The sequence below is a fragment of the Anomalospiza imberbis genome, chromosome 1, assembly GCF_031753505.1.
Source record: "Anomalospiza imberbis isolate Cuckoo-Finch-1a 21T00152 chromosome 1, ASM3175350v1, whole genome shotgun sequence".
Taxonomy (NCBI): Eukaryota; Metazoa; Chordata; class Aves; order Passeriformes; family Viduidae; genus Anomalospiza; species Anomalospiza imberbis.
In genome coordinates this window covers 129,841,071-129,984,364 of record NC_089681.1, presented here as the reverse complement: position 1 = coordinate 129,984,364, position 143,294 = coordinate 129,841,071, and the positions used below count along the sequence as shown (strand labels likewise).

Genomic DNA, 143,294 nt, shown 5'->3' with positions numbered 1-143,294 from the left:
TGATAGAAAGTAGACATTGTATGGCCTGTTTTAATACAAATATGACACCACTACAGCTTTAGCAGCCAAATAGTGTCAGGGTAAGGGTAAGAAGGTGGTTCTCATTTTTAGGAGCACCCCCATTTTCAGTAATTACTGAAATAATTACTGAAATAATATAGAGGTAGGAATCTCCCTAAGGCTTACTTAATCTTGGTAGAAATAATAATTTCCATCTTTCTTTTCTCAGAGTGTCTGAAAGGAAATACCTTCATTTAACCAATTCTCCATGCTTAGTGCAATAATGGCATTGATTTTATGTGCTGGTTTTGCTGGGGTGAAGTTAATTTTCTTCACAGTAGCTATCATGGAGCTGCATTTTGGATTTGTGCTGAAAACAGGGTTTCTATTGCAGAGATACTTCAGTTACTGCTGAGTGTTGGAATTTTAGATGTTAAAAGTGCACAGATCCCTCCTTCCTTCTCTTTCCCCAAATTTATATGCTAAGGAAGACACAATATGGTCTGGGATGTCCACTGGGTCATTGGGATCAGTTGTCCTGTGGTGTGCCACCCCCGATTCCTTGTGCACCCCAAACCCACCCAAAGGTGGGGTGAGGTGAGGAGCAGAAAAGACCTTGACACTGTGAAAGCACTCCTCATTAACAGCAAAAAAATGTCTGTATTACCAACACTGTTCCTACCACAAATCCAAAATGGAATCCCACATCAGCTACTGTGGAGAAAAATAATTCTACCCCAGCCCAAGCCAGCACATTCAGCTATTTTCACTTCCTAGCATTAATATCCTAGATATTTCAATGTCATTTGCTAAACCTGAAAATAGTATTTCATCTATCCTATAGCAAAGAATTTTCTGCAAAATTTGCACACATATTAGGTAAACAGTTCTCAATGCATTCTCATAATTTGAAGGTAAGTCTTCATGGGCTTTAGAACCAGACATCATCTGCAAAAAAAACTTTTTAATTTGTTGCATGCATGATATAACTTAGAGAAAACAACAGAATACAGAAGAGTAGAAAAGACTTTCCCTCCTCAATGAAAAATATTCTGAAATCTAATTCTCTATTCTTTTCCCCAATAAGGGGTTAATACACAACAATTTAATCTGATTCTTAAACGGGGCACTGAATCCTTTTCCTTCACAGGTTAGGAAAAAATCCCAACCAACCCCATCTTTTTTTAGTGCCCAGCAGAAATGCTACAAAGCATTCCTTCAAATTCCTACAAAGCACAATTACAATTGTATTAATGAGTTGTCCATCTCTTGCCAAAATAGAGTAAATTTGACCTGATTTATGTGTCTAATTAGAGTAATAAGAGGTTTGGGGTTTTTTCAGTTTAAAAGCCAAGGGCTCTGGCACAAGAACCTTTGTGTCGTAATATATCAAATAAATTGAGCAGTAATTTGTGCCATTCACAGGCACCTTCCAAACTTTTGTAATGAAGGTTCTTCAACTTTGTTAATTGTTACAACTCTGTTGTAAATTCTGGTTTTGCTTACCAAAATGTCTTTGAGGAGAACTGGAAGGTATGATGGCTAATTCTACCCAGCAGGTTAACTGTTTGTATTAGCACCCATTCACCATTGGGGTTTGCACCACTATCAGTCTTCCTTAATTTAATCTAAACATTTTTCTTTTTAAAAAATGCCAGATTGGCAAAATGAGATTCACAAATTCTGTACCTATCTACAGAGCAGAGTAATGCCAGATTTTTGGAATCCCTGAGGACCTCTGCAAATGAAGACTTCACAAACTTTGTGTTCTGTGGTTGCAAAGAGACAACATTAAAGGCTTGGGGAGAAGCAGGGGTGGAGTTACAAAATAAAAGTTGAAAGCTGTTGTCAAACTGAACTCTCTGACTTAGGCATGGTTTCAGGCCAAACCCTCAATCTTATTTGCGGATAAGAGTCAGGTTAGCAACTGTGGTTTGACTCTGCTCTAATACAATTGATCCTAAGGTCAAGTAGACCAGATGAAAGAGTCTTGCAAGAACTTGCTTCATTCTGCACACTTCACGCTAAGATATTTCCATGGTCTGCTGCTTTTAGGATGGTTGCTCGCTGGAACAATTTCTGCATTTAATAGGCTGCAGACCAGCTCCTGGCTTACCAGAAAAGTACACATGTTCCTAAAAAATATTATTTTGCATCCAGATTGTCCCAAGGAAGTTGTTTCATATAAATTGGTTTTACATTTAAAGAGATTATGAATCCCCAATTTCTCAGCTTCATCCAAACTTCCCCTATGGACTACGTGAGTATGAAAGATTAAAGCACAATAAATGCTAGTTTCTGAAGATAAAGTTTGCACAATTAATTAGAAACTTATAAACTGGATTGCAAATTGTAAAACACTTAATAATGCACATCTAAATTTTAACAGTAAAATGGTTTCTTCTTAGGAGCTCAAGAAATAATAGTTACCTAAAATTCTTGTTGCAGAAGGTAAGGATGCAGAATTCATTAAATTACTCCATCTGCTGGCTGATTTCCTCCAATCCTGGATGATTTATCTTAGCTGTGTATTCTTGTCCCTTTTTAATGCAAATGAAACATTCAAAGCTTGATCAGTGTCCTTTCAAAGCAAATGAAATATTCAGGGTTGTCTTTGATATTCAAAGCACTTCCTGGAATCATGACTCCCTCTTTTCTCTCCATTTCCAGTTTAAGAAGACCTTTATGTTGCAATTTTAACATAGTCTTTCTTCTACGGAAGGCACAAGACAAATGTTTTAACACTTTAGTGGCTTTACTGGCCTTTCTATGTTGCACATCATAAAAAGTATAAATTATCCAACAATTTGACTAATCTTATGATTTTTGGTGTGTTTCTGTTGTTCCATGGAACATTCATGGCACTTTAGAAATACAGATGTCCTACTCTTTAACAGAGTAGTCAGAACTTGTGCCTGATTCCCATCCTTCCCACCTTGTAACCTTCCTACTGAATAGTCTTTCCTGGACCCTAAACGGAACTATTTATAGAAATTCTATTTCTTCATAAGTCAGTGTCTACCTATATCTTATATTCAGTCATGCTCATCCAGTATTCATTCAGGACAGCCCCATGCACCCCCTTTTCAGGACTTATCCACAACTACACAATTTTCTGTACAGCCTTTCCTCCCTCATGCTTTCCATATCATTTTCTGAATATTACCACTGCCATCCCTCTGCAAACACATTGTGAATTTTTTTGCAGTGGGACCATCCATTATAGCACATAACTATGTCTGTATTTAAACTGATTGCACTTCTGGTTTATTCAAGGTGTTGAGATAGTGCATGAATAAATAAAAGTGTACCTCTAAAGAACCAATTTTGAAAACTAGAAAGTACAACTTTATATATTAAATGATCACAATCTACATATATTCTAATTTATGTGAAGGTTTTGAGGGAGATGTAGCTCTAAGATTAAGGCTTTTGTGATCCCCAGTATGCTTCCTTGGAATTTCAATTCTTGCAGGTCAGGGCATATTCTGAAATAGCAAAATTCAATGAGCAAAAATATTTGCAGTCTTGAATCAGGATTAGGCATAGTAAGAACCAGAACAGCCATTCTAAAAGTTTGAATTGATCAAGGCAACAACTGCTAAGTGCAGACACATAAGCAAGCTGCTGGAAGTTATCCACTTCACTAATAGAATAACAGCGCATTAAATTAAATGCACTTGGGCTTGAAACTCTCAGAGTGAACACCTAGGTTTCTTTAACATTAAATGAATTACACAAACTACTTGAATGTTTACTCACAATAACCCCCAGACTTTCCAGCCACCAACCTGAGGCACCCTGTCATGCTTGGTCCCAGGTCCAACTAAGCAAGAGATCATGCCTGTCCTCATTTTTCTGCGCTGCTTGTCCATGCACGTGTTGAAAATGCTGCCGTTACAGGCCATGCTCCCTGTGCCTGCACTAGAGATGACCCTAGACAAGAATCACCACATTTTTCTATGGGTTTCATCAGAGGTCCCAAGTTCAAAAGACAACAAAGAAAAATTATTTAGCACACAGATAAGGGCTTCACAAATACTTTTATCAGTTTACATCCTGACAAGGTTGAGACCAACGCTCACAAATGGACGAGTGGGTCAATGATTCTCTACAAAGAGACTTGTGTAACCCAAGCTGTCGATCGCTTTACCTCAGGGAGGAAAGAAATGCAGAGCAGAAATAAGAAACTGAGTCACTATCCCTCCCTACCAACCCCTCTTGAGCAAATTAAAGATGCCCTCCCTTTCTAGAAGCCACAGAGAACAGTGAGACAGAAACATATGTATTACCTTGAAATGAATCCCCTGAGCACACGGCTGGAGCAGCACAACAAAATGTAATTTATGTCTGTTACCAAAAACTCGAGTTAGCACAGCTCAAGGACTCAAGTAGATACAAATTGCAGACAGGACGTTTTGGGTGAGAGCCCTTTTGTTCAGATAAAGCCACTCCTACCTTTTTATGCACCAAAGAAGGGATGAAAGAAACTTATTGTTGGAAAACAAATATGGGGAAATTAAAGCAAAAAAGACACAAAGCAGATCCAGTGATGGAATTTATATGAGAATTCGGTACCTTGCCTTCCACATCTCAAAAATGGTAGCACCTATTCGATGGTGGTATTTCTTTTATTTGCTCTAACAAGACTATTACATTTCTGGCACATAACAACTTGCTGAATTCTGACTGTAAGACTCAACATTCGGTGTAGCTCACCAAGCCAAATTGCGCAGAAACAATCTCTCTGTAAGAAAATAACCACCGAGGACAGCATATCGAGTTCACTCGACAATACCTTGAGCCTCTCTTTGCAACTCCTTTTATGTGATGTAGGGCATGAAATGACATTTAAAACAGGTTTAGATATAAAAGGTATGTCAAATATAAAGATAATACCATGTGAATTCTATGTTGAAATCAGTTTTATAATAATATATTATAACAATATCTAACAAAAAGTCCTTGGCAGACTAGTTAAAGGAGAAGATACTGAACTGAACTGAACTGAACTGAACTGAAGGGTCTTTCCAGCGTTCTTATTTTCATTTTGTGTCAGGAAATTTGCATAATCAATTGAAAGCACCATCAATGAGACAAATTAAAATAGTGCCTTTTTTTTTTTTTTTTTGACAAGGAGATGAGTGTTTTCTCTGTGAAGTTTAGGTGGAACAAAAAGCTTTTTTATCACATACTGCTTGCCATGCTTGGGAAATGTGAAGGGCACATAATCTAAATGCTTCATACTTGCATGTGCACAGATATGCCTGTATTTATGTAGTATTCGAGTTTTTATACAAACATAACTATTTCTGACTCAAGCCAACCAATGTTTTTACTGACAGGATGCATTTCAATCTTTTCACATCATCATTATATTTTCTTTTCTCAGAAGATCAAGTAGATTATATGTGAGTGAGACATTCTATTCCCGGAAAGGTCACTATCTCTGGCATTGTGAGGAGATCATCTTATGAGTATTGGACACTGATACATCTGTCCATCACCAGTCCATCCGTCCATCTACAGGCAAGGATTCAAGCAGCTCAGCCTAAATATAAGAGGTTTAATGTATTAGTGTGAACTCATGAGTTAACACAGTCAAGCCAAGCCAGATTAAGAAATTATAGTAATTGAAAAGATCATTTGCCATCTTCAGACAGAACATAGGAGGATTGACGAAGGAGCTTACAAACCTAATACTTAGCTGAGTTCCACACCTCCACCTGACATGAAGCAGAGGCATCTCACATCCACCTAGAAGCAAAGCAAAGGGTGAAAAAGAGAGTCAGCATCAGCTGGAAAGGGTGTGAAAGGATGTCGGCTCAGGTTGTTCTAGCTGGTACAAGGAGGAGTAGCCCAGTTGGCAGCTCTGTGTCTGAGCTTGCTTGCCTGCTTTGGCAGCATAAGAATAAAGAGGGGGAAACACCACGTGGCCTCATGGTGTCATAAAGGGTGCTCTTTTGTACCAATTGCATTTACCCTCCTGGCAAAAAATGAATTTGTACTTCACTAGGAGAAAGTACTTCTGCAGTTAAATAACATGTGAGTGCATCAGATAAGATTCCCTGAGCATCACTGTTCAGTTGTCCTGTGTATATTTCTGCTGTCATTCATGCATACTCTGTGGTCTCCAAACACTGCCTTATCACCAGCACAACAATCACATCACCTCCAAAATAATGAAACTAAATTTCTGAAAGTGAATTACCATGTTCTGCAAAAAGCTCATCTTCAGGTACCGAGGTACATTGCAGGAATAAAAGCTCTTCAGAACTGCTGCATGATAAAGCAGTACAGTTCTAGTATAGTTTTCCAATTTCCTTTTAGGTAGAACCTTTAAGTTACACCTTTCCCTAGTGCAGTCCTTTAATTTAAAATTGATTTTCTCATAAAAAAAAAGTGGCCTAATTGCATAAGAGGCTCCATAGCTCAATGAACAATTAGTAGTATTCAGCGTGTTTCAGTCTCAAAGCAGCAGATGTCAACAGCCTTGCAGATTTCAGATATCAATTATTCAGATTTCAAATCAATCAGACAACATCTGAAAACTAAAAAGAGCTTGGTTTATATTAGTCTAACAACTAACAACAGCTTACTACATATTTTGAACAAAATGCATTTGAAAAGAACACATCACTTCCCATTTGTATGTTCTTCTCATTCTGGTCTTTACTTTTATCTCCCAAGGTGTAAGAAGCAAAATGTTTTCAATAGGAAGAAAGGCGAAGGCTGCTTTAGGCTCTCAATGTGAAGTCCTGTACCAAGGGTATAAGAGAGAACAAGAGAAGTTAGACCAAAAGGCTTAGTAATTGTTTAAACTGGAATTAATAATAAAAAAAAAAAAATTGATGCTCCTGTTGGCAAGAAGGGGTCCAGCTAAGATAAGCTCTGCAAAAAAGTACCTTGATGTCATTAAATATTCGTAATGGATAGCTCTAAATTGTTCGTTCTTTATCCCTCTTATATGCTGCTTTCCTGGTTAGAACATTCTTGGCTGCTAATTTTATTTTTGTCCTGTGATAATGTGTCAAAGTTGCTGTGAAATGAATGTGACCATACTGTGAGTTTAATGTGCACCTCTTGCTGTTATTAGATGGGGCTGCAGGGCAGACCTGCTTGGGTTTGCTGCGTGGGAATTCCATTATGTAACAAACACAGCTAAAGCCGATAACTGTTTTAGATAAATATCTAATTGAAGATATTTTTCTGTCTGCAAGGGAAAGTGGAAAGCATTCACTACCTATCTTGAGAAGGAAATAAACAGCATGAACTAGGGAGGATAACCTAAAAGGAGATGTGTTTTGTACACAACAGGACAAGCTAAACCATCAGTCCTTTGTATCACAAAAGTTGTAGACAAAGATTACAATAGGACAATGATAATAACAGGAGTTATTATTCAAAGATTTATTCAAACCAACCATTACCCAGAGATTCTCTATGCCCCACTTTGAAGCTTCAACAGACACTGATAAGGGTTGCCACCCCCTGACTGGGCTCCAGCTATCTCATAAAAGCTACATTTACTTTGCAAATCCCCTGTCCTTTCAAGTTCCCAGTCCTAGGCGCAATTTACAGCATAGTCAAGCTCCTTATCAGGGCTAGATCCAGGCATGCATCTAGTCAACCCTCAACCCTGCAGCTTTCACAGAGGGAAATCCAGGCATGATGGCCAAAGGGATGTTATCAGCTAAGAATAGCAGCAGCCAGTGCTGATTCTTGGCATTACTGATGCTGATATTGTGTATGAGGCAGCAGGGAAATTTTTTCCTCAGCATTACTTTTATGTATTCTAAGGAAAGCCATATCTGAAGCAGTCTTCAAACTCTAAGAATAAAGTGCAGTAGAACTGCAATGTTAATTGGACCTTATATATCCATAACATGTAGGACTTAGAGAACCATGCTTTAGATTTGTAATTTTCATGTTTGGAACTAAAAGGGGTGTACCTAATGTGTAAGATTAAGGATAATATGTACTTGAGTGCACACCTCCCAAAGAAATTCATTAAAATCCAAGTACCACTGTATTTTTGATATTTCACCTTATATATATAAATTGTATTTGAAGCAACCCTAAAAATATCACAGATTGCCTTTCTTTTCTGAAACTGTCGACATGAATTTTCCTGGTTTAATCTTTTTTTTTCTCTACAAGTCGTTCCCTCTCCATTCAAATATGAAAAATTTATCTATTTTCATCCACATAAATCTCTTTCCAAATGACTGGGTTTTTTTATCTACAATATAAGAGATGAATTTCAGATTACCAGTGACCTCATCCAAAAGCTTTAAATTTTGGAGTTACTTCAAGTTTATATGGAATAGTATCAATGCAACCAAATACTTTATTTTAACTGAAGGACTGCTTAAGATATCTGAAAAAAATCCCCAGAAACTACACCCTCTATTTTTTGGCAGGTGGGAAAAAAGATGGTTGTTTTGTTGTTTTCAAATAATTATTTTGCTTTTATAACTACAGAGGAAAAGAAATACTGTTTATCCCCTGAAGTCCATCTTCCAGAAGGCAGCAAGTTTCTGCACCACTAATTGCAACACACAAGAGGGATGAGTTTTTAAATATATATTTCTTTAACTCAGGTCAAATTTCAGAATATGAAGTTTTGTATCTCATCCAAAGCACAGTATTTTGTCTTTCTTTCTTTCTTTGTAGTTCCCAGCACAAAGCTGTATTTTCCATTTTTTGCAAGGGTGTTGTCAGGAACATGGGGGCATTTCCTTAATTCCACAAAGGAATCTGAGCTAATTTCAACACTGAGTTTCCTCCTGATGGGGAGAACCAACCCCTTGGTGACTTTCCAGCCTCAACTGGACATGCACGCAGCACATCCTTCCTTAATCTTAAGAGCTCTACATATGCAGCAGTGATAACAGCAGTACAGGGGAGAGAGTGAAATGAATGCCATTGAGAGGGGTACAGATTTCCTTAGAGCCAAATCTGACAAGAGAACTCTGCAAGAGCAGAAGATCCACAATAGAAGGTCCCATCTCAGGAAGCCAAATCAATGGCACTGTGATTTTTTCTATGCCACACAGCACAGAGGGAGCACCACAATGATACACAGAGATAATGCAAGAGCCTACAGCCATCTCACATGTAAGGCCACATTCAGGCATTTCCAGCACCCATTCCAGTGGGGAACCAGCTCTACTGACTACAAAACAGATGTGAGTTTCTTAGTAGCTACCCCAATACTCCCAGGTAGCTATTTAAAACTTTTATATGGCACCTTTACTCTGGCTGATTAAGACACACACACACACACACACACACACACACACACACACACAAAACAAAAACCCTAAAAAAACATATACAGCTCAAAAAGTGCCTCACAGCATGAACTTAACAAAAATAACAATTTCCATATGTTGGTCTCTGCAAGTATTTAACTATATGTTTATGATGTCTCTATCTCCTTGATTTAATTTCATCTGTTCAGGGCTCATCAACAGTTTGCAAAGAATTTAATTAGGACAAGTTAACTAAGTATTTGCAATTGCCATCAAAACTGCACAAACATTCCAAACTGAGCTAATCTAAGAAATCTACAGCTGTGAGTCCTTGGAAGAGCAAGAAACCCAAATGACACAAGCTCATTTAATAAATTCAGAAAATTTATTATTCAGAAAGGTATGTGATTCAAGTAAATACATATAATGTATTTCGTGTCAGTGGTTTCCCCTGGTTGTCTTGAGCTGTATTGAGAAGAAAAAAAATTATTAAATACATATACCAAAACCAGGGAAGGCAGGAAAAGCGTTTTCCAGTTCCTGGTGTGAAAATAAAGGATTGCTCTCGGTGAAGTAAGGATTGATTTTCCCATCCTCAATGTCAAGCTAATTTGTTTCTAATTTTAATGGGATTAACCTACACCAAATTATCCATTGGCTTTGAAGAATACAGCATCTTAAAACACTGCAGCATTTTTAGGTTTAACTTCCAGCTTATTTCAGGCTTAGAAAATAGTGGGATCTGATGAACATCATGTGATGCCAAGTAAATCTGGGCTGTATGGCATGAAAATTCCCTTGCAAAGAAATTTATCACACAGTGATGCAGCTTCCCAGAGGACAGGCTGTCAGTTTTTAAGCTGGCTGGATCACACATTCAGTAGGGTACTGGCTAACAGCGTTGTTTAACCTCTTTTCACAAGTAGAACCACTTAGAGCTTTGTAAAAAGAGTGGTCACAATGCATTCTAATTACCAACCAAATAAAAATCAGGCTAAATCTTGAATATTTGCTTTTTAAATCACATTTCCCACTATTTCATTTGCTTACTTCTTTGTTTATATGCTAAAGACATCATAACTAGTTTAAAACTATTTTTTTTCTCAAGGCAAGTTTTTGAAGTCTTATAGATCTAGTGTTCTATGGATTAAAAGCTGTGAAAAGCAGATGCACAAATAAATGAAGCTATCTTCCACTGTATACATTGCCCCTACTTTCCATAATATATTTGACTAATGTTCAGGAGAAAATGGATTAGAAAAACACAGAGCTAACAAAAGACATTTACAGGAATTTGACCTTGCCAATGGGCTAAACCCAGAAACAAAATCTGAGTGTTTCAGCAATTATGTTAATATATGTGTGTGTGTTCTTCAAGTTTTATGTTTCTGCGCAAGTGAGGAACAATTTAAGAACATGAAAGGAAAGTAAGCCCCAGGGTAATACTACTTGAGGAAGAAGTTATCCCTTTAATTATTTTCTATAGAGCAAAACTAGATTATTTAGCTACAGTCATAACTAATAAGTATAATAAAGGAAATAATTTTTTAAGACAAAATCAGTTTCTGGGGCAAAAGAGTGCAATGTCGTATGTGTTACTTGACTGGACAAACATTTGGCAGGCAGAGGAAGAGTCATACATGATGTGCCCCAAAGGCACCAGCAAACCAAACACCCTTGGGGGCCGCAGCCGGCAGCACAGCATGCAGAGATTTCACCATGGGCCAAAGAGGTCAAGTGTTGGCTCCTCCTTGGCTCTCAAACAGAGCCAGGATTGAAGCGCAAAAGAAAGGCTCTCTAGCCATGGAGACTGTGCACCGGCAATGATGGATGGGCAGTGCCTTGGGTGTTTCCATTTCAATCCGAGCCATCCCAGCCCTCTGTCATCTATTCTCTGAGCATTAGACAATGCCAAGGCAAAGCCATTCTTTTCCTCTCTTGCACACAGTTCACACAAGTCAATAGCAGACTTTTATCAAGCAGTAAGTTACATCAATAAGCCAAACTTCTTCTGGAGTTTCAGGGTGCATTAACATGCAACCTAACTAGAAACTTTTTTTAACAATCACTTTCTTATAGCTTAGGCAAAGCAGATTTTTCTTTTAAACTGTTTTCTATGCAAATGGAGGCTTGTGTATTTTGTGTGTGTTCAATGCCATCTTGTGGTCAAACCTTTTTCTTATTGCTTTTCTTTTTTTAATTATTTTTGCATTTTTACTTCTAAAAAGCAGTACATAAACAGCAATCAAACAAACAAACAAAAAACCTTCCAAATAAAAAAAAAATATATCCAGTATATCCAAAAGTATATCCAGATCAGAATGTGCAAGATCATACAACTTTTCAGTTTCAATATTTTCAAAGTCTAAACCAAGAAAAAAGAAAAAAGAAAAAAGAAAAAAGAAAAAAGAAAAAAGAAAAAAGAAAAAAGAAAAAAGAAAAAAGAAAAAAGAAAAAAGAAAAAAGAAAGGGGAAAAAAAAAGAACCACAACATAAAGAACAAGAAAAAGATCAGACAAGAAAAAACCCAATTTTTTTTTATTCTGAAGTCAGGTACAGAAAGGTTCATTGCTGTTGATTCACAGCCCTCGTGAAGATACTTCGATTGAACACAAATTTATAAAGTCTCTGGATATGCTGACTTAAGAGCTAGTGTTTACTTGTTTTCTCTCCATAGATCAATAGCTCTCAGTATATAATTGTTTTCTTCTGATATTTAGCTACTCTTTCATCACTATTAGAATTCACGTTTGTTAATGTACAGCAAAATCCTATTTCACAATTAAGGTTGCTTGGTGTCATAGAAAGGCATACATTTAATAGATTATTATTACAACTATATTAATGTAAAGTTTAAACAGCAACAGCACTTAAATGCAACTGGAGAAGACTTTACTGTATAAAAACATATAGCAAAGGGTTTATTCATGACCAATTTATAATTCCAAAGAAAATGCACACTATCATTACATTTGTTGATTCCTATAATATATAATGTAATCTTCAGCATTGTGGAGCCTCAAAAATCATGGAACTGGCAGTCACCTATCTACACTTACTTCCTGTAGTCTCAACAGGGAAGCACAAAGAAAGGTCAAGAAGATGAATGGCTATCACCATCTACCCTATTATTTCCATGCAGTGAATGGTTCTTATGAGGCCATCTCTGAGTGGTAGCACTTAAAATAATTTTAAGGCTGTTCTAACAAAAGCGGCAGACCATCAGACATTCCTAATCCCTAACAGCCTTTCCTCACCACCCAAGTCATCCACTATTCTCAGGAGACATAACACAAAATCTGCTTCCAAGTGAAACCATTTTACATTCTAACAAATCATAAAAAATGTTCATGCAAGAGAGATAAATATTATTTTAATTTGTACCTCCACAAAAGAGAGTCAAGTATTTATCACATGCTGAGACCAACTTTAGGACATTGAGTACACCTGCTCATTTTTTAAGGGCTTCTCTTCCTCCATTAACAAAATGTTAGTCAGGAAGCAGCATAGCTACAGTCTGGCTTCCACAAAGTGCCTGAATGAATTGAAATCAGAAAGAACCCAGAACACCCTGAGCACCGATACACTTTCTCTATTCAACTGGGTAAGAACAAAGAACATGCAGGAGAGAAGCGTGTAAACCTGTAGGAAAAGTACATATAAGTAACAGAAGCATTTGACTTTGGTGCTACAGTCTTAGTGAAGTCTTGGGCTTACAATTTAGCACATCCCACAACTGGTAAGTACAGCAGTTGCTACTATCCTTCTCTGCTGTAGTATTTCCCCTAAGTGACTTCAAAATATTTTCATAGATATCAGGACAAACATCCTCATGTTAAAGAGGGGAAACAGCGACACAAAGCAGTGATCTTTTCCAAAGGCATCCCATAAGCTGTTGAAAGTGGCCGAGAAGGAAGTCATCAGTGTCCTACTTCAGGATGCTTTCCTCCAGTTTGCCTTGCATCTCCTACCAACCACATGACAGAGAAATGCTTCCTCAGGACACTACCCACGGGCAGCATCTGGCTCAGGGGACTGACTTTCAGCTGAGAAAACAGATACTCTGAAACAGCTGGGAAGCATTGTTGTGTTGGGGTTTATACTTCTGTACATCTTGTCCAGATAAAATATGAGCATCGTGGAAGATATCATTCTGAAATCTCCCTCCAGCATTAATTATCTCTTATGCTCTGGGATTTGTCAAAAGCTTTGATGAGCAGCATATGCCGGCTCACATGCTGGCACCTTCCTTTTCAGCACCCTTGATGACTTGGTGAACTTCTGTTCATAGTGGATTTATGAAGTAAATACTTACTGTAGAAAAAATCAACAACTGAAAAACAAAATTAAATAACCTCAGTGAAAATATTAATTTGCTTTACTTCTTATCTCACCTTTCTGTCTCTTTCACCATAAGTTTATGCCTCCCTTATGAAGTATTTAATTACAGTGATTTCATCGCTTAATTCTTAGTGTTTATTACTTCAGAAAGGCTGTTTCATGTAATTCTGTTAGTTTAGGAATAGACGTTTTCACTGTGTTTTTATTCTTGTTGGACATGGCTTAACCCATTTCAGTAATTAAAACAGATTTACTCCTGCAATAAAAACCATAATTGATACAACATTTTAATTCCCATTTGTTCCTTCGAGTGGTAGTTGTATTCATGCTCAGACTTCACGCCTTGTTACAATTTGACAGCAGCTTAACAAGTTATTGAACACCAACTGAGTTATGGTAACTTTATATGTTCCTTTTCTTAGTGCACAGCAGACCTGAGATATTGCAGCAAAACATAAACTAAGAAATACCCAGGAAGCCAAAAAAATACCACGCCTTGTACCCCATTGTACCTCTGTTGTGTGTCAGCAAGGCACTGTCATGCCCACCATGGAAATCCCAGCTGCTTTCTTGTCTAGCGTTCAGCTTCAGAGGAAAGCAAGCATTGAGTCTGACACAGCCCTGCATTTTGGAGCTTTTGGGGTAAGAGCTTCTTACAAATTACCAGATACAAAGTCTGTTGAAGTCAGTGGCAAAATATCTGCCCCTAACCTCAATGACCTTTCAGTGAGGGTTTCACCCCTACAAAAACTATGTGCTACTTTAAATCACTAGCAGAAAACTTGGCTGCTGCAAGCTGGAAGTTCTTAGGGCTGTATCAGGATATGAGCATGTGCTGGCACAGTAGCTAATTTAGTAATAGTAATACTGGGGGAAAATAAAAAATAACTTTTCAGAGAACCCAAACAAGATAAGATCCAGCATTATTTGTTTATTTCTCCTCACCCAGGGCTTTTCTTTATCATATTACAGGACTTTATGCAGCTTTTTTTCTCAAATGAAGTCACCCACATCCAAGTTTCCTGTTTCTCCCAGATAAAACAAAATATTTGAATTAGGACAATGGAAACGCTTCAGTTCGTTTTTGGTCTTAAACAACAATAGAGGAGAAAAAAAGCCAAACAAACCAACTAAACAAACAAACAAAAAAGTCCCACACAGATACTGAAGTTTTACTCTTTAGGCCACAGAATATGGCCAAGAATGGAGAGGGGAGAGTAGAAGCTGTTTTCCAGAAACATAGTAATGTCATACATTTTCCAAAGTATGCTGTTCTGAAGAGGGAAGGTTGTCACTGGGAAACAGCTGGCCATGTGGAAAAGTCAACAGCTGGGATGAGGAGGGAGAATGTACTGGAAGCTGCTGTTTCTTCCCTTGAGCCAAAATACGTGTTTCAGAAAGATAGTTAGATGAATTTGTGGATGAAAGTAGAGGTGGTCAGCATGGCAGTAAGGGGAGAAGCTATTTAATGAGAGAGTTTTGTCATTTCCCATGCCATCAGAACTCAAAAACCTTTCTAGCAGAAAAGGGGCTTGCTAGCATATGGATGGATTAACTTTGCTCCTGTGTATTACCCTATAAAAGTGCTGCTGTTCAAGGGTAAAAGCAAAACTAAGAGTATTTTTATGGAGTATTTAAAGGACCACAACCTCTTTCAGTATGGAATATTCTAACACAAAGAATTAAATTGTCCCATAATTTACTGAGGAATTTCCACAGAGGGCATTCTATAGGCTTAAGCCATGTTCTTTTGTGATGATAAAGAAGGAACAATTCCACCAACAATAACACAACACTAGTGTCAGGCCTACGTGATGCTGAATCAACTCCACAACAGTAGAATTAGGCACCACTACCACTACTGTTTTCAAATTATTGATTCAATTTTAAATACAAGCCAACTTGTTTCTCAGCTCCAATGAAGTCCCATTTATTCCAATCCACATGCAGTACTCTACACCAAACAGCTTCAGTGTTTCAATTAGTACCTCTGACTTTACAATATAACTACATTTTAGAGCAGGAAGAAAGACTTGTGTGGGAAAAGAGTATTTCTTATTCTCTTATATAATTTCTAGCCCTTTTCTTAGTTACCATTGTGTGTATATATAGCTAGCACTGACACAGTATTTACTCATTTATGAAAATTCTTGCAACATCTGAATGTTCTGTGTGAACTTGCATTTAAAATTAATGTATTACCAGAACTTATTTCATCACCATTTTATTTTGCTCTACTGATCTGTTAAATGTGTTACACCTTTCTTCCTGTCAAAGGCATTATAAAAAACCTGACCCATCATTTTTTTTTCCAAGGGTTACAAATAACTATGTATGCTTTATACAAATTAACTGTGCAAAAAACATACTAAGACAGATTTTGTGTTTTTTCTTCAGCACCAATGCAGTAATAATAGGGCAGAACTCAGTATGAATATAATCAAAATTGGAAAAAAATCTATAATTTATTTTTATAACTTTACCAGCACCATTATTGAAATGTACTAAATTCTTTCTACTATTTTTATATCACTGACTTTTATATAATATAGAAACAGATTATTTGAGTTACTTTTAAACGAGACAGTCAGGATAAGTAATGAAAACCAATTTTAATTTCTGTCAACATAAAATAACACTTGTGAACCCAAAATTAAGTAACACTAGACTACAAAACACAAAGGATACTAAATTACATCTATTCAGAATACTTTATTTTAACTTTCCCTTCTAAGTTGTATTTTGGTACTTTATATTAGGATGATTTTTGTTTTGCTGAAAGCTCTAAATTTACAAGTGGGAGTTAGTAGGAATTGGGAATGGTTTAGTCATGAGTCAATCAAAAGGAGTATCTTCTTACAGACAAAGATAAAAGGTTTACAGTTTACCACACCAGTTTATAAATGAACATTCATTAAATACCACTACAGCAGTCATTAAGCAAGTACCTCAATGACACTAAGGCATATCAGCCAACTTCAGTTTCTTAGGCGTGCAAAGCACCACAACACCTAAAGGACAAATGCCTTGCAGAATGGAATTCACAAAGGTCCAGATAGTTATTTTAGGAAATAAGAAAGAAGTGCTTGTAATCATAGGGGATTTCTTACGTAAGAGTAAAGGATAAATAGCAATGCTCAACCCCTTGTAGAACACCTGGGATATTTAGGACCATAGTTCCTGTCTTTGAAGTCTCTATTTTTTTTTCATGAACCATTGACTAATCAGGACAATGTTATCAGCTGACACAGATTAGGAAGGGAAAAAATATCATGTTGTAGTTTATGCCAAAACCAGGGCTGTTACAGATCCATATTGAAAATCAGAGAATTATAATAACAAATCATTTGAAGAAAACTTTGTGTCCTTAGCTTTGCTGCTCTTTATGAATGCTCAGACTGGGTTTCTCTACACTGTTTCACCTTCTAATATTGTTTTTGAAACTAGATAGGAGACAAGATGCATGCAATTTTTCTATTAAATAGTTTAAAGAGCTTCTGGCTTGATTCTCATCTCTTTGTGAAGTGATTGCCAAACTAAAATTTGTCAGCCTGCAATGATTAAATCCAGGTCAGTGTCTATCTTTTCTTTAAACCACACTTGCCCTGCCTCCACTTTCATTGAGATCTCGATTAGAATTGGCAGAGACAGAATTTTCAGAGGACCATTAATGGTAAGTCACCTTAGGTCAACAACTCTAGTCAAGCAACTGTGCCAAATTAAATAGAAAAATAGCAGAAAAGCAGACTTCTACTCTAGTATTCAAGTAAGGGCAGTAACCAAACAAAAAAAATTACGCTAAAGGAGATTTCCGACTACCCTTCCTCTGATACAGATTTAAAGTTCTCATCAAGCTCTTGTGTCATTGCTCAACCTACATTCAAATTAGTGCACTCTCAAGTCCAGTTCCTGAAACCATCCACAGTCATTAGGGTGGAGTTTCACTTCAGTCTTTTCACAATCAATGCAATCTCAACCACAGCCCATCAGGAATATTTCTTTAAAGTTTACACGGAATATCCTGTGTTTCAATTTGTATCAAATTTGCTTCTTGTTCTGTCATTGAGAAATGTCTGTCCTTTATCCCTGTTATTTACACATAGATAAAATATCCCCATGCCTTTACTCCTCCAAGCTATGCAGCCCATCTTTGCTTATGTCAGATGCTCCAATACTATAACTGTCTGTGTCAGCCCTCACTGGACTCATTCAAGTCCAGTGGAGGAGAGCCAGAACTGCACACAGCATTCTAGATGTGGACTGACAGAGGAGGAAAAGGAGAACTTCGAACTTCTTCCTTCAACTCTCTGGCAATTCTCTGCTTCCTGCTGCCCAGGAGATTGATGGCCTTCATTGTTTCAAGGGTGCTTATGTTCATTTGGTGTCTCCCCAGGACTTCCAAGGCCTTTTCTGCCAAGTTTCTTTCCAGCTGGTCAGCCACCAGCCCATTCTGGTGTACAAGTTTATTTCTTCCCAGCTGCAGGACTTCGCTGAACTTCATATTGGCTCATTTCTCCAGCCAGCTGAAATCTGAATGATAGCACAACCACCTGGTACATCTACCACTCCACCCAGTTTTTGCATCTCCTGCAAAGCTCATTTGTGACAGGATGTTAGATGGAAGCTTACAGCTTTTCTCTGGAACCTGCTGCATGCTAGAGCCTGCTGTTCTTGCTCTGCTTGAGTTCCCTGTCTCTTCCAGCCCTGCCTCATTTCCTGCTCCAGTTATTTTTTGAGTCCCTGCTCTGCTTCTAAAGTAGACCAGTGCCCCAGGCAGTGGGAATAAGTCCAAAAAAATATCTCATTTTAGATATAATCTCTTGGATTATTTCTGACAATTAGCTTCAGCTATCTAGTGCTGTTTGTAGCATGAAGTTAGTGACATAAAATAGTGCTTCTGATGGCAGGAATATTTTACTTTTAACCACAGAGAGCATTCTTGAACAGTCAGAATCCTAAACTAGAACTCCAGTACTATGTTTTGGACAAAAGGTCTTTTCCTTTGGAAATAAGAAAACTGTTCAGATTGAAAAGTACTCTTGCTCTAAGAACTTACAATTGATATATTAATATTAGCAGCAGAATTGTTGAAATTAATTCCAAATCTAGCAAAATATCCAACTTAACAAGCTCTCATTAGCACAATTACTTCCATATTGAAGACATATGTGTAATTGTGTTGTCAATCTTTGCATGTGAGCAATAACTGCCTTAACAGTCAACCATAATAAATGCATGAATGCAATAGTTCCACATAAAAATTATTTTCCCAAAACTGGATGACAGACAACTTTGTTTTATTTAAATTAATTATGGTATTACTTGATTAAAGTATTTAAGTAATTTCAAATGCATCAGCAGGTTCTGTTTCACAGTTGTTTAGATTGTATCAAATTTCTAACAACATCTGACAAACTTAGGGTCTTTTTAAGTACCTCAGTACCCTTAACACTCTTACCCTTAAGAATTTCTCCTACCTGGTCACTTCACAAAGGCAACCAAGAAATTACATATAAATTCTGACAAAGCCAATTCTTTGTCTTCTTTCAGATTCCTCTTTAAAATGAGGAAGCTATTGTTATTACAATGGCATCCAGCAGTTGGGACTGCTATCATCACACTGGACAGTTATCACCACAGCCTGACATCCATACCATCACCCCCTCATTACATTTCTAAAACCATTTCAGCTTCCTCCCCATGTGCTTGCATCACCTGTCTCCACCTGTTTCTCATGTGAAACCTACATCATGGCCTGCAGAGAAGTTCTCAGTGCCCAAGGTTTATGTCTGCACCGCATCTGACAACAGGGACTGAGGCAGAGTAGGTGTAGAGCCAAAAAAATTCCTTACAAATTGTAAGGAGTTTAAAATGTGGTATTGGAACAAGATTTTCTGATAAATTTCTGAGGTAGACGATCTGGGAAAGAACATGGTTGTGGGAGGGATGCTACAATATTTTGACAATTTTGTGTCATCACATGCCTTTGTACCTCCTCATGGGAAGTATAATGACATTAGAATGCCATTCCTAAACCACTGTGCTGTTTTGGCTGGGGTAGAATTAATTTTCTTCACAATGGCTGGCATGGGGCTGTGTTTTGGATTTGCACTGCAATCAGTGCTGATAGATTGACAGAGATGAATAGAGAGATGTTTTTGTATTGCTGAGTGGGGCTTGCACAGACAAGGCCTTTTCTGCTCTTCACCCCATCTATGAGGGGTCTAAGGATGCACAGGAAGTTGGGAAGGGACACAGCCAGGACAGCTGACCCCAACTTACCCAAACAATATCCCGGACCATAGGGTATCATGCTCAGCATATAAAGTTGGTGGGGGGGGGAATGGAAGGGAGAATGTTTGGAGTGATGGTGTTTGTCTTCCCAAGTCACTGCTACATTTGATGAAGCCCTGCTTTCCAGGAGATGGCTCAACACTTGCCTGCCCACAGGAAGCGGCTTTGCTTTGCTTGTGAACATAGCTTTTTTCTTACTTATCAAAATGTCTTTATCTCAGCCCATGAGATTTCTTAATTTATCTTCCCAATTCACTTCCCCATTGCATTGAGTGGGGAGTGAGGAAGCTGCTGCCTGGAGCTTGGTTGCTAGTTGGGGTTAAACAACAACCACAAAATCCATCAAAGAACCACAGCCAAAAGCAATAGGCCACACTTTTTCACAAGATATGTTCCAAAGCATTTTAATTTCAATGGATTCTTTTAGAAATACTGTAAAGCCTTATTTTTTTAACAATTAGAGGTAATGAATACCCCTATATACCACAGCAGAAAATATATCACTGCTGTTTGCTATTACATAATCTGATTTAAGCAAAACGTTTTCCTGTTAAAAAACACTACATGACCAATATTCTGTCTTTGTTCAGTAACCCTTTCCCTGTGAGTCTATTCCCTTCCTTGTATTCTTTACATTTTACAGCCTTGAAGTGTGTCAGGGTTGCTGTGGCTTTGTTGTTGCTGTTGTTAATCTGTATATAAATTACTGTTATTTTTATTATCACTGATTTTATTATTATAAGTATTTAAAGGCAGCCAGCTCTATACTCGAGTGGCATGTGTGTGGTAAAATCATGAAATCAGCAAGATTCCACAGAGAAGTACCACAGCTGCCTCAAAGGATAACAGGACAATTTTAGATGTTATGTAAGCACAAGTAAGAAACACACTGGGAAGGGCAAGCATTTCTTTAAGAGTATGTGATTATACCCAAAGAATATCACTGTCTGATTCAATCAAATTTTTTTCTTAACTATAAAAAAAATTTATTCTGTTCTGCTTCCAAGAAACAACATGTATTATCAGAAAGGAATGCTGTGAAAGGTGTTAGTTCAAAAAATTAACAATGCAAGTGCTTTCTGTATTTGTCTATAAATTATATACCTGAAATTCAGAATCCATTTTTTTTACAGGGAATGAGAAAATAAAATACTGCCATTCTCCTCTACTTTGAGTTATTTTTCAACTCATTTCATTGAACTTTAACTGTGGTGGTCATGTGGTCTTTACTTGTACTTTCAACAATGTCTAAAAGTATCAGTTAAAAAAATTATTTGAGTGTCACATGGCTTTGTTGATTTCTCATAATTCAAGAGAAGTAGTACATAATTTTGTTTCTTACACATGTTGGACAAGATTGAACAGCCCTCTCAAACAATCTTGAGCCTGTCTGTTTTTTCACTGTAGTTATTTTCCACAGCTTCCCGTTACTTGGCACCAGTGACTTAAATCCTCCAGAGGAATTCAACTATTTCAAGTAGCTTGAGTGCCACTTCTTTGAATCAGGATTTGTGTGATAAATCCAGGCCAAGTAAGAATTTTTTTTCACTTTAACAGTGTTACTCACTAAGAACAGTTGGTCCTTTACTACATACTCACTCATTCAGCAGGGAATACAGCAGCTGTATGTTTATCTGATCTCTTTCTGACATATTCCCTTGGATAAAGAAGCTTATTAAATGCCAGTAAACCAAGTATGTTGTCTGATGTCTGTTCTCAAACGGCCTCAGTCCACAAGGGACAAGCATTCTCTATCAGCTGCATCTGCAACTCCAATTCACAACATGAACACAGGGCACTTGCCACTTCCATTCCCAACTCCTATTTAGGAGTCAACACTGCAGTTTCTTAGGCTGTAATTTCAAAATCAGGTTAAATTTGATAGCATTTCAAAATTAATTTTCAAATTCTTTCATAATTTTCCAAATTCATACATGGTTCTTTGTAGCACCTACATCTTTATGTTCCTTTTCACAGACTGCTGAGTTTGGGGATTCTGAGCAAGAGTCCTCTTGGTGTCAGCTCACATATTTCCATGGGCAAAAACATTAATGCAGTTAAATTTTGTGTGCATTGTCCCACTCAAAAGCAGACCCCTGTCAATACCAGATCAGGTCCTAAGTAGCAATGGGAAGAGCACTGCCAGCTGGTCAAGGCTCTTCCTCCTTCCCCTTCCCTCAGCTCCTCTGAGACTCATCAGCATTGCTGTGCTCAGTTCTGGACCCCTCAGTACAAGCAAGACACAGATGTACTGAAATTGCTTCTGTGCAGTTCATCATGAAAAGGATTAAAGGACTGAAGCACTTCTACCAATGACAGGTTGAGTGAGCTGGAACTATTCAACCTGGAGATCAGAAGGCTCATGGAAGCTCTTAACATTACATATGAATACCTGAGGGAGGAAGACAGTAAAGAATATGGAGCCACACTCTTCACAGTGGAGTTCAAAGGAGAGACAAGAAGCAATGGACACAATGAGGATTTTCACTATCTTCTCAGTGAAGAATGTTTCCCTAGTACCCAGTGTGAACCTTCAAACTGCCATTTGTGATTCCTGACTGTTTTTACACTCACTGGTACTACCAACAAGAGCTGGGCTTGCTCACCTTTGTACCTTCCCTTCAAGTATGGAGGGTTGCTACTATGTCATCCCTTAGTCTGTTCTTCACCAGATGAAGCAAGCCCAGTTTCCCCACAGGTCTCCCCAGGGAGCATGAGCTGTGAGCCCTTTACCACCTTGGTAAGCCTCTAGTGAACCCTTCAAGTGCCATCCTGGAAACTCAGTCACCATTTAAGCATTTCAACCAGGCTGAACCCAGCCCATCTACACTTGGTTAAATTACAGGGAATAGTTTCCATCTTTCTACACCAGCTCCCCCTCTGTAGCACCATTTCTGAGTCACCCAAGGACATGCTGTAGTCATCTTGCTGACACTCATAGTTACACTTAGCTTACTCAACAAGTTCTGAGCAAGACTGTTAGTGTGATTATATGTAGGTCTGTGTGTTACTGGAACACTGCACCACTTTTCCAGCCATTTGGCAAGTTGTTCTCAGAACTCCTAGTCTGAAGAGCAGTTGCAGAAGGAAATTGTCCTGACCACAGACTTCCCCATCCAGAAACTGTGATGAATCTGTTATCAAGATTAAAGAACTGTCTGGAAAGCTTGTCAATTATGCAATATTTCTTTCCTCCAGAAAATGTAATCAAGCATTAATTCCCTCATGTTCTTGGTCAAAATCACACACAGACTTTGATCAGAATATAGAAGGAATAAAACACAGATGGACAAAGACAGTGTCACCAGAGTATTTTTGTTCTCTGGAAAAAACCCTGACACACTTCAGCAATCACGAAAGTATTATTCTCTCTCCCCCAGCTCATACTGGAGTTAAAGCATATTGACACTATTCTAAACCTCTGGAGCTAGCCAAACCTGCACAACTTTACATTCTTGTCAATGACATCATGCCCATTCTGCATATTGCAAGAGAAATTCTCTCATTTTGAATCAACTCCTGATTCCTGTGGAGCTCCTACCTTCAGCGTCAGACTTCTTACAAAGCACATCTCATAAATACCAGTTCAAAGCTGTGAGCATGCACTGGTATCATCTGGGCATAATGGCTTGCAGGACTGCCATGCAGCTTGCTTTCCAGTAACCATTCTAATATAAGTAGTACTTTGAGAGACGTGGAAGTCATGCCTTAGGGTAGGCATGAAAGGAAAGATTTCACTAGCATTTGAATCTATTTCCACTTTGTCAGCACCAACGTAAAATCAGCTTTCCAATTTTATTCACAGACAGACACCTAATAGTACTCAGGATGCAGACTGGAGAGGGGATTGCTTGTCCAGAGATACCTGAAAGCATCTGTGCAGAACAGCTTACGAGGTACTTATTTAACAGCCAGGTTCACGCTCTGGCTGGCTTTTCATCTCATCTTCTGAGAATGTGTATGCAGGAGCTGAGCTCTTGTGTGTTTTATGAAAAGTCTAAGGATGCCTTAAGGATATTCTATCCTTAAGATATATTCTATTCTTAAGACAGGATATCCAGATGTTGCAATCTCTCAGCATCTTGAGTTATCTGTAGTTCCCATAACACTAGCTTACACCAGGACTGAGAAGTGAGAGGCCGCTTCTGAGAAGTGCTTTGCCAAGGAGTTCCCTAGGAACATGCTTTTAGCCCTCGACCGCAAAGTCTCGTTAGCCAGGGTTGGAACCGCCCGGCACACCTTGGCACAGGCAGCCTCCTGCCCTGCGCTCCCACCGCCAGGCGTCACCCTGCTGATGAGAACGGGGAAAAATCCCAAACCGACCCTGAAAAAAAGGAGCAGGGAAGGAAACCAATCGGCACGTGGTGAGAGCATACCAAGTTAGCATCCCTTGCAAGAAAAGTAACTAATGGAAAACATGTGGGAAACAGCCTTTATGCAAAGCACAGAAAAATATGCCAATGAAGGTAACTAAAAAAAAATTTAAAACTTAAGCTTTTAACACAGGAGATACAATTATTCTGTCTTCTATTCCTTCTAAGGCAATCTCCTCTTTTCTTCCACATGTAGCATTCAGCTGGAGTCTACGTCCATTTAACATCTACTGATAAGGAGAAAAAACAAATCCACTCCCCTCCCAAGATTCAAAGACATGGAACTTGGCATCATTTCTGTGAAGACATCCTGACGAGGATACAACGAGCTCTGCATGAAAACATTTCTGACACAAACTGGCCACGTGTTCTTCAACGTTAGGATGTCAAAATATGCACTAAAACAGAGATTTCACAAGAAAAAGATAGCTCACACTACTGTGTGACTAAAATTTCAGGAGACAACTGCCTTTTCAAAATCGCCAGCAGAAGTTAAAAACCAACAAACAAACAACAAAAATCTTATAGGATCATGGTACTTTAGGAAAAAAAAATAAGTGAGGACTGCTCGTATAAGAAGCAGGGATTAATAGGGCATTTTGTCAGGTTAGGAGAGTGACCCGTTTGGAGGAACGGGCAGGCAAGAGAGAACTGAACGAAAGGAGAGCAGAGGGGCTCCTGGGATCCGAAGGGCCTCGGGCCACTGGCGGGCCCGGAGCGCGCTGTGACCCCACAGCGCACCCGCACAAGCGGCGGGGCTGCCGGCCCGGTCCGGCTGATGGAGGCGAGGGGCGCCGGGGGGGAACGCGCACCTCAGCACCTCCTCCCCCTCCTCCTCCCTGCGGCGGGGTGAGGAGGGAGCAGGTGAATGCGCCCTTTGTCCGGCCGAGGGCCCAGCAGACCCACGGCCGGGCGCTCTTTGGGGCGGCAGGTGTCGGAGGAGAGTCCCCGAGCCCGTGCCGTCCCGCCGCCCTCCGCTGCTCGGCACGGGGCACGGCACCGCGGCTCGGACCCGCCGGGCGGAGGGGAGCGGGATGGGCGCGGAAGGCGGGGCCGGGAGGGGAGGTGGAGGCTGCGGCCGGTCTCACCCGCCTCCCATCTCCTCAGAGTCCGGCAGGCGCTCCGCTGCTGACCCGAGGCCGCCTTCCCCTCCGAGCGGCGCCGCCGGGCGCTGTCCCCCGCGGACGGAGCCGAGCCGCGGCCGCCGCTGCTGCTGCCGTCCCCCGCGGCGGGTCCTGCGGCGGGAAGGAGACGCCGGGCTGCCGGCCGAGGTGAGTGAGCCCGGGGCCGGACAGGCGCTGGCCGTGCCCGGAGCCGCCGGGGAGGTGTCCGTGTGCGCCCGCCCGGCCGGGTTGCGGCGCGTTCCGACCCGGGCCCCGTCCGCCACGCGGCCGGGCCGGGCTGGGCCGGGCCGGGCCGGGCCGGGAAGCCCCGGCGGGCTCGGGCTCCCTGAGACGGAGTGCCCCGGGCTCGTTCTGGCCGAGGAGGAACGCCGAGCGACGCTCTCCGGCTCCCACCCTCTGGGCTTTCATTCAGTTTTCCACCGAGCTCAGCAGAATTTTTGAAGAGCGGGGAAAGTTACGCGCTCGCGTGCCCACAGCGTCCTGCACGATGCAGCGGGCACTTGGAAAGCGAGACACTTATGGCCAGCTGTTTCATGCTGTAATTTTCTGATAGTGCCGAGAGAGGGATGCAGGCACTATTCCGCACTTCTTCCATTGCCTCCTCGTTATTATCATAGCCTGTTTATTTTACCCATTTTTCTTTTTTCGTGGAACCAGCCCTGAAACCCCTTACTCAGGAAAACCTCCTTGGCTGATCCCTGACTTGGGATAATTTTTTCCTGGGATAATGTCTGCACAGTGTAGATCCCTGATGGTTCAGCGTTACAATGAGCGTGCTGTCTCGGTACAAAATTCAGTACTGTGCTCACAGAGCACTGGAAACTTGGCTTTCTGCAGCAGGACACCCTCCACCCTCGTTGACAGCTGCGTCCCAGAGCAGAAGGGATGTGCACTGAGGATGGACGTTAATATAACTGTTTCCTTTCATAACAGTTGTGAGTTAGATGACTAACTCTGTCTCTTGCAGTACCCCTAATTTTTCTTCAGATGTATTTCAAAAAGACATATAGTCTAGATGACTTCTTTCTGGCAATTTGTAAGGCACTGAGTAGTGAATTGTAGGTGCTCTTCTTCTAGGTTTTCAAAGGCTATTACTGTGCTTTGTTACTGGGAAATAATTTCGTGTTAACTGGTATCAGAAGCCAAGTGGAATGTGATAGTATGACACTTGAGTTTCCTTGCATGCAGTTGTATGGCTGAAACCCATAGTTCCCTGGATGAACACGTGCATTCATTCGCACACACTTTCTTTTTTCTTTGTCTTGTTTTCTGCTGCATAAACCTTTAACGCTATGTTTAACACTGTATTAAACACTGTATCCCAAAAGAACCAATAAATCAGCTTTTAGGATTAGCAGCTGTCATTCTAGCTCATGGGTTGCTTTTGTTCACATCATGGCATCATTTATTGCATCATTATCAATATAAACCTTTAACTGGAAACTAATAATGAACTCCTTGTTTCTAAATTTTCTGAATGAAGAGTGATAGGAGTATGAGAACTAAGTGAATCAGGCTTTTCCATACAGACCTTCCCAAACTAAATTATGCTTTTGGACCTCTAAGACAATGTGGTAGCCAGAAGGTAGGCCTCAAAAATTATGACTGCCCTTCATTTTATGAGTTCCTTAACAATAGATGTGGAGTTCACTGTATGTGTTACTAGGTTTTTTACAGGTAAGATCACCCTACTAAGTTCTATTTGTAAACTATTCTTTGAATTTTAACAGCTGGAAATTATGTATATTGAAACATGGAGAAGTAGAAATTCTAAAATCTGAAGCTTTGTGAAGATACACAATACCCCAAAACTTTTGATAAAATCACCAGGACTAGCCCTAGGAATGGGGGGAGGGAGGAAGGGTGCCTTCATGCTTTCTTGTGTGCAGGATATACAAAGGATAGCCTTTTCCTACACCATTAGCTGGAGAAATGGCTTAACAGCCTGACCTTCAGACAGAACTCTTGCTGACCCTCCTCTACAACACATGACTCTGAAAGGATATGCTCAAAGGGAAAGCTGACTACTAGGAGGGAAAAATCCAAAGGGAAATGCTAAGGAAAAGAACACTTCCAAAAAGAACTTAAGCTTCAGGTGCCTGGTGGTCTGGCAGAGAGCAAATCCTCATAGCAGACTGTAAGACTCATCCACTGAAGGAACCAGACACAGTAAAAGAAGGAAAATTGTCAAAGTCTGATTTCTCCATATAATTTCCCAAAAGATTTATGGATATAGAAGAATCAGTAGTTAGAAAAGCAGTTTAATATCTAGTAATTCAGCTGTTCAGTAGGAAAGTAAACAGAAGAGCCACCTAGTAATTTTCTTAAAGGTTGTCACAGAAAGTCACCCTGTGGTATGGCACTCTAAGCTTCCAGAAGCATGGTGCCAGGGCATCTCCACCTGCCGTGTGCAACAGTGTGACACACCCCTGGCAAGTCCTTTTGCAAGGTCCTTGCAGGCCCTGTAGTTATTTTACGCTTTTCAAAATACTGTCTTTCCTGCTATCTTAGGATTTTCAGAAACATCTCTTTCATTTTATCAGTTCTTTTCCTTTTTTCTTCTTTTTCTGCCATCTGAGTTTTTGTCATTCTTAATAGCTTAGAACCATTTCTGCTGCTACTTGTGGTGATGAGTATTGCCAAAATACCTGGGAACAGCATGAGCGAAGCTACAGTTTCTTGACGTTCTTGAAGGGAGAATAAACCTCTAAAGCCCCAGAGTGACTGTCAGGTAGACCAATCCTAAACCCTAAAATGTATTAGAAACTACATCTCCATGAGCTTCTTGCATCAGAAAGTCTCATGAACTTAAAATCCATCTTCACAACATTTTGCATGTTTTTTATACAAGCTGTTTCAAACTAATTTATTGTCATTTAAAACTTGAATTAATGCATTAAGTCTGCTGGTGACAGGGATATTAGGCTTGAATATTAGTTTTCGTTAGTAATTTTGTTCTGTTGATTTATGCTCTCTCTTATTCTCTGCTTTACCCAGAAAATAAGCTGAGCTTTTTCCATTCTCAGAGGACAGACTTTCCTTGCCCTAGTTGACTCTGCCTTTTCCAGCAAATGTGTGGAGGACCAGGAAGAAAACAATTTGAGGGAAAATAGGCCTCAAAGTATGACATTTCAAAACCTGTTTTACATCCTGTATTTGTTTTGCAGGGAGTTTCCACAATGGAGAAGAGGGAAGGTGGTAATCGTGCCATTGATCAGAATGCAGGTCAGAACATCATGCCAAGAAGAAATACAGGAAATCTTAACTACTTGGTAATGTTTCTGTAAAAAAGCAGCTCGTATGTCATAGAATATTGCAATCCTTGATTCAGTTTTGTCCAGAGACAGTGTTAGCATCACACTGGCATATCATGAATATTTCTGAAATGTTGTCACAATATTGACATGAAGAGATAAAAAGATAGAGAACATCTCATTTAATTTAATCACAGTCCATGATAAAAAATAAACAAAGCTTGAGGCAGCTAAAAACTACATGAGGGTAGCTGCTAATTGTATCTTACCAGATAAGCAAAACTCCATATAAATAATTTGGGATTTTTATACAGGAATATAAAATTTATCTTTGGTGGAATCTTCATTATAGCAATATTGAACTAAGGAAGTTTTCCACATGACACAAAAAAAGGTTCAGAAAGAAAATCCTTTAATACTTTCTTGTGCATGGTATTTGGCCTACATCATTAGGTTTATAGCTGAAATTTGACATTTGAAATCTATAACTTATATAATAAGAAGCTGAAATGATGCTTCACATAATGTAATCCTTCCTTCCTTCCTTGCAGTATAGTTATCTTCCTGGAATGAAAATCTATTTTAAAATCACTGCAGATAATGAAGAACGGGAAATCTACACTGCAAGTGTTTTACTTAAGTGCTGACTATGCTGTATGAAATATTATGTTTCCAAGTTACCTTGTCTTTAACAGTGCATATGTTTTGTATATGGTTCCACTGCAGTAAGTTGTAAAAGCCATGATGGCAAATACTGTCATTACAGAAGTTTCTAATCTTCTCTTGAACTCACTTTGTATTTCCGTTCTGTCCCTTCCAGAATGTGGATATGCAGGTTGCCAATGTATCAGAAGCAGCTGCACTTTTTGATTTACATCAAGCACACCGTTTTGGTGAGTTTGAACATTCTTCAGAACAGCACTGCAAGCAGGATCTGTTCCCTAAGTGGCACTTGCCAATGAAGATAGCATCTGTGATCTCATTATTAACGTTTAGTTACACTTCCATGAGAGATGTCATATATCCTTTTATAACCAAAAAGGAAAATGTTTTCTATAAAATTCCAATCCTTGTCATAAACAAAGTTTTACCAGTAACTTCAATTACCCTTTTAGCACTAGTGTATTTACCAGGAATATTAGCTGCTAGTTTCCAGCTGTACTTTGGCACCAAGTATAAAAGGTTTCCCCAGTGGCTGGATAGATGGATGTTATCAAGGAAACAATTTGGACTTCTCAGTTTCTTCTTCGCTACATTGCACGCCTGCTATAGCCTGTGCTACCCAATGAGAAGATCATACAGATACAAGCTGCTGAACTGGGCATTCCAGCAGGTACGATGGGCACGCGATACACCTTCTGTATTCAGAAAATCCTTGCAAATCTGATGAAGGAAAGCCATTTTCATTGCCTTTGTTTGATTTTCAAGTACATTCACAGAGAGTACTGTTCAGGGATGGAGCAGGACCTAGTTCCCACAGCATGTAATAGAAAGTCAGGAGTCATCACAGCTGTGCCAATGTATATTAAATAAGTAATTCTCTTAATTTGGGATTTTTTTCCATTTGTAAAATGCACAAAATTGTATCTCACAGGAACATTTAAGTCTTTGGCACACTATTAGTTTAGTGTAGATTTCTTCTCTGGACCAGTGAAATCTAGAAACAAAAATGGAGTACTGAGCACATTTTTAGACACCTTTGCAAAGTGAACCAGCCAGCAGTGAAGGAGGGCTGGGCTAAATCACAGTAATCTGTATTTGCACAAACTAAATGTGTGAATACTGATGGCTCACATTTGGACTGATACACACTATTTGTTTAAAGGTAGGATTTCAATGATGCTTCTGACACATGGTCAATAATTGGCTCGCAAAGCTCTCCAATGTCCTCTGTAACCAGAGTTCCTAATGCTCTCTTATTTCCCTGGGTACCATAAGTAATGCAGTATTAGGAATATTTCAATATAAGGTATAGACTGCAAATATATGTTTTTATTACCCCTGAAGTCTTTATCATTAAAAATCATTAAAAGCACAATATGATGATGTCAGTAGATTCTTAAGGTTTTTGTAAACAGTCAAATTACCTGTTGAAAACTCTGAAATCAGCCTTACTGGTAATCTGACTTAAATGGATTACTAGAAATTTCCTTGAGATTCCAGTCTTAAAGATGCAGAAATGATCATATTTGGGGCATATTATGCCATGGTGATCACTAGTAGGATCAAAGTGCTGTTGCAAGCAGTTGTAAATAGGAGAAGCTTTGACATCAGTTTATTAAAATCACAAATGTACCAAGTTGTGTTTAAAAAAAAAAAAAACAGAGCTAAACAGCTACCCTGGCAGGATATTTTTATTAAGAAGGCCTGTTGAATTACCTCCCTGAGGTAGAGCTGTTAATATATTTCTTGTTGTTACAATCTCCCTGATATGGTATTTAGCCATAGGTGGGGGTTTTTTTCTTGTCAAAACCAAGATTTATCCTTGCTGTGAAGGCAGGTTTAGAGGCCTTAGAATCATGCTCTCCTGGGCCGAGACACTGATGAAGTCTAAATTCTTCTCTCTAAAAGCTCACCTTTGCTCTGCAGATACTAGTGAAGACTTTGTCATCAGAAGTAAATAGCAGTTATATTCAAAGACATTCAAACAAACCAAAATACTGATTTTCTTTGCTTATTTCATTAATATTATGGTGAAAATAGCGAAATTATATTTAACACAAACAGCCAAGTGTGCCAGTCTGTAACTTTTATGGTGTTCTTTTGGCAGGTCAAACAAAAGAAAGAAGATGCCTGGATTGAACACGATGTTTGGAGAATGGAGATTTATGTGTCTCTGGGAATCCTGGGACTTGCTTTGCTGGCCCTGTTGGCAATAACATCAATTCCATCTGTCAGTCATTCTTTGACCTGGAGAGAGTTCCACTACATTCAGGTGTGCATGAATATCATTACTGCATGTTGTTAGTCCCATTTGTAGAACTGTGTGTTATCAGCTAAGACCATTACGAGTTGGAAATATCAAACACAAAGTTAGTGAAACCAATGGAAAAGTTTGTTCTGTACTCTTTGTTAACTGGTTTGTGAGAAATGTTCTTTCCATTACTCTTTTGTCAAGAGAACAGGCTGTTGTGATCAGTGTATAAAATAGAAAGAAAAGACAATTCCATACCACTTTTTTTTTTCTCCTCCTGACTTTGTAACCAGCAGCAGTTGTCCCTTTGAGATCTTTTCTTAGCTCTGGTGCTGAAGTTATCTTCTAGGTATCTTATCTCTCCAGAATGTCCCATGTCCTGCTGAATTTGGAGTAGGTGGCTTTGAAGCAGTTAATGCTGTTCCCATATGACACAGTGTATTCTGAAAGAGACATCTTAGAACAGATGCTGGATAATCAAATCCAGCCAGTCTTGAGTGTGCTACAGCTGTGCTTGTTTCCTTAACCCAGGATTTGGGTTGCTCTCGATTCTCTTATGTCATATGCAGTAATAATCAGGGTAATTCTGCTGACATCAGTATGGTCACACTTGACTTAAGCAAGTGTTGGATCGGGCCCTCAAACACCAAAATCTGAAAATTCCATAATCTACTAAGGACCTGGCGTTTGAAAATTTGATTTCTATTTTAAAAGCAGATCTGAAGTGTATAATCACCAATTACTGATTTGATATTCTGCACACTCTATGAAGTCTATAATTTGTAAGATAAGTGTACAGAGAATGTGGAAAAGTTCAGGAGGAAGTCTCCAAATACATGACTGCTTTCACTATTGAAAGACTATGGTGAAGAAATCCAGATGAGTAATACTTCTGTGTTGGAGTTACTTTGTAAACAAATAACTTTATTACTTAAAAATCATGTTCTGTAGCAGAACAGCAGTTGGAAGCTGAAGCATTCAGCAGTTGGAAATACAGTGTTTGACTTCACTGATGAGTACAAGATTATTAAGTGACAAGAAACTTAAAACTACTAGTAAATTTTCTTTATTCCTGAATTTTGTAAACAAGCTAAGCCAAATTTACCAATGTAAGTGAAATGAAAGACTTGAGTTTCCTGTCATTTTGCAGGGCTTTTGCCATCGTACTAGACTTACTCGAGTTTGTGGTTTTAATTTAGCTTAAAATTTTTCTTTGCAAGTATTAAATTAATCCCTTAATATATCTGGTTTTGAACTCATGATTTATCACAGAATTAAAGTAATTTAGTTTACAGATGTAAATTGAGTTATTCAGGATTGAGCATGTTTTGGGAATAACCTGCAGTCTCTCAATCTTTTCTGTATTTTAGCTAAGTATCATAGCAATACTTGAAAAATGTGCCTCTTCCATTTTCTTTTACAGTGGTATAAAGGAGTACAGTTGGAGTCTTGACTTACATTTGTTACCTTTTTGTTTAAAGCCAATGGTTATTTTTCTTTGACTTGAGCATGTTGGTCAAGGCCCATCCAGATTTCTGTATTTGCTTAACAGAGTACTTTTTTTGTCAAGTTGGGAAAAATAAATAGCTTGCTATTTTCTTTCTCTTTCAGAGCAAGATGGGATATTTAGCCTTGCTGCTATGTACTGTTCATGCACTGGTGTTTGCTTGGAATAAGTGGGTTGATGCTAACCAATTCATCTGGTATACACCACCTTCCTTTATGATTGCAGTTTTTCTTCCTATTGTAGTTCTGCTTTGTAAATGCGTACTGCTCCTCCCATGTTTCAGGAAGAGGATAAGAAAAATCAGAAGTGGTTGGGAAGCTAAGACACAAGCCAATCAAACCAGCATAACTTCCAGACTGTAGATCAAATATGGACACTTCTTGTCTATGCATCTAAATATGCTCAAAGCCATGACATTTTCACTCATGAGCTCTGTTTTCACATTTGCTATAGATTTTTCTTTCTCACTTTTATTTTTGACTTCAGGAGCATGAAATACTTGATGCAATTTTGTCATTTTCAAAGACGAAAATGAAAACATGTATTTTACACTTTAGTCTGTTCAGTGTTTTGTTACTTGATGATTTCTTTCTTTTGACTCACTGCTTTTAAAATCCAAGTGTTTCATTGTCTCAATCACAGTTCTTTTGTATGCAAAGGCAAACATAAATCATTTCTGCAGATAACCACAGAAAGTAAAAAAATGATTACACAACAGAGCTCAGGAATGCTTGCTGCTTTGCACAGCCTTGTGTGTACCTTCATTAAATCTCAGAATTATAATGGGACAAAAACCAGAGTATTTACCATCCCACTGCCTTTTAGCACCTGCAGCTGTGTTTCACTCTGCAGAGTGGGGACCTTGGCATAAGAGCCAGAAAGAAACTGTGTATTCCTGCTAGGTATTGAATGTACACAACTGGGCAAGCAGAATTACAGGGATCTTCAAAAGGTAAATATCTCCTGAGGCTTGGGCAGAGTCTAAAAAAAGAGGTTTTAGACTGAGATTTCCATCTTATCCAGGACTAGGTGTGTCTCTGTTTACTTGAAACGATAAAACATTTCCCATTTTTTTATTCCATGAACACATTCTTTTGTTTCTGATGCTGGAAATTTTCCATGCTTTTGACCTAAGCCTGCAGCCCTCAACATGTGCTGAACTTTATTTGCACAAATTATTCCAGTGGGATAACTCCATCAGGTAAATGTGTTTTTTTGTTTACTCTAGGGCCAGCACAATTGTGTGACTGGAAGAAAAACATTAAAAATAGACATTTGAATCTTGCCAATGATTTCGTGAGATTTTCATGTTAAATGGTTTCCAAATGCATTTGCTTTTACAGAAATTTTCCTAATAACTTTAATAAGCTCATTAAATCATACTTTCCTTACATTGCATAGGTCCGGCTGGAAGTTTTAAATGAATAATTCATTCGTTAGTATCTGTTTTGAAATATGTTACTGAGTAGTAAATATTTTCACCCAACATCAGGAACATTTCTGCCAGTCTGCCTGCAGGAGTTGACTAGGACATGGACTGTTGATGCCACCTATTCCTTTGAATGAGAACTGTAATTGGTAATGGCTCTGGTATTAAAACAAACAGGAAAAAACATATACCTTAAAAAATGTAATACATGGTGCTAATGAATCTGTTGTCTCTTTCTGAACTTTTACGTGGAGTATAAATAACAAACAAAATAAATAGCTGCAGGAATATTACATTTTGTATTTTCCAGGTTGTTACCATTCAATTATTGCAACTTAAAAGTTGGCCTTTTTTAAATTTTCATATAATGTAACACTGTGAAAGTAACTGGGGACATGGTGACCTATGTAATATAGATTGAAATCTGTAGCATTATGTATCAAACTAGTAATGCATGGCAGAGGCCAAAACCCTACAATATGGGAAGGTGGACTGCAGTGTTAATCTAAGAAGTTTCTAACAAGAGTGGAAAAGTAGTGGTGCTCAATGCCATTGTATTTATATTTCCATGAATGAAATATATCTTTAATAAGCTCTATGCACTTGTTACAGAAGGTAGTCCAAGATAGCCTAATTTCATTCATTTCAACCAGTTAATATGGTTTGAATTGATAACATAAATTACAGGGGCAAACCAATTTCAAGATCATCACACACTATCCAAACTGACCTTTTACGCTCATCGTTCTCCTGGGGACATTAAGTACACTTCAGACTCTTCTCTCTAGCATTGCCCAGAGGCAAACCCGTAAGTGTCTTCTACGACATGAAATTTACATACAGTCTACAAAAGCTATTCCAGAAATCACACATGGCATCCAAACATTCAAGCATGTTTTTCCCTACTGATTGTTTCAAGAAGGAGCCAGGTTCCTGTGTCATATCTAGCCATTTCTCTAGAAACTACCATTGAATGCTTATAGCCAGAACTTGAGACTTCATAGTGAGTCTCTTCTCTGCTTTCTAAGTCTTTAGTAAACTACATCTTAGTAACTCACTTCCCAGTCTGCAGGCTGCTCAGGGAAGTGGTTGACTCACTGTCCCTGGAGGTATTTAAAAGACATGTAGATTTGGTGCTTAGGGACATGTTCTCGTGGTAGGCTTGGCAGTGTTAGATTTATGGTTAGACTCAACGTAAATTATTCTATGATTTGCTTTTTAGGTAGTCAGATACAACAATGAGGGAGATCTATATAGGGCTAAGAAGCAAATGCTATTGACAGTATTTAATTTCTCCGTTTGTGGCAGACATGATTTAGTTCAATACTGATGAATCTAAGTTCATATATACCTTTTAATTTATGTTTATGTACCTATTTCAAATTCAGTGTATTATAGGCCTATATACTACTATAATACATTAGTTGAATGTGTGTGCACAATTTAGCCACTTACTTGTATAACACTAATTAATTTTATATAACTCTGCATCCTTAAATGCTTCAACGTATGCTGTATCTGCCATTGTGTGATATACATCCATGGCAAAAGGGTAAAAAGGTACAGTACACTCTAGAAGAGCTGCTGATAGAAACTCTCAAGGAGAACCATTTTCTCCATGCTAGTGAAGAGCCCGGAGCCTCCAAAGGAAAGAAAACAAAGATGTGAAAAGCAAAATGAACACTTTCATAGTGTAATGAAATTGCATTTTTCCTAACAGAACCTTTAACTGTGTATTCTAGCATTCAGAGACTTTTGAGATGGAAGAGAAGGCTTTGCAGGGAGACCCAGGATCCCTGGAAATACTGATTAAAGACCAAGAAAAGTTCAAGAATAGCAAGGACATTGAGGAAAGGCATACTTTAGTGTAAGAATATGTGTAAAGTATGGGCATACTTTAGTGTAAGAATCCATCATTCTAGTGGCAGTGGCTTTAAAATGTCTGTATAAGGTCTGCAAAGTACTTTTTTTCTGTTGTTACATGTCTCCAATGTATTTGAGAGACACAGAATTGAAACTCTGGAGATATAAATTGTTAAAAGGGCTTAAGGAATTTTATGCCAAATTCATTTGGAGAGGTCATATCCAGAATACTCCTCCCAATAAGTGATAGCAATAATCATTGTTCAGGAAGCTAGAGCCAGGGCTGTGTTGACTGTTGTGTAATGCAAATTCCTGTTGACAGCAGCATTTACTGTAAGCAGCCCCTCCCTTTGGCCACTCTTCTCTGTTCTCTCAGTGCTTCAAGCCTTTAAAGATGTGAAGTTCATCAGAGTAGGGCATTGGATCCAGCTGAAAAGTAATGCAGAAAGAAGAATGATTCAGCCAGATCTACTCATGGGTCTGATTTACCTGACAGCCAGCATCCTACATATGTTAGTAGGAAGGACTCAAAGAGGAATGGTGTAAACTGGCAGCTTAACTTAAACCAGCCTTAAATGAAAAGTTTCAAGTGCTCCTAAAAGTTAAAACTTACATTATTTCATCCTATTTCAGTAGCAAGAATATTCCCTTGCTTCACTTTTTTGTCATGTTCTTAGTTTTCCATGAATCAGTGGGCAAAAATGTGCTCTAGAAATTGTCATCAAAACCCATATAACACTGACTGACATCTACGTGACTGTGGGCTGTGTGGTTTCATTTGTAGAGATGATGATCTTACATTTCCTCTTTTCTCCTACATCCAGAGTTTCTAGTACTGTCCCTTAACAACACAAAATGTTATTCTAACCATTTATGAAATTCAAACTAATTTCTTTTAAACTGATTTTCTTTAAATAGTATTAAAGGAATATTTAAAAAAAACAAAGCAAAACAAAAAGACCAATTTTTGAAAACACACTGAAACCACCCCTGAAGAATGTAATCCCTGTTGTTGCTGTGTCTGGCAATGGCTGATCATTGCCACTGATGTTTTTCCATCATGCCAGGATTTCTTGATCCCATGAGCATATTCTGTTGCTGATGGCAAAATTACTTATTATTTCTTTTATTAAAACAAGTCTCATTGAATTCAGTTATCTCAGAGTTCAATTTTTGCATCATTCTTCGAACTTTTCTGTAGATTACATTTAACACTTGAATGGATGAAGTGAGGCTAATTTATTAAGTAGGCATAATACGTTTTCAGAGATTTTCAGCTGAAAATACGTAAAACCAATCCATGAACCAAACTCTGTAAACATAAAAAAGACCACAGCTATTTTCAATAAAGATGATACTACAGAAGTTTGAGTTATTTTGGGTTTTTTGTTCCTTTTTTATGTATATTTCGTCTTCATAGCATGAAAGTGAGATAAATATGTCTTTGACTTGGTTAAAGATGTGTAGTCACTGTGGGACTTGTAGAATACTACCATTGCTACTGATAGAAATATTTGGTCCTTAAATTTCTTTTCTTTTCTGGGCTCGCTACTAAAAAAGAAGCGAGGCAAATGTGGGATTTTTTTAACTGGATGGTCAAATTTGTAGTTTGAAGTCATGTGCAGTCTTTATATACATGCTTACAATTTACTGTTGAATGTACTCTACTGAAAAAGATTTCTCCACATGAATATGTCCATTACTTGGGATGCTGAGAAGTGTCTTGTTGCTGGACTTAAAGGAATGGCCATATAACCCACCTCTAATTATTTCTCTGCTTTATTTTTTCAGTCCTGTGACTCATTCATAAAACTGAATGGCACTTCTCTCTTGCCTGTACCTGTGCATGTACCCAAATAACTTCTGAACAGTGCATCTCATTCATTCAAAAATATTCTAACAGGAAATCCTTAAAAAGAAAACAAACAAGAAGCTGGAATAAAAACAAGCCACTTTCAGAGATCCTCAAGCATCTCTGCAACTTTGGTTTAGAAATCTAACAATTGTTAGATGCCACCCATAATTAAAATCATAATTTCCCCCTTCTAATTTCCAATAGACTTTGTACATCTTTATTTATTCACATCATTTTTTTCATGTCTTTATTTATTCCCCGATAATTAATGACACACCAAAGTGTATTCTGGGACAATGAAGCTGTGCAAAGAGGCATTAACATGGAATCAGAAGGACCAGGACAACTGTCGATCTGTGAAAAAGAGGAAAGGAGACATTGCAAGCACTCAGATTTTCTTAAGAAAGAGTAAAGGAGCCCCGTGGATGTTAAAGGGTAAAAATAAGTAGGTGGAGGATAATGAACGAGATCAATGAACATCATCAAGTTAGTAGAGAACAGAAACCCTTAGTAAGAGAGATGGGTAAAATGGAGGAAAACTGAATGACTGGTGGGACAGTCTGAAAACTCTGAAGTGAATCCTTGAAACAGAGGGAATCGGAGGGTTGTTTATCCACATGGAGCTGGCGAATGGAATGAAAAATACAAAGAGCCTGGATTTGTGTAAAGTTTTACCTGCACAACCTATTAAGTTGCAAACATTTCTCCAAATGAAATACCATTTGAGGCATCTTTATGGAAATCTGTTCAAAATCTACTGATACAGATGACCACAAGCGAGGTTAGAAGTGGTTCAATGACATACCGTTTCTGAAGTTTGGGGAATGAGTCATTGATATTGCTTCTCTTTTTATAATGATCTTTTATAAACTGAGCTATTTTCAAATAACAGCAGACATTGCTGTTTTATTTCCTGGTGAAGTGTAGATCATGTGCTAAAAAAGGAAAACTCGTATGTAAAACACAATGAAACTAAAGCACTCAAACTTACGCAAAATAAGGAACCAACTGGAACCAGATTTAGATGGTGCATTACTCTATATTCAGAAAATTCCTACGAACCTTAGTTTTAGCTTTGTGCTGATATGACTATTCTACTTCAAATATTAAATCATCACCATTTAGTTCTTGCAGAGACAAAACTGCCAATGAAATCAATAGGACTTTTACTTAGTTATTCAGAGCAAGATTTGTCCCCTACAGTCACAGAAATATTTAATGTCTTCACTGTCTTGGATGCAATTACCAATAACTTGTTCACCTCCTCCAGTGTTTAGGATGGACTCTATCCTGCCAGGTACCTTCCATCAAGGCAGCCTTATCAAGGGAACAGCAATAAAATTTGTTACCGTTTTTTGTTATCAGCCTGGCCTGAAACACTCCATATCACAACACAGCAGCTGAGCCATGCAATCTCACAAAATTTTATTCAGCCCTTTTTAACATCCTTACTCAGTTATTCCTAAGCACCTCTGCCCCTGATTACAGAAAAGGGGCTTGGTGGCCTTGCCCAGCTGTTTATTCTATGCCACAAACATCATCACTAGGAGCTGGTTTCAGCAGGAAAAGCTGGGGTACTGGAGCTGGGAGTGCATCAGGCTTGCTGCAGTGCAGGGGCTGTCACCATTAACCCTGCTGACCTGGTCCCTCTGCCACCCACCAGACTTCCCTTCCTGTTTCCTCCAGACTAAGACCACGGACCTGTGGTGGTGACAGGACAACTGTGAGGTGCAAATAAGCCAGGGGGCCAGGTAGCATGGAGTCAGAGCTATGGGAAGCACCTCACCAGGGTTTGCTCCTGGTGGTGAATACCCTTTTTTGGGTAAAACATCTTCCTCCCCTTTTGTATACTTTTGCTATTAATAACAACTGCTGTCATTATTGTGTTTCTTGTTCCACTGCTTTGCTCTTTTAGTAAAAGAGCAAAGACTGGATTGCTATTTCAATCCATAGTCTGTGCTTTATTGTGCCTCCCTTACCAGAAGGGGCAGGGGAAAGGGAGTGGCATATTTGGATTGTAGTTCCCTACTGGTGTCAAAACCAGCACAATGTCCCTGGAAACTCTTCCATATAATTGAGTTCTTACACCTTTCTGACACAAAGGTGCTAAAAACATAAGGGAAAATTGGTGGTGGGGAATGCCAATGATGAGGAAGAGAAAATGAAGTACATAGGGTAAGTAGGAATGAGATACACTCAGCTACTAGAATGAGGTGATTACGAGTGAATGAAACAGGGGGAAACTGTGAGCCTACCGAAATTTTGAGAGATAGAAGGGGGGTATAATTTCATTATAATTTAATGCTCCTTTTCCTCTTTTTTTACATTCTATTCCAACCTTATCCTCCTTGATGCCACCCGTTCCCCATCTTTGATCCCTCCCTAAACATCCCACAGTAAGCCTTGCACATTCTTACAATCCCCCTAAAACAGCCAATAATAATTTTAAAATAATTCTTTTTCCCTTGCATATCACATCTCTTTAAAAAACCCACTTCTTCAGTTCACATTACATTCAGGGGAAACAATTTCTTCCTTTGATGACCCTGGCAGGTTTCACCCCAGTGACAATGATCTGGTCATTCCCCATGTATAGTCTTGGCAGTAGGCAATTTGGCTTCATTTTCATTGATCAGCTTGCTGGGCTTCCTTTGCCTGTTACTGCCCCTCTGACCCTTGTTGGGTCTTTGTTTTTGCCAAAATTAGGCTTTGATAATTTAACACAGCAATACAAAGAAGCACTTCTCACATGAGCAGTGTGTGGAGCAGCTGCATGACAGGAAGAGACTAAAAAGGTGGGAGCTCTTCAAATGAGAGAGGAGAAGGTGAAAGGGGATTAAATCAAGATTTACAAAATATTGAAGACAGTGGGCAAGATAAGCACAGAACTATTTTTAACCAAATCTACCTTACCAAGAATAGAAAGGATTCAATAGAAACAGTAGGAGATCAGCTTACAACTGATTAAGAATGTGCATCTTTTTGCAGGGAACAAATTCTGGACCTTGCTGCCACAGAGAGCTGTGGAGGCAAACAGAATCAGCAGGTTCAAAAGGAGGTTAGACAAACCCAGAAACAACAGCCCCTAAAGCAACACCAAAAGGGCTTTGTAGGTATGTACCCTATGACATCACTAGGGTAAATACGGATTTGGGAGGAGAGTACAAAATACAGCGGCCAAGATTGCACGCTCTCCTTAAACAGCATTTTATTTTGCTGCACTTGAAGATGTATTAGTGGGTTAGATAGGCTATTGGTCTGACCAAGTATGGTTTCTTTTGCTCCCTTACATCAAGAGTAAATCACTCAGACTAATACATTCCTTTAAGTTTTGTGGCTGGAAAACAAATATGTTAGGAATGACAATTTAAATTCTAAAGAAAAAGCGATTGCCTTGATAGTGGAAAACTGCTTAACTCTTAGGATCTATAGCAACTCGTTGACTTCAGTTCATATCTGTGGAATTAACTTCATAATTCTTCACAGTACTGGGAACTCAATTAGCATTTCATTGCCCTATAAACATACAGAGTTTCCTTTTACAGTGCTAAGTTGCTACTGAATTATGGTTTCATTTTTGTTTGTCAGGGAATATTTTACACAGCCAGCACGATCCCATTCATGTTCAGAATCAAGTAATTGAAGACCTAATCTATGACAAGGTACATGTAATAATGGAATTACAAATATTTTACGTATTAAATATTTTTATGTTTTCATCACTGTAATGATACATAATACACAGTGTAGTACCTCATCAGTACAGACTGGGGGGCTGACATGTTGGAGAACATCTCTGAGGAGAAGGACCTGGGGGTCCTGGTGGACAGCAAACTGTCCATGAGCCAGCAGTGCCCTTGTGGCCTTGCAGGCCAATGGAATCCTGAGGCATTAGGAAGAGAATTGCCAACAGGTCAAGGGAGGTGATCCTGCCCCTCTACTCAGCCCTGGTGAGGCCACATCTGGAGTGCTGTGTCCAGTTTTGAGATCATCAGTAAATGGGAGAAATGGAGCTCCTGGGGTGGGTCCAGCAGAGGAGAACGAAGATGACTGGGGAACGGGAGCATCTCTCTTACAAAGAAAGGCTGGGAGAGCTGGGCCTGTTCAGCCTTGAAAGGAGGCAGCTGAGAGGCAACTTCATCCATGTCTGTCAGTGTCTGAAGGGAGGGGGTCAAGAGGATGGACCAGGCTCTTCTCAGTGGTTCCAAGCAATAGTACAAGAGGCAAAGGGCAGAAACTGAGGCACAGGAAGTTCCACCTGAACATGAGGAAGAACTTCTTTACTGTGCAGGTGACCGAGCACTGGAACAGATTGTCCAGAGAGACAATCCAGTGTCTCCCTCACCAGAGATATTCAAGAACCACCTGGACACAATCCTGTGCCATGTGCTCTAGGATAACCCTGAATGGGTAGGGTGATTGGACCAGATGACCCACTGTGACCCCTTCCAACCTAAAACATTCTATGATCTTGATTTTCATTTCTCTTCTGCTCTCAAGAAAAACCTGTGGTCTGCAGCTTTGTGAAGGAAATTTGAAATCAAAGAGCTAAAAAAGTAAAACACACTAGTCTTAGACTGTCAAACGGTGGCCAACCCACAAGTCAGCCTATGTTTTCCTCAGCTACTTTATTATTCAGGCAAACATTCGTGTCTTTTGAATATGTTTTTCAGTTTTACAATATCCATACTTCACTAGGAAGAAGGGTATGTCTGTTCTTGGTTAGGAACTGGCTGAAAGCTTTGGTCTGGATGCAATTGTTTGCATTAGAAAAACAATCTACTTTTCCCAGACTTTGAGTCCAACAATTATTGCAGGCATAAGATCACACTTTTAGAACCTACTGTCTCATTTTTTAGATGCCTTTTAAGATGAGCAGCCACAAATCAAGAAAAAAAAATTATTACCCACTCTTACTTACACCACAAAGCAAGTGTTGTTTCAAGAAGTGGAAAGGTCACACATGACTTTGTTTTCCACATGAAACCAAGAATAAAGATCCTGAAACCCCTCAACTGGGCATCACAATAGCTATGGAAAACCATAGTCAGAAGAATCTAGGAAAGGTTTCCTTCCTTCCTTCCTTCCTTCAGCTTTTTCTTGTGAATAAATTTAATCAGATAGATCATAAAATCAGAAACAATCCTCACTGTTTTTCTTCTTGGATTGCCTTAGAAATAGAAGTGTAAATCTGGATTTTTTTTCTTGTGTAGAGGAAAAAGGATGGGAAGAGTAGTCCTCTACTTTAGGTGAATCACCCTTATTTTGTAATTTCTCTTGGGAAGAAAGAGATTGTCTTGTTTCACATGACTTGCCAGTATTTCTCAACTATAGTTTATTAAATATGCTCTATAAAGGCATTTCTACTTTTTCCTTCACTCTTTCTCTTATTTCTCTCATTTTTCTTTCTCTCCTTTTTCTTTACTACATTCACTACATTCGTCTCTTCTCTCCTCACTTTCTCAAAATAGTATCTAAATAGTTTTATTTTTTTTCAGTTTGTGCTTCTTTCCTTGTTTTTCATTGCTGAAATTCAGATCCTACAAGGTCTGAGAGAAGTAGTGATACCTGGACAGTTACTGAAAAGGGGACATCACAAATTGATGAAGTCCAACAAGTGAAGGAAGAGACTTTAGTTGAGGTGTTTACCATTCATTTTTGTTCTTCATTTAATTAATAGTAAGGTGGTGGTATTTTTAATAATCTATTTATTTCAACAAAATCTCCTCTTTTTTTTCAAGTAAACAATAACATATCTCTCAGATTAATTTTGTCCTTACAAAGAATGGGTAAGAAATATAAGTTTTATTTTTAGAGTAACTGCAGGCTGCCATAAGAAAAAATGAGTTGGTCTAAATGTTCCTGGCTGGGAAACACTGTATTTTTCTGCTAGGTTATAAAATTAGCTGTGTTGAGCGTACTATGCCAAAAATTATTCTATTTGGTTTTGTTGCCCTGATAGGAAGCAAAATTCTATGTGTTTGTTTTCACTGTCTTGCCACAAGGAAATCCCCAGGGCTTTGCTTTCCCATTGCCAAGAGGAAGAACTAGAATATCTGTCCCATTTGCCATTTGGAAAGTCCTTTGTTATGTTCTATCCCTTAAAGGAAAAAATAATAATGCTGCCCTGGACTTTGCTAAAAAAGGAAAACACCTGCTAAGAGAAAATAATCTCCTATTTTAACAGATTATTTAAGATAGTCATTTAACAGGGTACCTGAGAAGTACATTGACCGTAGATCTCGGTACATAATTTGAGAGAACTGTAACTATCCAATTTCATCCTCTTACTACAGAGACGGGATCCAATTTTGCTGAGAGCTTAAGTATATAAAAGGTATTTATATAGCCTTGCTCTCATGCTAATCTTCATGCAAAATAGGGCTTTCTATGCTTTTCCTGTTTGAACAGATCACTTACACAGCAATGGAAGGAAGGCTGTAAAATTTCAAAACCTCAAAAAGGTAGAAGGAAAACATAAGAACAAGTTAAATCCATCAAACTGTCTTGATTTTAATTTTTAAATGTACTAGATACCAAGTTAGTGGTGTCTGTTCAACAGCCTGGTAAATTACTACGTCTCAAGAGTTCCCTCATTTACCCCTGTGCCAAAGGCTAAAGCCAGATAGGTTTGCACATAGCAAGAGGAGAAACAGCTGGAGAAGAAATTAACAGTGTAGGTAAGAAATGACACTGAATGATATCCATGGGGTTGTGGGTTAGGAATGAAGGACCAGGGTAAGAGCTGGCACACCCTCCATAGTGCAGCCTATAGGACAGAACCTATGATGCTTTCTCATGAAAATGCAGCTAGAGAGCACTCACAAGGCCAAAAAGCTGCTCAAGAAACAGGTAACAAATCATGCATTGTTAGTCATATACCTGTGTAAGAAAAAAGCTCCCTGCTTGTTAAAAGAATCAACACAGATCTAATGATCATCTCCTAAACACTGGAGTATTTGGTTCAAGACTTTATGCTGCAATAATGTTTAAAAAAATCCCACAGGAAAGCAATGACAAACATTCCAATTTATAGCCTTCTTATTAAGGTTTTAACTCAAATAAATTAAGAATTATAAGACTGTGACTGCTCTGATTTTGTGTGATACATTATCATTTTGAGGTACATGACTCAAGTGCCGATTTTCATGTAAATATTCTTCTGGTGACAGGAGTCACATAAAGTAGCATATAAAGAGAATCAGCCACAAGTAATGCAGGAAAGAGCATTCTGCTCTTTTATTTTGATATATTTTTTGGCTGGACTAAAACTTTTGAGCTCATACTATTGTAGCTGTACTGGCTGCCAAAAAACAAGCCTGGGATAATGACTTTTGAATCAATAGCAAAGGAGAGTATTAGAACAAGAAAATTAAGAGCTGAAATACCAGTTCTCACCATGGAAAGCATCAGTTCAGTTCTGATGGTCTGTCAATGGATTCACCTTTTTGGTTTTTTTCTGTGAAGTAGCAACTCAGTCCTCAGTCCTGGGAGCTGAAAATGCAGTTTGGAAAATCAAGCAATATAATTTCCATGTATCTGTTTACCAAATAAAAAAAAATACTTAAAAAATGTTTTCATCATCAAGAAAATTACTTACTTAATAATTGGGGAGGGGAATGAATGGCTTCTGAACTACAACAGAAAAGTGTCACAGTCATCTTTTCAAATTCTACAGCATGGTTGTCATGATTATATGTGGAAACAAATGTTTGTATTGATTGCCTGGTTAATTTTGCTGAAGCCATCGGTTAATACATTATAGAAACAAGTCAGCATGCACACATAAAAGATGAAAACTGACACTTTCAGTGTTTAAGTATCATCATATGGTTTCTTTTCAATCATCTGTGCATTCATCAGTTTTTGCTGCAACATGAAAGACACATTCTCATATGGATTGGTCAGTTTGAAATGCATTAAAAACAAAGAATTGAGGATTATACCTTGTTACATACACAGCACAGCTTAATGAAAGGTAGAATTTACTATGTAAATCAGAAGATGTTAAAAACAGAAGCTATGCTTTTTCAGGGAAAAGCTCCATTTGTCTTCAACTGGAATTTTCCATGTCAAACAAGATAGAAATCAGATCTTGGGGCTCAGCTTTGCTTTTATGTGGTTGATCCATATGTTTCTTATTTTGAGTAACACTGAAATTAGAGCACAACTCCCACCTACACAGAGTATACTGGGCACACAGCAAACATGGGGTACATGAGGGGGTCACATAGTGACCTCCCCACTAACCAAATCTGGGAAGCTCGTCTGGGCTGCAGGGACACCCAACATCCCCTCAGAATTAATTTTTCTTGAGAAAGGTGATGAAAAGCAGGAATAGGTTGCCCAAAGAGGTGGTGGGTGCCCCATTGTTGGAAACATTCAGTCAGGCTGGACGGAGCTGTGAACAACCAGATCTAGTGAAAGATGTTCATGCTCATTGCAAGGGTGTTGACTCTGTAACCTTGAAGGGTCCCTTCCAACCCTGCCATTCTGTGACATATGATGGTACAAGTCCCCCAGCCCTGCAGCTGGCACTGGTTGCAGCAGCACCCTTCTGCCAGGAGAGGATAAGGAAAGGTGGCTGGTGAAGGGTTCCTGCTGAAGAATGGCTGGGGCCAGGGCAGCCAAGGCGGGGCAAGGCCTGGGAGGCACATTTTGCCTTCCAAGCCATGAGCTCAGCTGAGGACGGGCCAGTTGCTCCCAGCTGCTCCCGTGCCAGCAGCACCCCGAGTCCAGCTCTGCCTGTGCTGGGGCTGTTGTGCAGGCCAGAGGGGCTGGGCCTGGAGCACAGTGACAGTGGCCAAAGTTGAGGGGCCATCCACCGCAGGGCCATCCACAGCCCTCTTTCCCTACACCGACCCCCCGTGCTGCCACAGATCAGAGAGACACAGAAACACAGAATTGTTAAGGTTAGAAGGGACCTCTGGAGATCATCTAACCAACACCTGTCACGGCAGGGTAACCTGGAGCAGGTTACACAGGAATGTATCCAGGTGGGTTTTGAATGTCTCCAGGCTCCACAATCTCCCTGGGCAGCCAGTTCCAGTGCTCTGGAATGTGAAGTAGTTTTTCCTGATGTAGAGGTGGACATTTTTGAGTTTTGGTTTATGGCAATTGCTCCTTGTCCTGTTGCTGGGCGCCACTGAGAAGCACCTAGCACCACCCTCTTGACACCTGTCTTTGAGAGATTTCTATGGAGTGGTGAGACTCCCTCTCAGTCTCCTCCAGACTAAACAGGCCAAGCTCCCGCAGTCTCTCCTCATAAGAGAGATGCTCCAGATCCCTCCTCATCTTTGTTGTGTCCCTTGGACCCTCTCCAGTAGTTTTTCTTGCACTGCTGAGCCCAGAATGGACTCAGCACTGAAAATGTGGCCTCACCAGGGCCGAGCAGAGGGGTAAAATCACCTGCTGGCCAAACGCTTTCCGATGCACCCCGGGACACCACTGACCCTCTTGACCGCAAGCACACACTTGCCAGCTCATGATCAGCTTATCACCCACCAAGGCTCCCACGGCCCCCGGAGCCGCCCGGCGGTGGCGGAGCGGCCGCAGGGGGCGGGTCGCAGCGGCAGGAGAGGCGCCGCCTCCCCGCCCGCCCGGCACTGCGGGCCCGAGTGCGAGGAGGAGCAGCGGCGGCGCGGTGCTCCTGGCGGGCGGGCGGAGGTGAGCGGCGCCGGGGCCGGGGCGGGACGGGCTCCATCCCTGCCAGGCGCTCCTCGGCGCAGCCGCCGCCGGCGGGGCTCTCCCCGCTGCCCATCGCAGCGGCTGCGCCGCGGCTGCCCCGGTCTCCGGGCGGGCTCTGGCGGTGCCGGCGCCCCACGGAGCGGTGCGGCCCGGCCTCGGGCAGCCGCGGGGGCGCTCCGGTACCTGGCGGGGCCGGCGAGCCCCCGCCCCGCGGCGGGCGGGCTTGGCAGCGCTGCCCCGGCTGTGCCTGCCGGGCGGTGGGGCCGCCGCTCCCGTCACGGGCGGTGTTGTCGTTGCAGCTGGAGATGCCGGCCCGGACCAGGGCCCCGCCGAGCTGCTCCGGGCTGGATCTCCGCCCCGCGCTGCCGCCCGCCAGCCCGCCCAGGGGGCACCGGCCCGCGCCCGGCCTCCCGCCAGCCCCGCGCCCCGTAAGTGCCCGCCCGAGCCGGGGGTCACACACAGTGGCCCGGCTTGCGTTGGTTCGGTTTTCTCCTCCCGTAGTTACTTTTCCAGAACCATTTTTTCACGTGTGTCATCATCTGGCTGACATAGTTCTGTGATGTTCTCTTAGCTAATTTAAGAGCATATGTCAAATCTATGTCACTTTTATTAATTTTTTATAACTCTGAAATGAGTTAGTTCGTAAAAGTAGGTTGGTTTTGTTGAAATCTTCCTGAACAACCCACCTCAGCTGCTTCTTATCATCTGTTTCCCATTTATTTACTAGTTGATTGCACAATAACTTGATGAAAAATCTGTCCAGGGGCTGAAGTTAGGCTAACAAGTCTTTGTTTTCCTTAGTCGTCCTCCCTTCTTTAAGCAATATGTCTGTCTAAGACAGACTAGTCTGCCTGTCCTGTCATCTCTTTAGTTCTGAAGATGTCACTTTGGTCAGCATTTTAAGCATCAGGGGCTGATTTCATAAGTGTCTGCTGACTTGAAAATCTTTATCTTATCTTTAAGTTTATCCTTTACTCTTAACTTACTTTTTCCACTTTGACCTCACCATCTCCCTGTAGAAGGAATTTTTTTAAATACCTATTCACAGTTAACTTTTCTGCTGAGGGCTGAAATAAAGAAGACATTTAACAATAGTATGAGTTATATTTCGTTCCTTTTCCTCTGAAGTTATAACCCTTGCCTTCTGTCTTTTGTCTTTTTATTGTATTTGTGGAACTTGTTGCCATTTATCTTCACTAGTTACTAATTCACTTCTGTACCATCCTTGTTCTGATTTTATCCCTACATGATGGCATGGTTTCTTTTTATAGTGCTCCTTAGCCATGCTCTTAACATTTTATATTTTAATCTTGTGTGATTTTTCAGGTCGGGAAAGCTCTCCTGTTGCAGTTATATGCTCTTGCCTCTGAATTGTAGTTGTGCAGATGGTCCCTTTCAGTAACTGCTAGCACCCTGCTCTTGTACATCTCTTAGATTACTTGTCTACAAGTCATGTCAGCCTGTTTCCTGAGGATTTTTTATGAAGTCTGTTCATTTGATTCTGTTACTCGCGCTGTATTTTCCTTAGAACATTTGGCCAGCAGGCCAAATTCAGCTCACCAGAGCAATTCATCATGTCCAAGTCCTGTGTGCCCACTCTCCCCAGGATCCCTTGCACTAGAACTGAATGTAGGCTGCAGCATGGTTAAATGGTACTGGTAGCCCACTTCCTTATGGTGGTTCCCTTTCAATCTCAAAGTTTTGCAGCACGTTCTGGTTACATGGTATGAACTGAAATGGGCCGCTGTAATCACATAGTGAAAGCATACATGTTCTGTCATATCCAGTTAAATCTCTTATCTCATTATGTAGTCTCATGTTCCTGGCTGCAAACCCATCCTGATACAGGAAATGCTGGTAGTTTGCTCATGTGTTAAATATGTTTCAGATCACATAGTAAGGAAAAAGGCAATGCTTTTCTGAGTGCAAGCATAAAAATCTTTGTGTTCTGCCTCTGCCAGAAGGATTCACTGTTAGAAACTTTTCTTTGAATACTAACTTTGTGGTCGCTTTCACATATTGCTTTCTGTCTTGAACTTCTGTGTCCAGTTTTGGTGAGTTTGTACCTTCTAGTCAAAACTGAAATGAAAAGTGTCCATTCTTCTAGTAGCTTCCTCTAATTTCTGAAACACAAAGCTGCTTTTAATTGTGGGAGGTTGTTCACCACACATGCTGTATTACTAGCCAATGGCTGGTTAATGTCCCCCACAGATGATTAATTACCATCATATCAGCTCTTGGATGGTGGCTCAGGAAAAGGTTCTGTGTGGTCTGTTACTGATTGCTCCCAAGACAGCAGCCTTGTGGTTTCTTTTTGCTCCTTCTTAGCCTGCCTCTCCTCATTGCTTCCTTAATTTTCAGACTTTATTCCTGTTCTACAATTATATTGGCTTTGCCTGGCAAGACTTTGGTAGCAGGATGGAGAGGAGTGCTGTAGGGGTGGTTTCTGTGAGAAGCTGCAGGACTCTTACCCTGGGTCTAATGGGGCCAGTGTCAGCTGGGTGTGGGATGGACCATGGCTCACCAGGGCCCAGCCCATCAGCAATGGCCGTTACCTCTTAGGTGAGAAGGGGGAAAAAAGTAATTGCAGCTGCAGAACAGAGGATGAGAACATGTGAGAGAAACAACTTATATAGACACCAAGGCCAGTGAAGAAGAAGAAAGAGGTGCCCTAAGCACTGGATTAGACATTCCCCTGCCGCCTGTGGTGCAGGCCATGGTGAGGCAGCTGTCCCTCTGCAGCCCATGAGGTTCATAGTAGAGCAGAGATCCACCTGCAGCCCATGGAAGAGCCCCACAACACTGTAGGTGGATGCCTGAGAGGAGGCTGTGACCCCATGAGAAGGAGTAGAGCAGGCTCCTGGCATGGACCTGTGGAGAGAGGAGCCCACATTGGAGCAGGTTTCCTGGTAGGGCTTGTGACCCCATGGGGACCCACACTGCAGCACTGTTCCTGAAGGATTGCACTCTGTGGAAGGGGCCCTCACTGGAGGAGTTTGTGAAGAACTGTAGCCTCTGGATGTTGGGGAAGATGAAATAGGAAAACCTTATAAATATGATTGCCTGGCAAAAGATTTGGAAAATACAGACATTGAGATGAGAACTAGATTTGAAATAACAAACCTTGACTACTGAATAGCTAGAAAACAATAGTATAGCCAGGTTGAAAGCAATCCCCCTTTCTGATTAAACAATGCCCTTTACCTGCAGATAGGTCCAAAGGTCAAATGGAATGCTCTGTCTCACCCCCAATGTATGGTTCATCCCACACCTGTGACCCTCCCCTGAAGTATCAGGTATCTGTGACCCCATTGGCCCAAGTCCTGTTCCAGCCCACCTTGAAGCCCCCTGATAAGGTGTGCCCAAGGGACCGGATGCTCTCTTGGACCTTCCCCTGGGACCCTCACCTGGAACCCTCTCTCCCTCTGTCTCCCTCTTCCTTTCTCCCTGGGCCTGCCACGAGTTGCGCCTGGCAACTCCAAGCAGGGGCTTTCCCCCTTTTAATAAACCACATCTTCTAAGACCTGACTTCAGAGATCTCTCATCCATCCAAACCGTCCTGGAGTCCCGCGCTCTCTACATCTGGGAATGAGTCACACTGGAGAAGTATGTGGAGGACTCTCCTTTGGGAGGAACCTCTTGCTGGTGCAGAAGAAGGACTTCTCTCCCTGAGGAGGAAGCAGCAGCAGAAACAGCATGTGATGATCTGACAGTAATGTCCATTCCCTGTCTCCCTGTGCTGCAGAGGGGAGGAGGCAGAGAATTGGGAATAAAGTTAAGCCCAGGAAGAAGCTTACTGGGGTGAGGGAAAGGTGTTTCTTTAGGATTTGTTTTACTTCTCACTATCCGACTTGATTGGTAATAAAGTCAGTTAATTACCCCAAGTAGATTTTGGTTTGCCTCTGGTGGTAATTGGTGAGTGATCTCTCCCTGTCCTTATCTCAACTCATGAGCCTTCTGTGGTATTTTCTCTCTTCAGCCCAGCTGAGGAGTGATAGAGCAGCACCTTTTTTGACACCTGGCCTTCAGCCAGGGTCAACCCCCACCAGCGATGCAGAGCCACCTAGGTCATAACTGTGGTTTTGTGTGAAGCCTTCCCTCCTGATGGTTGTTTTGCTGGTTTTTAATGTCTTTATTAGAGCTTCATTGCAGTTCTGTGACCAAGGATAGAGCAGTATTTATTTTATTTTTCTGTGAGCCTTAGCTTCTGTTCTTCTTCAAACACATCCCTTATTACACTGAATTTGAGTCCTAAAATTATCTTCCTATTTTATTATTGGGTGAAATATGTCTCTTCCTGCCATTAGCTTTTTATGGAAGACTGTCCCATGTGTTTGTGTCCAGGATTTATCTTGCCTGGATAGAAAATTGAGTTAAGCATATTTGTGACTCATGGCCTTGAATCCTTTACCCTTGCATCTACAGTTAATCCTTATACATCCATGGCCAGACCAAGCAGTCTGACCTAGAAATGTCATTAGTGATCTCAGGAATAGGTCTTGATAAATTTCTTTGTTGTTTCTGCCGTTGGATCCACGTGGGCGGCCCATTTTCCAAGCTAACAGGTGAGTGTGTCAGATGGATGTTTGTCATGCTGTCAAGACATTTGCATCTTCGAGACTTTTGCATCTTCTCCTTCATGGCCAGGAGAGGATATTGCAATAATAACCTGCATAAACTTTAAATGGAATTCAGCTTCCATGTACTCACTGATCTCATGCTGGTCACAGCCCAGTGCTCTCCACATTCTACTGTTTTCCAATTTTCTTTACATGTTTCTATTCATTATTCTATTGACCATTCATTTTGGGAGTACAAAGTTATATTGTGGGCCAGTATTCCAGGGCAGTGGAAGGTAAGAAATAGAAGATTAAAAAACTTGTTTACTTAAGTAACTGTATTATTGAGGTGCTGAAGTACTTTGTTTCTTGTTTCTCCTTCTATTGGTGACATATTGCAAGACAAAATTGATTAGCACATACTTGATTAAGGAGAAAATGTAGTATGAAACTTAGAACCAAAGATTTTGCTTCCAGAGGTGTTAATGGATTTAGAGGTCTCATAAAATTGTATGATGCTGATTTTTCCTTCTTTTGTTTTTTCTTTTTTCTTTTCTTGTCTTTCCTTTTTTTTTTTACCCTACAGAAATCATTGTAGGTTTGGTGTCTTGGAAGTATGGAAACAATCTCTATGATGGGGAGTCCCAAGAACCTCAATGAAACTTTTCTACCAAATGCTGCCAATGGCATCAAGGATGCCAGTAAGGTCACGATAGGCATCATTGGAAGTGGAGACTTCGCTAAGTCTTTGACAATCAGACTTATCAGATGTGGGTACCACGTGGTCGTAGGGAGCAGAAACCCTAAACACGCTGCTGACTTCTTTCCCCATGTGGTTGATGTCACTCACCATGAAGATGCAGTAGCTAAAACAAACATAATTTTTGTAGCCATACACAGAGAACATTACACCTCTTTGTGGGATCTCAAACATTTACTTGCTGGTAAAATTCTGATTGATGTCAGCAATAATACAAGAGTAGACCAATATCCAGACTCCAATGCAGAGTATTTGGCATCACTTTTTCCCGATTCCCTAATTGTCAAAGGATTCAATGTCATTTCAGCATGGTCACTACAGTTAGGACCAAAGGATGCCAGCAGACAGGTAAATGTTGTTATTTGTATTAATTTAACTTATTTGTAAGATGAAAATGACAGGAACTGAATGTAACAACCAGACCTCATGAGATTTACATTCCCTGGCTTAGCATGCCTAAAATGCTGGACCTTCAGCTTATATTTTAGTAGCCAATAAAACTTTTAGAGTTTAGTTCATCCCACTGTAAGACAAATAAAGTAAATGGTCCAGTTTTTTCCCCTGTGTTGCCTGTTGTCTTTAAAGACTGCAGAGGAAATGTGGATACTAGCTTAAACAGCTGACCTTCTGGGAACCACAGACAGAGGTTAAGAGTTGAGTCTTAATGTTTTCCATAGGAAATACATTCATGTGTTTCCTGCTGGTTTATACAAGAGATGAGACAGTCTTTTCCAGTACGTTTCAGTGGCAGCGTTGGGGTGAACTATTGAAAAAGATGCACAGAAATCTCAGGTTCCAATCCCAGAGGTTGAGAATCAGCTGTTCTAAAAATGCTTGCATTCAATGTAGCAGCAAAATGATTGAAAGAAATAATCTAGCTTATAGAGTGCCCCAAAATCATAAATATGAGGGAACAGAAGGAGGTGCATATGTTTCTAAGTGATCATTCATTTGATCCAGGGCTGCTTGGGAACATCATGTTCAAATTCCTTCCCAGTATGTTCTGAAATCCATCTCGCATATAGAAAATGCCCCTTTATGTTTTTCATCTTTTGCTGAAGTGATGTAAAGGATTTAAGCCTCTGCAGGCATCCAGTCCTTCACAGCTTTATGAAATCTTAGAAATACATAAATAATAACTGATGCAACATGACTGCTGGAGACTAAATTCAGTTTTCTGGAACTTCAGGTAGATTTAAATGGAATTCAATTGATATGGAATTAGCATAATCTAAAAAATAACTTCACCATACTTCTTTTATCCCCTTTCAGAATAGCACAACACTAATTCACTTCAGTCAAAACAGGTCATATTTGCTTCGATACAGATGATCAGCAAATAGTGTTGGGTAAACTATAGCCCATTGTAAATTTTAATGGAACCTTGAAGTACTTTGTAGCAATACACTTCTTTCACTGTGTAATAAGTGCCTTTAGAACAAGTTCTTATTTGGCTGCTGGTTTTTATCTTTACTGTTAAATACTCAAATCTGAAATTTGTGGAAATTTAGGTTGTGAAATAAGGCTAAAACTGTTACCCATGGAGAGACTACACAGTTTGCTGCTTCTCAGTCTGTATATGCTATAGTTGTTTAAGGGTCATTGTTCAAGATTCCTGTATTTTTAAGAGATTTTGGATTTTCTGACATGATTTTAGCTGTAGCTTCAAGTTAGTCCAGTCCTGCAGACATTTCAGTGTGACAAGTTTCAGTGTGCAGATTACCAAGATGTTCCCCATTATTAAATCCAAGAAAAAGCCAATTTTGTTTTGATTACACTGTTGCTAAATCAATGTGCATATCTGCACTTTGACTAGATTTTTATGTGATTTTATTGTCATGTTGGTGATACAAGCTGGGATAAAGTGTACAGTTTTAGCAGTTGTGTTGTAGTTTTGATTTTGAAGCCCTTAAGGTTTTCGGTGGATTTTGCTGGTTCTTGTTTACCTTTGAGTCTTTTTCTCTGACTACCGACAATTCCCTTGACTCTCCCAACAGGTCTATATATGCAGTAACAATGTTCAGGCTCGCCATCAAGTTATTGAGCTTGCCCGTCAGCTCAGTTTCATTCCTATTGATTTGGGGGCATTGTCATCTTCAAGGGAGATTGAAAACCTGCCTCTGCGACTGTTCACCCTGTGGAAGGGGCCTGTACTGATTGCCATTAGCCTGGCAACGTTTTTCTTCATCTATTCCTTTGTCAGAGATGTCATCCATCCGTACATGAGAAACCAGCAGAGTGACTTTTACAAGATTCCCATTGAGATTGTGAACAAGACCCTGCCAATTGTTGCTATCACTTTGCTTTCTCTAGTATATTTATCAGGACTTATTGCAGCTGCTTATCAGCTTTACTATGGCACTAAGTACCGGCGATTTCCTCCTTGGCTGGACAACTGGCTCCAGTGTCGAAAGCAGCTTGGACTGCTCAGCTTTTTCTTTGCAGCAGTGCACGTGGTGTACAGCCTCTGCTTGCCTATGAGGAGATCAGAGCGGTACTTGTTCCTCAACATGGCATATCAACAGGTAAGAGTCTTTAGTTCAGTAAGCCAAAAACGCCTTGGCTGGGTTCTTATGGCTCCTGAATACAATAACTGGGTTTTCTTAATCTGTTCTACTGCTTTTGGCACAAAGGTTATGGGTTATCTTATGCATAGGTGGTGCCAGATAAGGAGACTAAAATAAGTATCTGTGCATTTTGCTCACCTTGTGGGTCAATCTGCAGTCAAGTTTGTGTGATAGGGAGAATCAAGGTCATGTCCTACTGAAATTCCTGATAGCAATAAGCACAAGAAGAATGTAGGAAAAGAGCAACAGCAGGAAGATTCTGAAGTATGTTCCTTTCTATGTATACTTAAGATATGGGGGAAGTATGTATACATAAGTGCATTTACAAATATGAAAAGTATAAGATACTGTAATCATGCTTAAAGATGCTTACTTCTATGTTCCAAAAAGGAAAAAAAGAAGATGCTGATATTTTGTAATATTTTGGACCAATGCTAAAAATACTTTATTCTTTTAAAATTCTGTGGACATCCTCTATTGCAGACAATAGAAATTGACTCATAGTTTCCAGGAACAATTGATCTTGCATAACCCTGAAACATTCTCTGACAAATCTCTAGAAGAGGGTCTGATGCTGCTGTCTGTCAGTGAGACAGCTTATTGTAAGCTTTAAAGTGGCAGAAAAGCAGCATTGCCAAAAAAACAGCATTGCCATTCATCACATAAAATCTGTAGGAAAGAGAAGTGAGAGAAAAGAAAGGAAAACCAAATAAGGAAATAAAATCAAATGTAACAAATTAACATGAAGTATCACAATCTCTGAAAGAGCTAGCATCAAAAACTGAACTTAAGAGAAAGGAAGGGCAAAACTGTAATAGGCAGCAAGAAACCATAATTCACACTTAAAATTAGTAATTCTAGAGGATTCACTGGTACTTCTACTAAGAAATTATCTTAGTTTTAATGATACTGTAAAACTCTCCCTTGCTAATATTTCAGGTGCACCTTTTTCAAGACACGTCATATTGCAATAGTTAACCTGGAAGTGGAAAAAAGAATTGAATATCCAAGTTTCTTAGTTGTTAAGGCCCTGAATTGTTTCTTTTTTCTGGTAAAGCTCTCCAGCGAGAACCATCTTGAAAAAATCTGATGTCTGTAGTGAAAGAGAGAAGCAAGCTTGGACTCAGCATAGAAAAGCTGAAGGAAATAATGCTAAGCTATTTCTAAATGTAACTTAAAAATCTAAAATCTAATTTCTATATTAAAAAGAAATTTCAGGTTTATCCAACTTATGTTACAGAATTTAAGTTTGCAGAGTCTGAAGAACACAGCTCCTGTTCTACAGTGTATAAGGATGTGCAGAATTACCTGATTTTATAACAGTATTGTTGTAAATGGTATATAACGTAATATTTTCTTTAACCATTTCATCTAAATTTCCATGTTTAACATATTTTTAATCTAGCAAGAGCCAATACCAGCAATAAGGAAATAGTTGTTTTTCTCCAAGGCATGAGGAAACCTCTGAAATATTTGACCACATTTTATTGTTCTGTGACTGTGAACTTTAAGTCAGCAAAATAACTTCTGTTGGTGTTTTTAATATTCTTTAGAATAAAGTTCGTCCTTTCTGCTCTTTCATCAGGTTCATGCAAATGTTGAAAATTCTTGGAATGAGGAAGAAGTGTGGCGAATTGAAATGTATATCTCCTTTGGAATAATGAGTCTTGGATTGCTTTCTTTGCTGGCAGTAACTTCCATCCCTTCAGTAAACAGTGCCTTAAACTGGAGGGAGTTCAGTTTTATTCAGGTGTGTTACTTTTTTAATAAGAGGGTTTTGGGGTTAACAAGAATTCCTTGATCACAGTCATGCTCAACATCATAAACAAAAGCTCATTGCAATGTGACAAGAGCCTTTATTCCCTCTGTCTCTGGTAATTCAATACAAACGATTACTCAGCAAATATGTTACTAAGGCACTTTAAGCATTTCATGAATGTAGAACAGGACTTTTTATTTTACACTTGATCTTAAATAACCAACATAGCTAAGACCAAATGATAATTAATCAATTCTTTCTCTGTTCTTAGAACTTGCTAAAATTCAAATTAGATACATTTGGACAAACCTGCTAAATGAAGTGATACTGATGAGATACTTGTATAGATAGATGCACACAGCTATTAAAATTGAAGACTTAATTTGCCCTGCAAGATTTTTATTGCACAACCCTCTGACAGCCATGGTGCCATCGGTTAAGTTTTACTTCTCATCCACTGTGAGACTTGACTCAGCTCTCAACTGCGTTATTCCCATTAGCTGAAAATACCCACTAGTAAAATATGGAGTTTCGCTTATTAAAATCAGAGGCTTTTCAAGGCCCTGGAACACATCTGCTGCCTTCCTTCCTCAGGTAAATACCTAGAACATGCAAATGTAACCAGCATAAAATACTGAGAAACATGGGCTTTAACGAACAGCTCAATGCTTGCTCCTACACATAGCTGCCAGTAGTTCTAGGCAGCAGTCAGGTATAAGAAATTTTACTAGGATTCAGTCGGGTGAAAATTCCTAAGTGTGCACAGTTTTAGGGTTTGTTATGTTTTGTTTTCTGACTTTGGCTTTAGTACTGTAGTCTTAGCTTAGTCTTTTCTGATTAACATTTTTTAAGCTTAGCCTAATAATATTGCCTAATTCTGAGTCCTGTTCACTTCAGAATATGGGCACTGACTTTAAAGTTCGGGGCTTGGGTAGTGCTTCATAATTTACAGACATTTTAAAGAGAGTGGTGGGAAACACTTCAAAGGCTGTAGTTGTTTGAGGTCTATCTATAATGTCTTCTCTTTTCCTTCTGATGCCCATTACTGGAAAACTGCAGGTAGACCTACAAAAAGTTTGCTGAAAAGTTTTTCAAAGTGGAGTTACCCTGATAGAACTGTTTATTCACAGTCATGGCTTTGAGCCTTCAGAGAGACTAAATATTCAAGTGTATTGTTATAACATCTCTGCCATCTGGAGTTCTCTATGTGGGGACAATAGTACTGCTGTTGGGTGATATAAAACATTACTGCAAAAGGGAAAAATATGTATTCACTTGTGAGTGATATGATGCCTTTATCCAGTAATAACTTCTAGCCACAAATACAGCACTTTTGTCTTATTTTTCCGTACTCATATTTTGAAATTTCAGGCTTTTGTGACTGAGTCAAAACCCACACAATAATCATAATGATGTATTTACAACTGCATATTTACTGCAGTTATTTCCACTGTAAATTAAGTCAAAATAATTCCAAATCTAAATAATCATGAACTTTAATGACTCATCTGTCAGTATTTTGAGGAACCTGTTTGTTAATAAGTTGTTTGTTCTGGATGTGTTACAGTTCATACTGTAGTATGTGCAGAAGATAACTGGTATTGGTAATGAACTATGATCATTTGCAATTCTTAATCACAAAAGTATTGAACTACTAAAAATTTCCTTAAAGTTCATGAGTATTTACTTTCTCATTAATTCTCAGGATGTAAGTTATTCTTCATTAGTTACTTGTCAAAAAAGTCTTCTTGCTTTCTTCAATCAGAAAACAGACTTTCAGTGATTGCTTACTAGAGTAAAAGGAGTCTGTATTTCTGTATGTTTCACTGTCCCTAGTATGCAAGGAGAACAGATAAAACATAATACTTAGTCTCTTTTATGTTTTTCTTCTACTGAAGGAAGATTAAACTTAAATTTCTCAATCTTTTGTATATCATGGGGATAAACAGAGCTTCTAACCTATCATCCCATTGCTGCTGTTATTTACAGTTGGGAAAAGCAATTGGGAAAAGTTAGTCCTGAATCTCAGATGATTTGCCACAACAGCTGCTGGACTTGTTTCACATCTGACAGATGAAGAATCAGTTGGTCAGCTCACTCAGACAGTGTCCCAGCTCAGCACTTCCCACTGAGAACAACACATTCTTGCTTGCTCATCTTAGTAAATGCAGCTTCATCAAAATAAGGGTGTGGCCTCTTCTAAATAGTTTTACTACTAGAACATACTCAGTCTTGAGTCCTTCTGGGAAAATCTGAGTGTATTAAAATGTACAGTATAGACTAGCCTTGTTCTAGTAGAATAAGCCCTAAACAGCATCTCCCCAACCTACAGCAGTTCAAAGAGTCTCAAACACAGTCTTCCTAATACTCTAAAGAAACACCAGTTGTCAGTATTTTTGCACAGAAGTAATTGCTAACTTTGATATCCCAAATTATTTTGGAGATGCCTCCATCTTACCTAGCCTGGTTTCAAACACAGGTGTCAGCAGCTCCAGAAATTCCAGCCTGCTTCATCAAGGGAAAAGGACTTCAAGAGGACAAGTAGTGCAGGCTTCACTCATAGTATGCATATGAACAAAGTGAGATAGATATGAGAAGGTTTAATAGTGCAAAAGGAAATTACTGTGTCAGTCCTAGAAGGAGCCAAGAGACCAGCAGAAAAGAGGAGTTGCTACAGTACAGAGTTGACCACTGTATGAAACCATGGTCTGATTACTTCATCGTGATTTGGAGAGAAACACTCATAACATCCAGATAGAGGAACTACAGAATGAGACAGTCATGAAGAGTTTTCTCAGTAGGAGTTCCTAGATGACTAAACTTAGTTTGAAACTTTGCACATCACATTAATGTAACCCAGAGCTGAAGTTTACTGAGAAAAGTAGCAGGGAAGAAAGCTGGGGCTGATAAACTAATGCATTGGTTTTTTTAAATGCCACTTCAGTATTCTTTTTCTCATCTAAATATATTTGGATAAGGAGCAAAGGAAGACATGGGCAAGAAATACAAAAGAATTCATATTTTGTCATAGCAGGCAAAATTAACAGCTTAAACCAACACACTGTAAACAGAAAAAAAAAATTTATTGAAACCTGTCCTTGACTGTTCACATAAAATACAAGGAAATGGAGAGTGTTGTCTGCAAGCTATTCTGCACTGATTCCTTCAGTCTAGTGAGGAAAGTTAAACTGTAAATATATAATGTAAACATAAAAAACTGCCAGTTTTGTTTTCCAGTCTAAGATTTCAAGTCCAAACCCCATCATTTAAAGTGGCACTGGACAGAGCAGACTGGTTTTGAAAGCTGAGCTTCTTAGTTTTTAGCAAAAAACAACGCAAGTCTGCCACTTGAGTGGTAGGAAGCTGACTTTTTTTGTATATATTCCTTTTCTCTGCTAGCCCAATCCTAAAGTTTTATGGAGGCAGTGTGAGTAGAATATTTCTCATGCATACACTTTGAGGAAAGGCTGCCCTGCCTTAGTTCTCCCACAAGAACAGGGTACTTGTCCCCCAGAGTAAGGCAGACTGAAGCATGAGTATTTAGCAAGTTTATGGGTAAGATTCCAGTCAGAAGTTACTACAGTTTTTAAGTTTAGTAATAGCCTGTTACACGGAGAATCTGAAGTATATCTTGCATAAATGGCGAATTTAGAAAATATCTTTTGTGTGTATAAATTGCTTGGAACTACTTGACCATTGTGAATGTAGAAATTGCTGAAGCAGATTTGCCCCACAGCACAGTTTTGTCTCTAAATATGTACATCTTGCTGGTAACATTTTAGGCGTTTTTCTCTTTCATCTTTCCTGCTCCATTAAGTTTTGTTCGTTCCTTTCTCAAACAATACCAGTTTGTCTAATTTATCAGTAGCCTTGGCTGGAAATCTCTCATATTGACTAAAAGCTGACTTTGATCAGGAAGGAAAAGAAACAAAACAGGGAGGACTTGGAGAAAATCGAAAATATTTGGGAGTCCATAGGAAATGTGCTAATCTGTTACTCAGCTTTCAGGAAATACAGTATTATGGAAGAAAAGAAAACAAAGCAGCCAGATACTCTTCCACTTTTCCCAGCAGCCATCCTAAAGCTCAGGTGGAGGGTTGCCAGGAATTACAACTGATTTTGCTGCTTACTGCACTGTTCAATGTAAATTTATCAGTGAAGAAACAGTATTTCTTCTTGCTGCTTTCAGAAGTCCTCTGCTCTTAAAGGGATTATAATCTGGAGCCTGGTACTGGTAATTAAGGGCCCAGTTGAAGAACATAGCATTAGTAGCTGACAGAAGCTGTAGCAATCTCTTTGTTGGTTGTTTCAACCACGTTGTACACCGTGGTTGAAATTGTGTAGTACACACTAGCACATGCTCTACCAACAACTTCAGAGAAGTGTATGGCAACTCTTCAAAGGGGAAAAAAAAATAACTCAATAAAAGTGCATCCTTTTGTTGTTAGTTTAAAATATACTGGATGTACTTCTTAGTTTCCATTTTGACCATTAGATAGACATATATAGATGTCTCAAAACTACAGCTTGCAAATGGAATTAAAATAAGCACTAAAATAAAATAACTGGAAATGAATGTATAATATTTCCCTTCTGTTTCTTTTTTCAAGAATTGTTGTATTTCTCATCAGTAATCCTGATGAAGAAATGAGGGATATGATTCACTTGTGCCCTTGTCCCTGCTGGCAGTAATATAACACTGAATTCAGGACAGTCATACCAACAAAAATCTGCAGCAACATATTAAAACATCAGGTTTGATCGTATTTTTTGCTGTGCGAGTTTCTTCCCAGAAGTTCACTTCAGATACCACATATGCCATTTTCATATCCTCAAGTGTTTGTCTAAATGTTTGATTTACTATGAGATATTTTGGGAACAAATTATTTTTTTAAGAATAAGTATGCAACATATCTAAAGATTAACAAAATGGCCCTGAAACCATTGACAAAAAAAGATATATAAATATTGTAAAGTCAAAAAACAGGGTAGCAATCCCAAGAAATTAAAAGAAATATTTCCCTTTTATACCATTATACCTGTGAATCATTGCAAATAGTATTAGCTCAGATATTCTTCTTGCTTTAGAAGCTGCTTAATCTTGAAGTAGAAGGGATTACTTCTTTCACTACCTATTATAGACCCTTAGGCTGCATTTTTCTTTGCTTCTCTGTTTGCTGGAATTAGACCATACCTTGGTAGCCAGTTACCTTTCTTAATGCTCATTCCCTGTTTCAGTTATTTTCTATAAATATTCCCCAGCCAAGTTAGTCATTATATCAGTTTTGGCCAGAAAGAGTTTTTCTTCATTTGATCACCACCAGAAGTCAAAGCATAGTAGTCTTCTTTTGTCATGGTTTGGAAAAGTTAAATTGATGCATTGTCAAATCTGCGAAGCATTACAGCCACAGGGTCCTTTTTTAAAAAGATGGATTAATAGAACTGGTGAGTGACCCCTGTTACCACCACCTTTTGTGGCAAGCTCTAGATTTATGTGCTGAGAGGTCCTTCCTCTGCCGGCTGCTGTGGAAGCCCTCTCTTCCACCTTTTATCCAGCACTGCTGGTTTATGGTGCAGCACTGCTTTGTGCTGGTTTGCCCAAGCCCTGCAGTTCAGATATTCCCATTAACCAGTCAGCAACAACTGACAGAGAAGGTAAGGGATGGTTTATGCTAACATCAGACAAGTGGATGTAGGCCTTTGTGAGGCAGAAGTAAGCCATGCATCTCAAAGTGATAAAAATATGCAAGTTTAGCCCCAAATCTCTTCCAACAGAATTGCATTGTTCCATAACAAAGATCTATCCTCATAGTTAAGAAATAGGAAACTTAATTTCCAATCACAATGGATGTTGTTCTAGTAACTACTCAGGAATTGTTTCTTACTGGCATATCTATCCTGAAGTTGGCTTCCATTACTTAGAATTTGGGCAGACATCATTTCAGCTTTGACTAAGGCCTGTAGATGTTAGCAGAGATACTCTGTAAATCAGTGCTCAGTAGAGACTGTAAATTTCAGAATGTTAATGTAGGAATGTGCCCCCTGTTCACGGAGTAAACAGGTTACCTTTTGTCTCCTTAAAAAGGAAAAAAGCCCAGAAGTTTCTCTCTTCAATTTGGTTAAAAGACACCTCACAGGACCTAAGGGACTTCACCTCAAACTTAGGATAGCTATTTGGACAGGAGCCAAAAAGTCCCGCCTAAGCAATTCCCTAGAAAAAGAAGAGAACAAAAGAAGTTATCGCTTTTCTGAAGTGTTTTAGCAAGAGCAAGAACCTCTTGCCCTGGCTCGGTTTTTCTCTCTAAAGGGCTTTTTTATTTTGCCTTTTATTAAAACTTTTTGTTTCCAACACTGTCACAGGAGCCATCTTGCTTCTTTTATGCCACCCTGAGGTAGCTGAGCTATCAAGGGTATAGTGCTTATCTCTGAGAGCTTATAAGACCTGGCTTGAAGAGAAAAAGCATTATGTTAACTTAAAACCATATACTGCTAACCTAATGTAGTCAATAGGTAAGAGATTTTAACTTGATGTTTAATAGAAATGTTAAAATAATCCATTTCATGTATTAGAGCTGTCAGGTGAAGGGCCAAGTGCTGTTTTATCTTTTTTTTCCCTGTTTTCTCTTTCTTCACAGTCTACACTTGGGTACATTGCTCTGCTTATAAGTACTTTCCATGTACTGATTTATGGATGGAAGAGAGCTTTTGAAGAAGAGTATTACAGATTTTACACACCACCAAATTTTGTTCTTGCCCTTGTTCTGCCTTCCATTGTAATTCTAGGTAAGATCATCTTACTTTTGCCTTGTGTAAGTAGGAAACTGAGGAGAATTCGAAGAGGATGGGAGAAGAGCCATGTTTTAGAAGAAGTAAGTGGGTCTATTCCACATCTCTCCCCAGAAAGGATAACTGTAATGTGATGGTATTTGTTAACACCGTTGTACATGTTTGGGCTTTGTTTTCTTTGTCATAAACTTGCATTTTTAGGCGTTTAGTTAAATAGGAGTCTTTGTAAAGTCTCTTGCTTGACATGTAGTACAAGCTCTTAACCAAACTATGAGATGTTTATAACTAGAAGATGACTACTTCTGATAAATACAAAAATATTTTTGTTTTGGATTACAGAGAGCAGATGAATAAGAAATAAAAAAAAATTAATGTTCCTTTGCACAGTTATATCACAGTAATATTTTATTAGAACCAGGCTTTACAGATTTTTTTTTGCCTTAGAGCAAGTGTGTCAGAGTGCTGCTTATTAATATGACATTTTCTGGGCAGTGTTTCTTCTATTAAAACCACATTTCTGGGTTAATGATTTCAGAATATAAAGTAAATTATTTAGGAAATAACCAGGGTTTGAAACAAATTAATTTGTAATGATTACAGAATGACAGAATGCTTTGAGTTGGAAGGGACCTTAAAGATCAATAAGTTCCAATGCCCTGTCACGGGCCTTGACAGCTTTCACTAGACCAAGTTGCTCAAAGTCCCATCCAACCTGGCCTTGAACACTTCCAGGGATGGGGCAACCACAGCTTCTCTGGGCAATCTGTGCTAGTGCCTCAGCACCCTCACATTAAAGAACTTCCTCCTAATACCCAATCTAAACCGACTCTCATTTAGTTTATAGCCGTTCCCCCTTGTCCTGTCACTACATGCCATTGCCCTCTCCAGCTCTCCTGCAGGCTCCCTTCAGGTACTGGAAAGCTGCAATTAGGTCACCCCTAAGCCATTCCCTCCAGGCTGCACAAACCCATTTCTCTCCACCTTTCCTCACAGGAGAGGCTCCCCAGCCCTCTGATCATCTCAGTGGCCCTGCTCTGGACTCGCTCCAGCAGGTCCATGTCCTTCCTGTGCTGGGACCCCAGAGCTGGGTGCCGTGTTCCAGGTGGGGTCTCTCTCACCAGAGCAGAGCAGAGGGACAAAACCTCCCTGCCTGCTGCCCACGCTGCTTTTGGTGCAGCCCAGGACACGTTTGGCTCTCTGGGCTGTGAGTGCCCATGGCTGGGTCATGTCCAGCCTCTCATCCACCAGCACCCCCAGGTCCTCCTGGGCAGGGCTGCTCTCAATCCCTTCACCCCCAGCCTGTGTTGATACTGGGGGTTACCCCAGCCCAGGTGCAGCACCTTGCACTTGGTCAAGTGTATTGCACATGTATAGTATATTTATTTGTGTGTGGTTTTACACCATTCCATGATTTGAATATGCAAATCCAGTCTCAATTATGGTGTGACTGTACAAGCAAAGGGTATTATTGTACTAAACTGTCTTTTTTTTCCAAAGTATTAAGTAGGATTTTAGACCTTTGGCATCTGTTTATTTCCATACATCATATAATGAAGATTCAAAACAGTGCTATACATTTATAGAAAGATATGTGTGGAAACTACTTTTTGATTTTTTAATTATTTTGAAATATGAGGAAATATTTTAAAACAAAAAGAAAAGCTGAGAATTCAGCAACAATAAAAATCCATTTTCACTGTGAAACTTCCAATATATTGGAAGCACCACAATACTCATGTTCTGTATGTGTCTACACTGGAGTTTCAGTTATTATATATGAATTTCCCAGAATGTGTCTTAAATTCTTAGTATCTTTTTGTGCAAATCCAATCTTCTATTTTTATATAAAGGTCTAACTTTTACAAGTGTCTCTGGGATATGCCTGAAGTTTTGAGAAATCAAATTATTATTCTTTTACTTAAAAATTGCTAAACCTTGACATGTGCATTTCCTGTTGGATTCTACATAATGTTCACAATTACTTATTACTACTGCTGTGTCAGTAGTAATTACTCTTCTCTAACAAAACAACCAAACTCAACTCATACCTTCAGGCTGCTACTGCTTAATTAGCAAAACCTCTATTTCAGTGAATCAGATTGTGTATTTGGTCCTAATTTTCTTGCATTAAATTATATTTTTTAAAATCTATATTTGCACTGTTTAAAATCTCTAATTTTCTTAGCTGAACCTTCTCTTATTATTTATTGCTTTGTAAGAATTTGTCCTTCCATGCATCAGAAATACACAGAATTAAGCTTGAATTTATCCTTAAACATCACTGGTCCTGTAAATGTCATTATTTCTGCTTGTAATAAAACAAACAGCTTCACAGACAAAGAAGATTCTAGAATCAAATTCTGCCCCAGTTATGCCAACCTAAGCCTAAAGAATTCATGTTACTTGTTCTTAATTTAATTTAAAATTCAAAATATCTGCAACAATTTTATTTTAATTCTAGTATCCAAATTCCCCAAACTTACACATCAAGCCTGTGTATATTCTGGGTTTGTTAAAAATGAGAGACAGTTGAACTTCCTTTCATTTTAAGCATGTTCAAATCTAGATATGAAAAATAAAATACTTGCATGGTGTTTTTCAGAATTAAACCATTTTTATATGTCTTTAGACATGTTTCATATTGAAAGGGAGGCCAGTGGATTCTTGAAAATGGAGGTCTGTGAATACATTTTTTGAAAAAAACAACTGTTATGTGGATCAACAGATATTTGATACTTCATTTTAGTTCACAAATTTTCAATTTCAAGTAGTTGGAAAGCTTAGATTTATCCTCCTTATTAAGCCCTGCTGAGGAGTCAATTGGAAGGAAAATAATTAATTTTATTTTGCGATTTTTGAAAAATAAATCATAATAACCGCTATAATTGGTCAGGCTAAGGCCTTTGAGACTTGTCTTCAATAGCTGACAAGTGGTAGAGCTTCCAAAAACAAAGCAGATGTCTGGTGATTTTTTTCCTAAACACAACTTCTCAGCCTCTTGGAAATCAATAATTTTGGATTTGAGTCAGGTGCTTCCTCTGGATTACTCTATTTAATAGCTACATTCTCCAAAAATTTATCAAATATTTTAGAAATTTGAAACTTTCCTAATTTTTTAACAGAAAAATAAAGAAGGAAAAAAAGGTTCAATAAATCTATCAAATAAATAAATGTTTGCATTCTTTCTTTTTTCCAAAACCAAATAAGTTTGTTTCAGGGTATTTATTTTATTGTTCCTCCTCCACTATGCAGCTATTTTAGTGATACTGTTGGTGATATACAAGTACAATACCTTTTCATCAACCATTCTAGATATCAACTGAAAACCCTGTTGTTGCTGGAGATAGACAGGAGCCTAAATTAGTAAAAATGAGATATTCACATAAAAATGAAGAACAAGTAACAATTATGACTTCTAACTTAACTTTCTCTGTAATGGCATTCCAAAATGTGTTTATTTCTTAAAAGGCTTGCAGAATTGCATGTCCAGGACTGTTTCCTGTTTCATTATTGCAGAGTGGAACCACACAAGGTTGAAGCATTGTGCTTCGTTCCTTTAAATAAAATTACCTTTTAAAATCGTAGAACATACCAAATCTTGGGTAATTTTAATGGGATAAATAACACTCTGTGTTCTACCCCAGTCCTGCACATGAAACCTAATTAAATCACTAGAATGGGCTGGTATAACTGAGAGTAGAATTTCATACCTCTGAACGGATTTAGGCAGAAAGTATTACTGTTGACAGTCTGACTACATTTGAAAATTAAATATGCTGCTGTTATTTTATGGTAATTTTACATTTCTGTAGAATATGTAATTAACATTCATGTTCCCTACAATTATTTAATTATTTTAATGCAATAGTGATAATGTTGCAGAGCTATTATATTGTACTAGCTGAAAATTACTGTCAAAGTCCATAGATACTGTACTGTAATGCATCCACTGACAGTATATGCAGAAATGTATTGGCCCTTTTCCTATGCAAAAAGTTACTTCATCATTAAATTTCTTCAACAATTATTAAACTGCTAAATTTCAAACTGCCAAAGATGTCTGGAGAGAGTAATGATGAGTCATTCCCAATTAAAAATGTGGTTTAATTTTATATGTTACTTGAAAGGTTTAAATATTGAAGTATTAATAAATAGACAATATTTTTAGATCAACTGTATGAAGGCATTTTGTGAAATACTTGTGCTACAAAAATGACATATGGTTTCCTGTTAGGCCATGTATTTACTTCTAACTGGAATAGCATGTTGACTTCTTATTTAATATTTTGTAGTGCTCTTTAAGGACCAATTCATTCTAACAAGACACTGTTAAGCCTGAAGGTAAACAGTTCTCATGCATTTAGCAAACGTTATATCCAGCATATGTTTCATCCCACAAGGGATCTTCACTGATGTGACCAAACACATTGATTTCTATAAACTCACCATAGCACGTCTCATTGGAAAAATACCTGAGGCTAATTGTTTAGTTTAGGTTACCTAAATATAAACAACTAAATTCATTTAGACATCGTAGTTACTTAGAAGAATAAATACATATTTTGAGGAATAGCCTGCTATAAAATTATTTTTGTGTAGCTTTATATAAATTGCTTTACTGCCTAATAAAAATACATAATGAAACAAACCTAATTTCTCTTATTGTACAGTTATAAAAATTGTGCTTGATATGTGTAGAATTTGAATGTGTAGAATAGATATGTACACGCATTATAAAATGGAGACTTCTATGTATTTAGCAATAGGTTATTTGTTTTCCATGGATATTAAAGTGGTCTTTCTTAACACTGTCTAAAACAGAGTTCTGTCATAGGTTCCATGTGTCTTTATCTTTATCTTAAAATTCTATAAACTGTTGCAACTATGTAAAAGTTAATTAAATGCACACGTTCTTGAATTATTTAGAGTTTTTTAGTTATTTAGAGATTAATTATTTTGTAATTGTTTTGCAAGTTCTTTAGCTTGTGGTAATGGTTACTGTGAATTGTTGCCACATTTAATTTTTTCTTCCAACATTGCAAATTATGTGATGTGCCAAGAATATTTTTATTTAGCATTAATTGCCTATAAAATAGTGTGTCTCTGTGTTTAAGTCTGTATGGTATTAGCTGCCCAAATGGCATTAAAAGAAATAATTAATGTAAGGCAATGAGTTCCCCAGTGGTAATAAATTTCACAAGTATGAATATAGTTAGGAAACAGCTTTCCTCAGAAGATTAGATATATCAGGTGCATAAAAATTAGATAGATTAAATTTTTCAGTGTAATATTTTCACATATGCAGTGGTAATGAATGCATATGCATAGTTCCTCGCAGACAGTGCATCTCCAAATACACAAGGTTTTGATTTCTTGGGTGTTCATCCTGTAGTATTTTCTATCAATATAATGAATAATGTTGCAGTACTGATATTGTATCACCATATGATACTGCTTGAATTAATTAGATTACAGCCTTTAAAATAAGTGATGCATTTAACTGACTTGAATAATGATCTCTGTCATTATATATTGTTTCTCATGCCTTTTTGGCAGTGTCTTACAGTAAGCATAATATGTCTCCCATGTGTAATATTCTCTTTGTAGTTGTGTTTGTCAGACTGTTTGTGCTGTCTCTCTGAACAGGGCTATTATAAATTATTAGTAATGCTCTTATCTATTTTTCCATAGACTGTGTTTTACACAAAAATCAATAAAAAATCAATGTAAGGTATTTGCTTTTTCTTCTGTTTTATGCAGAATAAATTTTAGCTTGTGTTTCTTTCTAATTCATGGGTGGTCTGATCAACATTTTTTCTGCGAGATAAAATTTGTATATGAGTTCCTAAAAATAGTCTAAGGATAATTTATTTCTTTTTCAACATCTGGATTACAGCTTTTTCACACACACACACTGGATAGCTATATCCCTTATCCTACTCTAAGATACTCTCCATGCTTTCAGAACACAAGTGAACACCACAGTACTATCAGCACATTTCAGTCCACTTTTCATTCAACAAAAAGTTTGACCATGATGAGATTGCTAGGCACCAGTATGTTTGCCAAGTGTTCTGTTGTGTGTATGAAATAGAATTACTATTCAAATGAACAAACAGGTGAAGCACATGGCAGTCCTTCCTTTGGAAATATGTAACTTTTTTCCTAGGAGGCTTAAGCCAGCATGAGAGGAAAGCAATTCATGAGAGGTATAATGCTGCTTAACTGTCAGTCAGCAGCATAAACCTTTCTGAGTGCAGAGAAGTAAAGATGGGTCAGTGGAGCTAGCAGCATTTGCATTGCTTTCACATTAGCTTTCACATTAGGTTGCATAGCTTTCCCAGACTCCCAAATGGAATACAGGTATTTTTAAAATTCAGAACACTTAATATTGGTTTGTGTCATACCTAACCTAAAAGTAACATCTTGGACCTTGAAGTCTTTTCTTGGCTTTTATGTTTTTAATCTCCCCATTTTTCTGTATCTCTGTGCTTGTTCTGCTGAATGTTGATATTATGCCAGCAGCTGAGGCCCCAAACCTACACCTTTCTCCAGCCTTACCTTGTATTCTACAAGAGTGTAAGTTCTGTGTCCTGTGATTTATTGTGTTTCCTTACAATAATAATCACAATTCCATACCACCACATGACCTCAACACTGTATTTCAGTAGTACAGGTAGGTAAATCCAGATGCTGGAAGCTCTGTTGACTTGATGAGTTTAAGGCTGAATCTACTGCCAGCCACTTCAGAGGTCTTTTCCTTTTATTCTGTGAATTTTGAACATAGAAGGTCTGTCAGAACAGACAGAAAAAAAAAAAAAACAAAAGGAGAATGAAAAGGAAGTCAAGGAGTCAAAAAACTTAGAAAGAATCTTAGAAAGACTCTCATTTCTGTACTTTAAAGCCCTCAATGTCATATTTGATAAAGAGTGCAGGTGGCTTTGGACAGTCTATAGGCTGAATGTAGCCAAGGAAAGGACATCACTTGACTAGGAGCTGAAGACCCCCATTGCAGCACATGAAAGGCATATACTGAGTAATAGCCCTTTAAAAGCTCACAACTTAATTTGTAAAACAGTGAGTACTGAGTGCTAGAGGAAATAATTCACTCAGCAAAGTCAACAGGAGATGAATGGCAGACCAAGATATGTAACCTTGACCTTCAAACACAACTGTGTCCTACACACAGAGTGCTGTGGTTTTAAGAAATTTAAGTTTTACCTCAAGAATAGTTTGCTGAACTATATCTTCACACCAAAATAGTTTGTCCTCAGTCAAAACAGAAATCCTCTTTACATCAAGTCTTTACATCTACATTTTTAACATATTTCTTAGCATTTGTGAGACTTAAAATTCAGTACTCTCGTAAGTAAGGCCTTGGTGTCTTCAATATTTTCATTACCAATGGGAGAGCTAGATGTGATAAAAATACAATATAAGCCTGATTGGAGTTTATTATCTTTTGAGTATATATTATCACAGTTGATTGTGTGATTTTGAGGATGGGCATTTGCCATTTGCAGCAGAATCCCTGTAGTCGAACTTGCATAATATAGCTTTCATCCTAAATTTTAAAAGCTTCATTTTGAAGAAGATGCACAGTGAGCAAATGGAGCTTTGCAATTGATCTTTGGAACAGTGAGCCAACAAGTGCCATGTGACTTAAGCTTATAATTTACAGACTAAATTTCCCAATTTAGGTATATTCTCTATACATTTGTCATTCAAAACCTTGAAAATCAAACCACCAAACTGGAAATCACTTAGGCTACAATAGAAATAAATGTAAGCAGTTTTTTTATATAAGCTTTAAAACTTTGAATACATACAACTTCAGTTACTATGTGGGCACCAAGGGAAAAAATATATATAATCCAGCTTTTTCAGCTAAATGCCTGATGACATATAAGCATTGTCAGCACAATTAATCTCAGGTGCTTAATAGAAAATCTTGTTCCTTCCAGTGTAAGCCCTGATACAAAACAGAATGTTCACAGAAACAAATATTTAAGTAGAACATGGAAGGGCTAGTAAAGTGGTTATAGTAATGGAGATGTGTGTACATGGACAGATTAAGAGTGTCCAACACCAGCTCCAAGGCTGGCAACTGCACTGTCACATCATGTGAAGGCACTTTTTATAAATGTGCTGTAAGTCCTGCCTTTGTATGGCCTGTGTTCTATAATAACAGGTCACGATGTCACGGATATCAAAGGGGCCACAGCATTTTCTAAATTTGGAGTCCTATACTATGCTAGGCTATAATTTTGCCTAAAATTATATAAAATTAGTAGAAATTTTTATTAATTTCTACTAAAAGCAGAATGGGCATGGGTGTTTTTGTGTATACGCAAATACACAATATTGGGTATTTTCCCTTTGATGGAAAGAAAACTCTATAGCATATGTGAGTACTAAATGTGAGATGCACCTTATTTCTGCAGAAGGCAAGTATGGGAGGGGTGTAGCATGCAAGCTGGGAAAAATGAAAATAAGGACTGTGTTGGTTATAGTTGGAGCCATAAAGTTGTCTTTGTTGATTGTTATCAATCACTTCTTTTCATAAAAAAAGCTATCTGGTGATTTAAACAGCTATGTTAGTATTTAATAAATTTATTCACATATTCAAATATTTGTTTGGAATCACTGTAGTTAATTATTTGTCAGTGAAAACCGAGGTTGGCTTCAAGAGTGCCTGAAAGACTTGGGGTATGTGCACACCCAACGTGACATGTGTGCAACTTGCCCAAAGCGTATCCAGATCCTAGACTGGCAGCTGAAGTGAGCGGTCCAGTAGAGTACCTGTGAGCGCACCAAACGCTGTGCTGCCCTTCAATCTCAGCTGTCAACTAAACCTCACTGCAAGTAGAAGGCATCTACATCCCCTCACCCTTCTGTCCCGGCTTTCATGACTTTTTTATATTGGTCTATGCAGGGAAAAGGTTGCTTTCGCCCTTTTCCTCGCTGCCAGGCTACCCCAAGCATCGCTTTCCTATCTGGGGTTTGTCACGGTGGCGTCTCATGGAGGGTTTTTTCCATGATTACTTGTTACGGACCCACCGGCCTCTTCCTTTCCAGCTGCCCAGCATGTGATAGCCGCCGAGCCTGTGCCCCGGACGGGGTGGGAAATGGTTTTCTCGCCGAGGTCGCGTTCACAGATAGCAGCCCACGAAGTGACTTTTCTGGCCGGGTGGAGGGGGGCGTCCCACGCAGGGGTCGCGGCAGGGCTGTAGCAGCGGAAGGCGGCAGGAGGGCTGGGCCGGCGGCAGGAGGGCTGGGCCGGCTGCAGGAGGGCTGGGCCGGCTGCAGGAGGGCTGGGCCGGCTGCAGGAGGGCCGGGCCGGCTGCAGGAGGGAGGGCCGGGCCGGCTGCAGGAGGGAGGGCTGGGCCGGCTGCAGGAGGGAGGGCCGGGCCGGCTGCAGGAGGGCTGGGCCGGCTGCAGGAGGGCTGGGCCGGCTGCAGGAGGGCTGCGCCGGCTGCGGCGGTGCGGGCGGGCCGGGCCGCTCGCCGCTCCCATGGCAACGGCCGGGCCGCGCTGCCGCCGCGGCGGAGCCGCCATGGCCTCGCTGGCCGCGGCCCAGCCCCCCGCCCCACGGGCGGCCCCCCGCTCCGCCGCCCTCGGCCCCTCTCGCAGCGGCGGCGAGAGGCGCACGAACGGCCCGCTCGCTGCCCAGGTGAGCTCCCCCGCGGGCAGGGGCACCCCCAGCCCCCGTGCTGCCCCTGCCCTGCCCTGCCCCCTGCCCTGCCCTGCCCCGCCCTGCCCCGCCCTGCCCCGCCCTGCCCTGCCCTGCCCCGCCCTGCCCTGCCCTGCCCTGCCCCGCCCTGCCCTGCCCTGCCCTGCCCTGCCCTGCCCTGCCCTGCCCTGCCCCGCCCCGCCCCGCCCTGCCCTGCCCTGCCCCGCCCCGCCCCGCCCTGCCCTGCCCTGCCCTGCCCCGCCCTGCCCTGCCCTGCCCTGCCCTGCCCTGCCCTGCCGTCTTTCTGGGGCTGAGAGCAACCCCGATGTGTGCTCTGCATACGGCTTGAATTTGCCTGTTCCTGAGTAAATTCATGTTAGTTTAACGCGGCTATTTCACATCTTAAACGCCTTAAAAGCAAAATTTCAAAATTAAAAAAAAAAGAAGGTTAAAAGTGTTGCTTTTTCAGGATACACAGTCGAGGTCAGTGGATTTGAATCACATCATCGCACTACTCCAAAATTCGGGCTCAGTAAGTAACCCTGGTACCTCGCTGTCTCTGTTACACAGGTGGTAATGGGGTTTTGACAATTTCTTTAAACAGTTACTTCTGCACGCAGCCTTAATAAACTCAGATGGATTTATCATATCCAACACAGGTAGCTGGAGCTACAGAGCACAAAGATGCGTATTTCTTCTGGTATTTGAATGCTTCCAAAGATGATCATTGTTACTGAAAAAAAAAAGTGTCAATTATGGGTTTATATTTAAAAAAATACATACAGGAAGAGAAGATCACACAGGAACTTAAAAAAAGACAAAAGCATGAGCATTCAAAAACTAGACATGCAGAATTTCTAGCATTTTGGAGAATTTTAGAGTACTGAAACCTATAGCTGGGAAATAGAAGTACATACAGCCTTATTAGAAGTATGTCATGAATTTATGTAATTGCTCAAGTTAACTGCTAACAGTTCTCCAGGGAGATGAATTTAAATAAAGGTGAAATATACAAAGGTCAATGTTGAAGAATAAATACAACTACCTACGCATACAGGAGAATCATCATCTCATGGGCTTTCTCAGATGATTTTTAGTCTCCACAAGATGATTTGGCACATTAAATTCACTAAGACATCACATAATTTTGATCCAAAATATGTATAATTTATGCTCTTAAACAAGGACCTGATTAAACCTAGCACATTTTAAATTAATGCCCCACAGAGAAGTAGTTATATCTTCCCCTTTTCCCTTTTTTAATACAGAGCTGATAGAATATACTTACTGACTGAAGAAAAAAGTGCCAGATGATAGTGTTTACTGCTTCTGTAGAGAGCATAAGATAGATGATAAAATGCCTATAGGATTCTGGGCTTGTAGACTCCTGAAGCAACTTCCTGGCCTGCCTCAAGTTGCAGTTGCTCAGGAGACAAATGAACGCTGCACATCACTGACACAGCCTGACATGTCCTCACTTCAGTCGCTTTCAGCTTTGAATTTGAAGGCTGTTTCCTAGTGGTGCAGAGCACTCTAAGCCACTTAGATCTGCATGCTTCTATATTTATGTTGTGTGTGACATAGGTTTGGTTTTCTTAATTGCTTTACAAAGAATCACAAAGAATTTAAGAGAAAGAGTCGACACGTTTGAACAGGAGTTTTTGAAAGCCTCTTCAGTTACAAGAGAACAGACTTCATACTTAGAAATGAGGCTTCATCATGGAGTTAATCCTGCTTCAAAGCACTTTGAGAATGTTGTTGTGTCTTGTAAACTTTTAAATCTGATTTCCACTTTCATTTAAACTTAAAAGGGGATAAACATAATCATTTAAGGTTCTAGGGCAAAAACTACAATTAAAACCTACTTTTCATTCTTTTACTTAGAAAGATTTGGAAAAAGAGCAGCTGAAAACTCTCAAGAAGGTAGTCAAGCATTTTGAAAATGGACTTGTATCCTTTTTGCCACTCTAGTATTCTGAAGTCATGGTGTTTTATGTATGGTAATAGTCTGACTATTCAGTAAAGTATCTGATGCTGTGCTGTGCTTCCCCGTGGAGAATAGGGATGATCATATACGTTCTCATCACTGGCCTCCTTGTGTGCACACAGCCAAGGTTGGTAGGTTGGCTAGATTCTTGAATATTAGATTCATTTGTCACGAAATTTAAGAGAGAGTTCTCACCTGTACAGTTGCTGAAAGTGACCAAAATGTAACTGGCGTACTTTAAACTCAGAATAGAAAAGCATAATAATTGCCACTACTTAAGAAATAGCAGATAAAATAGCAAGATTAAAAAGACTTCCAGTGAGAAAAATGAAGTCAAATTTATTTGTACAGTACAAGCTGAAAGGTTCCAATAATGAGAAGTACTCAGGAGGGTGTTGGCATGTGGAAAAATGTTACTACCAATTCACTGACTCACAGAAACTGCCTTTAAGTACACAACTCAGTTGTAATGTGATGCCTTAAATCACTGTGCAATTATCTGAACTGTATGAAATTAATAACTTCTCAGTCTCAGTTCTCTGTTCAGCTTTGATTTTGTGCCTCCACCTTTAAATTAAATAATCTCAATATGTATTTGGGTCCAGATTTTCAAATTTCAGTCACTTGGGACTAGAGGAGAAAACATTTGAAATATCACAAGGCTGTCTCAGAATTTAGATAGGTAAATCTGACATTGTGATTTAAAAACTTTTCGTCCTCCATTTTTAGAAATTAATGCTGAGCTTCCAGTGAGTTCAGCTGAGAAGACACCTAAATCAGATTTGCAAGAAGTTGTACTTATGTAAAAATAGGGCTGCTTCGAAAAGCCTAAGTATTGACTCACATACTTCTTTTAAACACCTAACTTTGTAAACATTGGTCTTATTTTTTCTTGGCTGTGTCTTTGAAGTGTGATGAGCACAGTTTTCAGCTTTTTGTTCTGATTCATAGTGGTACAGATGATCTGATTTCCTTAATTTCATGTGAAAAGCCCCTTAAGGATGTAGCACGAGTTACTGAAATTCTTAACCTGTGTGCAGAAAAAATGAATGAACAAGAAGCTTTCACTGAGCCTTTATGTGAACTTATTAAATTGTTTGGGTAAGTACCTCAGCCCCTCTTTCAGAGATTTAAATACTGCTTATTAACAGCTTTATACATTTTCCAAGGCGAGTGACATATCCATACAGCATTTATCTACAAAGCACCTGTATCTGCAAGGTATCCATTTTACCATCCTTCCTTTTCATCAGCTGTCTTTCACTTGTGTCCAGTTTCTGGTGACATGAATGAGGAATCTATTTTAGCAGTGCAGTATCTGTGCACTTACATGTTACATAATTCAAACCTCTGTTGTACTTGGCCCCAGCTTGCTTGGAAGCAAGGTTCCCCAAGGTCTCTTATTGCCTAAGTCAATCTGGGACTGCTGGCCTCAAAAGATTCAGCAGCTAAGTGGTACTGAGGTGTATTTTGCTGTTTCATACAAGTTCTTAAATGAGTTTAAAAACTTAGGATGACACAAATACACTCCAATACCTGAAAGTGAGCATTACAAAATGACAAGTCATATTACAGGAGAGAATGAACCTCAAAAGGATTTAGGATTTATATTTAGTTTAAAAATGTATTGCATGAACTTTTGGGCATCTTTGTTGTCATACTGTATTTTAAGTAATCTGTAGAATAGAATTTAGGTGTTACCCACACTTGTCAGTAGTTTTCTCCTCCTCAATAATTCAGTAAAGTTACTTATGGTGTGCTTGTAGCTACAGTTACTCCTGTATTTAATTTCATTTGAGGAGAATAAGGGAGAGGAAAAAAAAAAAAAACACCACCGTATAGAAAACTAGTGGCATAGTAAAACAGATATTCAGGTAAATTTTTACATAGGTTCCTGTCAGCTGTTATGTTTAATAAACACAGAATTCTCAGCTGAATCTTTTAGTTCCCTGAGATGTACTGCTTTTCTTTGCTGCCACACAGTGGGGAATGAGGAGGTACATCATGGAGTTTCATTTTCTCTGGTGTTTGCTTGAAGCATAACAAAACTGAGCATGAGTGTATAAAGTCGATAAAATGTAGCTGTGAGACTTCGCCTCTTTTAGAGCAGTTCAACACTAATTGTGGTTTCTGCAATGAATATATTTTAGAAAATTGCACCCTTGGGTTTTGCTTTAATTTCTGTACTATGGAAATTCCATCACAATTCACTACTACTTTATAGGACAGAGAAGCCTTTAACCAGATACAGGGGCTGTTTGGTTTTTTTTTTTTTTTTTGGAATTAAGTTTCACATACATTAATTTCTTCAGAAAAATATCCCATTCGTTTGTAACTGCTTCTGTTTACCTGTCTTTTTCCCACTTTTTTTTTTTTCCAATGTCTTTTTTCTCCCTCCCCTGCCTCTCCCAGGATTTATTCCATTGTTTCCCCTTTCTTTTTCTCTGGCAGTGTTTATAAAGGTAAACCTACCAGAAAGCTGCTTCTACAGTATGTACTGCAGAGACTTTAGGATAATATTGTAATGTTTACTGTTAGACAGTTTTTAGCACTTACATGCTTATGTCATATCTGAGTATTTTGAATATGTTATTGAGTATTTATTAATAGCCTGATTTTAAAAATAAATTTCTTGTTGTGCTATTTTGAGTCAGTTTATTGGATTTACTTTTATCCATTGCAAGAGGTCTTGCCCTGAGATATGATCTCTTTTTTCCACCTCTGCACATGTCTGTACATAGCCTAGCTCTGTAATAGCCTGATAGTGTCTAGATTGTAGGATTTAGTCTTCCACATTTAAATGACATTTGTTTACTTAGCATGTCTTATTGCATCATATTTGAATTATGAAAATAGTATCTGTGAACATGTACCACTAATTGCCAACGTGTAACTGCAGATTATGAAGCTTTCAGTGTAGAATCAGCATTGCAAAGAATGTATTCATCCTAGAAAAGGTGTCCTTATCTGAAAAAATTATCAAGGAAGAAGAGAACAGCTACTGAACTTTTCTGGTGAGTTGATTGAAACAGTTGTAATATTTTCAATTTTCATTTTGCAGGTTACCATTTCAAAAAAAGAAATCATCTGATGAATTAAACTATTCCAATGATGTTTCACAATCCATTGCACAACTGGGTGAGTGTAATCTGATATGCCACAATAAAATTATGATTATGCCACAATAAAATCAACTGTATTATTAGCACGATTTTAATTTTTTGTTACTCCTTAGTAAATGTAGGTAATTTCTTTAAATTATTCATTCAATCCTCTGTGTTTTTTTCATATTAGAAACAATTTTTACTTTGCTCTGCAGCTAACCTGAAGGTTGGCTGGCAGAATTACCTGTTTGCCAATGTCAAAAGCCACATGAAAAAATGTTATCAGTGCAGATGAAGTAAACGTATATCTAAACTGTTTAATTTCATTCTGATCTGAGAAATGGGGGTATCACTGTAAACACTGAAACCTGGGATGCCAGGAACATGTGTCCTTCCTGCTTCTATGCTCCCTTTATTTCTTGTCCTATCTGCTTAGAAGAGTTTCTAATGACGTGGTAGTGATGACAACAGCTTAGTGTAGTAGCTTAGTAGCTTTCCTCAGAATTCCACAACTTCTGGAATAACATCCAGTGCCTTTTAAGTGTCTGTAGCCATAAAGCAGAGAAGGTAACTGATAAAATTTATGCTACTCCTCTAAGATGCCTTTGTCCTCTCCAGTGTGGGAGTCTCTGCCTCTTGAATATTTTATAATGAAACTTTGCATGAAATCACAGATTTGTAGGTAATACTAAGTGCTGTGAAAAGAAGAATACTGTGTTAAGAATACTTTCTAAAAAAATTATAAAGTCTGTTAATTACATTTATTTCCTTTCTGACAGGCTACTTGATGAGAGTGCCAAGCTCTCAAGTTAAAATACAAATCTGTAAGAGTATTGTTAGCTTTTATAATATGGAGCTACCAGCAAAACTACTTTCAGGTAAAGCAGGGTATTTTTATTTTTTAATGATCCCAACTACTTTGAAATGCCTCTTTTAATTAGCTATCAATTAATTTTTCTTTATAACTCTGGTTACTGTATCTCATATATTAAATATATAACATTGGCAAATGTATAATTAACATGTTTTAAGAGAGGTGCGTATTCTAAATATAAAATAAGTTCATCAATGTGCAAGGAATTAATTATTGCACGTACAAAATTAGCATTAAACGGCATCCAGAAAATGTGAAGTGAAACAAGATCTCTGAAATGTGGGTAATGGAGGGGAAAAAAAAAGTAGTTTGGATCAGAATTATAAGAAGGGAAATGTAGTTTTCAGGTTTTTATATGTAGCCTGGAGAGAAGCAGCTCTGGTTTCACTTGTGTTGGGAGGGATAGATCTGAACCCATTTAAATTTGATTGAGTTCATATTGCATGGACACATTTGAGCATAGGTTTAAATAAATGGTGTGACTTATCTCTGCAGAAAGAGGCTATGCATGAACTCAGGCATGATCAGAATCCACTATTATATAATTCCTTTGACCTTATGATGGTGCCAGAGACTGTTGTCAGGTGAAGTCAGTCATGGATCCTCTCCCACAGGGGCACAACATCACATGCTCTGAGACTGTACTGTATTTATAGGCAGCCAGCCTCAAGTGAATATTGCCACAGTGTGGCTCGAGAGTGCAGGTCAAGGAGCATGCTTGATGTCAGTGTGCTCCCCTGCTGTGCTCCTGCAGTGGGGCACTAGTCCTGTGCCCTTTTACAAGTTTTCATTTATTTTAGGAGGCCTAAAGAAGCTGCTGCTACTACAACCCTTTCAAGATTCTAGAAATATGAAAGCACCCAAATCTGTTTTTACCTTACAAACAAGACTCAAATCCTGCAAGTAGCTATGTGTGCATTTAGGTCTGTATCTGTAAATACAGATAAATGATAAGTGAATGTTACTGAGCTATTTTGCTTTTCATCTTCCAATTTAGAAAATAAGATACGTTATCTTGAAATGAAGAATGTGTTTCCGTCTGATTTTTTTAAAGTCAAATATTTCATCTCTAAGCATATATATAAATCTTGCCAAAGTCTGAGCCTATAGAGTTTGCTTGTCTATAAAGTAATATCAACTTGGAGCCTATCAGTGTGTGCTTAGTTAAACCTCATTTCACCATGTGCATTATCTGTATTTATCAATGTTGTACTTTAGGAAAGTTGATATATATATATGTGTGTGTGTGTGTGTGTGTGTATACACATATATATATATATTTAAGCTGCTTAAGATAAACTTTGCTCTCGTGAGTTATCATAATATAAAAATAAATATAAATTTATTTTCTCAATGCTTCACCTTTCCCATAATTCAGTATTGAAATACAGATTTGCATATGCATGGACAGAAGTAAAAACAGGGACGCATTAGAAAGTCAAGCTTGTAAATCAAAGTTTGGATTTTGATTTTACTATTTTAAGTAATGTGATAGAATGCAGTAATTCTCTAGTCAACAGGCTACTGAAGAGAACTAGGTTACTGATGACTGAAGAAAGTTTTTCACTTCTATAGCCCTGCTTTTGCTTTCATTGCTTAAATTCTAAGAAGCAAGTAATATGTTTCTATGGCATTGAAGTCTGCTTGAGGGTGAGTTTGTTGTATATGTTATAGGCACTACTCAGATATAAGAAAAGCAGCTCTTGAGTATTGCATTGTTTTTCTTAACTGCTTGAAATATAATACTTGATTTTCAATCCTTTCTTTAAAAAGTATGAACATATTATGAAGTAATCAAAATTCTGAGTATTTACTGCATTTTAACTACAGCTATTGTATGTGCAGGTTACCAGCCAACAAGTCCAAATTATAAAATCCAGATGGCTGAAGCAGGAGGATTAGCAGAAGCTCTTGTTTTGTCACTAGCATTAGTTGAAAATCAACTTACTGAGAAGTTGTGGGTACTTAAAGTTCTCCAGCATCTTTCCACCTCTGGTTAGTACAAACTGTTCTTTCAATAGTCTCATTATCATTGATCTTAGATCATTTGTTCTCTGAACATTCCTGAAACAATTACTGACATAGAGAGAATTAATTACTGTGATTTACATAATTTCAGGAATAAGTTGTGGACAAATGGTGAAGGCCCAAGCAGCCAGCAGGCTTTGTTTGTGTCTAAATGGTGCTGACCCCTCAGGACAGCTGGTGTTCCGTTCCTCAGATATCCTATGGAACCTGCTGGAAAAAGCCTCAAAAGAAGAGGTTGCTAATCAGCTCAGAAGCTTGGAATGTGTACAGTAAGTACAGGGAGCATTTTATGAATTAATTTTGTAATTTTGGAGACATCTGGAGCATTCTGTTGTGTAGGATTTTGTTTGAAATTAACTGAGAGAAATGCAAATGGGTCTCTGATTGCATCCTCATTAAGTTTTCAGTATTAACATAGTGGTTGCTGTTACAGGGCAAGAAAGAGGTGATCTACTGCATAGTGCAGGAGGAATAGCTCTATCTATTGCTTTGTACAATAGAAGAGTTAATTGCAGCATTTTGAAGCTCCTACATTAGGCATAACAGGCCAGTATTCCTTCACGGTTAAAATGCTGATGTTAAAAAATTACAAGGAATTTCTATGCCATGATATACAAGGTTTATTTCTAGATCCTCTGCTGGAGTAAATAATAGCTTCTTCCTTAGTGAGTTAGACTGTTTCAGCTATTTAAGATTGGACTATTTCTTCTCAATAATCATTCAGCAATGTCCAGTTCCACATTTGAGTAAATACTGTCTTTGTATTAATTAATTATAATACAAAGATTCAATTAATTATAATACAAAGATTCAAAAAACAAGTGAAAGATGCAATTTTTAATACATGCATCTTTCATCTACAAATAAATGGGATGTCTAGTGGTACTCAAGAGAATCCACTTCATAATAAAGTTTTAAGTTATTTCTCTTGTAGTTAAACCCTAAGGCTTTGAAAAGTATGATGCTGAATGAGGATTCATATATGTAGAGCTGTCCAACATTAGAATATCAAAGGGAAAGGTAAAATGATTTTCATTTTCATTTTCTTTAAAGTGCTTTGAAAAAAGTATTTGTAGACATCACATGTGGCTTCCGGCACAGCGATTATCAGCTACGGAATGACCTTTTGGTGATTGCCACATTGCTAGCTGAAAACCCTGCAGTACCTATGATTGTAAGTATTTAGAGTTGTATTCCAGAGACTAATAACTTCTCCGTTGCTTTTATAAGCTTGGTATTTTTCCCCATTAGGGTTCTAATTTTTTTTCTCCTGTGTCTTCAATGCTTTTTTCTTTCTTGGATTTGCTGAGCAAGAAAACATTTTTTCTTTCTGCAGTTGTCTTTACCTCAAAGAGATTTAAAATCTGTAGGTCATTAGCCCAGAATACTAGCAACAACCTTATTTAATACTTAGAAAATCACATTAACATTATTTATGCAAAATTTAATGTTAATTCTTGTATTCTTGCATGGATTTTTGAATGTGCCATTCTCCTAAAGTGAGTTTTGCACTAAATCTCATTTGTTGTTTGAAGATGTAGGTTATATTCATATGACCCAAATTCAATGTGTGCCTCATAACTGGGAACAAGAAGGGTGTCCAAAAATCAGCTCAGGAGCTCTAAGTAAGATTCTGAGAAAATAATTACTTAGGTCCTGTTAATAAGAGGCACATAAATTCTTTTAAAGACTACATCACATAATGCACTACCATGACTTGCCTGAAATGTAGATGAATCCTTCTGTAAATATTCTAGAATTTTTATGAGAAACTTGCAGAGAAATTAACTTTATATAGACATTAATATTGCTTTAGTCTCTTGTTTTACACTTGAGACTTACAGCTTCAAATGAAGTTGTGACATACATACTGAATAATTAAGCAATCAGATCCCTGTGTATCAATTGGCTGTTCAGGAATATATTACTTTCCTCTTGAAGAGAAGTTTACCAAATGGCTGTATTACTAAATGAAGATTACAGAGTTTTCATTTAACACCAACTAGTATGAAATATCTGTTATACTATTGCAGCAACATACTGGATATCTAAAACATTCAAATTGTTTATCTGTCTGTAGAAACATGGCATTTTTTTCCTACAAAATAAGTAAACCAGATATGTATCTCTAATTCCTTATACTAAAAGGAAGAAAAATTGTTTCTATGCAAAAAAAATATTAAAACAATTTAATTTATGTTCTTTACTCTCAGCCTGCCTAGAGATTTTACAAGTTATAAATATCAGGAAGAAAAAACATTAACATTACCATTTAATTCTGCCTTTATAGATAATACTAGAGCAATTTGCTTCAGAATGTTCCCTTTTCTTCTTAATATACTAGCCAAGCAACTTCAGAAAAGTCAGTTTTGTATTTTGTATAGTTCACAAATCAGCACAGGAGTCTGAGCCTTTCAAAAGGAAAAGTTTTCTCATCACAAGCAAACTGTAAAATTTCTGTAAAGTTCCTACTGATATTATTATCTCTGTGTTAGAAAAAAACTTGTTTGCTAATTGCTTACCTCAGAAACAACACTATTTTTCATCTAATATGCTGCATAGAAACCTCCTGGCTTTGGTCCTATCCATAGTTATATTAGACATTATTGTCCTTCTGTTAGCTCTCTAGGAGCTGTGATTTACAAGATTTTATTTCTTAGCTTTTCATATGTGGTATTGGTAAATTCTTCTTGCCCAAACATTCAGTTTTCATATGTTTACTTGTAAATGCACTGAATTTGAAGTGCATTGGTATGCACAGCTGATACCACAAAATGATATGTACTGATGACCTTGGTGTAAAACATGACTAAATGCATTTTAAAAAACAGCTCTAAAAGCACTGAGAATATTTTTTGTGTTAGATTATAGTAGTGTATGCAAGTGTTTGGGACTTCCCCACAGAAGTTCAGACTTGAACTGAATGAAACATGGGTTTCACTAATTGTACCTTTAGGACTGCAGTTATTTATTGTTGTATAATGTACAAACAGTTGTTCTCTTCTTTGAAAAAATCCTGTTTATTCTGCCACAGGATACATTAAATTCTGTGTTCTGAAGAAAAAAGTCAAGTCAGAATTAAATCATAAGTCTTAATTTCACTGCAATGTAATTAATGTATGTTTTTTGAATGCCTATTAGGAAAGTGGATTTGCAAAGGTCTTAATAGTACTTGCAACATGTACTGAAGGTAAGAGATTCCATCCTGCATAATTACACAATTGTTTGCTCTTAATTATGATTTTTTTGGTAACTTATCTACCATTTTCTTCATAGTTAAACTTCCCAATCCCTTGGTAAAGGGTTTTAAACTTACCTACTCATATGAGGATTTTGAGATGAAGAAGTTACTATTTAATGTATTAGGAATCTTCTCTAAAGACCCATCTGCTGTACAGGTAAGTTGTAACAGAATAGAAATAATATATTAAAAAAAAAAAAGGACGAAAGAATCATGAGACTATTACTTATCTGTCCATCTACCATAGTCCAGTACACTGAAATTATCTGTTCTCCAAATCAAGAATTCATGCACAGCTTCAGACCAAGCCTGCTGTTGGAAAGCAGCCTACAATTTCTATTTTAGAAAGTTACAAACTTAGACCACACTAGACTAGGAAAATTGCTGACAAGTGACTGCAGAGCGTTATTGAAATACACCTGAAGAACATAATAAAATATAGCAAACCACAATCTCTGGGAAAGCTACAGAATAAAAAAAGAGTTTGCCTGTACTTGTCATGTTCATGACATATTTTCTCAATAAATATATAATTTTGTTGGTGTAGGGCAGATAAAGTTGACTCACCCTTTAGATTTTCTTACCTGCATGTGAAACCTGTAAACTGTCTCTCTTTTTCTCTGTCTGGACTCTGCAGCTCCTCAGTGAAAATCATGTGATGCCAGCTTTGCTTTATTATGTAAAACAAAATCAAAAGCCTGGATTTCCTGACTGGTCTGCTGCCCAATATGAAGAATTACAGCTTCATGCAATTGCTGTTTTAGCTTCAGTGGCTCCTGTGTTAGTAGACAAATATTTGTCCTGCCAAGCGAATACTCTTCTCCTTGTGTTTCTAGAATGGTGTATAGGCCAAGGTCAGTGGGTAATTGTGGCTTTAACACACAGGTAACCTCAGAACAGTTCAGCTGAACCTACTTTCTTTGACAGGAAAGGAAAATGTAAAACTCATGATGTCAGAATGATTCTTTTTCATAGGCCACCTAGGAAACAAATGTTTCCAAAAAACAACCTACCATCCTTTTTTTTTTCTGCTGAAGGATGAGCTGGTGCCCCTCTCCCTGTGTACCACTATACTGATATTCCTTCAGACAAACACTTCTACCATCCGTATTTTAAGTGAGACAGGCCCTTCCCTTATGGCAGGAAGTCCAAGCAGGAATTCCTGCCATGAGACAGGACATGTTAACTCGGAGTCGTACATAGTGAGACAGGTTCCAGACAACAGCTGGCTTCTGGGCATCAGATAAGAGTGTGGGCTAAGCAAAAATATAACTAAGTGCACTCAGTTTTATTGACTAGATTTCTAAGGATAGGTATTTTTCATCATAAAATTGGTATGTCTTCCTAGGTTTCCTCAAAAATTTCCTAAGAAATTTTTATTTGGGTTGAATGGAGATCAAAAGGTGCATATTAAATGTCATACTAAACATAACATATTTTGAGTTTGTAAAACTGCTCATGAACCTAGTCAGATTAAAAAATATATAATAATTTTAAATATTCACCAAAATGTTACCTTTCTTATGCATGTAAAAAGTGTAGTTCTGCACAAAAAGGCTTATTACTAGATGGTTTTAAACAAGAATAATTTCTAACTTCAATGAGGTTTGAGGATTTTTGTTGTTGTTGTGTTTTGGGGTTTTGTTTTGTTTTTATTTTTCCTGAGCACATTATTCTGAACATAGATTATCTGCCAAAACCAGTATTCGTTGTGATTGCTCCACAGATCCTTTCTTTGGTCAAGGTAACAGTTTCCATGGAACAGGTGGTCGTGGCAACAAACTCGCGCAAATGCGCTACAGCCTTCGAGCTCTGAGATCTGTTGTGGCCCTCTATGATGATGCTGTGAGCATTAATTTGTGTGACCAGGGAGCAATTAGCCAGCTACTGGGTAAAGCACAATTTGTATTGCTGTACTTTAATTAGTACATTTCTGTTGACACTGAGAATGTTCATGCTTTTTGTGTGCCGTGCTTTTAGTGCGTCCTTCGACTGCTGAAAAACTAAAAAAACCTCTACCAATTAATCCAAGATGTAACTGACTTCATGTTAATTTTTTTTTCCATTTCAATACACATTGAATGAGTTAAGCAAAACAGACGGTTTTAAAAGTTTAAATGTTTAATTTCAGAGCAAATGCTGCCACTTCTCACTTTGTGTTACTGCATTTGGTAGGTCCTGTTTTCATTGTGGCAGTCCCCAGAAACTCCAGCCCATGAGTATTTTTCCACCTAGGTCTATCATGGCATTGCTTTCCACCACTCCTCTTTAGCACAGAATAAAACTAATAACAAGGTACCTTTATATGAACAACGTGAAGGAAAAAAGCAGAATAAAACTGCTTAATCACTGCTCCTGCAATTTTAGAGCGTTTCTTGTTCAGTAGCACATACCTACTGTTAAATTTGGTTTAAGTTCCAAAATAAGCTGGTTTAAGTTTTTCTTACAGTAACAGAAAGTTTTCAATACTCTGAAGGAAACAAAACAGAAAAGATCCTTTGGACTTCAAAGAGTATGTTCTGACAAAAAGCCTAGAAACAAAGTATTTTATAGCCTCATTTCAATTCCAGTGAATACTCTGGAAACCTACAGCTTTTAGTGAAAGCAGAATTATTTCTATACCTTACATATCAGAATCAAGTAACTTTTACTCTAGGGGAGAATTTGTGTATGAATGCCCTCTTCCACACAGCGGTTCCAAGGTTGATTTTCTCAGAAAGGGTGGTATTTCATGTCTTTCCCACATTTCCACTGTCAGTTCAAACATTTGTGAAGCTGTGGAGTAGAATGAACCAGCCAGTTTGTTGTCTTTCTCTAAGAGTTCCTTAATTCATATCAGTTCCCTGAATTCCTTACCCTGACACAATATAAGGGGCAGCACAGAGTCTGAACAAGGAGGAGTCCGTGCAAGCTGCTGTCATTGTCACCAAGAGTAAAGGCTATGAAACTGCAGCATCAGAGTGCTGTACTTCTGGAAGCTATTATTAAAACACAGGAGATAAAACTGAACTTACTTTAAAAAATCCTTTCATATAAATTTGAGTTTTGTAAAAAGCAGCAGCTGTAATAGAATTTTGACATGTGTATAGGGGCATTCATATATATAAAATATATCCATTTACAGACATCTTAAAGTATGCAGCAGACAAATCTAAAGAAGAAGAAGGTACTGTTGTACTGGAAATCCAAGCTGACATATTATTTATTTTGTCTGTTCTCTGTGAAAATGATGTCCACAGAAAGGTATGTATCTTTCTACCTTATGCTGTGCAGAAAATGTCAAAACATATTATATTGTCTTTTAAGGGACACTGCTTTTTTGTGTTTTAATTGAAAAGCAGATGTCAATTGTAGTTCATTGTTAACAAGTCATGTTTCTTGACCCAGCTAAAATATAAAAACACTCAGAAATCCACTAGCAAGTGTTGAACCTATTTGATTGTTAATTTACATTATTTTGAAATTGATATACGAAAGTGTGTTAAGAGATGAATTAGCACTTTGGAAAAACTGAAAATCTTTTTTCCCATGTGTACATTCTGCTCTAACAAGTGGACCAAATTTATTACAATATAAATATTTACATTTCCCATTTTCCATTGTATTTTCTTAAATGTTTAAATTTAATAAATATGGCTTAAGAGAAATTGCTTTAATTAACATTTCAACAGGAACTCTTCAGATGTGAAGGAATTGGTATGCTCATACCATTCTTTAAGATGGATCCAAGGAAGTTATATTGTGGATTAGGCCACAATTGTCTCCTCCTCAGTGCACTCGACTGCTTGTGGTTAGTGAACTATTTTAGCAGCAGTAACTTAGAAAAATGTCAAGTCTTGTATTTTTAGGTCTGCAATGCTGTGACCTTTCTCTGTACGTATAGGCCTTTCTTCTGTTGATAATGTATGAAAATTCTTCATAAAGTTTGACTAATTAAAAATGATGCAAAAGAAATGGAATACACTGCATGTAAGATTTTCTAAATATGGATTCAGTGTGACAACCTCACTCCCCACACAGAGTGACCTTCTGACATGCAGAGTTACTCAAGACTTTCTAAGAGAGGCATATGGTTAGAGTCTGTAAATAACTTCAGAGAGGTAAACAGCAGGCAAGAATAGATCAATATTGGCAAAAAACTATGTAAACATAAGAATAGTTTGTAAACTGGCTATATTGGGCTAGAAATATTTTAAAGATTGCCAATACATAGGAGGAAAACAAAAACTTAATTTTTTTAAGGCAAAGGTTGATAAATACATTAAAAATCAAGTATGTTTGCTAGGAGAAAATACTGATACAGGAGCTTGCTTTAGTTTCTCTGTTAATGACCATAGCAGAGGAAATAAAGAAGCAACAGCAACATGAATGCTGGCTTTATGATTATTTTAATCTGGGAGAAGCAAACTGTTGCCAAAAAAAGTCTTGCTTGACTCACCCTCTTGTTTTTGCTGGCAGAAATATTCACACAGCCCTACAATAAACCAGATTAGGGACATAACCTGGTTAAATTTTAAACTCGTTTACTGAGTTAGTTTCAGTTCAAATACATACTCCAATTCATTGAGAGCTTGCCAAATTTGTGAGGCTGCTTCAAGGAAGGTGTGCCACCTTCAGGAGAAGAAAGAGCAGTCAAGCAGGGTATATTTAGATGTGTAAATGAAAAGGCTTGTGAAACATGATTTTTCTACTCCTTGAAGGTATGAAGCGTATTGCATATTGCATACCAAATGGTGTGAAATTCAGCAAAATAAATGATTGTAGAATGTTCAAAATCATGAAAGTGTTTCTACATAAATGAAATTATTTCTGTTTAAGGTCCTGTGTCATTGGATGTTACATTGCAGAGGACTCTTTTATTGAAAAACAGGGTATTTTTCTCCTTCTGGATTTGTTGGCAGTAGGTATTTTTATTATTGGTTTTGTAGAATGAAAGTGTAGGAAAACAACATGACAAATTGTGTTATTTTTGTATCTCCTAAGTATTTCCTAAGTATCTCCTACTAGTAGTCTCCTAAGACTGGTATAATACAAAAATACAAACAAACAAACAAAACCAATCAAAACAAACAAGAACAAAAAACCCCACCAAAAAAAAAATCCCAATTATATTTACTTCCCTGAGACAGACCCGGATATCTGCTCAGAAATTATTGTATAGGTTTTCCCTGTATATTTTTTTAAATATGTATTTGACAGAGGGAGTTTTTAATTTAACAAAATTGTACTATTTTTGAAAAGAAAACCCAAACTATACTCTCAGTTTGCATGACATCTCTCTTTAGAAAAGCACTTCAGTTCTTCATATTGGAAGTTAGTAAGAGCACTTGATGGCTTTCAGTTTTTATGTTTGAAGTTACTTTGTACATGTATCTTGTGTGTAGAGCTACTTCTGTGGATCTTGGATATGGAGCTGGCACAGACGTTTCACCTCTTATGAAGTAAAAAGGCACCTTCCTTGGGTCATTCACTCCTCATTCACACTGGTTGTGCTGTCAGCCCCTGATGTTCTTGCAGTGCAAGGCTGCAGACCCTCAGAATAAGATAATTAGAATGGTTTGGGTTGGAAGGGACCTTAAAGATCATCCAGTTCCAACTCCCCTGGCCATGGGCAGGGCCACCTTCCACTAGATCAGGTTGCTTAAAGCCACATCCAGCCTGTCCTATCTAGCTTTCAGGGCTGGGACATCCACAGCTTCTCTGGGCAAGCAGTCCCTCATCAGTCTCAAAGGAAGGAATTTTTTCCTGATATTTAATCTAAACTGACCCTTTTTCAGTTTGAAGCCCTTGCCTCCTCTCAGCTGCAGCCAAAAGATCTGGCCACAAAACAGAAGGTGTGCTGTGAGGTACTGCTCAGCCTCTGCCTTCCGAGTTCTGTTTCTTACAGCAGTAAACCTTGGTAGCAGTGTATTCTCCAGCATATGATTATGGAGCCATGTACACAGAATCTACTGTGTGATTCTACACACAGGAATGCATCCTATATGATCCTACCCTCGTGTTCCTTGGTTTATGGAACTTTGCAGAGCAGGATTGCAGAAACTCTAAGGATTTACAAGCTTATACATGAATTTTGTGCAAATACTAGTGATGAAAAGCTTGCAGTTACTTGATTACATAGTACACAATTTCTCAGAAAGAAGACATCACTGCGTTTTGAACAGTTTAAACTTTCTTTACTTTGTCCTTGATAAAGTTAAAGGAAAAGAACCTGTGCAATATAATTCTTGGAATCTTGGTTGAATTTTCTGACAACCCTAAAACCGCTTTGCACATGAGTATCTGGCGAGGGAAGAAAGATCAAACAGCAGCTAACCTTCTAATACAGTTATGGAGACAGGAGGAGTTGGACTTGGGAATCAGACGGGATCAATATGGAAGGGTTGTTGGTAAGTTTTATGATGCATGTGAAACTGTGAGCAGTCCAGTAAAATAATGACATTATTTGCTTTTGTAGTCTGAATTCTGATGAAAATAACAACATTGATCACTTTACACTATTAAGTCTTACCAAACCTAAAATATCTTCATTTCATTTATTTTTTATTTCATTTTATTTATTCATTTATTTTCATTTTATTCTGGCCAGTATATGGCATTTTCTAGATCAGCTGGGAATGAACCAAGTATTGAACAGAACCATGACCAGCTTTTCTAATGCCAGACAGATAAACTGCTTAATTTCTTCCACGAAAGGCATTGTGTTTTGTTCTATGTTGTAAAAAGAAGTGAGTGCTGTTCTCACAAATTTTTAGTCATGCTAATTAAAATTTCCTGACCCAAATTATGTTCAAATTCTTGGCCAAACAATCAAAACTATTTGTCCACAAAGTAGACGGATTTCTTCTAAGTTTGGGAACATACTACTACTTCATTCCTCTGCTGTGGTTTTGTGTTTTTATATTAGACACCAAGAGACCTATTGCTACCAGCTTCCAGAAACAGCAAAAGGTCATTCCACTGCCTGCCAGCTGTCCCAGTTTTGCCATCATGGAGGTTTCAGAGAGCATACGGGCAAAAGTTTATTCATTATTTTGCAAGCTAGGTAAGACAAATGAGTTGCCTTGTTAGTGTCATATTTCTCATTAAACTGAACTTATCAATAAAGTCACCATAAAAAAAAAAACAAGGTTGGAGGAAACATTGTGATTCAGCATCAAAACTCTCTAATTAATAGATGCTTTTGTTATGTTTTTTAAAAATGTCCTTCTTTATTGGGATTTCAAGACTTCCACACTACTTTGCTGCGCCTACCACCAGGAAGAATTTTCTTAGGACTAAACCTAAAGTTTGCTTGAAATTCTCTGCAATTTATTTTCCCACACACAATAGCTTTTTCATGTATTTTAGCACTTGTACATTTACTTCTCTAGGTTGAGAAAGATATTACTCTTGATTGCATTTTCTAACATAATCTCTAATTATTCTTTTTTTTTCTGTAGTCTTTCCAATTGAATCAAATTCTTCTTGGTCTGTAGTGTCCCAAAGCTGAACAAAGTACTCCAGCAGAAGTCTCACAGCCAGATAGAGTTATATTACTCTACACATCTTGTAAATAAACATTCAGATATAAATGTAACAATAGCTGTATTTCTAGTGGCATGATGTTGTTTGCTCATTCAGCTTAGAATGTTGTACAGGTGGCTATTCCTACAGTTAGAATTTTCTATTTGTCCTTACAGAATTAAATTCAGTGTTTTTAGATAATTTTTCAGAGTGGCAAGATTAATTTGCATTTAAATATTTTCTTTCAAAGTGTGTCAGTCCCTCTTAATTTTTCATTGTTTGTACAATGAACATGAATACTCATTATACCCTTGTCTTAAAACCTAGACTGAACTCAAGATAAGTGATAAATTCTTCCACATCCATGAGATTTTTTTTTTCTGTCTGTAGACAAAAGTTGGGTCTTAGTTTTCAGTAATTCATGTTGGATATTAATTTGGTTTACTGTTAACATTTAGCTGCATAAACATTATTTATCTAATTATTTCTTTAATGGGTTTTTTTAGGTTTATTTTTGTTTTCATGTCCATCCTCTGCAGTTCAAAGATAATCAGCAATTGTTCTGATGAGATTGCTTCAGCCAATTCTCTGCTTTACCTAGAGAATGAGCTGGTTTGAAAACATCCTTAGTTTTTCTAATAATCTATAGCTACTTGCTCCTCTGTTGTAACCAAGGTTCTTACTAATTTTAGTAATGTTAATTATATTAAATGTTGGATCACAGCTGGATTCTTTACTAAAATAAAAACGCATAAGATTTTCTTTCAGCTTTCTCCTGTATTCACAGTTATCCTCCATGTTAGTTATATACATTGTACTGTCTCCTGTGAAGTACTGAATTATATGAAAGTAGACAATAACATATGGATAAATTTTAGCGTTTTTTGTCAGCAACTTCCTCTTACTATTAAGCTCCATAACAGCCTCTAACACGACAATGTAGAAAATCAGTGGTGGTAAATGTTCTTTATTTACAGTATTTCTTAGCTTTAAAACATGATGTAATTATTCTCTAGACAGAAGCTACTTTCCCATAACCACACAGATGATATGATGAAGTCTAGAAAGAGATTTGATAGACTATATTTAGATTTTTTTTTAATTAAGTGCCATTATTCAGTGCCCAAAAAAAAAAAAAAGAAAAAAAAATAGTCTCAGCAATCATTCTTCCCTACCTTATTCTTTTACACATACTGGGAACATTTTTAAAAGATGGAGTCATGATGCTCAAGGCATTATGCTGAAGACAATAATCTACAAGATAGAGGGACACCCTCATTACATAGCTTTGGAACAAAGTGCTAGTATAATTTTCCTGTTGGCTACTTCACAGTTAAAGCAAACTGTGTTTTAAGCTGTTTGTCAGCTGAACTGCTGCTCTAGAACCTGTGATCAGTAGATTCGACTGTTTGTCTGCTTTAACAGAAATTAAGCCCTTACCACAAAAATATAGCATCCTGGCCCACCAAGTGATTGGAAGGCCGACAGAGCCATTCACAAGTAAAGATTTTAGTACAGAGAGTGTGTATTATGGAGAAACGGGGTTTTTATCAGCAGAAAATGCTCAGGATCAAAAGTGACTGACTGGTGTATGTGCGATGAAATGTTGCATATGTTTATATGATAAATAAGGTTTTTAGAATATTGTATTTTAAGATAAATTCATCATACTCATGTGAATAATATTCTTTTAGGTTTTGAAAATTTGCCTGGCCTATCTACTAAGGATTTTGTTACACTTGCTATTATACAACGTTATATTGACTTTAAAGTGAGTATAGTTTAAGCAAATAATACTATTGTACCTGCATTCCCAAAAATAGCAAGTATATCTCAGGACACAACAAACAACCCTTCAAAAGTTGTCCCCTATATCACAAGTCACCTATATTTTCACATAGTGAAAGCCAGTATTCACCAGCAAAAGAAGCAATCCCACCTCCAACATTGCATCATTCCCCATCTTCTTGCTTCATATTGCTACAAATATTTGTGACCATGCAGCAAGACTAGAAACTAATGCTAATTAAAAATAACTCAGAAAAAAAAACAATTTTAAATGTTTGCCAGATCAAGACAAGAATGTGCCAGGAGTAAAAAACTGGGGAAGGACTGGAGAGTAGGACTGCATCCTTGAGCAGTAAAGTCAGTGTAAGGGGACACTATTAAAATTTACATTAAAACCACATTTTTATAAAGTTTCTTCTGTGCTTTGCCATCTTTGTTCCCACATGCAGTATCCATCCATCCATCCATCCATCCATCCATCCATCCATCCATCCAGTGTAAAGTTAAGAATGGTGTGCCTATAGGGACTACAGCAGGGTAGCAAGCTTTTTGAGAGCTGTCTTGCTCAAAAGATGCTTTAGTTTATGATAAATTTATGCTTAGGAACAAAGTCTGTGAGAGCTTGCAGTGTTCAGGAAATAGCAAGACTCCTTGGTTGATAATTCCAGCTTCTGTCGATGGCTCATGTTGCAGTTTGCTCTAATAATGTCTCCAACTTGAGATTTTAAGAAGTAGGCAGTAAGACTCAACACTTTGCTCTAAATAGGTGTCTTGAAGCTATTTCTTCTGAATTACTGTAGTTACCAGCATTCCTGTTTCCCCTTTTTGAATCAAGTTCGGTCTTGGGAAAGCTTAGGGAAGCTTATCATGACTGAACTGGCATTGTAGTAGTGCAGTCTAACCTTACATAAAAATTCTAAATCAACAGTAAGGAGAGAGATGGTTGCTCTGTTTTATTTTGAATAATTGGAACTGAAGAATGAGATAAATACTGAATCTCATGGTGTATGTTTCACACACAGATTGGAGAGGTTTGGAGTGAAATATCTGCAGAAATAAAAGAAGAATTCAGGCCTGTTACATCAGATGAGAGAACCCTGAAACTTATTTCAGAGGTGTCAGAAAATACTGGAAAAACAGTTGTTGCTCTGCAGACTGAAGTGCTTGAAAGACAACACCACCAGGAAATCCAGGAAGAGAAAAAAACTTACAAGGAAGTAAGACAAAGGAGTATTTAAACAAGGAATGCCCACCTAAGCCTTTTTTTCATTCATATACAGATTTTCTTATTATATAATGTTGAGAATCCTGTATGTGAACACTTCTTGAAAAGTTTTAATCTGTCTCAGCAGACAAATTTTAACTTTAATTTAAAATTAGGTTAACCTCAGTCCTCGCAGCTTCTATAAATTCCACAGTATTCAAAGAGCAACATGAAAAAATGAAGCAGTATCATCAGTGATGCATCAGCAATGGGGTAACGAGAAATTATCATTATTTTACTATAGAGTTGCATCCATGTTTATCTGTAGCAGATAACAATACAAAGTACCTATTACAACTACACCTGCTTCTTAAAATGAAATATAAGTCTCTGTTATAAGCTCCCTTTCTGAATATTCATGGGCCTTTATTACTTCAGAAAGTAGGGCTTTGTGCTTCCCAGCATGCTGAGAATGAGAAGGTATAGACATTTTCCAGCTTTGGTTATCATGGTTTTGCTCATCTTTTGCCTCACCCTCTCCTGCTTTCTAAGAAACAAGCTCAATTGGTCCAGTTGTCTGAAATGTCATGCTAGTGTTTTTGAGAGATTGTCCTACATTATGATGACTGCACTTTTGTCACCTGAACTGATTCTATCTCTTTTATTCAGCATTTGAGAGCAAGAATATACAGAAAGTATTCCTGAAAGAGCTGGGCCTCATCCAACATACATGTTGGAAGAGAGGAAAATTAGTTTGCACAAAAACCTCTTTGTTTATAAGGGCAGTGCATAAGTGCAGTTTTTAAAGTGTAAGTACTTTACTACATTATTGTCCAGTCTCAGGTGAGAGGGATGAGCTAATGTAGCCAAAGGGATGGAGGTGAACGTTCTTTTCAAAGGGCACAAGCAATGAAATCAGAAGAGATCTGATACCAGCATTGTGTTGCATGCTGTGTCACTTGTATTACAGATCCAAGCTACCCATACACAGAGAGAACTGGTAAATAAATCTTGTGAAAATTTCTTGACTCGGACATCAAATTATGAGGCATTGAAGGTAAGAAACCTGATGGAGCAAAAAATTTACAATCATGGTGTACTTAAAATAATTGTGAAGTTCCAAAAACATTTCTTAATGAATTATAAGGATATTCAAGTAGAAGTGATACTAAATTTTTTATTTACACAGACATAAAAGAAGTAACCATAAGATGTATTGGAAAAGTTATACTATCTTTGATTCTTCTGACTACAATCACAAACTGGGGATCAACACTCTTACTTGCAATTGAGGAGTGGATGTATATATGTGTATTTCTTCTAAAACTGTTGAAACTACAAGTCTGTTCATTCTTACTTTTCTTTATTTTTTCTAATTCGTCATTCTCTTTTTTAGTACAGCAAACATCTTTCAAGATGATAAATATTTTATGATGAAAGGAGTTTCTTCTATCAATGTTTGCACTTTCCCAAAACAACATAGAAATATTAGAGTCCTAGTTTGGTAACCAGACTAAGTTGGAAAATGAATGAAATCAGACTTAAAAGAAAAACTTTGGCAGCTAAATTTAATTTTTCTTCATTTCCCAAAGGACTTGCAAAGGAGAACAATTTTCTTTCTATTCAAGCGTCTCCCTGGCCTGTGGAAAGATGTATGCTAGAATTAGAAATTTAAAAGGGATAGAAGAACTATAGACTCAGTTTAAACTGAGTTGCTGGGAAGCCGTTTTAGGCACATGAGGAGGAAGGAGATTGGTATAGACTGTCATGAATTTACCAAGGACAAATAATGCCTTGCCAACATAGTTGCCTTCTGTGATTAAATTATTTGTTCTGGAAGAAGAGGAAGGGGGATGCCTATTCCCTTGGTTTTAGCAGGGTTTTCAGAATTCTTGTAGTCAAAATGGGGATACATGGACTACATTACATACAGGTCGACTACAAGCTGTGGGAAAAACTGGCTGGACTGATGGGCTTTAAAGGACAGTGGTCAGTGATTGAATTTTGACTAGTGGTCAGTTTTGAGTGATATTCTTCTGAGTTAATTTTAGGGTTGATAATATAGTATTGATTTAACATTTTCATTAGTGACTTGGATATTGAATCAGTATCCATCTTCATCAAGTTCAACATGTGAATGCCCCATCCCTGGAAATGTTTAAAGCCAGGCTGGATGGGCCTCTGAGCAACCTGGTCTGTGTCCCTGCCCATGTCATGGGAGTTGGAGCCAGATAAACTTTAAGGTCCCTTCCAATCCAAATCATTCTGTGATTCTGCAGTTCTGTGACACTGAGCTAGAGGAAGCAATCCATATGCTGGGAGGTAGGGTTGCTATTCAGAAGCCGGACAGATGAGCTGACCAAAAGCTCATGAATTTCAGAAAAAGAAAATGTGAAGTCATTCACCTGGGATGTATTGAGATTGTGTTGAGATGCCTCAGTACAGCTGGGTCTGCGTGGAGAGGCGGCTGTGTGCTCTGAGTGGGGTGAAAGCTGACCGTGAGGCAGCAGTGTGCTCTTGTGGCCATGAAGGCTCACAGCACCAAGGGCTGCGATGCACAGAACACAGCCCGCAGGTCACAGCAAGCAGGGATTCCCTTCCCACCCTTGCGGTGCCATGCCCATTTATTCTGGTTTTGGGTGTTCAGTACAAGAAAGAGTCAAAAAACAGGGGGAGGCAAATAGAATTACTACTTCATTTACTTTGTCATGTTGTTTGTATATTTTCAAATGAGTGCAAGTGACACAGTTAATGCAGATTGAAACAATTTTACCTTTTTCTGACTATCTTTAGAAAGCAAAAGTCCTTCAGGAAACATTAATTGAGGCTTCCAGATCTAAGATGAAGATTCAAAATGGACCAGAACATTCTACTGTTATTCCAAAACTCCATACAACAGTAAGTAATCCTTAATAACACTTTTATTTTCACTAATTGGGAAGTGGTATGGGGTTTGTTCTGGCTGTATACATGCTGCTGCTTGCGCTTTCTTTAATAATGTTTATGTTGACAAGCTCCAAGTACATAGAAAAGAATCTGTGTCTTCTGCAAATCTCCACTTCCCATTCTGACATAGCCTTAGACAAGCACTTGGCCAGAATGGGATTCAGATCTGCAGATTACTCTGAAAAAGTGTGGACAAGGTGGGCCCTATGCTATGTAAGATGTACCTGTCATGAGACAGCCATTCATGAAAACCTTGCTGAGGTCAAGACCTGCTCCTTTCATTGTTGAATACAGCTGTGCAATCTTTGATACATCCATAGAGGTGTGCTTTATCAGCAACGTGTCCCTGACTGCCTGCAGATACGCCACTTGTTGCATCTGTGGAAAACATTTTGTTCTCATTTCTATCAGTTAATTGAAGTGTGAGAAAATAAAAAGCCTTTGTTAAGATCTAATACACACCTAACAGCATATTTAGGTGTTGAGTTTTGACAAAACAGGGGAATCCTCAGTCTATCCAATAAACTATTTTTGAGCTAACTGGATTATTTCTGTGTAAGCATAACAGCTAAGGAGGATTTAAGGGGGATAGTTTCTTTGTTGCTTTTAAGTTACTCTTACATGTGAGGAAAAACTAAAAGGAATAAACATGAGGTGCTGTTCTCAAACTTGTATGAAGGCAAGAGATTCTATTTCGGGCTCTGGCATGAATAATAATGACAACCAAGGTGGATGCAACTTGAAAAAGAAAAGACGAAGTTCATGTTTGATGTGATGGAGAAGCAAGGAGCCTAATAGGAAGCAAGGGGATTGTCTTCAAGTGCTGGAGTAGGATTTTTCCCATATTTTCTTCAGAAAGATATGGAGGGACACATCTGTGAATGCAAGATGAAGTGGGCTGGAATAATTATTTAGGTACTAGCATAAACAACAGTGAGAGTTAAAAAGCAGTATTTGGCAGAAAGTATCTGAAAAATGTTGATATAAGCATGAGTAATATGGAAATTGTTAGTGGAGAAAAATATATTGTCAAATTTTATTTTAAAGGCTTGAACCTCAAGCTAAGAATGTTCATATCTAAGAGGGAGAGGATTTAACAAGAAAATACCTTCATGGTTCTACAATCAATATTTCAATAACTGTAGATAAAAACAAGGAAAAGGTTAGTCCATTTTGCAGAATAGGTGTATTGAGAAAACAAATGTATCAGCAACATCATATAACATTCCTCAGGTACATTGCTTAGGAGAATTACAAATGACAGAAGTGGCTGGAATTTTTTTTATTGCAACAATCTTCTTCCCTCCTTTCTGCCAAGCACCCTCAGCAGGGAGAGATGAAGATTAAGCTAAGATGGTTATTGCAAACCAGTCAAGGTCAAGTAATCAAACATGTGAGCCACATGCACTGAAGGAGTTGCATTTTTTTTTTAGTAGGTCATGATTAGAAGACAGAGCTGTCACTCAGGGATATTTATTCCAAGACCCCAAGTTATTCAGTATAAAGAGTAGTAATGAATCTGGGAAAGGGTATGTGTCTTTCAGTCTTGGAGATTTCCTGGAGCAGTAGTTCTGTGCAATTGCATTTTGAGAGAAAGAAAGCCTGTTGGTTTTTTGTTGGTGCTTTTTTTTTTCTTATTTAGAGTAATAAGTAATTATGTATAGTGAAATTCTGAGGTCACAGAGTGTGGCTGACATCCTATACAAATCCAAATAACATTGCACAGCATACTTCTATTGGATAAAGACTTGAATTTCTTTTTTGCAATTCATAAATCAGACACAAAGGCAGAAAAGCAGAGCACGTAAAAGTACCCACTGAAAAAACAGTCTCTCTTTTGTATTGATGGGAACAAATCATGAATTTAGTATAAAGGATAATTTTAGTGGCCCTCAGAAACCTCAGCAGGCATCTCCACCAACTGAATACTATTTTCATTATTTAGCTCTCCTGTCATTTTAAATGCTAGCATGAAAGTCAAGCAATGTATTTATTTTGTATTTCAGATCAGACCTGGTTGCTTTGTAACTGTGGAAAGTATGCCTCGTCAGCGAGAGCCACTGGCTAATACAGACCATGCTCCTAGAAAGTCCTCTGTTTGTAAAGTCAAGAAAAAATCGGTACCTGTAGAATAGATGCTGTTCCAAAGGATGATATATTAATATGTAGTTACCTATATGTAGATACAAGATAAAATATGTTTTTAATGACTTGAAAAATTGCTTAGAACGTCAGAAGAGTAATATTATATTTTCCCTTAATTAATATAATGTGGGGATGTTTTATTAATAAAGTCCCTTGTACAGTATGGGACAAAGGTATGTTAGTCTAGTGACTTTCTGTGCTAATATCCACTGTCAGCAGGTCCACTGTTTTCATTTCCATCTCTTCCTGACACATTCCATACATTGCAGTTTAAGCATCTCATTGAACAGGGAGCTAAATCTTCACGTAAACACATTTGCTCCTTCATTTTCCTGAATACCATACCCACATAGTTTTTGTCCAAGCCCATTTTGTTTCTTGAATTGCCAGTTCTAGCATCAGGACTTCTGAATCCCAGTTTTCATCTAAACACTCACTAAGGAGCTTGTTCGTGCCAACAGTTTCTCCCAGCCTGTTGGAGAGGCCTGCTGGAACGTCCTTCTCCATTTGGGTTGCTCACAGCTCTTTAACTGATCTTACTAATCTAATAATTGTTGGACTCTTATTCCCATTGTCTCCAAAAAGAACTCATCTTCTTCCACCTTGGCACCTCCAGAATGCCTACGTGAACTGGTGAGTAGCAGACCTTTGTGTAGATGACTCAATTTCTGGGCTGTTTTTTTTTTTTAATTTGGTCAATGCCAGAATTCACTGTTACAATAGAGCAAGACTCCCTGAGGCTCTTCATTTTAAAACCACTTGCTGTCCAGTGCTATGGCATAAATTTCTGTGACATACAAACTGGCACTTTACCTGTCTTTTTTGCCTGCCAGCAACATCTTGAGAAAAGCACAAACTTTTGCTTTTTAATTGCCAGCTTGAAAAAAAGAAAATAAATTTGAGCTAAACATACTCCAGCTCACTTCTTTTACTTCATGAAAGAGGGATGGGATAAATATGTGTATAAGGGTATCTTCAAAATGTTTGTCACATAACAAGACAAACATAGAAGTGGTAGCATTAAAAATAAAGGCAAATAGTTTTGTTTCAAAATTGACTACTTAGATTCTATAAAAAGAAGAAACCTAAGAAAATAACAAAATAAAATAAAACATACATATGAAAAATTGTATTTGAAGTTTAGAAAAATCTCTATATGTGTGTTTTCCGAAAATCAGAAGGATTTTTCTTATGGGTAGGTCTGTTACACCCTTGTTGAGTGAGAAAGTCATCACATTGTAGAGTAGGAAAGTCATCTAGTACTTAAAGATTGAGAAATTACATTGAATTGTGCTAATTTAATTTAACTTTTTATGGTGACCCTTTGCTAACTGATAATTTTTAACTATAATTTTATTATTATATTTTCCCAAGACTATCTGTATAAAGTTTGTTTTATTGAACTAGCCTATTTGTATTTCTCACCTGCCTACAAGAAAGGTTAGCCAAGGTATATAAAGATTCTCTAACTGAAGTCCTCTGTGTCAAGTAGTCTTGCTCAGTTTTTTATGTTTATATTTCTCTGACAGCTCTGCAGCAGCCTTGCTGCTTTATACTGGTTTAGAGAATGTATGGTCTGTTGTCTTTTTACAATTAAAACCAAACTGTATGTATCTTACTAGGAGACCAAAAACTGTGATGTTTGGAGGGGTTTTTACATACTTTTTCATACACATATGTGAATGTGTAGGTGACTCATTACTTGTGGCAGCAAGGCAAAGGCCTATTAAAGAAATGTAGAGGACTTATGCATGTCCTTCCAATTTCTGAGCAAAAGCTACAGCAATACACTGTATCCAGGGTATGGAAAAAGAACCATTAACTGGAAATCAGTTTTGCTTATGCAAAAAACTTTAAATCAGTCACAAAGTGAGCCTCATGACTTTTTCCCACAACTGTATTGTTTCTGCTACAGACACCCTGACTGAAAGTGAGCAGTTGCAAATGCAAATGCTCTTGTTAATTAGGAATTATTGTTAATTAATAATGACTGGAGAATGAAGGGGACAGAATTTCCCCAAATACTTACATTTATCCTTCATAAATCAGTTCTAACACAAGGCTCACAGCAGCACAAACAGCATTTGATTTTGCCAGACAGCCATGGACCATAGTTTGGCTGTTGCAGGGGGCAACATGCAACACCCAAGAAGCTGGGCTTGCTGTCTCTGCTGTAACCCTGGTATGGAAAAATAGGGGGTAGTGGTGGAAGAAAAAATAATCCCATTTACTGTTAATCCCTCATGCTGACATCTCATGAGTAGTCAGCCGTGGCTTTCCACAGCTCTCACAGATGTACACCATAGCATTTCCACCTGGAATTTGTTTGGCTGCTGCTGCTATGTACCTGGGGTTCATAATCACCTGCCCTGTTGGCAGACACCATAGGGTGACCATAGTAATTGATTGTTCAAACATTCTGGAAATAATTATGGTGGATGCTAAGCACTTTTGTGTCTTGTAGAAAACTAATTAAAACAGACTTACTGCCTGAAGAAGAATGAAGCTTTTAAAACTGCATAGGATACCTTGCTTTGGCATTCAATTAAAAGACCACTAATAGAGGAAACAATCCACTTAAAATATTATTATACGTTATCACTTCTGTAGGTGATCAATGTAGGTGAACAAGGGGCATTTTTTAAATATTATTTATGCCAGTTGAGACTTCTGGTGCAAATGCAATGCAGTACACAGCTTTATAAACTAGATATTGCTGAGGCAGGTTAGATAATGGCTCTCAAATTGCTGCTCATCATAATGTATTGATTCCTGAAGTTGCTTTGTTTGGGTGTGCAATAACTCCATGTGCTCAAAAATGTTATTTCTATCAGGAGCTTAAAGTGATGTTCATGGGTCAGAAAACTCTCTCACTACTTTTGTACCCTCTCCAGAATACTGTAGGAGATATATTTTAGAAGATGCAGTTCAGTATTGTGTTTACCTAAATGAGCATTTACAAATCTGTGAGACTAGTTGGATATTTTGCAAACTATATATGGGCTAGGCACTATGTGGGATGGATTTCTTGTTCCTTGTGAAGGTTTATATACTGTTACAGCATGAGTACTATTTCCTAAAATAATTAAAACCACCTGTATTCTCATAAAAGGCTAAAACACAACAGGGACTGAACAAGCTGCATGGCCCAAGGAGTAAAGCAGAGAACAGGCAGCATTTCTCAGGGTTTTTTATGCTCAGAAGAACTGGATTAAGTAGGCAGTTAACCTCTTTGAATTACTTTATCCATGCTCAATGGTTTATACTGAGAGCAGCAGTCGAGTGAGTCTGTCCCTCTTTTGAACCATTTGGTGCACAGGTCCTATCTCAGCTGTGATGTTGCCTGCAATGACAGGGATGCTGCCTGCATCACCTTATTTGCAGTCTTGTGTAAAGCATGTCACATAGTAGTGGCTTATCAAATAACATATTAGAAGACAAGAAAACTACTGCTATTCAGACCTTGCTGCTTAGAAAAATACTTTAATTAATACATAGTTTAGACTAATCAATGATAAAATACAAAGTCTAGACTGCACAGGACATTACAATGAGCATAATCCTTCCCTCTAGCTTAATGTCTCACCCCTTTTTTTTCAGTTCTTAAGATTAATAGTATATGTAAATCAATGTATAAAATAAATTTGTTTACCTTGTCTTTGTTGCATAATGTATAAAAATATATTGAGTTTCCATCAAAATTAACTTCTTAAAAGAGAATTATTGGAAAAGATAAGACTCTACAAAAATATGACACATCCAGACTTTAGTTTATGTGGGAAAACAAAGGTGTTGACTCAGAACACATTCACACATGGAGTGAGGAAAAGTCAAGCTAATTGGACTGCAAGACAGGAAAGCAAAAGTGACAGTGTGGGGGTTCATGTATTTATCAGTTTAGGAGTGATTAAGTACTTTATACAAAAAGAAAAAGAAAAAAAAAGGATTGAACCATGCCAAAGGATTTGTCCAAACATCTACAATATATATTGTGATTTTCTGCTTCTTCGTTTTGATGTTGCCTTGTTTAAGTATCTTCATTTTCTCCCCTTTTGGTCTAAAATGGATTGGTGAAAGCAGACCCTGCAAGATTATGAAAGACAGGTAGTTATTGTCAAAGCAATATGTTAGAAATGCTGTAATTAAATAATCTTCATGTTCATTCCAAGAACCTGAATCATCTGACAGGGTACATCAGAAAAAAAAAAACTATTGCTGAGGAGGAACGGGGGCAACAGATCTAGGACTGATTAGTAAGATATAAAATCACCTACATGATCTCAGTTCAGACTCAAACCTGATCATGATGACCAGAACCTGTCACTGTTTTATGATTCACAATGACCATAACATCACAGTATATGTCAGTAGTTTCACTAGGAAGAATAGGGCTCAAACTGTCAGGGATTTGAGGTTCCCTTCTGCAGAATGATGATTCCCCCAAACTGAGACTGAGCTCCTAATACCAGGAAACTTGCAGTATTATAATTACTTATCAATGTATTGTCATTTATATGCACACAGTGATAAACAGAGAATGCAGCATCCATTTCCACACACTTCCACATGCATACTCGGTGTTTTTTACACTTTGTTAAATATAGAAATGTAGTACTCTAACTACCAGTGTTTCATGTATTGTGAAAGTAGCTACCATTGAAAGATGCAAACACTTTGACAAGTAGAGACATAAAACTGAAAATTCGTATATTGAGTTGTCTAAACAATGAAGGGTGAAGATGAAGCATTGGTTCAGTTTAATGTCAGTACCATATCCTATAACTATAGTTACCTTCTAAAGTTCTGTATGAGTATGTGGAAGAATATTTGGGAGATGTTAATTGCCTTCTGCCCATTCCATGGGATCTTGAGAGCACACAGTCTACATACATATCCCAGAAGTTCTGGGCTAAGTCATTGAAGAGTTCATTGTGCTTGGGCTTAGGGGATTCCTTTAGGAACATCATGAAGTCCCAGAGAGCAATGACTGTATCTGCTACCTTGAGTTTCTTCATTTCCACCAGGCCATGGGACGATACCTCCCAGCACTGATGGTCAATCTCACGCAGGCTTGGAGGAGTTTCTTTTTGATACTCTAGATTGGCATAAACCAAATTCACTATCAACATACAGCCCAGCTGAAGATACCACCATCGTTTCCATACAAATTCCATACTTCAAGAAGATACCTGAAAAGAAGTGTATAAAATCACATTGATTCTGATGTTATATAGTTCAGTGTCACATAACTCTCATGGGTACCCCAAGAGATAATTTATACATATAGTCAGAAAAATACTTTTTTTTTTCAAAAATAATGGAATAAATACCAGTCAATGAACCCTAATGCTGGAAGCTAGGTTTGCACCTAGAAAATGTTAATGCCATTTAGAATATGAAAACCCAAAGCAAAAAGTTTTGCAAAAAATAACAATTACAGTCAGTCTTTCATGAAAAGTCTGACTCAGAAAGATGGTAATGAAGGAATGGTAAATCAGACTGTACAGTGTATTGGGTGAGTGCAGACATGTTACGAACTCATTCAGCAGCTGTTGCTTCCAAGACTGGAAGAGAGAAAATTCCTTTCTGGCTTATATTAGAAAATTAAGTAAGATTTTGGCATTATTATTTCTAGTATATATGCAAAACAGAGAAAGTATCTGGAGAACTGGAGATAGAAAGTTAGCAATAAAACAGGAGGCATAATGAGAACTTCAAATGCTACAGAATATGTGTTCTTTAGTATACAGAGATTCCCCCTGGGAAAAATGCAGTTTTCCTATGATATGTGTTCCATATCCTTGAATCAAGTTTAGACAGAACAGCACTAAAACACCTGATAATTTTTTTTATCAGCCCTTTCTATCAAGATAAAGTGCAGTGGAACAGAAGAATAAACATAAAGAGGAAACCAATCAGAAACCAAAAAAAGACAAGCATAGGAAGAAGTCTGAAGAAAAAGAAGACAGTTAAAACTTTCAGACAGCGACCCTTAATTTGGTATCCTAAATCAATTCCATTTTAGGTAGTTGGTGCCATGTTTATTCCCACAGTTTCCAATTCAGAGTGTAAAATACAATTACGAAAATGATGTGAGGTTTTGTACAGAAAAAAAACCCACAACATTTTGGGCAGCTGTGAAAATTTTGCTGGGAATTTGGCCAGAATTGAAGTGTGCTCTTCCACTCAAAATATCTTTGGGCACTGTCAATATTAAAAGTTAGTCTGTGATATCTTCAAAGTGCTAACACACTGACATCCTTTCTGCAACTCCCAGTGATGCAATTAAAGAGAGAATAATCCATAGATCATACAACATTTATGTGGAATGTGTGTAAGAATACAGAGTTGGGGTGACACTGTGGTGTTCAGTCACACCAAACTGGGTCAGGAGCCAGGACAGCTTGAAATAGGCCTTTTTGCTGTGACCTCAGGGTCCTGGGATGATTTTTAGTTTGAATGTGTAATTACACTGCTGCAGCCACCTGAGGACCCTAGTCATGTATTCCTTTACTTCAGCTTCAGAACCCAAGGAACTGAGCCAGACATACCCTCCAACCTAGCTCCTTCCTAAAACCCCAACTGCATCTCAGCAGGCAGCAGGATTACCTGCCTCAGCATCCTGAGAGCTTTTCAACATGCATTAGTTTCTCTTCTTTAGGTTATTACAAAACTGGTTCCAGCAAAGAAGTAGGGATGGAAATGCTTCTCTTCTCGCTTCCACTTCACTAGGCACCAGCATTCAGAGGAAGGACACATTGGCAATTTCCTACAAAGTAGGAAAACGGCAGCCAGGAAACCACCAACATTTTGAGTTGTTCTGATTTCATGTTTTAATCCAGCTAAAAACTAAAATGCTAAAGGCCCATTTGAACACCACAAACAGGAGCAGAGACCACAACAAACCTCAGAGACTTTGAACTAGTAACTCCCACTATTCAGTACAAGAGAGAGGAATTTCACAAAGGCAGTAACTAAAGAGCCACACCAGAAGTTGTACTTACAGTGTTTAAGCGAGGAGATGGAAAACAATAGCCTTGAAAAACAGAAGTCAGCCACTTGGAGGTAAGGAAGGACATTCATGAGAGGGCTGCAAGTGCCTGGCAGCTGCTGGATGCTGCGAGGATGCCGAGGTTGCAGCGCACAGGGACGGCTCTGCCACTGGCAAAGCAGCAGCAGCAGCAGCTGAACTCAGGTGGGTGGAAGGGTGGAGGGAGCTGTGGCAGCCCCACCTCTTTCTGCAGCAGCACCCAGTGCCAGCCCGGGCTGGGCTGGGGCCTCACCTGGAGAGACTGCCTTCGGGCGTGGGGGTGTCTCGGGTGAGCGAAGAGGGGGGGCAGAGGCTGGCAGAGGGAGCAAAACACAGTGGATAGCAAATCTTTCTCCTAATCAGGAACACTAACGCTGTCATTTAACAAACTCCCATTCATAAACCTAGGTTTCCATGCATGTTCCTGTTTGCCCACCAGAACATGCAGGACAATGTTCAGAGTAATGAAAAAGAACAAATATGTGGTAAAATTTGGTATGTTAAGGTTTCACAGCATGATTTGGTGGAGTTCAACATGACAGGAACAGTCAGTTTTTTCAAGTAGAAATTTAGTAATTTCTGTCAAGAACCAATATATACAATGCTTAAGCACAAATACAAATCTGCTCTGAAATGACAGTGTTCACAATAATTTTGTATGTTCTGGAAGCCTTACCAGCTAATCTATGTCAAGACTGTTTCAAAATCTTGCTTCAAAAAGTATGCCATGTTTGAACCTACACAACTAGATAGAAGGAGATATCTGGAAGACTGGAATACAGTTAGCTTATCTCTGAACTCATTGTATCATTGAAAGGAGCTAAAGTTCTATTAGATGTAATTATTCCTTGAAATTCTAAGGCAGTGTTCATAAAAAATAAATTAAAGTATTAGAAAGACTTCACAAGGAATCTACCTTTAAGCGAGCTCCCTTGTATCATTAATAAAAAACAGAATTCAGTAAGTTTTCAAAGGGAAACTTTTCCCTTTTTGTTTGCTTTATGCAAATTTATTAGTGTAGTCAGTCTCACAGTGAAACTGCCAAAATTTCAAAGGCGTTTAAAGGCGTGTAAAGAGGTTGGTAGTTCCACAGCTGCCTGGCTGTGGCATCAATCCCTTCTCATTTCATCCACGCTTAAAACATCTAGGTGTAGTAGCACGGGCTACTGGTGCAAACACAGTGATTTCCTTCTACTTCAACAGCCACTGTAGGCAGCCTTTCATCATAGTTCTTAACCCTACAGATTCATTTTTATCACTTTTCTCTTACTTTTCCTTTTTCTAGTTAAATCCACCATTTTTAGTCTTAAAACCAGGTACTCACAGAACACACGTACAGAAATCAAAATGCTGAAGACAAGATTTTTGTTGGGAAAATATTTTCAAATAAAAATACCTCTTTTTAAAATGCTACCTCATCAACAGTGTTCTCCTAAGAATCTACATGAAGTTTAATTGATAATATTTTTAAAAATCACATCTCTAAGTGAAAAAGATTCTGAAGGCTGACTTCTATATTTTATTTTCCTTTCTGATGTTATCCACTTTGTCAGTCAGGCACTGAGGGATCATCATCTGTGGGGGAATGCCACCTGGAACAAGGATGAACCCATGAATTCAAGTTAGCAGAGATCAAAATTATTGGTAGCTAATAATCCTGTGAAATGTTACATGAAGTTTGTAGGATGAAAGCATTATGAAGACAGTCACTGATCATGTTTATTAAGTTAGTCACTTAAATTTCTATTTCAGAAAACGAAAAGTCAGGGAAAGTCAAGAAAAATCAATCTGTAACTACCTTTGTAATATCTAACATATCTGAAAGCTACATAAAAGCTTGGGCTGAAGGGGAAAGTCCTTAAAGCAGAGAAGCTATCTATGTGTATGCATGAGAAATATTCTACTCACACTGCCTCCATAAAACTTTAGGATTGGGCTAGCAGAGAAAAGGAATATATACAAAAAAAGTCAGCTTCCTACCACTCAAGTGGCAGACTTGCGTTGTTTTTTGCTAAAAACTAAGAAGCTCAGCTTTCAAAACCAGTCTGCTCTGTCCAGTGCCACTTTAAATGATGGGGTTTGGACTTGAAATCTTAGACTGGAAAACAAAACTGGCAGTTTTTTATATACATTTTTTATATATTTACAGTTTAACTTTCCTCACTAGACTGAAGGAATCAGTGCAGGATAGCTTGCAGACAACACTCTCCATTTCCTTGTATTTTATGTGAACAGTCAAGGACAGGTTTCAATAATTTTTTTTTTTCTGTTTACAGTGTGTTGGTTTAAGCTGTTAATTTTGCCTGCTATGACAAAATATGAATTCTTTTGTATTTCTTGCCCATGTCTTCCTTTGCTCCTTATCCAAATATATTTAGATGAGAAAAAGAATACTGAAGTGGCATTTAAAAAAACCAATGCATTAGTTTATCAGCCCCAGCTTTTTAGTTAAATATCTTTTCCCATAAAACTGTAAAATTAGTACATCAGTATTTTACAATATTTGGACCTTGGGTATGTTGGTGAAGTTATTTCTCTCAATTAGAAATACCATTATGCAAACCTACCAGCTGTATGCATGTTCAGAAAGGCAAGGAAAGAAAAACTGACTTTCATTTTTTGATTATTTCAACTCTACATTAAATAAAGTTGTATTGCTAAAATATTTCAGCTTAATTTCTACATATTTCCATCAAAGTTAGTTCTTTTCTAGACTGAGAAAAACATCACATACAGCACAAATTTCAAAAAAACTGCTGGTGGAAGTTTTAAAATTGTTGGGGGAAGAGATTTTATGGCTTCTTGTTAGAGCTGATGACAGTACACTGCTTAGTAATTTATACCATGAGAGAAAAGAAACAGAGGTAAAACTGTGATTTGAAGTAGCTGTTTCCTTGTGATTTTGAACCAAATATTTGAAATACACAGTAAGAATGAAAGAGCAGGAACTGAAGCATTATTTATCACAAAACTCAGAATATGCATTGGCTATGTATAAATCAGTTTGGAAACCTTTAAAATGCTACCAGCCTTTTGTGACTGAATTATCTATATCTCTGTGACATAGGCACACTTGTTCATAAACAGGATTGATTCACTGAGGATAAAGAATTGAGTCACCCTCTGCATCACTGATTATCAGCTTCTGAAATAAATGACAGAGTGACTGTCAGAGTTCTGCCATCAGGCTTGACAATGAAGTGCTCACAGCCCTGTTGCTGAAGATCAAGTATGACACACCCAATGCAAGCAGGAGAGAAAGTTGATAGAATCAGTCCTGCCTGGCAAACAGAATCTCTTCAGGAGACCAGATACATTTTTGAAGTCAGGTATTTGGACAATGAAACATCTAAGTATCCTCAAACTTGAAAGTGTTAAATGATTCAGTAATTCTTAGCAGCATGTATGTGTAATGAGGCACTTAATGTTATAAAAGGATCTAGAAAATGCACAATGCCACATTTCAAACGAAATGTTGCTTAATTCCCTGCTGGCATGAGCTTGTTGGCAAAAAGTTGATCTCTGTTGAAACAAATCTAGTGTTATGTCAATAAATTCAACACCTTCAGCTCATAACATATAGGAGACCAGCTTTTCTCTGTTTCTGTTTTTTGAGGTCAAGTTGTGGAGTGATTACATGACATCAATTAACACTGGTTAGTAGCTCTGCTGGCACCTCTGGGCCAGTCCACACATTAACACATCAACCTTCTGCTGCATGCTAAGGAAGTGCAGCACACTGAATTTAAGGCTCTGCTAAGTGGACCAGCTTCAGACCAGGCTGCTCTTAACAGTTGTAAGGATTAATTTCAAACTCTATGTACCACAAAAGCATAACACAGCACAAAACCAGGGTGCAATTTGATACATGTTTGTACTGGTATCCAAGGAGGGTTCTGGGCCTGTGATTTGATCCTTGAAGAACTATCTAAAACTTACCTGTGCTTTTTTCATCTCCCTTAAAAGTCCTTTTGCTTATTTCCTTCTTTGTATTCTTTTCTATAGAATGCTGACATCATATGCTTTACTGAAGTCATAGTAACACAATCTAACTGTTGCATTCATAAGGACTTCTGAGCCTTGCCTACTATTCAGAAAAAACTGACAGGTCCTTCCCATATTATTAATCACAAATCTGGACAAAATGTTCTGCTGCTTGTACTATGAATTGGCATGGTAACACAGAACAGGAAGATCCTCCTGAATGACAAGGACTAGTTCCCTGCCACTACAAAAAAACTCTGTTGTACAATCACCTCATACATTTATCAAGTGCCATATTAAAAATAGAAATATTTTTGTTCCCAGTAATTCCATGGAAAAGCAGTTTCATTAGTCAATTGCAGTAATGACTAGAAACATTATTCTGGTTTCCTGATATATTTATTACTGAATGGTACATATCTGTTTGGTCTTGTGTCTTTCCACTTCATTTAAATGGTTTTCATCCTTCATGTTTATTTCCCTGATATATTTATAGATAGCACTTGTGTCTCCTCTCTGGTTTTGTTTTATTGCAGTAAACAAGCTGAGCCATCCTAAGATCTGTTCTTCTGAAAAGCTCTCAAGGTCTCTGGTGATGAACCCAACTTCCCTCTAGCCCTCTCTTAGTTCAACATTAGCTCAGCTATAGAACAATTGATTAGATTTTCACAGTACCCTAAATGAGATTTTACCAGGCCTTACAAAATTACTTAATACCTCCCTACATTAAATGAAATCCATCTCCTGAGATACTACTTGTGGTGGTTTAATCCCAGCCAGCAACTAAGCACCATGCAGCTGCTCCCTCACTCCCTCACTCCCTCGCGAGCGGGATGGGGCAAAGAATTGGAAGTGTAAAAGTGAGAGAACCTGTGGGTTGAGATACAGACAGTTTAATAGGGAAAGCAAGAGCCATACCGCAAATAAAGCAAAACAAGGAATTGATTCACAAATTCCCATGGGCAGGCTGGTGTTCAGCCATCTCCAGAAAAGCAGGGCCCTGTCACATGTAAACAGTGACTTGGGAATACAAACACCATGACTTTGAACTGTTCTCTCTTCCTTCTTTTTTCCCTGGCCTTTTTTACTGCTCATGATGCCACATGGTATGGGATATGCTTTGTTCAGCTGGGGCCAGCTCTCCTGGCTGTGTCCCTTCCCAGTTTCCCATGAACTCACAGCCCACTCACTGATAGAGTGGGGTGAGGAGTAGAAAGGGTCTTGGCTCCATGCAAGCCCTGCTCAGCAATAACTTAAAAATGCCCTGCATTATCAACACTCTTCTTAGCACAAATCCAAACCACAGCCCCATTCGAGTCACTGTGAAAAAAATTAACTCTATCCCAACCAAAAGTTGCAGATTTCTGTACTTATGGTGATTCCTAAGTATATCTCATTTCCAAATTTCATGAGCATGCTCTTACTGATTTTATCAGGACTACTACAAAAAATATCAAATAAGATCGTCCAAAACCAAACCCTTTAAGCCTGACATCTTTCTTTTCAACCTTATTTGTGGCCATCTCATTTATCAGTTTCTCTCCTAACCCCAATATGCTCATTCCTTCCCAGGTGATACCATATCAAATGTTTTTGGGAATTAATACAACAAATTTGAGTTTTTCCAAAGCTTTGCAGTGAGACTGAGACCAGATTTCAGGGTCTGTGGTTGGCCAGATCACTTTTCTTCTTTTCAAAGATAAGCAATTACAGTCCATGTTCAGCTGACCTAACTTCAAAGACTTAGAGAGAGAGAGATGAAGATTGCAAGGAGCAGTTCAGGACATGGTTTAACCTCTGGAGACACCCGAGTATAGAAGAGGAGTCTTAGCCTGCAAGCCCTCAGTTAAATGCCTCAAGGACTAGGCCAGGCCCACATTTGCTACTTTCCAGTCATGACATTTTAACTGATCAGTACAAGACACTTCCCACCAGATTTTCCATATTACCTGCTTCAGGACTGCAGATGTGGTCCCCATGGTCTGAAAGCACAACATGGGAGTTCTGAATTTTTTGCAATGGTAATAATTTCTGTTCTGCCATTCACATGAGCTTAAATGTTCTGTTCTTAAATGTATATAGAATATATAAGGCATACCACTGTTTTCTAAATTTTTTAAAAATTATTTTATTATGTAGCAGATAAAGTTAGCAGATAAAGCATTGTTAAAGTTATTTTTAGTATTAAATTACTGTAAATGGTAATGATTCTTCTCAGGCAGCTAACAGGTGCAATCAGGAATGTAAAACCTTGTGGAAAAGCTATAAGAAGGAACACAAAAATAATTACTTATTCATGAGGATTAGTGCTTTAAAAAACCCACAAAAATGAAAAACATTGTCTAAGAAATATTCATCTACAAAATAAAGGCTTATGAAAGAACTTGAGGGTGATTTTTCTCTGCTCTGCTGTTGAGGATTTTTTGCAGGATAATGGACACATTCAGCAGATGCACAATCCAGCCTTCTGGTAACAAAGTAACCAGCTCAAGAAACAGGGGTCAGTGAATCCTTGAGGACAGGAAAAAAGAAGAGTCAGAAGAGTCAGCAAAAGTTGTCGGCAAAGTTTAAGAAATAAAAAAGAGAACTAAGGGTGGGCCAGACGACCAAAGCAAGAGTGTGAAGAATCAGGTGATCCGATCAGCATTTAATTTTAGACGTATGGACAGTTAGGATTAACCAATCATGTATTAGTTAGAAGTGCATGAACAGCAGAACTTTATACCAGCTTCTGTATAATGAAATTGGCTTCACTTGATCATGTTGATCATGGCGTGATGTCCCATTCTCAATCCTCCACACCGCACTCTGCTCTCATGAGACTCTACCTGGAACACTGTCTGCAGTTCCAGTGCCCCAGCACAAGAAGGACATTGAACTGTTGAAGCAAGCCCAGAGGAGGCCATGAAGCTGCTAAGGGGACTGGAGCATCTCCCCTCTGAAGACAGGCCAGGAAAATTTGGGCTGTTTGGCCTGGCAAGGATTGTGTCGAGATTTCATAGTAATCTTCAAGTATGTGGAGTGGCCATACAGGGAAGCTGGAGAGGAATTTATCTGGAGCTGTAGTGATAGTACAAAGGGCAATAGGTTCAAACCAAAAGAGGGAATACTTAGGGTAGATATACAGAAAACGTTCTTTTCTGTGAGAGTAGTGAAGCACTGGCACAGGTTCCCCAGAGAAGCTGTGGATGCCACATCCCTGGAAGCGTTCAAGGCCAGGGTGACAAGGACTTTGGAGCAACCTGGTCTAGTGGAAGGTGTCATATAAAAACACAATACCACACCTGCTTATGAGAGGGGCATTGGAACTGGGTGATCTTAAAATCCCTTCCAATACGAACCATTTTATGACTGTGATTTTTTCACCAATTTTACTCTTCAGACCTTACTGATGTCACGATTTACAAAATAATTTCTTATTCATGACCATTTAAAATATGCAAAGCACTTTAAGCCTTATTAAAGCCATGTGTTTTTAACTGTCATACTTATCCTGAAAATTAGCATAATTTTAAGGTCAGGTCTCAGTTTCTTGAGGGAGAGCACACCAGCAGTATAACCAACAGCTTTTAAAGTGTCCAGCTGCATGGGGACAGCCAACGGCAGATGCTGTCTCGAGCCAGCACAGGTTCCAAGGAGAACACGCTGCTGGAGAGCGCTGCTGTTAACCAAAACTTGGCTACTCCTGCAGCTGGGACTCTGCTCTCAGGCACTCCTGTTGCTGCCAATTTAGGGACTCTCTAAACACGGACAGAGACAGGTATTTAAACCTCTTCTTTCCGAAGGTGATATAGTTTATTCTGCACAGGGTGCGAGGCGGTTTTCCACAAATCAAGCACACTAATTCTCAAAACTTTATATTTAGCAAGCAAAGTCACAGTTCATTGGCTACAAGTTATCTAGTTATTAATTAGTTGCCAATCTCCTGTTGCTTTCATGATTATTTCCTTTCCTGCACTAATTAGTCCACATGCTCAGTCTTCTGTTCTTTTTATTTGGTGGACTGGTGGTCGCCACCTCCCACTGCCGGATTCTAAAGCCCGTGAACTGGCACTAATTCCTTGCATTACAAAGGGTACGGGGACCTGCGGCGCCAGCCAAGGGACAAGAGATGGCCGGTGACACAGCAGGAGCCGACGACTCAACAGGAATGTGCGATAAAAGCGCAGGCGGTGCTTTGCCCAGGGTCCCTCCGTTGAGGTTACGAGGCCTGTTTCACTGGCGAGGCAGGACCCCGTTTCACAGCCCCCTTCTCATCCTCTGTAACTCTCCGGACGATTTGTTAACTCCCTTTGGCTCTGCGGATCTCGGCGTCGCTGCCGCCCTTCGGCCCGAGGCGCGGGGCCGGCCGTGTCAGGCGGCGAGCCCGGCCCCTCCGCAGCGGCGGCGGGAGCCCAAGGCCGGGCCGGGCCGCGCCTGCGCGTCCGCAGGGCCGGAGCGGGGCCGGTTCTGCGCTGCCGTCGTGCGGCACCCGGAGCCAGCCCGCCCTCCTGCCCCGTGCGCTCTGCACAGCCGCGGGCCCGGGCCTGGGCTTGGCGGCTGCTCCCGCCATGGTGCGGTGCGGCGCGGCGCTGCTGCGGAAGGTCAGTGCAGCCGGCCCGGGGAGCGGTGGGGACGGGGCCGCAGGCGGCGCTCGGGTGGCGGGGAGAGCTGGCGGGGAGCCGCGGTCCCGCTTGCGGGGCCTGTGCGGCAGTTGCCGTGTGCCGGCTGTGCCGGGTGGTGCCATCCCATGCCGTCCCGCCCCGCCCGTGCTGCCCGCAGCGCCCGGCGCCCTCAGGGCCCGTCGGCGATGTCCCGCCGTGGCGGCACACGCGGGGCTGCGGCGCCCGGGCTCGCCCGGCCCGGCCCGGCCCGGCCCGCTGCCCGGGGCCCTGCGCGCCGTGAGGTGTCGCTGCCGGGGAGGACATGCCGAACATTGGTTAAAAACTATGCTCTCTGCTTTCTGAAGTTTCTTCTATTGCCGTGAAAGATCATCAAGCGGTTATACACACGTTTCTATGAAGCGAAATATAAATAGAACGTAATTAACTGATGTTGAAACTGTTGTTTTATTAGTACAGCAACTTCATAGACGATTTGCGGGTCTATGTGAGAGGAGGAACTGGTGGAATGGGTTATCCTCATCTGGGAGGGGAAGGAGGAAGAGGTGGTGATGTCTGGTTCGTCGCCCGAGAAAGGACTACCTTAAAGAGCATTAAGGAGAAATATCCCCAGAAGCGATTTGTAGCTGGAGCAGGAGCCAACAGCAGGTAAGAATCTGTTTAATGAAAGTTGTTATTTACAACTTTTCCAGAAAGCAAAATATCAGCTTAAGGTACTAAGCCTGGTTTAATTTCTCCCAGTGTTAAAGCTCTAAAAGGTGAAAAAGGAAAAGATTGTGAAGTTCATGTGCCTTTGGGAATTTCAGTTTTTGGTGATGATGGCAAGCAGATTGGTAAGAACATTTGCTTTGTTTTAAGGTATCTAATGTTTGTCACATTTACTGATAATATCTAGTGGGTTTCTAGAACTAGGATGTTTTAAGGTTACACGTTTTCCAAAATACGTCTGTGTTTTTCTTCGTTTGGCCAAAGAATTGACAAATGCACTGTAAAAATTGTTGGAAAAGTAAGGACCCACCCATTCCAGAAATTAGCAGTAGCTGATTTGTATCACTACATACAAGTCCTTTGCTGTTGGAAGCACGTGTTAAAGACTGGAAGCCATACCAATCCTCCAGAGAACCATTCATGATCTCATATAAGATTCGTCTCCGTAAACCCAAGTGTGTGTCCCTGTATCTTTACTGAATTATGAAAATGCTTAAGACAAAGATCCTTGCTGAATGTCAACACTTCAGGTTACTTAAAATGCATATCTGTTTTTTACTCATCAGGAAGATCTCTTTCACTACTCTTGGAATAGCTCTCAGTAGTTCCTTTGCAGTTTCTCAGAGTTTTTCTTTTCAGACTGTTTAGAATTAAAACTAAATTCCCAAATTGCCCTGGTTTGGATGTTTAGCTACATTGGATGTATTGCAAGATCTGCTTATGATGCAGGCATATCAGGGGGCTAAAGATATCCAAGTGTTGTGCTTTTTTTTTTTTTTTGTTTTAACTATTCTGACCCTAAGGGAGATTACATAGTCTGCATCTTAATGGAAAAATACAAACCATCTGAAGGGAGCCACATCTCTATCAATGCATATTTTTCCTTGCATTTTTGAATTCAAATACTGGAGGGTTCAGAACCTCCATTGTGGCCATACTTTGCCTGCCTGCAGTTTTCTTGAGGTGACTGACTGTATGACAGAGAAGAATACTGGGGTGTGATGGCTTTCATTTGTTGCCAAACAAGGAAAATCACTATGACCTTGAGGGCACAGTTCTTGCAAGGAGGTATACACAAAATTGTCTCATAACTGGAGACATTTAAATGGAAAATCACAACTGAACTACTGCAGGGGATTGTGTTTTTTCACTAACAAATTTATTTTCAGGAGAGCTTAATGCAGCAGGAGAGAGATTCCTAGCAGCTCGTGGAGGTCTTGGAGGCTCATTGGCTACAAACTTTCTACCTTGCAAAGGTCAGAGGAGAACTGTTCACCTTGATTTGAAACTTATAGCAGATGTTGGCTTAGTTGGGTAAGTACAGTAGTTTGAAAACTAATATTAGAAAACAAAGCAGTACATTTCAAATTCAATTTCAAAGAAAATTGAGAGTTTGGATGATGAGTGTTAATTTTGCATTTGCATTGTCACCTAAGTTATTTGCAGTTTGAAAAAAATAGATTGAGTTTAAAACTATTAAAATTAATTTTAACATTTGAAAGTATTCTTTATGTTTTGGTGAGTGAAGGGCTTAATGAATCAGGATAATACTTAAATAGTAATATAATTGTATTTAGCAGTTGCAGTGATGGCCACAATATTATTAGCACAATATTTATTAAGTAGGTAGGAGGTGCAAAACAGAGCCAAGAAAACTGCATATTGCAAGTTTAACTTCATGGCACTGGCACAAGTAGATCCTTTCAGCAGCAATTCGGAAGAGCATGCCAAAGGCTAAGTTTCCTATTCTCCCAAGAAACAGCTTGTAATGTTGGAAGGAAGTAATTACAAACTAGAACAGTAGGACTTGCATATCGATGTTGCTGCTTTATAGCAATGCAGATAAATATATTTTTATTTGGAGAAAGCTTTCAACAGCTCACACTTGTAGTGTAGTACAACTACACTATTCTATTCAGCATCTGCTAACATAAATCAGCCCTGTGGTCCTTAATAATAAAAAAAACATAGGAAACATGAAATTATGAGTTTGAGGTGTCAATAGTCTAGTTGGTATGTACCAATAAGAAGTGGAAACTTGAAGACAGATTGATACACTGACTATATTTTTCTCTTTTTTTTTGTTATTAGAAATAATTTTGACAATATAAAATTTCTCTAAAGTTATATAATTTTCAATGGTCTTCAGTAATTACATGACAGAATTTTTTTCTTGTTTTGATCAATGTGAAAGTACAGGAGTTTTATGATGCTGATGCTTCTTTAATCTTGTATTTCAGCTGACAGTTTGCTTTCAAAATGGACACAAAAATCATTATCAGTCAATTAGAGAAGCATATAATTTTCTTATTGAGAATATGAATCAGCCTCCAATGGTTGTGGTTGTACTTTGATCTCTTTGTGTTTGCTATTTTTGCCTTTTTTGTGAGTGGCTTGCTATTAGATCATGTAAAAAAAAAAAAAAAACAAACCTATGTAGACTTGAGAAAGGCCCATCAAGTTTGGGTACAGGTTGTGATGTGTTAGTCTAGGATGCAATTTAAACTTCAAAGAACATAATCTACTTCAGTGGAAACAAAGTGCTTTCTCAAGTATATGACCAGAGTAACCTTCTGGAATGTCTTTAAGGCACCTTTCAACATCAGAGTGTATGAAAACTGCACTCAGTAGTTACCCCATTATAACAAGAGTCATTAGGTTGCTTTCTTTTTTTTAAGATTTATGTACAGCCACTTTATAAAGGCCTGTAATAGAGTACCTTGTTAACAGGCCATGGTTTTCCATGTATTCAAGTGGAGACTATTTGGTTTTCTATGGGACACCTGCCTTTCTATCTTGTGACTGTGTTGAGTTGCCTGTAGACAGAGTTTTCTTTGATCATTCTGAGATGAATATTTGTGAATTTGACTAGAACACAAGTCTTGTGTGGACTTTCTGGATGGAGTATGTGCTAAGAATAAGGACTGTAGTCTATCCTTGGATGTCAGGATTAACTCAAGTTTTACATGGATCAAAGCTATTGTGCCTTTTCCAGCTCAGGTTAATCTTTAAAACAAGTGGGTGTTACAATTTCAGTCTTAACTTAGGTTTTCATTTCAGTGGGTAGATGTATTCTGTGGAGAAGCTTTTGTAAAAGCTGGTGTATCCCTTAAGGAACACTTTTATTGTAGGATGCAGGTATAACTATCCCTTGTAAAGTGAAGATGTTATAACAGACAGGTGTGCACAGACCAGCTCCTACGTGTTCTTTTAGGTTTACTTGGTAGCAGAACAGGTTAGTACTAATTTCAGGATCCCTCATACAAGTGCCTTAAAACCACACATAAACTGTGCACGTGTGTGTCTGCATATATAGTCTCACTCTCTCTGAGTTTACATTTGCTTTGCTATGTTAGATAAACTCTTGCATAGGTATCATTGGTACTTAAAGTGTAGACTTCCATAAACCCTGATGTGGATGCTAAGAGACTGTAAATCCAACTGGTAAGATATATTTGTATGACAGCTTTTTAGAATGCAAGCATAATTTACAAAATTAGCTATAGCATGTGAAGAGTGAATCCAAGTATACCTGGATGGTAATGCTGTATTTCTGTCTAAGTGACTTTGAAAGATTTCCCTTAAATATATTGCACATGTATTTACATAACTCTCTTGCCTGCATCCTTAGGAAGCATTGTTGGATTTAGAAAAACTATCCAGATTTGATGTCACAAAGTAAATTATAATGATCTGCGGCTTGTTTGTCTTGTAAAATAAACCAGTAGTCTGAGTAAATGAGTGTGAAAATGAGTTGATAGCATCGAAGAGTATGTTTGGAAATAAATATACAGGAAACTTACAAGTGTTTATTCAGTGTATCAATCCTGACTTTCATTCTAGGTTTCCAAATGCAGGAAAGTCATCCTTATTAAGCAAGATTTCTCATGCCAAACCTGAGATTGCAAATTATGCATGTAAGTTCATACTCTACAGCAGTAGTATTTCCCGAGAGCAAGAAGTCTTTTTGCTGACTTGCTTATGGTAAAGATTTATAAAAAAGAATAAGGTAGCAAGGTTGCCTGGCTTTTTAATTATAAGAAATACTTCAAGGCGATACTTGCTGCCTCAGTGTCCAGTTCCTTTACCCATCTCAGTTTTTCATGTATACACCCCCATAATGCTTCAACCTGTTAATGCAGGGTCTATTTAACATTTATTTTTGTCTCAGCCCCTTTTATTGCAAGTGAGGCTCTCTGTGGTGTGTAACATCCTCAGGCTACAGAATATGTACTGTCAAGTTCCTTTGCCTGAATATGTTGTATGCTTTAGAACTTGCTACCACTTGTAACAGAGAAGATTTTGGGGTTTTAATCTGTCCACTGAAAAATGGACAGAAATTGTTTGTATTTTTTCTGTCAGTAAGTTCAAATTAGTTGTCTGATCCTCTTTAATTAAAAAGTAAGAGTGCTAGTACTAATAATTCCTACTGACCTTTTTGCACCATTCCCAATTCTCTACAGCCTTTTCTCAGTTTGAAGAGTCCTATCTCACTTTAACTTTCATTGTTTTATCCCTGTTTGGAAGCTAATCCATAGTCTAGGTAATAGACTATGATAGTCTATGGTAATGAGACTTCTTTACCTTCACCGTTCCCATTTTGGGATGACTGGAACAGAACTGCAGAAAGAGATAAGACTTGGTGAAGCACTGGATTTTTTGTGGTCTAATTTTCATCTATTTTATTTTGCTTTTTCTTTATTCCTTTTCCTTTTTATTTGTATATTTCCTTTTTTTTTTTTTTTTTTTTTTGCTACTTCACATTTGTTTAATTTAAATACACTGGGAAAGTTCTACAATATTTAAGTGTTTTGTAACTTTTAACATTTTTTAAATGTTAAAACCAGTTTTGTTTTCTTCCTGTCCCCTTGCCACAGTCACAACAATACAGCCTGAACTAGGAAAGATTGTGTATGCGGATTATAAGCAGGTTGGTATGAAACTTCACTCTGATTGTTTGTTAAAGTTATATGGAGTGACTACTTATGTTGCTTAACAGAATTTCAGAAAGAGAATGAAAACTTGTAGGTATTTTCATATATGTATCCATAATGTGCACATGTCAAATGCAATTACACTGGCTTAACAGGAGTTGTGAGAAAAGTACTGTTTTATGAAGTAATAATAAGAGAGTTTCATAGCCAAGTACAGTATTATGATGTAGAACTTATTTCAAGTCACTTTAATAAATAGCTTGTCATTTTGCCTTCCTTCTGTGGTTCTAATCCTCTAATCTACAATCTTAGAGGTATGAAATTGTTTATGGAATTGAGAGTGCTGTGTCCTAGTATACTCTTAAAAGTTTAGGACTTGGAAAAAAAAATCACTGTTTCAGAGACTTGCCTGTTATTTTTATTTAGAAGAAGCAAATTTCTTGCAAGTTGCCTGTACAGAGAGCTCTGGACTGAGTGAGTAGTTTTCAGAAAGCAAATAGTGGCAGATTTGTCCAATAGCTGAAGATCTACTTGAGTGAATGGCAGGGAGTTTTGTGGTTATAACTGTGCTATCGTAACTTCTTGTTAGGACTTTCAATGTTGGCTGTTATTTCTCTTAGGTTTTTTTTGTCTTTGTGGGGTTTTTGTTGGTTTGGTTTGTTTTCTGGGGTGTAGGTTTTTTTGGTTTTTTTTTTTTTTTTTTTTTTTTTGTTTTTTGTTTTTTGTTTGGTGGGTTGGGTTTTTTAATTAAAAACTGAAATAGTATGACTTGATAGTGATTACCTGAACAGCCAGGATAGTGCACTACCTGAGAGGTCAGGCAGCTGGGTCCAGTTCCTTTTGTGGTACACTGTGGTTGTGAAAGACTGGTGGCCTTACGGCCCTACCCCTTTAATTTTTGTGAAGTCTGTTCCACCCAGCTTCTTCAGATACAAGTTGTCAGATAATTGTGTGGTGCCTGGAATTCTTTCTACAGTACCCACTGATAGGGAAACCAGTGCTAAATGAGACTAGAGATGCTAATAGATTTTGGACCCCAGCTTCACTTAAAAGTTGCAGCAAACATTTTCATTCCTCAAGCTTGAATCTTCTTTGATGTGCTTTTACTTTGTTTTTGAAGTGTATGATACATGCAGCACTGTACTCATCACTTTCAAGATAAAAGGCGAGTGCATTAAAGGGTTTCAGATAAGCTAACCAGAAAAACATAACCCTCAGATATGAAAAGACAAACTACTGTTTTTGCTTTCAGAACCGACAATACTAGGGAGATTCAGTAGCTGATGCTTGAAAGCTTCATTTAACAAACTTCAAGTGAAGAGTGTATTGTAAGTCTAGTTTGTCTGGTTCCCTGTAGAGATGCTATATGTCTAAGGGATTTTTTTTTTTACATTCATTTTATCTGGTAGTTTAGGGTAGCTTATCCTAGAAAGCTGTGCTGCAAATAAATGGGATTTTTCATAGTCCTTTAAAAAAACTGCCATGAATGAGGATCTCTTGCTCATGCTGGTGTATTTTTCTTCAGCATGAGATCTACTTAGACTCCTGCCTTTCTTTTCTGAAGTCTTCCTTATCACAGCCAGTGATCCTTATTGTTGGCCATTTCTACAGTTCATGGTTTTTATACCACAGTGTTGGGGGCTATATAGGAACTATATGGACAAAATACCTGTTTTCTGAAGTCAAGGGAACTAGGGGTTGTTATCACAGGGAACTTCTGGGAATAAGAGGAAGTACTCTCCATATTGCAACTGCTGAAACTAAAACATAAGCAATGTAATTAAGAGCAATAATTGAGGTGTCTTTCCTGTATCCCTCAAAGGACAATGACTCATGGTTTCCTACAGAACATTGATATTTTTAAAGAGATACGTAACAATTTGCTCATTTTATCTTAGTACAATATAAAAATAAAATATGCACAAGTTTCCTAGTGCTGTCTGTCATTACTGCTTGGAAAAAAAAAAGACACAGGAGTAGAGGATCTGAGTAGAGCTGAGTTTCAGGTCTCAGTACCAGAGCAGAATTACTTACATTTTCTACCAGAGTATCTAAACTCCCTTCTGCAATAAGTAGCACACTGGAAATTTTATGGTATACTGGCTTCAGGCATTGTTCAATTTAATCCAGTTGCTGCCTAAATGGGCATTAGATAGATTTGAAGACCCTACCATTGTTCTTCTTTCCTTCACTCTGTCTTAGCTTTCTGTGACTTACTGAGTAGATATTTTGGGGTTTCAGTATCATTCTGCTCTTTTTATGGTCTTCCTCAGCTGTCCAACAGCCCTCTCAACCAGCTGAGAAAATGACAAAGTCCCTGACCATTGTGGCAGTCTTTGCTGGGCTCTCCCTGGAAGCTGATTGATTAATAAAAGTCTCATTTGAGCTGAAGATTGATTAATAAAAGTCTCATTTGAGCTGAAGAGCAGAAATCAAATTCTTGTATCTTCTCATGCTTAGGGGAGCAGTGTTAAGTGGGTTTGTATTTAGAGTAATGATACTCCGTAGCCACGAGGAACAGACTTTATTTGCTTTCTCAGTGACAGTTTGAATTCTACACAAATGTGATAGCCTAGGCTGCTCACCTTTCAGAGTCTGTTTTATTCTCAGGTAATAGCTAAATTTTGTAAGATCTTCGCTGAGGTATTATTACCCTCTATTTTGTACTTTGCAGACAGCTATAAAAAACAGACAGGGGGAACATGAGGAGCACCAAATCTGTGCAATAGCAGCATTTTGTTTAATCTGCTTCTAATGATAGATTGTATTGAAACAGCCAATGCATATTATTTTGTCTGCGTTCTTTTGTTTATGTAGAAGGATAATCACTGTTGAGTGTTTAAAGTCCCTGGGTTTGCTTACAGGAAGTATTTTGTTTAAAACTTTTGTTTTCTTAGATTTCAGTAGCTGATCTCCCAGGGCTGATTGAAGGTGCACATGCAAACAAAGGAATGGGCCACAAATTTCTCAAACATGTAGAGAGAACCAAGCAGCTTCTCTTAGTTGTAAGTTAAATAAAATTTACAGTTTATTGAAATCAAAGTGCAATAAATAAAATATATTTCAATTGCAACATAGTTGGAATTTAGAAAATAATTTATCATTTGCATGATTATGATAAGTATAGCTGTAATTGTGTTTACAGAATGGACCACTCAAATGACTAATGATAAATTAAGTTCTTAAGTAGAATTTATCATTGAAAATTTCCAATTAATTTAGAACAGTGAAGTGTTCCAAGCATAACAAAAGCATGATTTTTTTTTCTGAAAGATTCCCATAAGAAGTTTAAAAAGCAGACCTTTGAGAAACACTGGATCAGAATTAAGCAGTTTGTGCCTCCAGTTTAAGATGATTCTTTGCTGTATAGTTTCCCTCTGTTATTTGCCCAGGAGTGAACACATTGCCATGGACATTCCAGGGCAAAGTAGTTGATGGAGAGTACCTTGATACTGTAACATAATTTTACACCACAAAACTTGTTTTTGTGTAACTTTTTCAGGTTGATATTTCTGGGTTTCAGCTGTCTATGAAGACTCAGTTCAGAACAGCCTTTGAAACGATATTGCTTCTAACAAAGGTAAGTTCTCATCTTCCTATGTGACAATTGTAGTTATGTGTTGAGTCAAGAAAATGGCTCAATTTTGATCAAGAAACATTCAAATGTTAGTGTGTCTTCTGGATTTATAATATAAGGCCAATGAACAAAGAGATTCTCCAAAATGATAAAGTCTTAATTTTTACTTGTCCAGGTTAAACTGCTCTAGTGTATGTTGAGTACCACATAATTATTAATAGAATTGATTAATCTGTGCAGCATGTAGGATATTTCTTACAGTCAAGTAAAGGTAGAAAGACACATCATTTTCAGTTCTCCAGTCCAGTAGCATTTTAAGAAGTAGAAATATGTGGTTACAGTTAAATCCCTGCCTTGATGCCCTTACTGCATAGACCAGCATAGGTAAGACATCAGGCCCCAGCTTTGCAGACATTCACTGTTTCCATCTCTTAACTATGCTTATGATTAAAATAATACATATTATGTAATTTTAAATTTATCTCTGTCTGTATGACTTAAGTTGAAGAATCTTCTAAATTTCATGTATTGCTGTTTAGTTTATTCAGGTTGTGATTTTTTAATATTAAAATGTTTAAGAATTACAACACTATCCAAATTATTTTCTTAAGTTTTATAGGTCTGAAGTTTTTCTGAAATTGATTTTGTGTTCATGGATGTCAGAATAAACAAAAACCAAAACTCTCATTCTTTTTGTAAGAGGCATTTCAGAATGAGCTAGCCTTTTTACCTGAAATCTGTCTGTGAGCAAAAAAAAATGGCTGAATCACTTAGTATTATTTTCCTCTGTGCTTTAATATATCAGCCTTTAGCACCTGAGTCAACCTTACAGCTGCTTGGGCAAGAAGGGCTATTTGGGCAATTTAACAAATGCAAGAGGAGATGTAAAATTGAAGTAGCACTTGTTAAATGACAAATACTTACTAAGGGAAATTTACATTTCTTTTAAGGAACTGGAGCTGTACAAAGAGGAACTTGTAACAAAGCCTGCACTTCTTGCCATTAATAAAATGGATTTGCCTTGTGCAAAGGATAACTTGGATGAACTTATGACACAACTAGAGAATCCTCAGGGTAAATAAAATTCCAGCAACAACTTTCATCAAAAGTAGTAGTAAGATCTCATATGGGTAACTCTGCATTGGCAGAGAGTTGTTTGAAACTGAAATCAGCTATTAAATTTTTTATTTGAACATATGTTTAAAATCACTTCCTGCATTTAGAGCTCTGATTATATGCATTTGTAATGGCTTCACTGTTGGGAAAGGATTGTAATAAAATAGAGATATCCCAGATGATCTCTCCCAACCATGATATGGGAGAATGAGTTTCCAGTCTAGGTGTCTGGAATAAGAGTAACCTCCATAGAAGGGCTCCTTACAGGCACTGACCACTTGTCATGTGACTTTGGCCTAAACACATGAAAATTCTGGACAGGTCTGTGTAGGTTTACTTCAATCTTGCAATTACATTGAGGTGAATTGCTTTCTCTTTCCTGGAGTGTGTAGAAACCAGAAAGGCTTAAGACCATATTCTTTCATAATCTACAACTTGGGATTTCTTTGTACTCATTGGAAGTGTATAGAATCTTCTCATGGCAGTATTAAGAATGGTATAACTGCTATATTACTGCTTGTCTTCTGAGATTTTAGAAGACTAATTAATCAGATAATATGTATATTAATTGCAGCTATGTTTATAACTGTAATTTATTAAAGTTTATTTTCTGCATTTAATGGGATTTTAGGGGCTTTGTAGTGATACAGTATTTGGGGATTGTGCTAACTCTTTCAATACAATTTTTCAGACTTCTTTCACTTACTAGAGGAAGAAATTATTCCAGAAAATACTCTTGAATTCAGAGAGGTGATTCCTATATCTACGTTTACCGGAGAAGGAATTGAAGAACTCAAGACATGTCTAAGAAAATCCATAGATGAGCAAGCAGAGCAGATGAATGAAGAATATCGGAAAAAGAAACTCCTGCTTTTACAAACTTCCAGAGAAGAACAAATGAACAGAAGCTGGCATTCCTGAATAGATCCAGCACATTTTAATATTTTAGCTATGCACCTGAGGCCTTTGTTGTGCAGACCTTCCATTTAATTGTTCTCTCTTCCATCTTTGTCTGCTTCCCTCCATTTGTTTTGGCACTTGGGTTGGGCCCAGTGGGGAAAGAGATAAGGGTTTTTTCTAATTTATGTTGCCTACAAAGCTCAACAATTTAAAGACCACAGTATGTATAACTCAAAGCACTGCCTAACAACTGGTGATCCCTGGAATATTTTTTGGCAAGTGAGAGGAATGTAAGGAGTATAACTTACACAAAGGAGCAAGTTCAACAACTCTACATGTCCTGTGGGCATCAGAAGAACCAAGGAGAGTTTCTGATGGAGGAATTTTCCACGGTCTGGGGCTTCTAAGGTCAACCAGTTCTGCTGTTGTGACAGGCATTGGATTGTAGGGGTTTTGTTGGCTTTAAGGATTTAAAGGAAAACACGTATCAGTGGCTGCTAGGAAGTGGCTTGTAGGAGCACAAAAAGCAAGACTGATCTGTAATGCTGCAGGGGTTTTTTGACATCTGCTGGTGCCTACTGTAGTCATCTTAGTTGTATAAATCCTGATTCCAAATTCCTGTGCTCAGTTTGTGATTCCCTCCTTTTATGGAGTTGTTTGGTTTATGTTTCTGTGAAGAAAACTGCTTCTTCTCAACAGAGCTATACATTTTTGGAAATATTTAGTGTTCTAGATTTTGTATTACAAGAAGGCACACTCACGTTTTAATTAAAAATTAGAAGTCCTTTATTGTCAGGGTGGTTTCTACTTTAAAGCTATTAAATTGCTTGTAAAGCAAAATAATATTGAATACATCAAAGCCTTCTAGTTTGGTCTAGTTTTGTTTTGTAATATATGTATCATACCCTGCTTTAAATTCTGTTAAAGCAGTCATTGGGAAGAAAGGTATTGTTTCTCATAATGCATTTATATTGGTTCTTACCATGATTTTCCTCTAATTTTACTGTGTTTGGGGCTAATATGCATTCCCTAATGCAAAGAATAGGCTGTCAATTTTTAATACTCCGTTTTACAGAATTGCAGAATCAATTAGGTTGGGAAAGACCTGTGAGATTGAGTCCATCCAATGGTCAAACACCACTTTGTCAACTAGACCATGGCATTCAGTGCCATGTCCGCTGTTTCCCTAAACACCTCTACCCTCCGTCTTCCTGGGCAGCCCGTTACCCTCTCTGTGAAGACATTCCTCGTGATGTCCGATCTGACTCTGCCCTGGTACCGACTGAGGCCATCTCATCCTGTCGCTGGTTGCCTGGGAGAGAAGAGACCGACCCCCGCCTGGCTACAACCTCCTTTCAGGGGGTTGTAGAGTGACAGCATCACCCCTGAGCCTCCATTTCTGCAGGCTATTTCATAGCTGATAATAGCATTTTGTGTTTTCCAGACTTTGTGAGCACCGGTCTTAACCTCACTCGTTAAGGGTGGGAGTGCGTTTGGACTAAGGCGGCATGGCTCTTGCTGGAGCTGTCCGCCGTGGGCCGTAGCTGCCTGCCGCAGTCGGGTTCCTCCGACCTGCGGTCAGCTGCCTTATCGGAGGGACGTGTTTTAGAGCATCGGCGTTCCCGGCCCGGGCTGGCGGAGTTCTGCGCTCCTGCGGGAAGCGGAGGGCCCCGAGCGGGCGGCCGGGAGCGGTGGTGGGCCGGGCCGGGCCGGGCCGGGCCCGCACTGCGCCGGCGCCGCCGCCCCGCCCCACAAGGCCCCGCGCGGCCGCGGCCTACCCTCAGCGCGGCGGCTCCGCGGCCGGAGCGGCGGCCATGGCGCCTCCTGTGCGCGGCGGCAAGGTGAGCGGGCACGGCCCCGGCGCGGCGATCCCGGGCCCTGCGGCGATCCCGGCTCCCCGCGAGTCCGGGATAGCAGTGCGGCAGGCTCGGAGCGCTGTCGCGGGCGGGGATCGGCGGTGCTCCCCGGGGGGATGGTGCTGTGTGTTCTGTCCGTCGTCAGCTGCTCTTTCCGATTCAGTCGGTAAAATAATTACCCCTGCTCCAAGTTTTTCTCGGAAGTTCTAATCTGTTAGCTAGGATCGTTAATTCTAACCCGGTACATCTGTATTTAATTTAAAAAGGGGTTTTGGAGAACGTGGAACTGCATGATTGATTCCCAGAATTTTAAAAAAAGAGTGGTGGCATTGGTTCTGAACCAATCCCTTGAAACGGGTGAGCTTTAGGCCTCCAGTTTCTGGCGGCCAGTAAGCCAAAACTCATTAAAAATTTCAAACTGCTCATGCTGTTGTGGAGAGTTAGGCAACCGTTTGTGTTGATAAGTTACTCTGTGACTTCTGTCCTACAGGACTTTACAAAACAGTGATGCTTCCCAGACCGTGGTCTTCTCAAGGCCATGCAAGGGAACAGAGCTGGTTTTACTCATTTCTGGGTTATGTCTATAGCAAATGTGCTTTTTGTAGTCTTTTTTTTTTCATTTTTTTTATCTTGTGGGCCTTTAATGATTTACCAGTTTTTAACCAGCTTCAGCCAGCATCTCTTGTTACAGCAACACAGATTTTTAGAATAGGGGGTAAAATCTGTCCCTATTAAGGGGTGCTGTTAGGACTGGTAACTTCTGTGGATCAGATATAAGAGCCTTGCACAGTACAGCTTTAAAATCCTTGGGATGGAAGAAGCTGAAGACAAGAATCTAAGGCAGGGCAGGGTTTTGTCTGGCAAAAGTGTGTTTTCTTCGCTTGGACAACTAGTTGACAAGTGGCTGAGGTCCCTAGTTGTTCAGCATCACCAGGGATAGACAATAAAATCAGATGGACTAAAGAGAGGAAGAGAAAACCAAAAGAAGCTCCATGTCTGCAGAAATGAGTTGGGTATTGGGGAATTTTCCATAGCTGCTCTGTATCTGTTTATTACAACACAGGTTTCATCATTTAATGGGAGGGACTCCTGGCTGGGCACAGCTCCCTCTGACAGCTTTGTTTGCCTGCCGTAATTGTCTACTTAATTATGTTGTTATGGTTGTTCATGGGTGTGAACCTGCAGAGGGAGGTCTGTGTGTTTATCTTGGCTTCAGCTGCAAAGTGCACAGACAGCTTGAAAATTCATCAATGATGTTAGTGAACAAAAGCTGCTGCTCCAAACTGTGCATCTGCAGTTGTGTCTTATGTGCAGTAGTATTTGTATCCATGAGTTTCCAAATCTGAAGCCCTCTTTCTCATTCAGTGAAAAAATTTGGGTTCATGACTGCGTTGTAAAGTCTCTTTCTTGCCTAGACAGTTTGATAGAAAAATTTCTTTGATGTTTTTGTAGGTGATGGAGCCTATTCATATATGAATTTTATAATATTTCAGGGTTTGATATGGGTAGAATAAACTCTGTCTTTGCACATGTTAGCCCAACAAACTTGCCTTTAGGTTGTAAACTTTAACAGTTGCACACTGACATACACGGAGGTCTGATGGTGTCCAGTAGTAAAGTGATTTACTTATTATGACCTGCAGATTTGATCTTGGGTCTTAGATGTGGGTGTAGAAAATCTACAAGAGGATCTTTTCCTCTGGAAAAGCTGGATAGCCATAGAAAAGTCATTACCAGTGTTTCCTGGTTTTCTCCAGTTTCCTTTAAACCTTCCTGTAGAAGGCAGGGAGGAAAAGAGACCCACATGATACATAAACAATTTAGAGCTTGTCCTTTGTTTTCTGACATTAAATAATCATTGCACCCTTTCCTCACTGCTGTTTAAGTGCAGCCTTCAACCTAACATCTGCAATAATCATTCTGTATGACTTACAGATTTTTTTGCTAAAAACATAAAATTCAGGATCTAAACTCTGTGTCTTGGAACACCCATGAGAGAAGCAGTTTTTTGCACCTTTTTCTTTTGAGATGAATAGGTAGAAAACAAGCTCTGGAGAAAAAAATTGAAGAAAGAAAAAGAAAAGTAGTTTCAGTTGTGTCTTTTAAATAAGAGCAAATTGTAGAAGGTGATGGAGTTGGCCTAATAGCTGATACTCCTAATTCCTGAATTGCAGTGTAACTGCTGTTGCTAAAATTGCATTAAACAAATGTGATGTTGACTCTTTCTTTGTTCTGTTTCTTAGATCCAGTAACACCTCTTTTCCTACTTATAGAAGTTGCTAAGGTTTCTCTTGATTTGAGGACATTGCTGGTAAGTGCACTGAAGCCATCTAATTAAGACACCACCTGTTTTGTTAGTGTCTTCATCAGGGATCTGAAGCTGTAATTACAATCAAAGCCAGCAGTATTTGCAAGATGGGACAGGTCTCCCCTGATGGAGGGGGTGGTGGGTAACTTGCCTATTTGCAGTAATCTACTACTGCAAATGAATTTTCAGAAGCAGCAGGTTTCTAAAAGTGGTCAGTCATGTTTATTCCAGCTGGTTCATATATAGCTCTGTCTTGGAGTATGCCCTGTCTGCATGGAAGTTTTATCCAAGTAAAGGCAAGCTCTTTATGGAAGAGCAAAAGCATCAAGCTTGGGGAGAACAAAACATGATGCTGTATTAGATTTACCCCTGAATTTCATTTGTTATAGTTCTATTTTCTTGCAAATTGATTGTTTTGACCTTTGCGAAGCTAGGGTTAAGCATCATATTAAAATAATCATAATGCAAATACTTTTCTGGTCCCCCTACCATGGGGCTATCCTGTTAATGACCTGTCATCTGAAAAGTTTACTGCCATGGAAAGAGAAGCTTGCCCACACTCAACTATCCTTAGCAACAATATAATGCTGTCTGTTTGACAAATAAGGTAGTTTTTAGCATAAATGTGGTTGTCATTATTTCTTTCCAGAGTGCTTATTTAGAATCTAGACTGTGATCAGCACTTAAAGTGTCCACATTCCAGTGCAGTTCTTCAGGTTTAGATGGCATAAAATAATTGCCTAACGGTTTCTTAGGAAACAAATTGAACTTCATTTATTTGTCTATAAATCAACAGAATGCTGGCTAGTTGTATGGCTTGATAATGCTTTGAGTGTGTTTCCAGTATACATGGGAATTCCTTATCTGAAAACTGGAGCTCCCTGGTCATTGGATGTTTGCAGGTATAAAAGGAAAGTGAGGGATCAGATCCAATTGCCTTTTTTTGCAACCATATCTATAACCTTTCTGTGATACAGATACTCAGTTACTTGTATATGCATTAAGCAGAACTTCTGGTACTTAAGGAATTGGTTTATGACTTTGGATATTTGACAGATATGCACAGTGCAGTATAATAATTGGGAAGAAATTTCAGGAGAAGTTTATAACTGAATGGCGCTCAGTGAGAATTTGCCAAGTATCTGTTCATTTTTAGGTACTATAATTCTTAGTGTCCAGCTTCAAGTACACTCTGGGGTAAATGCAGTGCCTGTTATGTATTAGGCTTCTTTGAAATATCTTAGTCATGCAGAGAAGGGATAACTGATAACATGAATTAAGTCTTTTTTTTAAGTTTTTGTTTGTTTTTTAAAGGCCCATCATTGAGACTTTCTCAGCATCTCTGCAGGCAAGAGGCTATAGTAGGTATGCAGACAGTGGTTGTATTGAAAAGGAAGCAGTATTAACACTTGCTCTGGAGTGGAAAATGTGAAAGCTGAAAAGTCATCTGCTTTCTGTAATTGTTTGTGTGCTTGGACAGCTGATTCTGAAAGGCAGGAGTAGTGTGGCAGAGCTGCTAGTTGCTGTTGAAAAATTCATAGTAAGTTACTCAACAGAGCCTCCACCACTATCTCACAGCTCTTGTCAACAGTTTGGCCTATATAAAACGTGTATAACTGCCTACATATGCATTCCTTGCCAGTCTAATGATGCAGATTTTAAGCAACTCCCTTTTACTCATGCAGCAGCATGGTAGGACTGAGCATGCACTCTGATACTGTTTCTGGGCTGAAGACAGGCAGCTGCCAGTTGAGGACAGGTGAACTTAAATTACGGCTGTGTAGACTCACAGATTCAAATGTGCTTCTTTTTCATCTTGAACACAGCGACTTCAACAGTCTGTCAGCTGCTGTCAGCTGAGAAGTCATAAGTCTTTGAAATAACCTGACATTTCATTAAAGCGTGAATGTAGTGGTTTTTAAGACAATGTTACCACTGTCTTAAGTGTGTCAGACAAAGAAGGTGCCACAGAGTTAGTGCCTACTAGCTTTCATCTAAGTTTATTAAAACCAAAAATCAACTGTGTCCATTGTTTTCATTTATATTTTTCTTTTTAGTTGCAGGAAACAACCTCTGTGGGCAGATATGGGCTGCCGAGATGTTCATGCGGCGACTGTACTGGCCTTCCTCAGTGGAACAGCCTCAGTAGCTGGGCTCCTTGCAGCAGTTCTGCTTCCAAACTGGAGGCAGATGAGACTGTACACATACAACAAAAATGAGAGGAATGTGACCGTTTACACTGGACTCTGGATTAAGTGTGCGCGCTTCGATGGGAGCAGAGACTGTGTGATCTATGACCCACAGTGGTACACGGCTGTCGATCAGCTGGATTTGCGTGTTCTTCAGTTTGCCCTTCCTCTGAGTATGTTTACTGCTGTCTCAGCTCTGTTCCTTTGCATGATTGGCATGTGTAACACAGCCTTTGTATCGAGCGTGCCAAACGTCAAACTGGCCAAGTGCCTGGTAAACAGTGCAGGGTGCCATCTCGTGGCCGGCCTCTTGTTCCTGCTTGCCTGTGCCATTTGTCTCACTCCGTCCATCTGGGTAATTTTTTATAACAATTATCTGAACAGAAAATACGAGCCCATCTTCAGCTTTGATATCTCTGTATTTATTGCCATTGCCAGTGCTGGCGGTCTGTTTTTCACTTCCATCCTGCTGTTCCTGTGGTACTGTGCATGCAAAAGCCTCCCTTCTCCTTTCTGGCAGCCCCTGTATTCCCACGCCCCCAGCATGCACAGCTATGCCTCTCAGCCCTACTCCGCACGTTCTCGCCTCTCTGCCGTAGAAATTGACATTCCTGTTGTGACACATTCATCTTAAGGAGACAAAGCCTTGGAAGCCAAGTTCTTGTGCTCATTCAAGCCGTGAACATTGCAGGCTTGATTCTCTGTGCTGCCCCGCACTGAGCATAATCCTTTGTAAAGTCAAGTTTCCCAAGGCACAAAGCTGTGGAGGCCTGAGTTCAGCAAGTCTGTTGCTGTTCTGGTCTGTTTGTTACTTCCAGACCACCTTTCCTTTTTTTTTTTTCTTCTTTTTTTTGGACTCTGAGCTCACTACAAGTCACAGTTGCTGCTAACACTGGAACAGTACACTAACAATTGTATGCATCCATCCTTTTGCTTGCTGATGTCAAAGGAGGTTTGAACATCTTTGAAATTTAATAAGCTATTCCTAGATTCCGATTTCATTGTAAGACCCTTGCACCCGTGTATTGTTCTGATGCAGGCAATGGAACTGGGTGTAGGGGATTCACTGAGTTTCTTGTTCATCCAGACCCACATATTGTAATATGTGATGTCTGAAAAGGGTATTTGGCAGACTAATTCAGTTCTGTGCACTGTTCTTTGTTTTTCGCTGTACACACAAACAGATATCTGCTTTGGAACTTCTGTAACAGAATTAGTGCCAAATTACCCTTTATTTTCAAAGTAGCTGTCAGAAGGAATAAAACTGATTTAACTAAGAATGTTGTTCTGTGCTGTAATAGCATTTTGTGAATTACTGGAGGCTAGAAATGTATTGTGAATTTTATTTCTAGTCTGTTTTTTACTAAGTTAGCAAATTTACTGGATCTATTTTGTGATTAAAACTAAAAATGCTAGTATTTAAAAATTGTGATTAGAAGCTTGAATGTTTTATTTGAAGGCCTTCTTAAAAATTGATTTTCAAGTATGATATAAAGTGTTCCATTCTGGAGAGAAGTGTCACTGCGAAAAGGGTTAGGAAAATCATAAAGAATTCTGAAGACTATGAAAGATTATTTTGAAACACTGTATACAAGCTATAACAACATCTCTCTGAAAAGGGAATTATAACCCTGGGGAGAGATTTTTTAATCTAAATGGTTTTTAAAAGTGTATATACAAGGAACAATGAGCTTGTGTTTTTTTCAGAGTTGATCTTTATAGTTGATGGACTTTTCATGCTGTAGCTTATTTCATTACTGATTAAGACTTAACCTTTTCAGCCTGGTTCTTTAACACCTTTCAAATTCAGCTACTTTAAAATCCAGTTATTTCCTCTGCTGCCACCTTATAAATGCAGGAAGTTTCCTATTCCTGTTTTCCGTAAGATGAGATTTTGAATCACTTTTGAGCTTCAGCATGGAGCTCTACAAGGATGAGGAGGGATTGTAAATTCCTAACCTGGGATGTCTTTAAATCACTTTTTGCCTTCTAAAATACAGAGCAGCAGGTGAGCCCTAAGGATCCAAGCTCTTCAATATGGGCTTTGACATTACTTGAAAATTTCATGACAGTGAGTTGAAGAGTGCTATAATTAAAGCAAGCATTTGATTCTCTCAGGTTTTGGTAAATTGAGGTGTCATCCCAGTAAGGAAAGCTGTTTTGATTGGTGGCATTCTGGAGCTTAGTGGGTATTTGCATTTGATGAATCTCAGAATAAATTTGTATTTCTAAAAAAAAATAAATTTCTTTAATTCCAGTTCTGAAAATTCATCCAAGGTCCTGAAAACCATTTAGTTTCCTCCTCTAGGTGTTAGAAATAGAAACAGGTACTGTACTGGGCAAACCTTGGTCTGTTAAAATTTGTGAAAAAACACTATGTAAAGAAGGATTGTGTTTTAGCTGGCAGCTATCATAATTCCCAGCATAGTCAGTAAAGTGACAGGCCATTAACACAGTGCTTGATTAAACAGCAGTCTTAAGGAATTACCACAGTAGACAATAAAGAATATGTAAGGAGATATGCCTCTAAAGGCCTAAACATGATACTCTCTTAGGTTTACAGGGTATGAGAGTAGGAAGTATCTTTTCTAATCAGATCATGACTTGCATGGGATTACAACATGCGTAATGACATGCAAGCCAGGATTTTTTCTTCAAAACTCAACTTTGCTTTACTGTTAGTCTGGTTGTCCAACACTGTTGCTGGTTTAGCTGCCCATATCCTTTAATGCCTTGTAAGGTCAAAGCAAAGGGGCCACTGGTTTGTGATTTAATGTCATCTTGCTTCTGCATCACTTCAGTGTCTTTTCTTCTTTGTGCCTTGCTTCAGTTACGCGTTGGCCAGTAAATGTTACAGTCAGCATCTGATACACTCTTTGAGCCTGAATTTGCAAAGCATTTTGATAATTTTTAAGAGCTGATGAATATGTCTCTTGGTGACTTAAAAAGGAGCTGAATTTTCAGCATCTCCAGAACAAGAATGACAGCCTGGCAAACTGTTGCTTTCTACAAGAATATAAGTTTAGCCAGTGTTGTTTTCTGTGCACTTTAATAGCAGATGCCTCTGACAGCTCTTTTGTATTCTCACTTTGATTTTTATGCACAGAACTTTTAATTAGTATTTGCTGCTGCCTAAGCTGATAACTTGTTGCTTTGAAAATCGTGTCTTTCCAAAAGTTAAGAGATGAATGAGTTATGACAAGTGGGGCTCCAGAAGATAATGGATTCCAGTGTAGGTTTCAGTTACCAAAAAGACTGTTGCGTCATGTTCTATGACCGAAGCATAGCTGGTTTTCTTTCATCAATGCTGTTAATATGTTTCTGCTGGGTCATAAGTGAAATTACCTGGAAGTGCTGTGCTGTATTTCCTTTGTTACAGAAAGACATGGCCAACCTGTGACACTTGAGCTGAGTGCCACTCCAACATTTTTTCTTGCTAAGGTTGCCATCATGCCCAGCACCAGGCCTCCCTGGACTGGGAGAGAACACATGTGTCCTGCAGGTATGTCTGCCAGGGAACAGCCTCTGCGGAGCAGTTAGCACCCCTGGCTCTGACCAGCTGCACCTTCCTGGGCACTGCTGTGTGCAGGACAAGCACTTGGGGTCTTGAACAGAAAGATTTTAATTTGTAGCTTTTGCAGTAAAGGTTGGGTGCTCTGGGATTACAGGAACCTGTATTTTTTCAAGTAGTTCCTGTCCAACTTCTTTAAATTGTGTTAAGTGTTAGTTCTTTTTATGTGAAACAGAAGATATGTATTTTTAATAAAAGAGTCTCATACAGATGCAGTTTGTTTTGATTAATTTTGTTGAAATCAGTAGCTACTAGAATATGAAAGACTTTACATTTTGATATTGATCACCAGACTATTTCAGATGCCTTAGGTTTGAAATAGGTATACTGCATTTTAGATGTGTAATTTTATAGGACTCCTGCTTTGAGTGAAACAAAATATTTTTTAAAAGCATCACAAAACCCTAAGCCAGTCCTTTTGAAAAGGGGGGACAAGCCAAATTCCTGCCCTCCCATCTGCTGTGCAGGATGTGCTGTCAGCTGGAGAATATGCTGCCTCCTGACCTGTGAAGTTCATTTGGGTGTCCCAGGCACTTGAGGCACTCCGGAAGGATGGTAGTGGTTCTTGATGCTTCACTTCTGTTTTGTGCTGCTCCTGGCTACTACAGTTCAGCGGCGTTAGGGTGACTCAGTACTGAGCTGGGGAATCCTCTGAATCCTTCCCCCTCGGGGAAATCCCCAGGGTATTGCCTTGGAAAGACATACCATAGCGTTTTCCCCACCTAGGTGGACAGAAAGGACTTTCCCGTGGAGTCTTGCACAACACCATGATCCATCCCATTCCTTTCCCCATATGTCCCAAATTCCCATAGTTTCTCCTTTCCCTGTTTCCTCATTGGTTGTGGTATCCCTGGTGGCCAGCCACGTCTTCCCTGCCTTTTTCCCTGCCCCTTGTGCCCCACCTGTGCCCTCAGACCACTGGCCACTGACCCCATACTTAACCTTGTGCACACCACATGGCTTGGTCTTCTGTCCCTGGTTTCCCTTTGGCATGGTGGATGCAATAAACCTCGCTGGAACTGGCCATACAGAAGGCCCTTCTGCTGCTCTTTGCTGAGCTAGCCGTGGTGAGTGCGGTGTGTGGACTTGAGTGCTTTGCCTGAATGCTTCCCCAGGCGGCTTTTCCACAGGAGATGCTTACTGGGGAATGGCTATAGGTAGCAGCGACCACCATCGAAACCCGCGTGGCTACACTGAGCCTTTCCCCATTGTTCAGGGGCGAAATACAAAAACCCTTTGCTAAAAATGCTGATACCATAGTTCAAGTTCACAAAACCTGAATTACTTTGCAAAGTAGAGTGCGACTAGCTGGTAATTCCTCAGGATTTCTAGTCTTCTCAACTGGCATTCTAGGAGATTGGGGTTTTTTTAATCTGTTTTGAGAAATAGTTTGTATGAGAACTGTTCTTGTGGAGTAGGCACAGTAAAAAGCAGTTGTCAGTACTACGACTCATTTGAGGGGTTGTAAAAATTTTATAATCTCTGCTTCAGTGGGTTCATTTCCTCCTCTGCTGTCACTTTCAGACAGACCTCCTCTCTCTTTTAGCTGGTACAAACCTAGGGGCTGATTGGATGTTGGTGTAAATATGCAGAGAACTCAGTTTCTCCCAAAATGTGAGAGTGACTCATTTTTTTCATATTCCTATAAAACTACCCCACCTGTTTGTGCTCATTGGAAACAAATATTTTGGCAGTTTTTTTCCATTATTTCACAGGACTTGAGTTCACATGTGTGGTTCATTAGGTGTGTAATGTTACTTATCCCTTCATGTACCTACTGAGCAGTAGTGCACCTCAGAAGCAGCATAAGCTTTCCTATAAGATTTTTGTTCCACTGCTGCATCATTATTAATCAAGAGGGACATACAGAGACCTCATTGGAGGATAAGAAGTTTTTACTGTTTTCAAAACTGCTTTTTGTCTGTGTGCCAAAGAGTCAATTTGGTTACTTGGGTATTAGGCTGGGCAGTATGAGGCCCCTGTCTTCTGGGTGTGGCAGCTGCAAAGAGATGTAAAGGCTGAGAAAGGGCAGTAGAAATTTTGGTGAGTTGTAGGGTATGAGTTACTGACTGTTTGAAGAGAGAGACCAGACAGCTGGACTTCCAAGAGCAGGGTTGTTGTCCTAGTTTCTGTTCTAACAGAAAGAAAAATATGTAATGAAAGCTCTAAGTATTGGAATAACCTTCACTCGACATCCAAGTCTCCTAGAGGAATATAAGCAGACTCAGAAAACACAACAATGCAAGTACTGCCCAGGCAGGATGTGTCCTTGGGGGCCACAGACATTGACCCAAGTGCTCAGTACCACTTCCTGCTGCATAGCCACCACTGCCAAGGCTGACATTTCAAAGCCTGGTGCTCTCCGGTCTCTCTGTGGTCTTATCGTCCCATATTACAGCCCTTCCAGCAGTCAGAGGGTCTGTAACCATTGATACTGCTCTAGTTTTCTTGCAAAGCCACAATACATTTATAAGCATATGTGCAAGATCATTTACAAATTCATACTGGAGTTTAAATAAATACTAGCAGTTATGTCAAAAATAAGTTTTTTTCCTAAATCAGGTCCTGGATCTATCTTAGGTTACTGCAGACCCTTTGTGACCAACTATTCAAGAGGCTTCAGCATGTGATTTATTTGATGGGCTTAAGCAGATGTAAATATAGTCTGCTACCAGGAGATTAAATTATGTCTTATTGCTCCTTTTGCTATTTATCTTTTCTGCTTATTTAGTTTTCAGCCCCTCAGGTGGCTAATCTGGTCTGCCTCTTGGTCACAAGCTCTACTGCCAACACAAAGGAGGCAGTGGGAGTATGTGTGTGGAAGAAGGGCAAGAAAGGCAGTCTTAGGTTGATTCTTCATTAAGCCTTACTTTGAAACCTTTGTTTTCTTACTTAGTGAGCAATTTGCATAAGAAAGATTCTGTTAATTTGAAAAAGTTTCAAGGTGGTTTGTGTTTATCAATTGTAGAAGTGGTTGAAATATGCTGCATTTGGAGAAAAGGCACAGAACATTTATTGGCAAGGCAAAAAAAAATTAAGTTTCAAAACATTTCAAAGTTTGTTCCTTTGTTCCTTTCATTTCACCCTAATGCACTCAGAAAGACAGTATGGCAAGAAAAAAAGGTAATGAAGCACAAAAAGTAGTTGACTTCTATTGAATTTGAAGATCACACTGCTTTAGACTATGTATGTATGCAGAAACTGATGATGATATTAGTAAGAACAGAGCTAATTTTTTAGTAGATTAATAGTACCAGATAGTAAGGAATTTACATTCGTTTATAGGTTAGATGTGAATAGTTCAGTGTTATCTCTGGAGACTCAGCACCATGGATTACTGCCATTTCACTGTTTTGACTCTTTAATCAAGTCAGCAACAATAAAATGCTCAGGTTCTTTCTACTGTTTTGCTATGGTGTTCTGTAGACAGGTTGAATTTTCTGGCAAAACTGTCATCTTGGGAAGCAGCTGAAAGGAATTGCATTCTCACAAAATGGGCTTAGTGGAGGGCATGTTTTCTACAATACAGCTTCAGGTAAGTGAGATTGCACAAATTTATCTGCCTTCTCTTGCTGCCTATGCTGTTCGATTCAATTGTACATCTCCCAGGGAAGGCCTTGAGAACACAAAAAACCACATTCACCTTTCTGCTCTTTGGTAGGCTTGTGGTGGGGACACTTTCAGATCTAACTTGTTACCTGCAACTCTGACCAAATGCTGTTGACCTCCACAGCTGCAGAGGTGAGAACATTTCCCTTGCAAAAATTTGGGAGAATCAGCTGAACAGCTGGAAAAGAGCTGGCTCTGCAAGCTTGGTGGCATGCTGGGACACTGTCACAACACAACATGAGGTTTCTGGTGCTGTGGCTAAGCTGAGATGCTAGTGGGGCTTTCAGCGGTTCCTGTCTCAGCTGTTATGGAGCTCATCATTCATTAAGCTGCAGCAGTCCCAGTTAGTTTGCACGTACACTTTCAAATGCTGTGTGGCTGCACCTCAATTAGCCAAGGAGTTATGAGAACCCTGAGAACCGCTAGTCTTGGCAGCTGATGCCTGCATGCCTCGCTTGAGAAGTCCTCTGGGAGCTGTAATTCTCTCAGGCTCTCAGCACTAATCTGTTTAGAGCTGCTATAGAAGATCTCGAACACTTGGCAGAACAGAATTTGCTCAGAGTGAATTTCACTACTCATGGTAAGATTCAAACACATCACAAACACTTTCTGGTTTGAAATTCACTAAAAGAACTCAAAAAGGTCTTACTAGACATATAACATGAAAGCAACATGCCTCTGAGCTTCTTATGTGTGCATACAAAAGTACTAAAAATACAGTTTCTGTCCCTAGAAAATTATACTTTTCTTCTAAGAGCCTTTCTGTACATCATAACTGTCTTTGTTTCATGGACAGCTTCATTCCCTAAAGAATTTCAGAGTCCTTCTCCTGCTTCCCTAGCATGGGCAAGTCAGTTCTCTGGGTCCAGAAATCCACAGCAGCCCTCCAGGAACCATTTTTTACAAGACAAAATCTCAGGTGACATCTCATCATTTTTGTAGGGCCCCAAAGATGGCATAAGGGGCTGCAAAAGCTCCTGTATGTCTGTCAAGGACAACATAAGCCTAGATTTGCTTGAATATTATTGTAAGTTAAAACTAAAATCGGTCATGTTTCCTGGGTTGGTTCTGGAAAATATTTTTCTTACAGCTATTTTTATAATGTTTTACATTTCATCTTGATATTAGCCTTTACTGAAATACTTCAACACATGTTCTTGGGTTTATTTCTGGCTCTGGTGTCACATCTTTCTAACAGGATTAAACACAAGTTCCTAATGGTAGGGAGCTATCGGTTTGTTTTCTTGAGCTCTTAAAGTTTCCTCTGTGGCTTTTAATTATTATTACATTTCCTGAAAATATTGTCTGTGTCCAGCTACTGTGTCTGTTGTGTTTATTGTCACTTGTCCAAAGTGCACAACTCTGGCTGGACATAAGCAGGGAGAATGCCGGAGAAGGCAGGGTTTCCTTTTCCATTGGCACAGGCATGGCAGAAAATATCAGAAATTTGGACTTTGGACATAGAGTTTAAATTGGAAATCCCCACTCAGTAAACAAGTCTGTCACCCACTGCCTAGAAAGAAATCATCTGTAAATCAAAATAAGGATTTGATCACAGTTGTGTTGAAAATGTCTGAGATGTAAAGGCAGACGTTTGTAGACTCCCAGATTCCCAACATTACAGTTCAGTAGCGCAAGGAAGGAGATTTGGACAGGATGCTGTGTTCATAGGGAGCATTTGTAAAGCTGCAACTTTCTGAAACAGTAGCTATCTGCTTTGGTTGATACAGGTGAGTGTATATTGTAAAACTAAGCAGAGCAATCAACAGTATCTTCTCTGTACCTTAATTTCTTCAAAGGAGCAACATGTAAGTACTTGCTACAGTCAAAATTCCAGGTGAGGTAATTTTGGGATGTGTGCTGGAATGATACATTCCCATTTTTAAATAAGGCTGGGATTTTTATATTGCATATGACAGAAGGGATTCCTTTTCCGTGATGGTGTAGAACTGGTATTACATGAAATTAATACAGATACTATTTCTTAATTAGTCTGAATTAAAGTGATGGAGGGAGAAAGATAGCCCAAAGCCATAGCAGGATGTTTTGGTATTAGGATTCTTGAATTACTTAAGTTGATCCAAGA

The 143,294-nt window shown here is 38.8% G+C and overlaps 5 protein-coding genes and 1 long non-coding RNA gene across 14 annotated transcripts; 4 read left to right on the top strand and 2 right to left on the bottom strand.

Annotated features, from left to right (window-relative positions):
* The first annotated feature begins 26,511 nt into the window (after window positions 1-26,511).
* STEAP1 (STEAP family member 1) lies at window positions 26,512-33,788 on the top strand. 4 transcript variants are annotated; one of them, XM_068211548.1, is made up of 5 exons: window positions 26,512-26,974; window positions 28,557-28,661; window positions 29,464-29,976; window positions 31,414-31,578; window positions 33,169-33,788. In XM_068211548.1, exons 2-5 carry the CDS (start codon window positions 28,569-28,571, stop codon window positions 33,424-33,426), a joined length of 1,029 nt encoding a protein of 342 aa, XP_068067649.1. In that variant the 5' UTR covers window positions 26,512-26,974; window positions 28,557-28,568; the 3' UTR covers window positions 33,427-33,788. The 4 variants fall into 4 exon arrangements, with proteins under 4 accessions (XP_068067649.1, XP_068067639.1, XP_068067660.1 ...); XM_068211538.1 differs by lacking the exon at window positions 26,512-26,974 and adding an exon at window positions 27,581-28,120; XM_068211559.1 differs by lacking the exon at window positions 26,512-26,974 and having other exon boundaries at window positions 28,283-28,661; window positions 29,464-29,536; window positions 29,759-29,976.
* A 1,494-nt stretch (window positions 33,789-35,282) lies between these two features.
* LOC137486340 (uncharacterized) lies at window positions 35,283-36,325 on the bottom strand. The gene is made up of 2 exons (XR_011005693.1): window positions 35,537-36,325; window positions 35,283-35,502 (listed from the first exon to the last, which is right to left on the bottom strand). It is a non-coding gene; the product is annotated as an uncharacterized lncRNA (long non-coding RNA).
* An 11,430-nt stretch (window positions 36,326-47,755) lies between these two features.
* Window positions 47,756-64,892, top strand: STEAP2 (STEAP2 metalloreductase). Of its 3 annotated transcripts, XM_068211508.1 has the most exons (6): window positions 47,796-47,877; window positions 48,198-48,326; window positions 53,044-53,565; window positions 55,215-55,742; window positions 57,370-57,534; window positions 64,179-64,892. In XM_068211508.1, the coding sequence occupies exons 3-6, from the start codon at window positions 53,074-53,076 to the stop codon at window positions 64,461-64,463; spliced, it is 1,470 nt and encodes a 489-aa protein (XP_068067609.1). In that variant the 5' UTR covers window positions 47,796-47,877; window positions 48,198-48,326; window positions 53,044-53,073; the 3' UTR covers window positions 64,464-64,892. The 3 variants fall into 3 exon arrangements, with proteins under 3 accessions (XP_068067602.1, XP_068067613.1, XP_068067609.1); XM_068211501.1 differs by lacking the exon at window positions 48,198-48,326 and having other exon boundaries at window positions 47,756-47,877; XM_068211512.1 differs by lacking the exons at window positions 48,198-48,326; window positions 64,179-64,892 and adding an exon at window positions 58,603-59,340 and having other exon boundaries at window positions 47,756-47,877.
* Window positions 64,893-73,861: 8,969 nt separating this feature from the next.
* On the top strand, window positions 73,862-128,552 carry LOC137486295 (GTP-binding protein 10-like). Of its 3 annotated transcripts, XM_068211480.1 has the most exons (31): window positions 73,862-74,002; window positions 74,472-74,534; window positions 75,887-75,952; window positions 76,981-77,090; window positions 79,051-79,127; window positions 79,873-79,971; window positions 81,813-81,962; window positions 82,087-82,264; window positions 83,049-83,169; window positions 85,137-85,185; window positions 85,272-85,393; window positions 85,874-86,090; window positions 86,963-87,127; window positions 88,361-88,479; window positions 88,908-89,026; window positions 90,055-90,136; window positions 91,433-91,625; window positions 92,144-92,281; window positions 94,437-94,513; window positions 95,553-95,747; window positions 96,705-96,791; window positions 98,528-98,632; window positions 116,895-117,088; window positions 117,182-117,273; window positions 118,318-118,462; window positions 120,992-121,065; window positions 122,026-122,078; window positions 124,980-125,087; window positions 125,585-125,662; window positions 126,610-126,733; window positions 127,467-128,552. In XM_068211480.1, exons 1-31 carry the CDS (start codon window positions 73,886-73,888, stop codon window positions 127,694-127,696), a joined length of 3,747 nt encoding a protein of 1,248 aa, XP_068067581.1. In that variant the 5' UTR covers window positions 73,862-73,885; the 3' UTR covers window positions 127,697-128,552. The 3 variants fall into 3 exon arrangements, with proteins under 3 accessions (XP_068067581.1, XP_068067563.1, XP_068067571.1); XM_068211462.1 differs by lacking the exons at window positions 116,895-117,088; window positions 117,182-117,273; window positions 118,318-118,462; ... (4 more) ...; window positions 126,610-126,733; window positions 127,467-128,552 and adding an exon at window positions 99,409-99,438; XM_068211470.1 differs by lacking the exons at window positions 73,862-74,002; window positions 74,472-74,534; window positions 75,887-75,952; ... (17 more) ...; window positions 96,705-96,791; window positions 98,528-98,632 and adding an exon at window positions 116,291-116,422.
* Window positions 104,293-108,819, bottom strand: FAM237B (family with sequence similarity 237 member B). 2 transcript variants are annotated; one of them, XM_068211450.1, is made up of 3 exons: window positions 107,830-108,819; window positions 105,618-106,014; window positions 104,293-104,908 (listed from the first exon to the last, which is right to left on the bottom strand). In XM_068211450.1, the coding sequence occupies exons 2-3, from the start codon at window positions 105,997-105,999 to the stop codon at window positions 104,883-104,885; spliced, it is 408 nt and encodes a 135-aa protein (XP_068067551.1). In that variant the 5' UTR covers window positions 106,000-106,014; window positions 107,830-108,819; the 3' UTR covers window positions 104,293-104,882. The 2 variants fall into 2 exon arrangements, with proteins under 2 accessions (XP_068067551.1, XP_068067555.1); XM_068211454.1 differs by lacking the exon at window positions 107,830-108,819 and adding an exon at window positions 107,435-107,797.
* An 874-nt stretch (window positions 128,553-129,426) lies between the features above and the next one.
* On the top strand, window positions 129,427-137,808 carry CLDN12 (claudin 12). The gene is made up of 3 exons (XM_068211490.1): window positions 129,427-129,516; window positions 131,775-131,842; window positions 133,903-137,808. Exon 3 carries the CDS (start codon window positions 133,925-133,927, stop codon window positions 134,660-134,662), a length of 738 nt encoding a protein of 245 aa, XP_068067591.1. The 5' UTR covers window positions 129,427-129,516; window positions 131,775-131,842; window positions 133,903-133,924; the 3' UTR covers window positions 134,663-137,808.
* The last annotated feature ends 5,486 nt before the right edge of the window (window positions 137,809-143,294 follow it).

Excerpts from the sequence above, each read along its gene's own strand:
- STEAP1 (XM_068211548.1), top strand. The coding sequence starts at position 28,569 with ATGGAGAAGAGGGAAGGTGGTAATCGTGCCATTGATCAGAATGCAGGT. Across the intron at positions 28,662-29,463 it reads CAGGAAATCTTAACTACTTG|AATGTGGATATGCAGGTTGC; the intron begins GTAATGTTTCTG and ends TGTCCCTTCCAG. Across the intron at positions 31,579-33,168 it reads GAGAGTTCCACTACATTCAG|AGCAAGATGGGATATTTAGC; the intron begins GTGTGCATGAAT and ends TTTCTCTTTCAG.
- STEAP2 (XM_068211501.1), top strand. The coding sequence starts at position 53,074 with ATGGAAACAATCTCTATGATGGGGAGTCCCAAGAACCTCAATGAAACT. Across the intron at positions 53,566-55,214 it reads CAAAGGATGCCAGCAGACAG|GTCTATATATGCAGTAACAA; the intron begins GTAAATGTTGTT and ends CTCTCCCAACAG. Across the intron at positions 57,535-64,178 it reads GGGAGTTCAGTTTTATTCAG|TCTACACTTGGGTACATTGC; the intron begins GTGTGTTACTTT and ends CTTTCTTCACAG.
- LOC137486295 (XM_068211480.1), top strand. The coding sequence starts at position 73,886 with ATGGCCTCGCTGGCCGCGGCCCAGCCCCCCGCCCCACGGGCGGCCCCC. Across the intron at positions 79,128-79,872 it reads ACAATCCATTGCACAACTGG|GCTACTTGATGAGAGTGCCA; the intron begins GTGAGTGTAATC and ends CCTTTCTGACAG. Across the intron at positions 90,137-91,432 it reads TCCTTCTGGATTTGTTGGCA|TTAAAGGAAAAGAACCTGTG; the intron begins GTAGGTATTTTT and ends TCCTTGATAAAG.
- FAM237B (XM_068211450.1), bottom strand. The coding sequence starts at position 105,999 with ATGGAATTTGTATGGAAACGATGGTGGTATCTTCAGCTGGGCTGTATG. Across the intron at positions 104,909-105,617 it reads CTCATACAGAACTTTAGAAG|GGTCTGCTTTCACCAATCCA; the intron begins GTAACTATAGTT and ends ATAATCTTGCAG.
- CLDN12 (XM_068211490.1), top strand. The coding sequence starts at position 133,925 with ATGGGCTGCCGAGATGTTCATGCGGCGACTGTACTGGCCTTCCTCAGT.